Source organism: Rissa tridactyla, chromosome 18 (genome assembly GCF_028500815.1).
Source record: "Rissa tridactyla isolate bRisTri1 chromosome 18, bRisTri1.patW.cur.20221130, whole genome shotgun sequence".
NCBI lineage: Eukaryota > Metazoa > Chordata > Aves > Charadriiformes > Laridae > Rissa > Rissa tridactyla.
In genome coordinates, this window is record NC_071483.1 from 705,529 (window position 1) to 831,278 (window position 125,750).

Below are 125,750 nucleotides of genomic sequence, written 5' to 3' on the forward strand. Positions count from 1 at the left end.
TTTCCCTCTCCGCCGCCACCGCCGCACCCCGCCGGCCTCGCCAGGCCCTGCGGCTCCAGGGGGCTGTGCCCCCCCGCCCCCCCCAGCATGGTGCCTGCCTGCTCCCTGCCTGCTCCCTGCCTGCTCCCTGCCAGCACGGGGACCGGTCTGGCTGCGTGCCGCTCCTGCCATCTTCCCGGGTGCCTCCGGGGGTGATGGTGGCCGGGGCTGGCAGGGGCAGAAGGGCCGTCGCTGCCATGATGCCGGGTTTGGCTGCTGCCTGCCTGCACCGCTGCCTGCACCGCTGCCTGCCCCAGCCCCCCCGCTGCCGCCAGCCGGGATGGGTTTGGCAGCAAAGCAGCTCAGCTGGAGAAAAGCCTGCGGCGCTGGAGTGACCCACTAACCTTGTTCTTCTTAAAAATGCATGAAATGCAGGCAGCTGCCTACGGGGACTCGCACACGCACGCTCGTGCTCCCGCACGGGTTGGAAAGGAGGAGTGGGGGGGTGTCACGTTTTCGGCCCCGCACCCCCGTGGCGGGGGAGCCCCCGGGAGCCCGGGGGTGCACGCTGCGCTCGCTGCCCCGGTTTCAGGGTGTCTGCGGGTGGGGGCTCTGCTGTCCCTTTGCCCGTGCGGTTTGGTGCCCTGCGCGTCCCCAGCCCCGGCGAGAGGCTGTGCTGCCTGTGGCACGGGCAGGATTCCCGGGGGGAGCTGAGCCATGGCGCAGGCCTCCTGCTTGGCTCTGCCGGTGCCACGAGGCTGCGGTGACACCGCGGTGGTGCGAAGTCCCCCTGGCACATCCCCTGCTGTGCCCGGCAGCCAGCTGCCACGGCTGGGGCTGGGGTTTGCTTTGGGTGCCACCGTCACAACCGGGTCCCGCTGCAGACAGGAGAGGGGTGGCAGGGTCCCGCCGCCGGGGGAGGCGAGGAGGCCGCAGGCTCGCCCCGTCCCCTGGCCGCCATCGCAGCCCTGACCTCGTTTCTCTCTGGCTTCCCCCTGCCTTTAATACACCCCGGACAGATGGCTGCGAGCCGGGGGAGCCGGGGACGGCGGGGGGACGGCGGCTCAGCCCCGCCATGGGGACATGGACCCCGATCCCCGTGCCCAGCATCACCCCCTGGCCCCGGTGGGGCTGCAACCCCTGTGGGTGCTTCCCGGCCCCAGTGTGGCCCTCGCTGCCATGGGGGTGCCGGTGCCCATGGGGGGACATGTCCCCCCCGCCCCAGCAGGGGTTAACGGATTTCTCTCTCGCACGCGGCTGATTTAATTTTGATCTCGTTTGCATAGCCGATGGCGGCTGCACCAGCTCCTGGGCACGGTAAAGACACAGGGGGGGTATTTTTAGCTGCTCCGGCCTTGAGCCGGGCAGCCCTGGGGGCAGCGTCTGACCCCAGCATCCCATTGTGGGCACCCCGGGGGGGGGACGGGCACATCCAGCCCCTGCCATGAACCCAGGCCCTCGGCGGCACAGGAGAAGATTTGCAGGATTAGGGTTTTGCCTTTTTTTTTTTTTTTTTGTGTGGTTGCAATCCTGTTACAAGAAGAAGCAGCAGAACCCAGGACCCGCCGGCAGCCCAAGCTGACATAAATAAACTGCTTGTTGCATACAGTGCAGTGCATCACGGGCAGCTCCATCCCCTGCTCCGCTCCCCAGCCCGGAGAGCGGCTTCATTCCCGGCTGGATCCGGCTGTGGCACGTTTCCCATCCTCTTTCCTCCCTGCAGCAGCTCCCAGCTCTCTTCCCATCGGAGCTCCTCGACCTCGCTGCCACATGGCTCCTTCACCCCCGGAGCGTTTCGACCCTGGAGGAGGGAGGAAATCACAGCGAAAGAGGATGGAAGTTTTGCTGACCCTTTTTGGAAATCCCTGCGGCTTCCGCTGGGGTCCCATCCCTCGCTCGTGCGGCCGCGAAGATGCGGAAGAGCGCGAGTCACCCGCAGGAAAGCGCATCGCTCGCCCCGTGGCCGAGCCCACGCCGCCCACCGCAGCTGGCGGGACTGTGCCTGGCCACCACGTCCCTCATCACCCACCTGCTCGGGGCCACCCAAACGGCACATCCTTCAGCCACAGCGTTGGCGTGAGCTCGGCCTTCCAGAGCTGTGCGGCGTGTGTGCGCGTGGGGGTGTGCGTGTGTGTATGCGCATGGGGGTGTGGGTCGGTGTATCTGGGGTGTGTGGGTGTGTGGTTGTGCGTGTGTGTGTGTGTCTGTGGTTGTGTGTATGGGGGGGATGTGCGTGGCTGTGTGGGGGTGCGGGTGCACGTGTGTTTGGGTCCATGTGTGCGTGGGTGCGTGTGTTTGTGGGTGCCCGTGTGTGTGTGGGTGCTGGTGTGGGGGGGTGCGTGTGCACAGCTGCGGGTGTGTGTGTGCGTGGGTGCCCGTGTGTGCGTGTGGGTGGGCGGCTGTGCACAAACACACGCACAGACACACACCCACATGCTCGCACCCATGCGTGCACCCAGCTGCACACACACACACACACACACGTGCACCCACACACACACCAGGTGGCAGAGGAATCAGTCTCTCGACTCCTCCGACTAATTAACATAAAGCCACACTGACTAATTAACCGTCCTGGCTCATTAGAGCCTGGGTACCGCATCGCTGGGAACAGCAGGCAGCCTGTCGAAGCACCGTGGCCACGTTCGGCCCCGCGCCGGCCACCGGCCACCCCTGATCCCCCCCACCGGGAGCGTCCCCATCCCTGTCCCCATCCCACCACGGCCCTCGCCGAGGCTTCTGGCGGCGCTAACGAGATTGATTCCTAATCCACTTATTCCTGGCTGGCATGGAGGGCTGCTGACAGCCTGCTTCCATCACCCGGCGTGGGGTTTTTCCCCCCGTCCCCGGTGCCTCGGGTCCCCGGGGACGGGGGGAAAAACCCCAATGATCTTGGCCAAGCAGCCATGGGGATGCGGGGAAGGACCACGTAAGGACCGTGGAGGGATGGTGGCATCATCCCCGCTCCGTCCCTGCAGGGAGGGTGGAATCGGGAAGGGGAGGTGACACCGCCAGCGTCACCTGCCCTGCGGCAGGGTGGCCCTGGGGAGCAGCAGCGATGAGCAAACCTTGCATCAGCCGGGAAGGGAGATAAGGAGCCCTTCCCAGCCCTCACCCTGCGGGGTGTCTGGGGCTGGGGGCGGGGGGGGGGGGGAATGGGGGCTGCTGTCACCCCAGCGCGATGACACCCGCTCCGCAGGAGGAAGGAAAAGGAAATTTCTCGCTTCCTTCTTTACAAAGGGCTGCGACGTGGCTGCCTGGGAAGCCGCCCCCCCCCCCCCCCCACCGCCCCCGCACAGGTCCCGTCCTGCCGCCGCACCCCGTGTGTGTGTGTGTGTGTCCCCCACGCCCCATCCTCCCCGGAGCCTGCCGGAGCACGCCGCTCCCCGCCGGCTGACGGGGGGGGGGGTGAGTCACGGCTCCGCACGCCCGACCGGTTTTGGGGGAGACCCTTGGGCTCGGCGTGGGAACGGCCTGACCTCGGCAGCAGGGGGGCGGGGAGCCGGGGCCAGCCCACCCCCCACCACACCCCCCGAGCTGCCCGCGGGACCCTCAGCACCCCAAAAGACCAAGGCGGGGGGGGGGGGGGGGCTTTGCGCTGCTGGGGGGGCGGGTATCGATGTTCCTGGAAAGCCCTTGCTCCCTCCCGCGCAGCCCTGCCTGCGATTCCCTGGTGGATTAAAAACTAGGTCAGCGGTAGATCCCCAAAAGTGATTGCAATCGGGGAACTGCCGCTCCCCGGGTGCCAGCCCGGGGGAGACTTTGCTCCGTTCGATACCTTTGTCACTGAGCCGGAAGAAAACGGCTGGTGAAATGCAGAATCCCCCCCTGAAACCACCCGACCCAGCCGGGTCCCTCCTGCAGCGGCGTCGGGGACAGGTCCCGCGCGGAGGCTGGGGACCGGAGCCCCCCCGGGGAGGGCGCCGGGTGCGGGGGCAGCTGTTGGGGACACTGCCAGGTCCCCCCCGTCCGAGGGTCGGGAAAGAGCACTGGGGAGGACGGAGGGTGCTGGCATGGCGGGGGGAGCTGGGAACACCCGGTGCAGGGAGCAGGGGTATGCGGGGGCGGGGAGGAGGCAGAGCGGCTGCGGCCGCCCCGGCGGGCAGGATGCGGGGCAGGAAGGCAGCCGGCGGCCCCGGGGTCGGCGGAAGAGCGGCGGAAAGCCTCGGGGCCGCGGCGGTGGCGGCGGGAGGAAGCCCGGCTCCGGCCGGGGGCTGCCCCGGTGCACGGGTGTGCCGTGGGGGACTGGGAGAAGGGGCGCCCGCCGCCCCGCCGTGGGACCGAAACTCCCGCGGTGCCGGGAATGAGCCCTTCCCGGGCGAGCCCCGGGCCGCGGACGCCTCTCCGCCGCCCTGGGGGCTGCAGGCCGTGGCGTGCCCCGCAGCAGCCGCGTGTCGGGACTCGCGGCCTCACCTGGGAGATGCTGCAACCGGCTCCGCTCCGCTGCCGCCCGGAGGCACCCACCCCAGCGCGGCACAGGACCCCCGGCACCCCCCTGCGGTGGCCGGCGAGGCGATGCTGCGACCCACGGGGGGCCTGGCCGGGGTCTGACCGAGGATCCGGGTCCCCCGGGAGCGTAGGGGTGGCTTTGGGAGTATTTATGCTCCCTTGGAGCTCCGGGTGGGGGGGGGGCTCAGGGGTGCTCAGCCTCCACGGTGCCCGGGATGGGGCCGCCACAGAGCAGCCCGACCCCCACCCGGGAGGTGGGCGACCCGCCCCCCTCTCCCTGCTCCCCCCTTGTCCCCAGCTCTTGGGAAACGTCCCCAGCGTCCTCCAAAGTCTCCGGTCACCACCTTTCAGTCCTCGAGCATTTCCAGCCCAGCTCGCTGGGGTTATTCCGACCCGGAGCGATGCTGCGGGGAGGGGACATGCCCACGGTGCGGGGGGGGGGGGGGGGGGGGGGGGGTGTCTCAGCCCGGCGGCACCCAGCGCCGCAAAGCTCCACGAAGCACCGCGAAGGGCGGTGGGAGCCGGCGTCCCTGGGCTGGCGGTTCGGCAGCGGGGCGGAGGACGGAGCTGTTAAATATTTATAGCTGCTGCAAAATGGCAGCGGAAGCCGAGGCGGGGGGGTGACGACGGGACGGCTCCGCTCCCCTGCGGCCCATCTGGCCCCCCGCGCCGCTCCGGGCACCGCGGTGGAGTCGCCATCTGCTCCCCGCGGGGGCTGCCGCCTGCCCCCCTCCCCCCCCCCCCCGGACCCCGCAGCGCTACCGGGGGCCGTGGGTGCGGGAGGCGCTGTCTTGGCTCCGTCCCACAAGTGCAATGAGTTCGGCAGTCTCAGGTGATGAGCAGAGACCGGGCGGTTCGGGGACCCCTCGCCTCAGCTCCCGACTCCCCACCGTGGACTCGTTCAGCTGAGAAAATGAGGGCGCGTGTGTGTGTAATTGTTAATGAGGATGTGCACATGCTAATTCAGGGCTGCCAATTACAGCAGGTCTCGCTGGCTCGGGACGGGGCCTCCTGGGCTGTGTCCTGCCCCGGTTTTGGCCAGGTGAGCCCCGGGCAAGGTCAGGCAGCGGCGGGGGCAGCGGTGGCCGGCTCGGCCGGGCTCGGCACCCCTGGGATTCGGGTGCTCAGGCCCCATGGAGACCCCACGGCTCGGGGCCTGGGAGGGAGCAGGGCCTGGAAGGCTGCTCAGGGGCCCCCAGCCCCCATCCCTGGGGAGCGGGGATGCTGGCGGGATGGGCGCTGGGGTGATGCTCCCACCACCCCCTGTGATTTTCTTTCCCTCCATTGATCTCACACAAAACCTGCCGCGGTGTGAGATGGCAGCGGGCAAACGAACCCTCAATTAACCACATTAGCTATTTGGCTTTATTAATGTCATAAACAATAATTAAGAAATAATTAAAGCTACCAGCCTCCAGACAGAGGACGACACAGCCCAGATGGGATGACCCTCCAGGCTGGGGACCTTCGGCTCTGTGGGGTGCTCCCGTCCCCCCACCCCGGTCCCCACATAATCGGCTGCTGGATGGGCATGGCGCCAACTGGGGACAGGCTGGCGTTTTGGGGGGGACACGGAGGAGCTGGGGGGTGTCTGCTGTGCTGTCGGTGGGTTATCGCTGCTGCAGGCTCACCCAGAAACACACACCCCCCCCGGGACCAGAGCGTGGGGGTCCCCAAGGTCACCAACACCATCTCTGCGTCGGTGCTGGAAGGTGGCAGCGGCTTCGCCTGCCGCATCAGGGGAAGGCTGGGGGGTGAAATCTGTGCAGGGTGTTCATGCCCCCCCACTGCCCTGGGGGCAGAGGCTCAGTGGGGTGCAGGTGTGGGGCAGGTTTGTGGGTCGGGCGCTGCCGGCAGCCCCGTGCTGAGCAGCCGCAGCTGCAGCATCCGTCCTCCAGCTGTGCCGAGCCGGGGGGGACCTGCCGGGAGCCGGCTGGACGGAGGTCCCAGGGCCGGGGGCTGCCGGCAGCAGACGTGGCCTCCCGGGAATGTTGGGATGGGCCGGGCTCTTCGGGGAAAACAAGCCACTTCCCATCAAGCTGCGGCCGCTGGGAAGCGGTGAGGGGATTCCCGGCGGGCAGTGGGAGGCCGAAGCTTGTCCCCAGCGCATGTGCCCCATTGGGTCAGCAGCGCCGAGCCCCGGGGAGGGCGTTTCTGCCTGGATTTCTGCTCCGTGACCCACCAGCACAGCCGTTATCCGGGGGTCCTGTGCTTGGGGACATGCCAGGATGGGTCCCTCGGCACACATGAGCTCCTCGTCCCCTCCACCCTCCTGGCTCGGGGACCCCACCGTGATGCCGTCCGGCTTCTCCCTGGCAGCTGCCGGGTCCCGCTCGGCGTGGGCAGGACAGCTGCTGAGCTCGTTAGGCGCAGGTGTGGGATTAGCCATAATTGCCTGCACTTTGATGTCCGTAACCTCCTCCCTGAGGGATCCTCGTTACCTGCAGCAAACCTGTGCCTGGCTGCTAATCCCGGGATTAGCGGGCGTGGGGAGGGCGGCAGATGGAGCCCGGCCAGGCCAGGACCCCCAGGGCACAGCGCTGCCCGGGACCCTGGTGTCACCAAGGCAGCTGGGTCCCCAACAAAGTGCCCGGCTGCTCCCAGGGGAATTCCCACCCGGGACCTCCCCTGGGACGTCACTGTCCCCTCCAGGGTGCCCGGGAAAGCCCCTGTGCTGTCAGACAAATCGGGGGAAATGAGAAGTGTCCCCGTCTCCTCATGACAGCCCTTCCCAGCGGCAGGAAGAGCCTTTTCTGGGAATCCAGTAACCTCCATGTCTGGGCCAGGTCCCTGGGAGGAGGATGGGGCCGGGGGTGCTGTGGGGCACAGGCTCCCGTCAGGGCTGCGATGCTCTGCCCGGAGGTGGGTGGCGACAAGGGTGACATGTCTGGAGCTGGAGGGACCTCCAAGCCCCCCCCCCCCAGCGTGAATGGGAGCCCAAAAATTGCAGCCAGGGTGGCTGCAGCTCGGCCAGCCCCGGCTGGGCCGCCCCGGGGTGGGACAGGCTCCGTCACCCCAGGGCTGCCCGCTCTGCCCGGCTTCTTGCCCCAAAATACCAGCAGGGGCGAGGCCGGGGGGAAGGGGAGAAGGAGCCGGATGCAGGTCTCCATCCTGAGCCCCCGCGACGTGCCCTCGTCCCTGCGGGCAGCTGCCCCCCTCCTGCCTGCGCGGCTGCACGGGGTCCCGGCCGGCTTGGGGGGGACAGGGGGGTCCCGCCGGGAGCTGCACCCAGCGTGGTGTGTCTGGGAGGGGTCTCTGCCCCCCCACCTCCCAGCCAGCCCCCCCCCCCCCCATTCCTGCAGGCCGAGCGCCCCACGGCTGCGTGCTAACCTCAGGGTCCCCACTCAATGGGAGGAAGGAAATCCTCATCCTCGGGAAAGGCTGGACACGGCCGTTTCCTCCTGCCGCGGTGGGGAGGGGGCCGGGGCACAGGCGCAGCCGTCCACGGCGCCCCGACATCCCCCCACCCCGTTCCCGGTCAGCCATCCCGGCCAGAGACTGGGTCTGGCCCCGGCCGGGACAATGCGGGAGCCAGGGGCGGCTGCGGGGGGCTCTCCATCCCCCCCCACCCCGCAGGCCCTGCCGGGGGTCCTCGGGGGGGGGGGTCTTTGGGCCTTCCCACGCCGTGACCCAGCGGAGCACGGCTGCCCCTCGGCCTCCCCGTGCGTGGCGGGGGACTCGGCCCTGTCCCAGCCCCCCAAGTGCTGCTGGTGGGTGCGGGGGCTGCGCGGGGGCACAGTCCGGGGGGGGGGCTCAGCTGCACCCCAAGCCCCACAGGGCTCCCCGCCAGCCCTGGCCCCCGCTTTCCCTCCTCCTCCTCCTTCCTCTTCCTCGCCGTGCCCTTCGTCCTGCCGATAACGGGGGTGGCTTTGCTTCACGGTGGCCTTTGCCCCCCGCCGTGTCCCCACCGAGGGCGGGGGGGACATGACACTTTGCCGCGGGGTGGGATGCTGGTACCCCCACCCCCCCCGCCCTTCCCAGCGTCACCCCCGCTGTCGTGTGCGGTCACGACATCCTGTGTCGCGCCCCCCTCCCCCGCTCCCGGTGCACCGGGACGATGCTGCTGCCGGAGCGCTGCAGGGCCCGGTCCCCGGGGAGGGGGTGGTGGTGGTGGGGGGGTTATTTGATCTCCGGTTTAATTAACAATAATCTCCACCGAGTTGGCGGGGCTGGGGGGGTGGGGATGGGGTTGCCATGGACCGGAGACCGGCCGGGATGCACCGGCACCGCGCGAGCGCAGGGCGCCCCCTGGCGGCGGCGGCGGCGGGACCCGGAGCGGAACAAAGACCGACACCGGGACCCCCCCGCACCCCTCCTCCATCACCTCGGGGGGACAGCCGAGCCTGGAGCCGGTCCGGCAGCGGGGATGGCACCGGTGTCCCCAGCCCCGCATCACCCGGGTGGGGACCTGCCCCCTTCCTCCTCCGCCCCGGCAGACCGGGGACCTCCGGGGGGGGGCGCGGCTCAGGGTCCCCCTCCTCCTCCCGGAGGAGGAGGGGGACCCTGAGCCGCCCTCCCCCCGGAGGTCTCCGGTCCCCAGCGGGTCCCCTCACACCTCTGCGGACCTCAAACCTGCGAGCGAGGGGCTTAAAAATCCCATTTTAGGGAAAAATCACAGCTTTCCCCCCCCCCCCCCCCGGCCACAGAGCACCAGGGGGCGCGGCAGGTCGTTCGGGGGTCCTCAGCCCCTCCTAAAGGAAGGCAGACAGTGGCGAGCTTTAACGTACCTGTAATTCTCATCCTCCCACGCCAGCAGGAGCAGAGCCCGCGTTTGCACCTCCGAAAACGAAGCACCGTTGTTACTAAATCACTCCTCTCAAATCCAAACGGGGGGAGGGATTTTACCAGACAAACACCACACAAACTTCTGTTGGGAGTAAAAAAATATGTTTTTTCCTTTTAATTACATCAGTTATCAAAGAAAAAAAAGCAGTGGTAACAAAAATACAAAGCTCTGAGGGTTTCTTGTTTTGTTTGTTTTGTAATAAGCCGAGCATCAGTGCAATTGTTTTAATTTAACTTCTGCTCTGAGTCTCTGCTGGCAGAGTATGAGTAGGCTTTGCCCAGCACCAGACGGTCACGCAGCAGCTTGAAGAAGGCGTAGTAATTGCTGAAGAGGATCAGAGCCAGCGAGATCGTCTGGTGCCACTTCTCTGAAGAAATCAGCGAGTAAAGCTGGTAGAAGATGACGGCTCCTTCCAGCAGAATCAGGATGTTGAGGATTCTCAGTGGTTTGCTGAAAAAGAACTGCAGGAGAGACCACAATCAGGCACCGAGCGAGGTCAGACCCTCCGGGTCGCATTTTTGAGGATGTGCGAGGCAGAGGCCGGTGAGGATTCCTCTGGGATTCCTCTCTGGAGACACATTTATGCGTGAACGGCTCTGGGCAGAGCCCCGGTTTGTACGGGACAGTCACCCTTCTGACAGCACCGACAGGAGACGCGGGACTAACGTGAAATGCTGCCCCGAACCCCGCTCGTTCCACTGCCCTGGGACAGCCCAGGGGCAGCTCTCCTGCGCGGGGAGCCAGCTGAGGCACCGAGGACAAGGGGACCGTGACCCGGCTACGCGTGTGTTCTTACGTGGAAGCGGAAGTGTGAGACATCCGAGGGCACCGCCACGTTGTAATGACCCACGGCTTTGTACACGTTCTTGCTGTGTTTCACTAACACTCCCTGCGGCCACATGCACTCTTCTGTCCACCTGCAGGAAACAAGCAGAGAGCTCTTATTTCTGCCCCCACAGCCGAAGGGGGTCTGCTGCCTTCCCGCCATCACCCAGGGTAACACACGAGCTGCTTCCAGGCCGCTGGTCGCAGCAGCATCTGCGAGGGCCGAGTTTGTCCCAACTACGGCAGTGACAAACGGCAGACACCTGGGGCCAGAAGCGGCAGGCGTCCTGCCAAAAATCAGACCTGCTTGCCGCGCTTGGAGGTGGACAACACAGAGAGTGTCTGTACGCTGTCGGATGTGTCAGCCGACAACTTGGCTTTCGTTTTTCTTTCATTTTCTTTTTTTTTTTTTTAAGCACTGAGAGGAGGAGAGGCGGCTGGAAAGCTGAGCTCCCCATCCAGCCTCTGTTCAGGCCAGCAGACGTGCCAGCGAAGAGGAAACTCCAGCCCTAGCCCCGTGAGGGAGTTCCTTACTGATGCTGGAGCACATTGGAGCAGAGGGCTGGATCGACCTTCTGCCAGCAGCCCAGGTGCGCTGCGGCTTTATGGAGCAGGTCACAGTAGCGCGCAGGTAAGAGGTACTGCATCAGGATCACAGAGGTGCTGATGGAAACCAGGAGGAAAAGCTCACACGACCAGCGTTTGTCATAGTACTGGGTGTTCTGTGGGGGGACAAGAAGGATGTGTGACAACGTGTTTGGACAGCCTCACCTAACAAAGCCATCAAAACACAAAGCACTCAGGCAGGTAAAACGAGGGCTTTTCACGTAGCTATTAATCCTGCTTGAAAAAGAAGCGCCCACATAGGACGGCTGCTGTACAACTCCCGAACACACCACAGTGAAACATTTATGCTATCATCACCCATCTCCAAAAACAGGGAGATAGTTCCCGATGCTCCCCTAGCTCAGCCGATGACAGGTCTCTCCTCAGGGGAAGGAGGCTTGGGCTCATCCCCGAGGTCTGGCAGACTTACTACGAGACATTTGTCTCATTGTACAACACATCGGGAACTTAAATAAAACAGCTAAAAATCCTAATGAAAGTCCATCCTCTTTCATACTGCCTCCCTTATTAAAGCCAATCCCCTTGTCCAGGAGCAGTGTCCTCACAGAAGGTTGGTGTGCGAAGGACTGGTCAGCCTGGAGTCCTCCTAGCGTCACGGGGAGGCAGGAGGGAGACACTGCTCCCTAACAGACGGATGCACGCTCTCAGGGCAGTCAGAATAACCTTTACCAGGACAATATTGACCTCTGTTAGCCGGAGTTTAAGCAAACCTAAGCCTAGATGGTTTTGCTTCTTACTTTTCACAAGGTCCCTGTAAATGGGTTTGATACAGCCCCCTGTGCACACAGCCCAGCTCTCCGACTAACCTCTCCGCGTTCCGGCTGAGCCAGAAGGGAGAGCCAGATTCCTCACCTCCCCACAATCCTCCCCAGCCAGTCCCACGCCTGGAGGAGCAGCGTCTGCAAGAGCAGCGCCGGCCCTCGCTCACCTTCACAAACCAGACCGGCACAAAGGCCACGTAGTAGGCACTGAGCATGGAGCTCACCAGCACCTCTTTCATCCGCCAGTTAAAGTCCATTTTCAGGTATTCCACCTCATTGCGGATGAGGTCTGGGGAGAGGCAGCAGGCGTGAGTGGGCATGGCCTCCATGCCATACATCTGGCGAGTGTGCTGCTTCCAGGTTTCCTTTAGGACAGTCAGGTAGTCTCTGCCCCTGGAGTTCACCTCGCCAGTCTCTCTGGGACCGATGTTGGCCACCTGGGAGAAGAGGCCCGTCTTCCGAAAGTCACAGTTCAGCTGAAGGAAGGGAATGTACATGCCAAACCTGGAGCAGCAGAGTGCAGAAAGGCGGTTACTTCCTTACGAGCTCCCTTTGCTGGCAGCAGATCAGCGTTACCATCTCATCCCCCTCCTAAATGGCATCTGGTACCTACATAAACTCCAGAAAAGAGCTTCACCAACAAGCACTGAGTTTCAGGTCTTTATGAGATGCTTCCTCCTGCATCTACCAGAGGGAAGGGAGCTATTTCCACTGCTTGACTGGAAATAGAACTGGCTTCCTTTTGTTCGTTAACATGAAGCTGGGAAGCTGTCTGGTTCACTCCATCTGGCAGAGGCACCTCGGGACTAAGGTAAACCTAAGATATGGGTTCTTTGAATGCCATGAGAAAAGCACACAATCCTTTTCAGAGGACACGAGCAATCTAAGAACTATAGCTCATGCTTACACTAAAGCTGAAATATGGGTAAATGTTAAAGATACGCCCTGCCACCAAGAAGAAATGTGACAGCAAGAGGGAAAAGGGTAGTTTAGGTTCTGTTACCAGGTAATCAAGTGCTTATTTGCTTTCAGACTTCATTTCAACTGAGCAGCACCCACTGCACTGAAGCAACATTAGAAATCACACCCAAGTGACAGAAGAGATACTTACGGGTAACACAGGAACAGGAGGTTAAGGAAAGAGTAGGTTCTGAAAAGGTGAATTATTGATCGACACAAACTCCAGCCTGTGCCAGTGAGAACAGCAAACCGAGTGATCACCAGGAAAACAGAGCGTGGCAGGGAGACTTTGCCACTCTGTGAAGCCTGCGGGGAGAGAAGAAAGAGCTGGGCAGAGGGGAGACTAATTCACTCTTCCTAAGGAAGCAAATGGTAAACGAGCAGCACTCAATCTGCAAAATCAACTGCATATGCACGAAGGAAGAGCTAGTGAGAGGCTCTGTTTGACTGCCACCAGGAAGGGGAGGCCTGTAGGCTGGAACCTGGACTCTCCAAAACCCAGGGCCTCGTTCCTCAAGCTGGAATGAGGAGAGTCTCAGAGTTTCTTGTCAAGGTCTGGTAGTTACCGACCGGTGTGACCAGCCCACCCTCCGGGACCTGCTCGCCACAGAAAGCTTCCACAGTCAGCAGAAACCGACCTACACTCGTTCCTTCTTGCAGAAAGCTGGGGTAATTCAGAGAACAGGAAAAGAGCCAAATACTGTTCTTCGCAGGGAAGAAAGCAGAATTACTACAGTCTAGTTGAGACAGTAATTCAGAAACAATCACAGAAGGACAGAGAGAGTCATGACCAATGGTTTGAGGCGCCCGTTTCTGTTCTCTGTTCTTCTCATTAGAAACCATGCCTAGGTTTCTGACTTGGACATAGCACAAAGCTCTTTAGAAAAGGACAGAAGAGTACGGAATTGCAAAGGGGACGCTGAGCTTTACATTTTGCCTGAGAAGAAAGGACAGGTCTGAGATCTGCTTGGGGATTTTACCTCCTTCACAATAGCACCAATCAGCCGGCGTGCCAGGACGATCGTCGTCACTGTCAGCACGTTGAAGTCAATAAGATGAAAATTCTGCGGTGACAAAACCAAAATGATTCTACTTTCCACCAGACAGCAAAAACCCACATTCAACAGAGAAGCTCCCAAGTTACTGTCTTCTCCCCAGACTCTCTCTTCCAAAATCAGAAAGAGAATGCCAAGCAGACAGCCGGTGCCCAAAATTTGCCAAATAAGTCACCTGAGCAACCCTCCAGGGCTGTAGAGTCACATGTAGTTTGCATCAAACATATACAGAAAACTTTATGTCTAACAACTCAAGAGAGTCTGTGAATATCAGCGGACAGCAGCTGTCCCTTGGTGCTTACCAAAGACGTGTGCGAAGGCGGATGGGAGGGTGGGTACCACCACACAGTTTTGTAGATGTTGATGTAGTGGACAAACAGAGCAACGAGATGACAGAAGAAGAGCTGAAGTTCAAACAGCACGCTCCTCTCCACAGGCAGCTCTGGGATCTTACAGTGCCGGAGGGGGACGACTGTCTGAGCTGCCAAAGGTGGGCTGGAAAGGCCTGTACCTGAACCGCTCCTGCCAAGGTAAACCAAAAGCCAGCGGTCACTTCCCTGAGCTAAACACAGCGCTGTCCTCCAGCCCACGTCCTCAGATTGTAGAAGTCGGTGTGTCCAATACTGAGAAACCTAATGTGACTATCGTGGTCAGCAGCTGCCGCAAACCAGAAGTGTCAGCGCCCCGAGGATGTCTAGGATGACTGTTACAGGCAGATGTGAGTGGAAATTTGCCCAGTGAAAGCAATATTTGGAACCAGGCCAGTCTAGACAGCACCAGGTCATTTGATATTAAATCCCTTGCGTTGAGTCAGGTTCAAAAGCTGTGGCTGTGTTTAGCTATTCAAGGGGCAACCGGTGGCCCTTTTAATTAATTGGAAGCTTTCAGGCCTCGAGTTGCTATTTACATTTCTAAAAGTGCTTGAACATGAAATACGGAGCAATTAAACACAAGCTCTTTCTCATTCTTCAACTTCTATTCAACTATGGAGGAAAAACAAGTTTAGTCAGAAGTGCATATTCCTGTGAGAGCATGCACACAATCCCAGACAGAAACCCTTTTAATCAAAGGGAAGGGAATTAATATATACTAGATATATCTCTCCTGATTTGCAATCTCTAAATAACAACAGTCAAAGGAATCTGGGTGTGGGTTTCAAAGGAACTACAGAGCATGAACTCCTGTCGAAAATCCCAAAACGAAACCACAGAAGTCTCGGAGTGTGACTGCAGAAAGACTTCTAGCCCAGGGGGGGGCACGGCTGGATCAGCCCATGCTTTTTAAAACATAAGGCTGACAGCCTAAAATAAAGCCGCACGTGAGGGGAAAACTTTAGGAACCCGTGCTGTCTCTCTGAAACCCCCAGATTCCCAAGCTGACAAGACTGATTCAGCTCCGCAGGACTGATGAATCCGCTAATAAACTCTGTTCCTGAACACAGAACAACAGTTCCTCTTCTGGTCCTCCAGTAAAGAGCTTTAAATATAAACGCGAAGCCTTTTCTACTTTGAAGGGACACGCAAGACCTAAGGGTGATCTTGCAAGAGCAGCAACAAGACTCATGAGTATGAAGAGCATAAAGCACTTTGGGACCCCTGGGCCCGGACTGCCATGTAGGTGACGGGTCTCGGAGGCCACAGACAAACCACTTGGAGGAAGGCCTGGGCGTGGATTTGTACAGCATTACCCACTCGTGATACGGGCCTTTGTGCACGCTCTCGTAGCAACGTATGTACGAGGTGGATTGCTCCACCTTCTGTGGCCTTGCAGTAACTTGTTTGAATAACTGTATCCCTGTAAATTTCTTGGCCTAGGGCCATAAGCGGGGAGTATGTTAAGACAGATCTAACATTCTCTTTGCGGAGAGTTCATAAGGCACCTCCTGCCTCAGTATTGCTGTTGGTGCTCTGCTTCTCCTTCCTCCTCTCTACCTCAGTCACAGAAACGCAACCAACCAGCTACACTAGAACCTGAAACAAACCCCACAGCCTACACGTCACCTGACCTAGCCAAACTCTACCCCAGAAATGCCTCACCTGACATAAACTTCAGGGCACAGGAGACGCAACAACCAGAAGTCAAGTCAGGCTTTGGATAAAAATTGTGACTCTACTCTTACTTTCAATTCAACGGTCACTAAAGGCTTTTGAACGCTCCTGGAAGCCTGTCACGGTCTGATAAAGCACTTAACAGTCTCAAGCAAATTAGAACCCATATACCCCAATTACAACATGTAGCACAGACACTGCCACTTATAGGGAAAGGATTTCAGTTAGACACAGGGAGTTAACAAATCTCTGAGCCACAGGAAAACCAGCAGCCTGTGAGACGGGGAGATAAGGTGGCCCCTGCCTCAGAGAGGAGCAGCCGGCCTGGCCAGATGTGAAGACACGGAGACCTGGACGTACCTGGTGCGTGAGCGCACACCCGTGACAGAGGAACTCGTGGAATGGCCGGAGCCGCCAGCGGCCCCAGGTTCACAGAGGGGATTTCGGCAGTAGGAGGTACGGTTAGGGCCCCGCCTTCCCCCTGCCATAACAACAGAGGGTTGTTCTTCCAGGTGGCTTCTCTGCACTTCACTGCGTGATTCTGTCTTCAGTCCTTAAAACTGAAAGGAAGAGATTTATAATTAAGGCTCATCTGCTCACCACGCCCCTGGTGACCAGCAGGAACGGATCGCTCACGTGCTACCTTGCAGCAAAAAGCAGGATAATGCAACTTTGCTCAGCCCTTTTCTCCATCTCCTGTATTTGCCACAGGCTATAGAAGTGGCCCTAGATAGCTCCTGATGCTCTAGGACATGCAGCAGCTTGTGAAGGTGCTGTGAATTCATTGAGAATCTAAAGCCTAATGTACGCAGGCTTCCAGGGGAGCAGGAAGAAGCTTTTCATGCTTCTCTCCCAACCCTAGGCAGTTTACAAGAAATTTAATCTGCATCACTGGGGTGTTTTCCCTGCTTTACAGGCAGAGCAATATACTTACAGAGATGCTAAACAATTCACCCAAAGGATCCAGTAAATTGGGTATATTACCTACGTCCCCTTTCGCCCAATTTTCTGTTGGAATCAAATATTCACAGCTCTTTTAAAGGGACACTGAAAAAGCACACAAACTGGCTTTTTCCTTCTTTGCTCCTTTAAGATGTGAAAAAAATAACTAGCACTTTTAGGGCGTGTGGTGTTGTATGTTTGCATGGCTAAGAGCTCAACGGGATGTTAGCCCAAAGTTAGCTTTTCTAGTGCTTGCTTGCCACAGTGTAAACAATAACAATACCAAGGTTTTAAAAACCTTCTCTGGAATCCTGTTTAACCTTAGGAGAATCCATACAACTTAAAGGCCAGGGTGATAATACACCATTTACTAGAAAAGAAATCCGAGCTGTGAAGAATCTCGGATCAGGTCATATCAATAGCTTAACATTTCTTTTCTGATTGCTAATTTCCAGTTTGTATCACTCAGCAATTAGCACCTGGAATACAGAAAATGTGCTGAAGGTTTAGAAACTGCTCTCAAATAAGTTTTGAAGCTTACACTGAGCTCCAGAGTCCTCCAGCAAACGTTTGTACTAGTCCGGGGCAACAATGGACAGGGTGGAGGGGGCTGTGCCGGGGGCTAGACCCAAGAAAAACAAAGCTACCCCAAGACTGGGCCATCACACGGGCCAGCGGGGCACAGTGGTGGCTGCAGCGCTGGGGGAACTGGTGGGAGACAGAGCAAAGGGCAGAAACCCCTGGCCCAGGTTGCCCAGAGAAGCTGTGGCTGCCCCATCGCTGGAGGGGTTCAAGGCCAGGTTGGACGGGGCTTGGAGCCACCTGGGCTGGTGGGAGGTGTCCCTGCCCAGGGCAGGGGGTGGCACTGGGTGGGCTTTAAGGTCCCTTCCAACCCAAACCATTCCATGATTCTCTGTGCCATGGCACACTGACCCCTGGTGACCTGGGGACGCAGGGTAACTGCTGGTGAACTGGAGGGGCTGTGCACAGGGGCCCCCCAGCACACAACATGGGGGCACCAAATGTCCAGGACCTTGGGGGGAGGTGAAGACAGCAGGTTTGAGGCCCAGGACACCAGAACAAGAGAAGAGCTGGGGGGGGGACACTTCTGGGGGCTCTGGGAGTGCAGCTCAGGGGCCAAAGGAGCTCTGGGAGCTCAGACGGGGGCTCTGCAGGAGCAGCTGGGGCTGTGAGGGCACAGGCCAGGGGCCTTGGGACCTACAGAGGTGCAAGCTGGAGCCACAGACACTCCAGGGGATCCAGCAGAGGCTGCAGGGAGAAATGGGAGATGTGAGGGTACAAGTGGGGACGACAGAAGAGCAGCGGGGGACACGGGGGCTCTAGAGGAGCCGTGGGGGCTGTGAGGGCCCTGAGGGCACAGGCTGGGGCTGTACGGGAGTGAGGAGGACCGTACGGGCCCCCGGGGTGCCGGCCTGGACCAGTGGGAGCCCCAGGAGCGCCGCGGGGTCCGCGGGACGGGCCCCAGGAGAGCACCGGGGGCTCCGGAGACTCCACGGGGTCACAAGAACCCTGCAGGGGAGCGCTGGGGGCTCCGGGAGCGCGCACCGGGGAGGAACGGGGCGCTCTAGGGCAGCACCGGCGAGGGGGGCTGCGGGCCAGGCCGCGGCCCGGGAGCCGCCCCCCTCACGGCGGCGGCGGGGCGGGGCGGGGCCGGCTGCGGGCTCTTCAGCGCCCCGCCCGCCGCTCGGCCCCCCTCGCACCCTCCCCGCTCCCAACCGTCCTCCCCCCACCCCCGTCCGGTGCCCGGGTCCGTCCCGCCGCTCGGTCCCCCCTCACCCATCTCCGGCCGCCGCTCAACCTGCGCCGGGCACAATATGGCGGGCGGGGCCGGCGGCGCGATGGCGGCCGCCAGCGGACAATCCTCCTGCCGGGCGCACGCTCGCCTCGCCCGCCCGGCCCCGCCCCCTCCCGCCAGACCCCGCCCATGACCCCGCCCCTCCCGCCAGGCCCCGCCCCTCGCGGGGCACCAGGCAGCCAAGCACGTTTTTTGGGGCATTTTGGCAGCGTTTTTGGGGCATCGCTGGCGCCCATCGGCCCCCCGCCCCCTTCAACACCCCCCTCGGGCCAGAGCACCCCTGGCTCCATCTCCCCACAAACAGCAACTCTGCAGCAGGGCGAGAAACAAGAGAAAAACCTCACGCCTTTGAAAACCAAAAAAAAAAAAAAAAAGAATTTTCCACGTTAATCCTTTATTATGGGGGATGACTAATCATTTTCAACATCTGTTGAACACTTCTTGCTAAATGCCAGCCGCAGAAGAGCTTGCCAGTTTCCTATACAAGTTATTTTAATGCTGTGATTCACCTTGATCAGTTTTTCACCAGCTTTACCAACCACTTGCCGTATTTTTCATCGATTTCCGTACCTTGTGGGTGTTTGATGCTTCAGTACAGATGGAGCATTATACAATCCCGAGAAGCAGCCCTGCCCGGGCTGGAGGCAAGGCCAGGTCTGCAATTAACGAACTTTCACAAGGTCAATCTTTAATTTCTTACTGGTTTTGAAACTACAATGTGCAGAGCCATCAGACAACAGCAGCATCCGGACAGATTTTAACAGAATCCTCCAAGTACGACTACAATGGTAACAGGCAGGATGTACCTGTCTCAGGTTAAAAACAGGTTTGCATCTGTAACACCACATACGAGCCGTTGGTCGTATCTGGTTCTAAAACCGGAGGTAAAAATAACAACTTCCTCGGAAAATAGTTTATATTTCAGTACTCCAGCACACAGTTGTTGCTCTCCAGCGTTTGCGGCATCGAGGGAGGCTCCGGCGTTCTCCACCCCTCGCCAAGAGCCGGCAGGTTCCTATTTCCCAGCCGCAGCAAAGCCAATGGCATCTTAACGCGGGTTCCTTTATCAGATCGGAAATCAGCTCGTTGGAGATGCATCCCACTTTGCAAACGGGGCGAAACGAGCGTGGAAACAAACATTTCTATTAAAACATACGGTAGCAATGGAAGGCTCGGCCGAGCAGCCACAGCAAAGGTTTCTGCACCGTGCTCACAGGAACTAAGCTTCCCCGAGCAGAAAACGAGGAGCAACACCTCCGTTCGAGACGGGGGCTCCCAGGGGCCCTGCAGAAATTCCTCCCCCTCAAAGCTCGCAAAGGGGGCAGTGTCCAACATCTCATCCAAGACGTCACAGCTTTATCAATGAAAGAAGAATTTCCCTAAGCCCTGTCTCTGTCCTCAGAAGCACCGTTCGTACTTGTGGAGAGAAGAGCTGCGTCAGCAGCGCTGCCCCTTCTCCCCGGTGTCTCCCAGCGGATGGGTCGCAGCCGATCCCTCCTCCTCTGGGGCCCTTGGGAGGGACCGTCACAGGCTGCAGGGATCGCCCCCAGCCCGGGAGTTCTTCAGGAGAGCAGCGGATGGGCTGAGGAAGGGGAGACGCGCACGCCGAAATGTCTTTTCTTGGCTCTGGTCGTGACAGATGCTCTCATACAAATTTAAAAACTCAATTCTGTACAAAAAGAATCATCTGCTTTAACAGCTGCACAGGGAATCCAGCTGTGGTCTAAAACCCAACTTAGCAAATACGCAATTTTACAGAGGGCTGTATCAAGGTAATGTCTCAGCTGTACTGAAAGCACAGTGTTTTAAGTTAAACATAAAGATACCATTGCTAGGCTATAAAATAAAGCTTGTAGCCATTTGCTTTGTTTAATAATCCGAGCAGCAATTCGAAACCAGGGGTAAGGAATGGGCAGGGCATGCCAGTCTCCTTCCAGGGAAAGCTGCTGGGGACATCTCCGCAATTCCAGCTGGAGCGGCTTCCCTGCAAGCTCAGTTTCGATAGTGGCCATGAATCGCTGTGAAACCTCACCGTGAAAGCGTAAAGCCCAGGTTTGTACCAGCTCCAAGCAAGGCCAGCACAAAAACTTACGCCAAAGGGCTGGACTGGAGGCTGAAGGAGCTTTGGCCACCCAGAGCCAGGGCCAGAGAAGGTGGCAGAGTGCTCGGCTGCAGCAGGACGTTTCTAGAGCCCAGCTTCTCCTGCAAAGAACGGTTTTGTTGGGAAACACGTCCCCAGAGGAGACGTGACGCTGCTGCACATCACGCTGTACAGCACCGAGCACCTTTATCTTGTTTATGGTCTTTACCAAACCCCTACAAACAATAAGGCGTGGATGAGCCCTGTGGGGAGACCAGGAGACGAAGGACCACTGGCGCTTGTCGTCTCCCAGCCAGCAGAATGCCACCTCCCGTGGGGGCAGTGGCCGAGGGAAGGTTATTCGGGTTATTTAGGTGACTCAGACTTCAGAGTGCTCAAAGGAATTTCTACCCCTCGGAAATTTCAGTGAGTCCTGTATCACCCCCAGAACGTCTGGCTAATTAGAGCATCTTTGAGAGACACATCCGATGCTGATGGCTATTTTGGGATCTCAAATTAGCTTTTGCAGGCTCGAGGCTAAAACCTGAACGCAGTAATGCTATGAGAGGGAGGAAGACGTTTGATACAGGGCATGTTTTCAAAATATTTCTTGCATATACAGTTATTTTCAATGTATTAAGATTTACATTCCTCCATAACATTAAAATCTTTCACGTAAACATGCAACAAACGCAATGCACAAGCAAGCTGTGTTATTCCAAAGGCAGTGCCACAAGATCCACTTCTACTGGTAAAAAACTGCATCGTAATAGATGATCTCTATCAAATCTTTTCCACTTGATATAAAAGCTGTGCCTATTAAGAAAGAAATGGGAAAGATTGGTACACCACCATATAAATTGATGATCCAGTTACATTGTAAATGAAGATGCATTCGACAAACAGGCCACAAATCCAGACATGTTATGATCTCCCCTAGCAGAGAACTACGGATCCAATTTTCAAGTCAAAGAACTGAGGGTAATCTCACTCTGTTGCAGCATTTCCACATCTTACCGCTTTCTTGTTCCTAATACTCCTAAGATAAGAGAAGCTCGTTTAGTAGCTTTACAATTCCATATAAAATAAGACTTATGTCCTTCTATGTCCTATGCCCAGGGCTTTTCACGCTTGTCTTTTGAAGCCATTAGGCTTCTTCAGGGTTCCAAGGGTTTATTTCTTTGTTCTTTTATTTATGGAGCTCAGACTTTCAGTGATCTCGAGATTTGAGAGAAAGCGATTAGCTGTCCCCAAAGGAAACGCTTACGGCTGCTGCCTGCGGGCCCGGGGGGAGCCGTGTCCTTGCCAAGTAAGCAGGTCACTCCGCTGATGCACGATTATCTCCCCAGCCAAGTTCCCGCTCGGTTTGCAAGCGCTTGTGTGCGTTTATTAAGGTATTTCTTGGAAAATAAGCAAGTCGGTGGGGCTGGAGCAGCCACCAGAGGGAGCGCCGCGGCCGTGGGTGCTGACTGGCACCGGCACCCAAAGGTGCTGGGGGTCCCTCACCCCTCCCCGAGGGCTCGGGGTGGTCACCAGGCGTGCAGCCCTGTGGGGCTCTGAGCCAAACACGTCCAGGCAGGACCTCTGGCAATGACATCAGACAAAAAGCCGTAAAAAGAACAGCCAGATCACATTTCAGAGCCCATGGATGGGGGTGTGGAAGGGGTAAAAGGGTCTGGCTGGGCGGCATCTGATCTAAAACCTGCGGTCTATAATTCTAACGCATTACGGACTCCTATAGGAATTGCTGTTGAGCCATTCCTTGGGCTGCTCTGTTTCTAGAGCATGGGGCAACCACTTCAGCGCTCCCCTGCTGCTGAGAGCACCCTCCTGAAGGCCAATGTCCCAGTCGGGAACCAGCTCCAAGAGACAGATCTCCTTATCACATCTGGGTGCCCCCTTGTTTTGTCGGGGGTGTGGGATGTGTGTCCCTCTTTTGTTCTGTCCAGCGGTTTTAAACTGAAAGAGGGGAGATTTAGATGAGATCTCAGGAAGAAATTGTTGGCTGTGAGGGCGGTGAGCCCCTGGCCCAGGTTGCCCAGAGAAGCTGTGGCTGCCCCATCCCTGGAGGGGTTCAAGGCCAGGTTGGACGGGGCTTGGAGCAACCTGGGCTGGTGGGACGTGTCCCTGCCCAGGGCAGGGGGTGGCACTGGGTGGGCTTTAAGGTCCCTTCCCACGCGAACCATTCTGTGATTCCATTCCATGATTGCCCGCTCTTCTCACATCCACTTCAACCTCCTTCTCCACGGGCTCTCGGTGGGAGAGCTCTACGCAGGTACAAACCGAAGCCTCCTCCGCACCGTGACCTCTGCAGGAGCGTCAGTCGTGTAACCGGCCTTTCGCAGGAGTAATTTATTTGTGGGTATATAAAGAATGGCTTCAATTTAGCAGCTCAGATGGTGCCGCCGCCCCCTCCCTCCCACACGGAACACGTCAGCAGCTTGCAAGGGGTGGCAAAAATAAACAAACTTACCCACTTCGCGTTGCCCCTGCTCATCTGCCCCCAAGCGATTCACAGCAACGAACTCTTGACTCCTGCAAATTGAAGACATTTGTGAGTCTCCTTAATGTAAGCACAAATCACAAGAAAAAAAAAAAAAAAAGAAAGAGATTCCTGCATGCAATTACACAGGAAGGAAAACATGCAACTTAAGCTGAGCTTTGAATATTTCACAGTAAATATCAATACTGGGGTCTAAAAAGGGCCATCATTTTACATTTTTAAATAACTGAGCAGAATTTTTGGTTTTGGCAGTAGCAGGACTATCTATATTCGTTGTCATTTTACATCTTCTGATATTTAAGCTTGCCGATTCCTTTTTGCCCACATTACATTACAGTGCATTTTCAAAGGGCACAGTATTAAAGTTATTGCTAATTTATGCAGAAGCATGTGTTTTTTTAAATGTTTATTTTAAACATTTTTTTTTTTGCAAATTTTTACATTAAAATTAACATTTGAAGAATTGTTTCAATAAAGTTTATGCAAGTTGCCGTCACAGTTTATGTAAAAGAGAAATGTGCTATTAAAATCAGACATTTAGGTTACCTTTTGGGTTTTGCGATGCATGTTAGCTTTACACATCCTGATTCTCCTGCGATAATTTTCCTTTAAAAGGGGGGCATAGGGTGATCTTTTCATCAAGCAAGACATTATGCCCTGAAAGCTGACTCCAAACCATTGTTGAAAATTCAGTTATTTACACTTTAATAACAATCTACAAATACAACTTGTTGTTTTAAAGTATTCCCCTCAATCATGCACTGCTACCAGCAGTTTGGTTCCTAACGCTCTATTTTTCACCCCCGAGCAGTTTAATTCTCTCCCCCTAGAATGCCAGATTCATTTTGCACATGGGAAATACAAACCGTTTTTCATGTCTAAGAAGCCGTTTAATTTAAACTATTATATTTATATATATACACATACATACAGACCCCCTCGGAAGGATATGAGGAACAACTGCAGCACCCTTCTCAAACAAAAATACATTTTTAAGTGGTTCTCCAAGTCAAGGCTACGGTAAAATAGGAAGGGCATCATCTCAGAAAAAGGGGCTTGGGGTGTTTACATAAAGCAGAAAGCAAGATTCCTTTTCCTCCTGGTGGCAGCTAAGCCTTGGATTATTTTTTTTAGCATTGGTTTTGTCACGCTACATTTAAAGCGGCCATTTCGGGCTCGCTCCGGAGGCTGCGATCCTCTGCGAGGCCACCTGAAATCGCAACCAGTAACTCAGCAAAGAACCAGAAACGCTTCCCAGCAGACAGAAATCAGGTTTCTGCCATAGTCCAGGATCAAACTGCTTTCAACAACTTCCAGGGGGTGAAAAACAAATTTTTCTTTTTCTTTTTTTTTTATTTAAAAAAAATGAAGCTCGTTCAATGAGCTTGAGAAACTTTTGGTGAGAATTACAAAAACCACCATTTTTAAAATGTCTCCATGTTTTAAAAAGACAATTAGCTTTAGCATTAATTTAAATTTATTTGAAAAAAAATAGCTATTTTATTGCTCAACAAAAAAAAATGACAATTCATCACATTTACTTTGATTAAAAAAGGACTAAACTTTATTGACAAACTGCGGCAGACATTTTGACAAGTTTTAGCTACCTATTTAGGCAGACTTACACATGTAGCATTTAATCTTCAAGAACAGAGTGGGAGGACAGTGTACAAATCCAATTAGGACTTTATCCTATGTACAAAGTGAAATTTTTCCTCATTTTTTTCAGCTGCAGTGTCCCTTTTTATGCAAAGCTAGTGTTGAGATACACTTGAACAAGTCGACGGGATTGCTAACATTGGCAGTTTTGTCAGTTTTAAACTTGCACTGTATTATCTGCCCCAAGCACTATAAAAATGAGAAGACTGTAATTTTACAGAGTTCAGACCTACTCACGTAATAACTCTGTTTGCTAATATCAAACACTGGGCAGTTAGAGCCATGCTTTAATTTGTTTTTTTCCCCTTAAAAGTTCTTCATACAGAACCGAACTAAGAACCCCTTTACACTGGAAAATCTGCTTCCCAAGCATCTCTCAACACCGCATGTTCGGGGCTAGATTTCAAAACCCACATAAGAAAAGTCAATTTTATAAACCTAATTTTTTTTTCCTTTTAAGTCAATTACCTTTAAAAAATGCTATTTAATTTGAGGATCCTTCGTATTAAAATTTAAACTTTAGATTCACCAGCAATCTGCTTTTAAGGAAAGTTTGACGTCTGAGGTTACTTTTAAACGGTGGCAGCTACTACCGTTACATTATGATTTTAATTCTTAAAAACAGCCCTGAATTTTGAAATGTAGCCTACTTTGGGATTCTGCAACTACAACTTTTATGGGTTCCTTAAAACCAAACTTAAAAGGTTAACAAAACCTTAATTTCATAACGGCTAAGCAAAGCATGTCACTTTTGAAACTAACATTTTTAACTCAACTTTTTTTTTATTAAAAAAAGGTACAGTTGTGTTTATCTAAACAACAAAGAAAGAAAAGCCATCTAACACACTTAAAAAAAAATAAAAATTAAAGTCGGTCCTCTAAATCTATTTAACTCATTTTAAAATACTACGTACAGAAGCCAGAATGCAGGGTGAGGATGGAGTGGGAGGAAAAGGGCCACGAAGAAAAACAGTTAGACAATTACTTGTCTGGTGTGGGTAAAGCAACGGGAATCCCGGGAGATACAAGAATCAGTAACAACTGTTTGCTCATAACTGATATTTTTCCCTCATGTTTGTTTTTTTAATAACGTCCGTATGGGTGCTCTCTGTAGGCCCCCTTCACTGGCCTGGCCGGCGGGGCCTTCAGGGAGGGCCGGGTTCCGTTCCAGTCATCTTGCCCTGCAGAAAAGAGAGGGATATGTCAGGGATGGGGAACGCTTGAGCCAAGGGACACGGAGGGAGCGGCGGGGCCGGCCAGCCGGGGTCCCCTCCGGAGCTGACGCGGAGGCATAGGGCATCTTCACAGCAGTTTCACCCCGAAACCTGTCTGCAAAACGCCCCGCGGACCACCAAAATGTCTCATTTGTAGCACGTCTTGAGATACTACGGGAAAAAGCCCCTCGCGCGGGGATTCCCGGGAAGCCTGCAGCTCTGACAGCCTGACTTGGACAAACCCAGTGCCTTTTCGGAGTAATTAATTTCAGCAGAGCCGAAGCCAACTGACGGGGCAGCTCTGGCAGCCAGCCGCGGGCAAGGTGGCAGCAGCCACGGCCCCTTGGGCTGGTGGCCAGCAGCGTCTACAAGCTCAGGGTCTGGCTGGGGGCACTGCTACAGGTAGTGCTCCTCTCCTTCCCAGACACCAGGCAAGGCGGCTCCTGGATAATTGTGCCAAAATAATGAAGTCCTGACGCTGCTCTAGGATGGCAGCGCATCCACCTGAGCCTCCAGACACCGGTCTGGCTGCAACTTGCTGTTCCTTCCCCTCCGCGACAACTGGAAAATTCACATCCGTCGCCTGCGCAGCATCTGCTCACCTCTTCCGAGCAGACACTGCCAGCAGCGCGGCACCGGCACCAACTGCTGATGGGACCAAGCCCTCGGCAGGACGGCCCAAACCCTTCTGCTACGTACAACCACCACCGAGGGAAACCGAAGTTCGCATCCCCACGGTCCCCGCGTGAGCTCAAGCTCCAAATATCCCAGCTCAGCTTTCATCACGGCTTGTGCTTGCAACGCTCATCCTGGCACGCCTGCCGTTCTCTCCAGGGTCACCCCTCTGTGAAAGCAAGTGTCCGAAGCCCGGAAGACAGCCCAGCCTGTTCCTACCACCGTGCAGCACATTCCCATTTTCTCAAAACTGTCTCCAGCCTGGCTCATCAATTTATTTCGCTAATTCTGTTTTCATGAAAGCAGAGACCAAAGGAAATTACTGTGGATAAACAGATTAGCTGTGGCGACTTCATGCCAAGTATACAATGAGCGTTTTGGCCTTCATATCCCAGACACCACCACCGCTCTCCTACCAAGTAGGAGGCACAAAAGCCTCTTTGTGCTGCGTGACTAACACGGGCAACAAACCGAGCCATTGAAGGCAGGAAAGACAGCAACATTACTGACAGCAGCTGTCTGTTCAAATGCATCTTAGACTGGAAAAGCATCCCTGGTTAGGCACCTGAACTTGAACTTCACACAGTTTAAGCCCCGAGGAGGGAACACCCCAAGGCGGGAGACAGCCACTGCATTAACAACTCCGCTTCCCTAATACCAGTGTGACAAGGCACAGGGGATTCCCAGCTCCTGAGGATCCCAAAAAGTCCCTCCAGCTGGGCATTACCTTCACTACCTGCTTTCATTCATGCCTTCAGGCAGGCGATGCTCTCTGCTAAAGGGAGTTATTTTCCACACAGCGTATTTCCATGCCATTAAGCAGCTCGCTGTATAGCTTCGGTAACTGTTTATAGTTCAGCTTGTTTACGGAGAGAGGAAAATGAATCTTACTCATTGCCACATGCAGATGCCATTCATAAGATGAAAGCTGAACTAACTTTAAAAAGAAAATATGCAGTCACCCAATCCTTTACTGCTGGCACCTCAGATATAAGGCCTATTGTTTTCAACACTTGGTGATCTACAGAGTTGTGGTTAAATTGGGCTCCCACGCCTCTCAGTCTACCCAAATTGATAGCCTTATGCAACTCAAATTAGCTAAACTTCATTGACTACTTACATATTGACCAGAATTGTTCCACCTAGTCAAAGGGAGGCCTTCATATGACACTTAAATCCATTTTTCAAGCAAATGCATAGTGCAGAGTCAGTATCAGCTAGTGGGTTTTTGAGGATAAGGAAGCAGATGGAACCATGCATTCATCCAGCTCAACAAAATATAATCTGTGAAAACCAGGCTGCAGCAAAAGTAGTGCTGTGGGTGGAAATTCAGAGCTCTGAAAATATTCTAAAGCTACAAGGAAATTAAAAGATATTTCCATAGTTTAAAAATGGAATTTTAGAAGTGTCACCTTTGAAAAAATCAAGATAGATAAGAGTCTAAAACCACAGAATGCCCTCAGTTGTTCAGACCTGGATAATCTGTAGGGTATAAATATCCTGCCCCGTAAACTACCTGAGGTTCTCCTCAGTAAGTTTTTGCTCAGAGCGTGGGGCAGCACTGGAAAACAGCTGGTCGACCACAAGCAATTCCCACCTACGTGCAACCGCTGCAGGCAATTCCCAACTATGTGCAGCCCCTTCCCTGTCAAGAGAACAGTATTCCCAGACGTACCATAAGCTTCATAGGTTTCCTGTGCTTCCCCGTGTCCATAATCATAGTATTCTGTGTCCCTGGAAGAGTAATTATGTTGGTTACATACAGTGCTGAAATCGTATTCCTAAACTGACACAACTTGCACAAACACTTGAAAAGCAAAGATGCCCAGTGTTGCTCGTGGCTGCACTGCGGCTGATCACTGCTTTTACAGAATTGTCAAGGACACCAGGACACTCCCAAAAGTTATTTCCCACGCACTCCTGGATTCCAGCAGAACAAGGCACCTTCCCTACAGCTCAAACTCAGAAACCAGCGTTTCCATTCCCTTAACATAAAAAAAGGTCATGCATAATTTTCTCCGTAGCATACGGGAGACAAGGAAACTTACCCTTGGCCCTGGCTGTAGTAGCCTTCATACCCCTCATAGCTCTGGTCTGCGTATGCATCATCATAGCCCTGAAATGGACGATGACATAAACGGTGTTAATGGAAGGACTGAAGGTTAATGCCTCATCAAGAGTAACGGCAAAACTGAAAACAGCAGCTTTCGGAGGAGCCTGTGAATCCTTGCCTGCCACAGGGAAGGCGCTCAATCATCAGACACGGGTAGCCAGGATCTGCTTGTGTCCCATGGCTTGGGAGGAATGACCCACACTAATATTCACAATGCATTTAAAGTAATTTATGTGTCCAAGGCTGCAGTTTGTCTGCGGTACAAATCCATCTGCCAGGAGGCCTGTAACGGTGTTATCTAAACCACAGATTTACAGGCAGACAAAACCCAACCTATCAACTTGTGATTGGTTTCAGTGGAAAAACTGAGAAGTTTTACTGAGAGGAGAAACGGACTTCTTAAAAGTATCAATATTTGGGATGATTCCCCAAAATGCTATTGCGCGTCAAAACCAGTCATTGTCTTTTCCCTTTAGAATACCAAGACCAAAGATGAGAAGATAAGCTTGGCAGGAAGGTGGTGCTTAGTTATACGACTTGCAATGTCACCATGTTTACTTTAAGGATTTTAGGGGAAGTGAGAAACCTTTGGTGTTTCTTGCTCAAAGAACTCTCCTGCAGAAAGAGAACGTGATGTGAACTACATCAATCTTTGTGATGTAGTTTTTCTACCCTGCACTGATAGTTACGGCAACATTTCAGTTTTAGAAAAACCACCCCTTACTCTGCATTTAGGACACTAGCAGGTCCCTCAGCACCGTGCCAGTGACTGGTGGCCACTTCTTCAGTGGCTGTTAGCTCTTATTTCAATAATGTTCAATATCTAATACATGAGGTGTCCCTGTCCGTGGCAGGGGAGCCGGAACTAGACGATCTTTAAGGTCCCTTCCAACCTAAACCACTCTAGGATTCTATGATCAGCTACCTGGAATAAAAACCCCCTAAGATATATAGTTTCTTACATATTCCTCATAGGTTTCTGGTGCGGGAGGAGGAGGAAGCGGTATTCTCTGAATGCCGGCTGCTCGCGCTCTGGGTGCAGGAGCCCCCCGTACTGCTGGGGGAGGAGGTACTCCGCGGGCTACAGCAGCTCCCCTGGCAATGGCACCCCGCACCGGGGCTCCTCGCACGAGGGCCCCCCGAGGAGGAGGAGGGGGAGGACCAACACCACGGCCCCTGGAAAGGAGATAAAAAGGACTGTGAAGAGCTACTGGGGTACTGCTCGTGTGCTGAAAGCTGAGGGCAGTGCACGCACTTCTTACACCAACTTTAAAATGCAATAGCTTGATAAATAAACACAGACACAATTAACTAAGCCATGAATTCTTTACCAAAAATGACAGCACAAGAATTATTAACATTGTTGTATTGCAGGATTTACAAAACCCTCTTCTGAGATGAGAATTCTACTGCATCAGATATTGTACAGAGGAAGAAATAAATCTGAGATAGAGCTTCGACCAAGTAATTTCTCAGAACTCATTTTAAACAACCCTTTATCACCAACCTGTAATGACTGCCAGACCTCCGGGACCGTAAAGATCAACGATGAGGTGAGCAGGGACACTTCTGGGCTAAACACTCAGAAGCAAAGACTCTCCCCCATGAAACAGGTAGCGAAGCAAGAACTACAGTAAAAGAGTTTTATCACCAATTTATGCCAATGCCTTGACAGCAATGACAGAATAATGCCATCCTATAACTTTCAAGAGGAAGATCAGTTTAAATTGAAAATGCCTATTCTGCCGAAGGCTATGGAAACCAACACAGCGTATCTATCTACGCAGGATTTCATAGGTCAATTTCTGAAAGGTTACTTTATGAAGATACTAATTGCAGACATCGAAAATAACACAGAAGACATCCAATGTGTTAGATTACTAGATTACATCTCAAAACATACAAAACATTTGACGCCAGCTTGCTAAAAGCAAGCCTGCAACACAAGGCTAGAAAGCCTTGGCCAAAAGCCAAGGTCAAGGCCAACAGCTGATGTGCAAGAACAAGCAGCTTCGCCTCATCTGGCAGGATAACTCCGAGCAAGACGCAGCATTTCCAGGTCTGTGCTTTTGGGAAAGGTACCTTGGAACAGGTGGAGGCGGCGGTGGAGCTGCTCCCCTTCCCCGCACAGGGACTCCTCGGCCACGAGTTGGCTCTGGCACACCGTTCAGATAGGAGAGCTCCAAGAATTGCTCCTGACAGATATCATCCATCATATCCTAAAGAGGGGAAAGAGTCAACTCCAAAGAACAGCTAACTAGCCAGCCTGCGCTCCAGGACATCACAGGCTACTGTGCTGCAGTAAAAATATCCTGATAGTCCTAAATTAAAATCTGCTTGTTAGTTTTACCGGGATTTGCTCAGCAGGCAGCAGTGTACAACTGCCAGCTTTCCCCAAATCATCCAAGAAGGGCACGCCACCTGCGTGTCCAGGGGCTGCAGTGAGCGCTACAGCTGGTCCCTGGGAAGAGGACCTCGCTGTTAAGGGTCCTGGAGGCATCTGCTGGTGTTCTGCATCCCAGGGATGTCAGCAGGATTTATTTGCAAATGCTAGTGAGTTCAGAGGTGAAGTCAGGCAAGACATATCTCACCTCGAGCATCTTACAGCTCCTATTTAAAGACAAGTAGCTGGCAATGAGCGCTCATACGGTAACAACATACTGCTGTGTTCCCGACACGCTGAAGGAACAGGACAGGATGCAGCCTGACGAAGAGCAAACACCCATTTGCAAATCCAGGCTGTCTCTTCAAATTCTTAGGAACACAGTATGTGTTTTTTATCATTGCACTCCATGCATTTTTATCGCCTCAGGGGACCTAGCTCCAGGAATTAGTACGTATCTCCGGTGACCCCGCAGAAGTCATGGCACCCCACCCCTCCCCTCAACACACAGGCAGTGTGGGCCTCGCGCTGAGGATCTTCACGATGCCATGGCAACACTACAAAGCAACGAGTCTCCTACCAGATGTGTCTTCACAGCACTGCTGGCTTCCATAGTGACTTCTCTGTCAATTTTCACAAGTTTAACACATTGTTTGAAGGCAGCGACAGATGAGACACTTTAAATAGCAAGGCTGTACGCTTGCTTTAGCAAGCTGAGGTTTTGTACATCCCAGGGGCTCCTTGAAGATGACCTCTTTCCTTCAAAGACACTTCACATAGCAATCTCTCCTCCTCCCTGTGTCAGACTCTCAGAAATCACACAGTACCCATCGCTTTTCCACACTTCCCTACTACCCACCGCTCTCGGATCCCACCCGCCCCTGGTACTTGAGGCAGAACATCTGAGCTCCGAGTCTCAGCTGAGGCGCAGCGCTGAGGTACACCCAGCTCTCGGAATTACAGGCTGAGCCAGACAGAAGCAGGGACCACTGCGTGCTTCTTTCCCATTTCGTTTTTGTTTTTTTCCCTAATTTAGCAGGCAATACTATTGTTTTAATAACATACAAGAGACTCCAAGTTCTTGGAATCAGTCCCCTAGCTGTCACAAAACTGACCTGAAGTTGTCCAGAAAGGTCTTACAAGGTTCACCAGTAAAAGACATCCCCAAACAGATAACAAGTGTCATCTGTATAAATGCCTGATTAGCAAAGAGGTTCCTTCACATCGTACACATTCAAAGCAACAGAAATATTGATTTAACAGACGTGTCTCAAACTAGCTACAACACTGAATACTACTACCCAGCTGCCTGGGCAGTCACCCTCCTCATCCTCACACCACCCCTTCAGAGCAGAGCAAACATCTCTGTCCTTAGTTTCTGATCTGAGCAGTGACGTTTTCTAGCCAGATTCCTATGCTACAGTTCCAAGTCAGAGCAACCCATCCAAAAAGCCCCTTCCATGCCAGGCATGGCTAAAGTTCTCCTCCCACTAAAACGGAGACGTGGAGCTAGACAAGCTACTCATCCACCCCAGTGTCCACAGCTAGTACTGGGAGAGAGATGCCTACTCCAAGTGTTGTAGACAACTGCCCTGTAAGTGTATGCCTTTCTAAATATGGTTAGGGGATTAATACATGCCTTCATGCAAGACTAATGGGGTCATCTAAAGCTGCCGCACACACTCCATGCTTCAGGCTCCCTCAGCTCCACCAATTCCTCTAGCACGAGCCTCACACTGTGCAAATCTCACCCATCCTTACAGCCAGATTCCCAACCCATCCACCTCCTTCAAACAGAAGAGAACATCAGTATACGTACTGGAACAAGGAACTTCTTGACTTCTTCCATGGCGTGAGCCATCAGAGCATACGCTTCACAAGGGGGTCCAAAAACTTCAATGAAGACATGCAAATCCATATTTAGATGAGCATATTTAGGATCTCCCCCTTTACGCAGTTCTTCCTCCTGAAACAATGCAGATTAGAGATCACTAAAACTCAGTAAAATGCACAGAAGCTGTTTTTCTTTTACCTGTTTTCTAAGTCTTAAGAGGAGGTGTCTGTAAAAGCATTTTGGCTATGCAGGGACACAGATCACGGTAACGTACTACAAAAAGCCATATGCGATCTACACCTTCCACCTTTTTATAGCTGCCTTTTCAGGTGACTATGATATTTTTGTCAATGCACGGATGTCAGCCACCTTTTTCCCCGAAGTTTAAGCATATGCAAGCAGCGTTCCTCCTCTTCTACACCACCTTTCTGCCTGAGTTGGTCTTGAAGGTCTAGTGAAGTCTAATGCCTCAAACGAGCTTGCTCTTTAACTCTGCTCTTAGATACCTGTGTTATTCAGATGGCTTTACAAAGCTACAAATAAGCTAGAAATGTAAAAGCTTTTCATGCTGCTAAAGTAAAAAGCTGAATTAAGTGGCAACTCTGTTGACTGTTAGCTCAGTTTTGGGAATAAGCAGGAAGAAAAAAATTCTTTTCATTTTTCCTGCTCAAAAAACCCCTCCTGGCACTTTGCGATTCACTAAAGATTACCAGGAACCTACTGCTTCAACATCTTCAGTGAACCACGAGAATTTAAGGATTTCAGAGGGAACAGCTGAAAAAGGGGTTTGTGTTTTTTTTTTTTTTTTTTCCTTTTTCTTTTCTTAAGGGTAAACATTCCTTTAGGGAATGACTTCTCATGCAGTAGCTGGGATTCATTCTTATTTTATAAACTTTGTACTTCACCTCCCGCACAAACTGTCTCTGCACCTAAGGGTACAGGACATCAAAGGGTGACGGGTCTCCAAGTCATGCTCATAAACAAAACACACATCACACTTCTGCCCCAAACAAGATTGCTCCCAACACGCACCAAACCATTTGGGAAGGATGGCTCCTACTGCCTTTGCTTTTGGATTTTAATGGTTTAATCTTTTATAAAATTCTTTGAGAACTGCTACTTCTCACAGCAATATGAAAGGCATTAATATATATGTATGTTTTCAGGGGTGATGCCCTTACCTTTGCTTTGTCTCGCATCGAACCCTTTCCAAGCACAGATATCTTGGCACCAGTTTCTTCCTGAAGTCTCTTGATAGTGTTGCCTTGAGGTCCCAAAATCTTTCCAACAAAGTTGAACTGTAAATGAAGAAAAGAAAAAAAAAAATTACCTCCAGAGCTCAGCAGCCGTAACAAAAGCTCTTCCTAACGTTATGCTGGCTGACAAAAAAAAAATTAGACACTCCATTTTCTCTTCACCTCACCAAAAAATACAGACCAAAAAATGCACAGGAAAATTTATATTCCAGAACATACTTTTCATCAAAAAAATGCTCCACCACAAAATCAAGCTAAATTAACTCACATAAAGCGTTTAATTCTAACATCTACTCTCCAGTAGTTTTACAGGGAGCAAGCCTTAAGAGTTAAATGAGTTCTTAACTGTAAAACACAAAGCTCTAGATAGGAAAGTGTCTATTCTAGTAATAAAAGATCACAGCTATGCATCGCCATTTAGCTTTATCCCAAGACATTCTAGAAATGTAATATATCAGAAACAAGATCCTGCAAGCCTGCATAGGAAAAATTCCATAGTGATAGTGGAACACTGGCATAACTCCTGATGACACTTTGTCAGCTACTATCTCTAAGAGTCAGCCACAAAATCCATAGAAAATAAGCAAATCGCAGAGATTCAGTAAGCTATTTTCTGGCCCTCACCTTGGGGTACTGTTTGACAGGTATCAGAACTCGTTCTTTCAGTTTCATATTCTTGTGGGAAAATAAATCCAGGTAGTTCTCTTCCTCATCCTTCTTTGTTGTTTCACCCTTCTGAATTTTTTCAATTTCTAAACAAGATAAAAATAGGGCTGCTTATATTCCTCAAACAAGCATCATTTTAGAGTTGGAATTATGACAGGACATACCACCCTCATTCTCTGTGAATACAGGAACACTTGTAATTGTGTTAATGGAACCTGGATAGCCAGGTCACCTCTTCAGTGCTAGCCCGCCTTGCCTCTTCCTCCCTTCACGTCTAGGCATTCCAGAAGGCCAAAAACGGGATAATGAACAAAATAAGAAAGACCGGCAGAGAACGCCCTACAAATAACTTCAATAGGGAAGAGTAGGAAACTGTAAGTACAGTTTTGCATATCACTTCTGCCGTGCCTTCCTCTCTCAGGCCCCAAGCTCACGCCTCCCCGGCGAAAGCAGTCCCCCGGCGTGGGCTCCTAACGCTCCAAAGAAACCGGCCCCGACTACGCTACTGGATCCACTCGCTGCAGAGCAGCAGCCATCAGCACATCAGGCAAGTCATTATCATTCATGCTGATGTGCTATTTTATATCTGTAATTTAAGTAGTGGTGTCAACACATACTGACACTACGAATTTCAGTTAATATTCTGATTTTTATTTGTATATTGTGAATGATAGAGTCTTGGAAAAACACTGCGGTGGCCTGACTGAACCAAAGGCATGCGGCAGCCTGAGGGGGATCTGGAAGCAAATCCAAATAACCTTCTGGAAGTAGGTCATTAAGGTAGGCCAATTAGGAACTAGTACGCAAACACCTTCTCAAATCTGGCTAGAAATTAAACTTTCACTGAGAGATGGCAGGAGACAGTCACCTCAAAAGACGACCCAAATGGAGAAGACTCAAGATCATCTTCAAGGCAGGCATTTCTAGCACCATTTCTTACAGTCATCGATGAGCTTTCCTTTGTACAAGACAAACGCCCAACATTTTTCAAAAGAACGTAGCCCGTAGCTGACTGGCTTTTCTTTTCCAGAGATGTCCAGTCACGTGCAATTTTTATTTAATGGCCAACAGCTAGATGACAACTTCCCCAAATTTGGAGTTGTTATTATTAACGGCATCATTAACAATCCCAAATGATTGATGAACCATTATGCACTCTTTGGTGCAACTTAAAAAAATAACTGGTGATACCATACACAGCCGTCACAAATTATCATTTACAGATGCTTATCAGGGGAGGAGCGTGACCCTTCCCTAAAAGTTAAATTGCGCCATTTCATCAGCAAACCCAAGAACTATAAATATCTCTTCTGAGTCGAAAGCGCTCTAAATACAACTTCTCACATCTCAAGGGAAAGAGAGACACTTCCACAAGATTAGACATATAACTGGATTAAAGCTGCAAGACAAAACTCAAACTGAAGACTGCTTAGTCATTCCCAGAGTTTAAAGAGGGCAGCTGCAGTATCTTGTGTTTCCGGTGATTTTCTGCCCATGTCAGAAACATTTACATTAAATGTTCATGTTTGTGGTTTTGGAAGGTTGGTCAGATAATTGACATGTTTTATCCACCTACTAACAGTCTCGGATCACCCAAACAGCAGTAGGAACGATGGGTTACCATCACCCTCCTGGCTGGACAGGCAACCGCAGCCTTACCGGCTGAGAAGCACGACCGGCATCTTTTAGATGGGGAAGGCCAGAAGGAAGTCAAGCAACACGATGGGAAACTAAAAAAACCCCAAACCTTAAGAAAACATGATCAGACCATTGATCAATTTTTTAACTTTTCAGTTTTGGACACAGTAACATAAACTGGTTTTTAGTTTAGAGATCTAAATATAGAAGTTGGAGATTGTGTTGCATAAATATGAAAAAAAGTCTAAATTTTGTATTTCTACTTGCAACAGCACCTTGGCTCCCTTACAAAAGTGTTACCATGACTCCTTAGTTTAAAAAAAATTACCGGATTTAATTGCTTTGAAAAAGAGAGCTTGATTTTTGCTTTAAAAAGAAATGGTTTTCTGAAGACGCTATGCAAAAGTAAAAACCCCAGAAGTTCAAGCCCTGTGAAATTTATAAAATAAGCAATAGAGCTGGCTGCCTTGGTTAGTTTTACATAGTTTTTTAATTTTAGCTATAAGAGCAGATCAGACAATCAAGATTTGGAAACTAAAGATTGCATTGGTGGCCTTATCCCTGGTTAGGCATAGCTTTATAATGCAATGCAATTACTTCTCAACTATTTTGGTTCTTCAAAAACAGCAAGTGAATTTCTGAAAATGCATTCTGCATATTAACAAGCGGTGTTTTCTACGCACACGTCAAGAATAAAAGCACCCTAAAACTGTCTTGATGTAAATTAAAACTACCCAGAGGCATCTTCTACCTTGTCAAAACACAACGCAATCAGACTCAGCCTCTGCAACCCGGTGAATCACAGTTCACATCAGCCACAGCAAAATCCATTCTGCCTCCTGCAACAGGAGCAACGACAGCTGGGAATCGGTCCGGGAAGGCAACAAATAATTAACCATTTGCTAAAAAAAGCATCGGAACCATCATCACCATGCCTTCAAATGAAATGCAAAACACAGAAGACAAAACCCTGTGCAGCAGAATAATTCTAAGTTCTCCAGCTTCTGCAATTCAGGTCAGCGGGGGTGACCTAGCAGTCCCCTTCACACCTTCCGAACCAACTCCAAGGCTGGAAATAGGTGTGAAGGAGGACTAAAAACATGCCACTTGTGACGTGTCCTACTGCTCCGGATTCCAGCATTATCTGTCTGCATTCTGGCACATTAGCTACGGCAACATGAAGCAGTACTGAATGAACTGATGAGTGGTAGCAGTTTGTCAGACCACTTACTGATACGAAGGAGAAGCGTACGTATACCTCGAGGGATTAAGCATGCCTCATTTCAGTGCTGATTTTTTAAAGCCGTGTCAGAGGTGCAGCAGAAGGTTACCTTCTTGCCACGGGGAATGTCAGCAGTCTGGCAGCATGTGTGGCAGTGGTTTCCAGGACTTCATGTGGGGCAGTGATTGCATTGTCTCAGAAGAAATCCTAAGGGGTAGGTAAAGGGGGTTGGTAACACCGCTGCTTCACAAGGAGGAGGCTAAGCAGCCACAGTGCTACTCCTGATCTAAGCCCAAGCTCTTCCTTAACAACAACAAAAAAAATCAACCATATTAAACATTGCCCTGCAGCACGCTTGTGCTCTGTAAGCAGAGACACATTCTGTTTGCTCATAATACTGAGAGTATTATCTTCACATTATGATGATACTGACCCCGTGCCCCCAAAAACCCAAAACAACCCTAAAACCCCAGAAGAGTTTGGGGATGGGAGCCTCTGGAAGACAGCAGAGCTCCCTCTCTCCTATGCTACCACTCCCCAACTGGTTTGGTTTCACAGGAGAGGAGGCAGGGACCTGTTCCTGGGTGGACTCTGTGAACTGTGGAAGCTGCAGAATTTAGCAAGCCTAACCCCACCATCTCCCTCCCGCTTTCCGCTGAAATACACCCCCCACCCTCTAGCCTGTGTGCTGGGATTTATACGCAGACAGCTCCGCTTTGGAGCTTTGCCGGGAAGGGAGGGGACTGCCACTAGCACAGGGAGAAGGGGCCCGGGGAAGGAAAGAAACACTGCTGAAGCATGAGGCAGGGAGGAGAGAGCCCGGAGGCGAGCGATGAGAAATGGCACAGGTAGTAGAGGCTCCTGGGAGAGAAGTGGGAGGTGGCAGAGTCACAGCGGTGACAGGCAGGCTAGCATCAGCAGCTAATAATGTTGGCATGGCTTAGCAATATATACATTTAAAAACGCAACAGTGGAATGGTGTTAGAATATCACAGTCTGCGGCACCGGGGCACAAGTTTAAGGCGGCAGTTACCGCTCCTTTTGGGGTAGGGCATACCCTGGGAAGCACAGAAATTTAAATAATCTTCTCCATTTCAGGACAGCCTTCGCTCCACGATAAGGAAGTTTCAGAACATCGCACTGCTCTGCGTTACATACAGTTTCTCATCACCCCTGTGACCTCGGCCCATCTCTAATCCCACCATTTGGTTCCTTGGCAAGTCACTCCAGCGAGGCCACCACCCGTACAACTTTCCCATACAGCCCCTTTTTTTTATTGCCTTCCTAGGAATACGCAGTGAGTGAGTGAATCTGGCAGGAGAACCAGCAGGGATTCTGCCGAGGAGTCCTCCAGCACCTCAGGCTGCTCCCTGCTTTGCAGCGCGTTGCTCTGTCTGCAATTGCTCAGTGCTCCCTCCATCCCTTCATGTGTCCTGCATCTAATATCCTACACGTTGCTCCGAATCCACCCCTCACCACCCATCCCCATCCTTCCTCACCACTGCAAGCTTCTGGGGATGCAAAGGGCTGCATTTAACATAAGGACCAACTAGCTGCCAGCCATATAGAGACTTGCTAGAGGAATGACATAGCTCACATATCCGTCTGCAGCACAGGAAGCTCAGAGAAGACCAGCTCTTTTTGCATAGGGTTTCTCCGTGAAATAAAAATAGCTAGGATTACCACAAGAATTTGAAAAAAAACCCCAGCCCCATGCTTAGCTAACACATTGGGGGATGTCTCCTGTCTCCCCAAAGCACACAAGCAGAGAGGACTGTGCCTTTCAAAACATCAGCATCTCCCCCTGCCCTCCCCGCAGCACATGGGAGCATAAATCAAAGTGAGAAAAAGGGCTTTTCTTGTTCCTATGGAAGAGGAAGGTCGCACGGCCCCCAAAGCACAGGGCTGAGGAAACACAGATCATATTCCAGTTTCTGTTCAGGGCGCTGTGTAACAGAACCCCAAAATCTAACCACTTTACTGCCTTTTCATCACACAGTACATTGTTCCCGAATCAGTATTACATCACTGTGTTGCTCTTCATTTGGTTCCTAAATAATCCTAATTTTCTCTAGAAATGCTAAGCAGTTTTAGAACCACAAAAGTATTTTAGACTACTTTTACATATTGTTTTTAAAGAAGTCTTTTAGATTCAATGCAGAACTCCTACAGGGTTCCCTCCCAGAGGCAGGCAGGGAAGCAACTTCCACTCCTGAAAAAGAGCTGGAATAGGAATACCGCTGACATTCAATAATCAGTCACTTCTTTGTCTAGAAGTCATTTTGCTTAAGTTGTGCTGGCCGTTTGCATCACAATCTTTGGCCCAGACCTACATTCTGGTTTTACAGCAGCTTCTCCAACATGACATCCCCAAAGGGTGCCACAGCAAGAGAGAAATTCTGAGCAATCGAGATCAGTTTGGGGTCATCTGTGCAAAAAGCTTTAGTCTCCTAAACCCACTGGTTTATTTCAGATTCTTTCTCCTGAGCTTCCTGCTCAGATCATCCTGAGTTTGGACTGCTAGAAAATGCTCCCAAAGGACAGCAATTTTCAAAATATCCAAAGCAAGCAGGAAGCATCTGGAGCTCTTCCAATGATCAATTTTAAGTCTCACAAAGCTGCAGTCTACTATCAGCAATTTTTAAATTAATGAAAAAAAAAATCATAAATCCTTGTTACACCACTCAATGAACGAAACTTTACTATGTGGACTGAGAACGTTGCTCTTTGTGCGGGAATTAGCAAACTCCTTAGGCTTCATTTCACTGGAAGGCATCATCACAGAGCTGTCGAGCATCTGCTAGCTAAAGGGGTTTATTAATGAAAAACATTAAATTGACAGCAAATCGGATTATAAAACTGATTTATTTAGATCAACATATCTGCGAGTGATGCCAAGTTACCCATGATGATATACCTCAGTTACTTGCACAATGGGAGACAGGAATTATTTCCTACATTAAAGGAGGAGCTAATGAAATCTCTAGCACTGCACCAACTATAGCAATACTATACGTTTTAAAGACCTTAAAAAAACCCAAACCATTTAAAAGCAGAGTAAGTACCAGAGAGCTCGGCACTCTGCTCATCTGCAGATTAAATCTGAGTATATCCCCCCGCCGGGTACTTCCCAGCTCTCCACTCTGCACACATAAAGCAGTAAGTGGTGGCAAACATTTTAAGTCTTTCCGATTTTTAAGCTGACTACGGTGTCTTGAGGCAGCTGAATCTCCTTGCTGGAGGCACCGAAGGCGGGTGCAGCAGCTGCGCTGGGGAGATATGGAGAAATCAGAGCGGGCAGGCGATTGGCCGGCAGAGATGGGGAAGGAGAAGGCTCGTCTGGGCACAGAACAAAGACTGCCATTTCCATTCCCTATTTAGGTTCATCAGAAGCATGAAACAAGCTCTAATACAGATTACCAGAGAGGAAAAATCAAAGAGATCACAAACCATGCCTCACAGGGACTCAAGCAGACGCTACACGGAAACCCCCAGTTTTTAGCGTTCTCTCCGGTCCCCTCTCTCCCCAGGGATGAAAAGGGCCGCAGTGACCCCACACCGTATGTAAAAAAGAAAGTTCTGGGTCTGCGTTTAATCCGGGCCAGGATTAAGCACGGGGCTACACAGAGATTTAACGAGGGAAATATCTAATCTTCAAAACCCCCGGCATCGCCCCTCGCACCGGGCAGGGCAGCCAGAACGGCTCGGCGCACCGCCCGCCGCTTCCCCCGGGCGGCCGGGGGCTGCCCGCCAGCGGGAGGGTCCCGCTCCCCCTTCGCCGTTCACTAGTAGCCGGCTCCCCCCCCGCCCGCCCCACCGAGCCCCGGGGAGGGGGGGGGAAGGCCCTGCCCGGGGGTCCCGCCCTGCCCATCCCCCGGTACCTGCTGTGAGGAGCTGCATGGCGTGCGTGAAGGACGGGTCGAGGCTGTCCTTCTCGGCCATCAGCTCGGGCAGGTACTTGTTCTCGGGCTCCATCTTGGCAGCGGCCCCCGGTAGCAGCGGGGTAGGGGCGGCGGCGGAGGCTTGACCGGCCGAAGCGGCGGCCGTGGCGCTGGGCGGCAGGAGCGGCGGCGGCTGTGCCCCGCCGGCAGCCCCGCGCCCCCCCCCCGCCACGGGGAGGCCGCCGCGGCGGGGGCCCTCCTTGCCGGGCGCCGCCGGGGCCCGGCCCCCGGCCCAGGCGGGCGGCAGAGTCGTCACGGCGCTGCATGGGGAAGGGGGGTGGGGTGGGGTGGGGTGGCGGGGCGCGGCGGCGGCGGGGCGGGCGCGGAGCGGAGCGGGCCGAGCGGCGCTGCCACACCGTCCGCCGCGGCACCAGAGCCGGAAGTGCGGGACCGGAAGTACCGCCCTCCTGCCGTCGTCCCGTCGTCGCCCTCCCCGCTACCGGCTCCCGCGCGACCACCCCGCGCGCCTCTGCGCCTGCGCCGAGCCCCCGCCTCAAGCCTGCCGGCCCCGCCCCCAGGGCGCGCGTGCGCGCTCGGTCAACGGCGCGCTGCGGGCGACGCTTTCCCCGGCGCATGCGCAGAGCGGCCCGTGAGGGGAAGGGACTCACGTGTGGGCGTGGCGTGTACTGCGCACGCGCAGCGCTCCCGGCGTGACATTGGTCACAGGCCGCGAGAGAATCGGCCCCCCGCGCCTGCGCAGAGCGGGGTCCGCGTTACGCATGCGCAGGGGCCGCGCTGCGCCGGGACAAGGCGGCTGCGGCGCGTGCGCGCTCGGCCTTCCCGCGAGGCGGCAGCTCTGAGGCGCGAAGCGCGGCGCGGGCCGGGCTGTGGGCACCGGCTGGGGAGAGGGGCAGCGCAGCCACCCCCGGCCTCCAGCGGGGACGGTAAGCCAGCACCGCCTGCCGCCGGGGCTGGGCCTGCGGCCTGCCTGTGCTCACAGACCTGTCCTGCGGTACAGGGCCTTCGCAGGGCCTGTGTGGGAGCTGAGCCTTCCCCCTCCTGCCTTCATGGCCCTGCCCTGCGGTATAGGGCCTTGGCAGGGCCCGCTGGGGACGCAGGCCCTTGGCCCCGTGGTGTAGTACAGGACTTTGGAGAGAACAGTTTACTCCTGTGTGGCAGGTGATGTTACACAGTGTTGAAGAGGGAAGTAAAAGTCTTGCAGGCTACAATTATAAGAGGTTGAAGGTGCTGGGGTGGAGCTCGTGGGATAAGGCTTGTCTGCCCACACTTGAAACCCATCAAAGCGGCACTGGATGGTTTTTGAGTCATTGCAAATGATTCAAATGTGATTGCAGATGTGGAAACCCTTGTGTGCAGGGGTTTCTGTTACTGTGGTTTGTGGAGGCAGCAGTTATTTAGCTAGCACACAGGATGCGTTTCAGTCTCTGCAGCTCCTTAAGTTAATATCAAACATTTTAATTAATAATTTGACAGTCACAGCATGAGAACATGCTATGAACATGCAGTGAACAGCTTTTATAATTCATGAAGTTACACATCTACTTTAGCCTGTTAAGGAAGCATGTGATTCTTATTTGATCTCTCAATATCCTGTGACAGACCGCTCTCTGCAGCAGCCCCTTCTGTGCAGAGCTGAAGCTGATGTTCATGGACAGACGGAGCCTCCGGCGTCATCAGGTAACGCAGCCTGACCCTTGTCCTGTCTCTCGTGCCTCCAAGGTGCCGTTTCCAAACAGCCCCCCTGGACCTGTGCAAACCTGTCACTTGGTGGTCAATGGTTCTGCAGTTCTGCACAAAATATCTTGCCTGTATAAGGGAGCTCCTGCTATTGATGGCTTTGGAGCTGTGTGGGTCCCTGTTATGCGTGCCTGCTGTGCTCGTCCTCTGCCAGTTCTTTACTCATTCACACTGTCTCTTTCCGTCACCCCTGTTGTGTATCTTCAGTGTCATTCTTGTGTATTTTCCATTGAGATTCTCTTTCCCTGCCTGCCATCCCTGTCTCATGCTTACAGCTGCGTCACTTGTAAATGCCGTGGCACCTTCCCAGAGCCGGGAAGAACTAACCCCACTCCAGGTAATGGGCTGTCATTGCCCCAGGGTTTTCACCAGCTGCCTCAGCCATACTCCCTGAACACCCACAGCTCCCACCTTCCCACCTCTGCTGTGCTCGTGCAGCTGTGGGTGGCAGCTGTCATTAGCTCTTTGATTTATCGTAGAATGGTTAGAGTCGGAAGGGACCTTAGAGCCCGCCCCGTGCCACCCCCTGCCCTGGGCAGGGACACCTCCCACCAGCCCAGGTTGCTCCAAGCCCCGTCCAGCCTGGCCTTGAACCCCTCCAGGGATGGGGCAGCCACAGCTTCTCTGGGCAACCTGGGCCAGGGGCTCACCACCCTCGCAGCCAAGAATTTCTTCCTGAGATCTCATCTCAATCTCCCCTCTTCCATTTTAAAGCCATTCCCCCTCGTCCCATGGCTCCCCTCCCTGCTCCAGAGTTCCTCCCCAGCTTTCCTGGAGCCCCTTTAGGGACTGGAAGGGGCTGGAAGGTCTCCCCGGAGCCTTCTCTTCTCCAGGCTGAACCCCCCCAGCTCTCTCAGCCTGTCCCCACAGCAGAGGGGCTCCAGCCCTCCCAGCATCTCCGGGGCCTCCTCTGGCCCCGCTCCGACAGCTCCGTGTCCTTCTGCTGTTGGTGCCCCAGAGCTGGAGGCAGCACTGCAGGGGGTGTCCCCAGAGCGGAGCAGAGGGGCAGAAGCCCCGCCTCGCCCTGCTGGGGATGCAGCCCAGGATTTGGACCCATTCCTCAAGGAACTTTGGCAAAAAGAAGAGATGCATGTGACTCCTGTAGAGTATGTTTCATTTTTTCGAGGAAGCTTTCCTGGTGGACCCTGGACTGGAAATTAGGAAATGTGGGACCAGTCTCTAACGCTTCCCGGAGTCCCTGAGCGAACTGGATGCTTTGTTTAACCAGTCAGTTCACCACCTGTAAATTAAGCCACTTCTGCCTTCTTTCTTCATAATGTCCGATCTGCTCAGGGTGCAGAGGGGCTGAGACATCCCTTTGATGCTAATCCTGCTGATTTGGGGGATCTTTGGGAGCCCTGCTGACTTTCACCCCATGGCTGAATGCTCCTTTCTCGGGGGAGGCTGGAGCAGCCGTAGGGGTGGCCCCTGCCGCGTCCCCGTGCTCTCTGCTGGGGTCAGGCTCGGCGTTGGCACAGGCTGCCGCGGTCCACACACCCGCTCCCCATCGGCGGGGCAGCTTTTTGGGTGAGAAAATGGCAAAACACGACCCCGCGCTTGGGAGATCCGTGCCCGTGGGAAGCACTGGGCGGAGCGGGGGAGGGGAGGGCGGGCTGTACCATTGCTGCTGTGCGCTGGGGGGCGTGCTGGCGTGGAGGGGCCCGCCTGCACGTGCCGCCGGAGGACTAGTCCAAGCGCACGGGGGAGCCGGGGGGAGCCGGGGCGTACCAAGAGTGGCTAGGCACTGGGGGGCGGCGCGTCTCGCTCCCTGCCCTGCTCGCCCACGGGCAGGGCGAGCCGCCGCCGGGCTCCCCGGCCGCCATACCAATGCCCAAGGAGGGGGAGAAGTGGGCTGTACCAATGCCGCCCTCGTGGTGGGGGGAGACTTGTTCCAACAGCAGCGGGATGGGGCGAGACGCTCCCTGCGGCAGGTCTCACGGCAGCGGCACGGCGAGCCGCGGCAGGGGAGAGCGAGGCTTGATCTAGCGCCGCTTCTACGGCGTCAGAGTGCCCTGAGCACCCCCGCGGCGGCGGCGGGTGGACGCGCCCGGCGCGCTGAACCGGGGCGGGTCGGACCGTACCAATGCCGTCGGGGGGGGGGAATGAGTAGGGCCGTGCCAATCAGCGGCGGGCGGGCCGTACCACGGGAGAGGCGCGGGCGGGGAGGGAGCGGCCTGTGCGCGAGGAGCCGTCTGGGGGCGCGCGGGCTCTCGGGTCTCTCCGCGCCGCACCGGGTCGAGCCGCAGCCCCAGCCCCGTCACGGGCCCCGCCGCCACCGGGCTGGGCCCGCTGCGCCCCCGCCCGCTCCTGCCCGTCCCCCGGCCCGGTGTGTGGAAGGCGCCGGGCCCGTTCGGAAGAACGCCGACGCGATCAATGCCCAGGGTGAGGGGCCGCGGCGGGGAGGAGTAGGGGGGACTTCGGGTGAGGAGGGGCGGCGGGAGGCCTGAGCCCCCGCCCCGGGGCGGGCCCGGGATGCGGGGAGGGGGGGAGCGGTGGGTCCGGGGCGACGTGTGAGGGCCCCCCTTGGCTCCTTGGGGAGTTTTGAGGGGATCCCTCGGCCTGTGGGGCTCATCCGGGGGTTGCTCCCTGGCCTGGAGAGTCTCCTTTTGCCCCTGCGGCTGCTTTGGGGGGGATCTTTGTGCTCTGGGGTCTGGTTTAGGGGAGTTCTTGCTGGTCTAGGAGGGTCTCTTTGGCCTGAGGAGGTGGTTTGGGGGCGTCCTTCTTGGCCTGGGGGGATTTCCTGACCTTTGTGCCTTGGTTGGGGAATTTTTTCGGGCCTTGGGGGCTCCCTTGGCCTGAGGAGTGGGCCTGGGGGCAGCTCGCTTGCCTGTGGGGTTGATTTTGGGGGGAGCCCCCCTGCCTGTGGGGTTGGACTGGTAGGAGGATCCCCCATGGCCGGTAAAGGCTGGTTTACGTTAGTAGGCCTTGCTTGCAGGTTTGGGCTGCTTTGTGGGGTGTCCCTTTCACTTGCGAGGCTGGTTTGGGGTGTCCTCGCCTCCCCTGTGGGATGGGCTTGACTTACGGTGTCCACCCCTGAGGTCTGCAGGGCTGGTTTGTGTGGGTCCCATCTCAGTTGTGGGGCTGGGATGAGTGGACCCCAAAGGGATGGTTTAGGGAAGGTAGTCTGCCTTGTACCTGGGCTTGGGGGGGGTCAGAGGGGAGGTGATTGCCTGTAGGATTGCAACAGTGGGAGGATAAGGAGAGTGCAAAGGGGTTGGTGTGAGTAAATAGGGGGGGGGTCTTCCTTGTGCAAGGGGGCCATAGAGAGCACTCAGAGGGGTTTGTTTGAGGGGAGAGGGTGTTACTTATTCCTATATGTATGTACGCATGTGGGAAGAGTTTGAGAAAGGATGGGAGGGTTGCTTTGGGGTAAGGGGGGCCTTATGTTAGGCCTGGAGATGGTCTGTAAAAAGTAAACAATTTTTCTGGGATCTGGGATGGAAAATGGAGGGGGAAGGCTGGGAGCAATGTTGGGGAGGGGGGAATCTTTCTCAGGCTGAAGGGGGCATGTGGAGCTGGAAAGGAAGGGTGTCCAGGATGTGGTGGTTTTCCTGGGGTTTGAGTGGGGGCAGGGTTGTGAATGCTGAGGCCGGTTTGTGTAGATAGAAGGCTGCCCTGTGGGATTTGGAGCTGCCTGGTCTGGATGGGGGGAGCTGATGAAGTCTGGCCAGGGCAGTGGCTAAAGAAAGTACTGGTGTTGCTGAGGGTGCTGAGAGTGACCTGCAGGAAGGCCCTGAGACAGGGAGTGGTGTGGAATGGCTGTGGTTCGCTGCTCAGGGCGTGCTTTGGTGCGTGAGGAACCCTCGTTACTGAGAGCTGTAGAGGTTTGGGATTTGGGGCCCAGGCGAGGTTGCAGGCTGGGAGGTGTCACGGTACAGGGATGATCGTAGAAGCGGCCTCCACTCAGTTGCGGTGATGGTTCCTCATGGTTCCTTGGTGTGATTAGTCACGATCTGCCTTTTCTCTAGGGGCAGCTGTGTGCTTGTTGGTTTCAGTGTGAGGAGGAGTAAGGCAGAAAGTTGGCTTTTAAAGGCTACTGTATAAATGGAAACTCGCTTCAAAACTCCCAAAATGAACCAGTCAGGTTCTGACTCAGAACTGCAGTTAGTATTTAAAGAAGAAAAAAGATAAACCCACCACTAGCAGCAGCCAGAAAACTCTATCTCCTTATGACTCAACTTGTAGAAATACTTGGATTTAATGAACTCAACTGTTGGAAAGAAAAGATGGTCAGAGTTAAGGTAGGAGTATGGATCTGTGTACGTATTGATGCACAGGCAGGAATGTCGGCCTTACATGGGGTCTAGTTGTGATGCTTTTTCATACATGTCTCATGAACACAGGTAACTGACTTCACGTTTAGTTACCTGCAGATATCCATCATTCTTTTCCACACAACAGTACTTAAATGCTCTTCCTCTATCAGAGTGGAGCTGAACTGTGATCGCAGCTGGTTTCCTCGCTCCTGCTGCTGGACTTTACCCCGTGGTGGAATGCTGTCTTGGTTAACTGTTGTGCGGCCTGGGAGGGACAGCTGGGTGACGCATGGCTTGTGGAAAGGCACATTTCTGTCCTCGCTTTAAGGAAGGCGATCCACACCTGAAAATGTAGCTCCTGAGATGTTGTAGTGCAAGCAGATAATTTTTGTAAATGGTGTAGGTTGTGTATTTTGATAATATCTTTGGAGGAGAAAAAATGTTGTCAGTAATGTACCATTACTGAACGAGCAGAGAGGAGCTCTGTGTTGTCTGTTGTATCTGGATTAGTTTGACAACTTATTTGCCTGTTAAAGAGTTGGAGATTTAAAACAGCTCTGTCTAAACATTGAAAAATAGACCTAATGGCTTGGGAATCTGGGGTAAAAGTTATTCTTTTTGATGCATGTGAATTGCAGTGCTAGATCAGGCTGCCACATATTTAGGCCAGTATCTGGCTGATGCATATCATAAGAGAGTATAAAATACCCTTATAGTGTCTGTTGACTTCGGTATCATCTCACAGCTCATTTATTTAATTGTGAAAGGGTAAAGGAGTCTTAAATCTCTTGATCCTTTTTACTGTTATAACAATTGAGAGGCTGGGTTGCTGTCTCTATTCAGGTCACTGTTACGTGTACCTTTTCATTACCCCTTGTTTCTCTCTGTTCTTTAGTAAAAAGTTAAATTCTTTTTGGTCTCTCACACTGAAAGTCTAGCTCTGCTCGAAATAATGGACTGTGGATTTTAACAATTGAGACACTGTGGACATGGAGTGAAATTTATCAGTAAGCTTCAGTTTCAGTTTTCAGACTGAATTTAACTGCCACAGGAGCGTGGAAAAGGAGCCAACTCTCCACTAAATCATTTTTCCGGCAGAAGTATACAGCAAATTCAAATAAGTGAGATGACTAAGATGCAAGTGATTCAACTGTGTAACTTCATAGAGTAATATCCCTGTTGCTGTGTGATTTGAAATTGCTTTTAAGACCTGCTTGACTTGTTAATGATTTTTCGGTGGTTTCTTTTTTGATACTTCATCTTAAATTGTGAGAATATTTAGTCTGAGTTGTCGGGGAAGCTGATGATTTAGCAGGACTGTGTTTTCAAAAACCAACAGTTGATACAGCTTAGACAACTCAGCATTCTGATTTTTAGGAGTGAGTTAGTGTCACTTACTCATGAACTGTTGTCTAAAGTAACTTTTGATTTTGCTTAAATGTCATTCTGTGACTTAAACAGGATAATAGCTTAAATTTCTTCTTCTTAGCGGGGCCTTTTGGTTTTGACTTCAAACACTTTTAGTAACTTTAAACTTTTTGGGCATGGTATGTAAATAACATTCAAATGTGTCCTCTGAAGGGATTTTAAAAACTAAGTGGTGGGTGGGGAAGGCGTTCAAAAATCCTGTGTTAGAACAGCATTTTAGCATTTCTAACTACGAAGTAGGAAAGCAAAGACATGAAGCATACTGCGCGCATGCCTGTCACTTCTTTCTGAAAGAGCTAATGCTGTATCTAATCACTTCCTGCTGCCGCGCTCGCCAGGAGGATGATCTCTGTGCATCCATGCCTCTGGTGGACACAGTGGTTTGACCTCACCCAAATTTAGGGATGGCAGCTAAACTTTTTGTGCCTAGGACTCCAGTTTTGAGTTTTGCCGCAGGATTGTTGTCTCTCTGAGTCGTCTTGCACGCTACATTTGACAATTCTCACCGTTTCCTGATGTGTCACTTTTGAGACTACTTTAATCTGGACTTTTTTTTTTTTTTTCTCTCGCTGAGGCAGATCTCTATCTGCTGCCGTGGGTTTTATGGCCTGGGACGCAGCGACTGGGTTAGTGCAAAAGGAAACGAATGAGTCACCCACAGAACTTGTCAGCAGGCTGGGAGGGAGCTCTGCGGCGGGGGTGGATAGGGTGGAACAGTAAAATTTTTGACCTCACCCCTCTCTAGGCACGTGTCACTCTGAGCAAGCTTCTTTCAGACAGCGCTCAAGAATTTTTTTCCAAGAATGTTAGTTCCAGTGTTTCTTTTCTCTGTGCACTGGGAGAGTATATTTTAGAAAAGATGGTTGCTTCCGTTCTTCTTAATGTGTGTTTCCACTGTTTTAAGGCTCGTTTTTGAGGTCTTAGTGAATTCTTTCACTTGAAAAGCACCTTGTGCTTCAGAAGCAGCAGGACGTTTTGATAGTGTATGGATAGAATGTGGGTCACTTCGCGAGGCAATGCAGGAAGGGGAAGTGAAATGCAATGTATGCAGAGTGTCAGGAGAAGCCTGGCTGGGCTGCAGCATCGTACCAGGATGGCAATTTTTATGGGATCAAGTTGTGTACCGACAGTGTGCTGAGGTGCCGATTCTGCATGTGTAAGGGGAAACCACAAGAATGAGGTTTTATAGAAGAGGAAAAATTCAGCAGTTTGTGACCTGACTTCGTTAACATCGAATGTGGACTCCCACTTACAGAACAAACTTAGTTGAGATGGTTTCAAAATACTGGTCTTCAAAACACTGAAGTATTCTTTTAATACTGACTGACAAATTAGCGGGCTTTGCTCTGCATCCTGTGCACTGGGTTATTTTGAAAGGTGATCCAAGTGACCTTTCCAAAGGTATCCGTGTTTTGCAATCTCTGGAAGCTGCAGCTGTTGCAAGCTGTTTCGCTGTCTCAGTGTAGCTAAGGCAGCACTTTTACTGGTGTGTTTTGAAGGAGATGGTGGAACTAGGAATTCCTTACGATGTTGTTACTTGTTTTTCATTAGACCTGTCTCCCTGAACTTGTATAAGCTCGACACAGAAGAGCAAGTGACTTGCCCTATTGAAGTATCTAATTTAGGAGTCAATGCAATGATAGTCGAGGCAGCCACTGGAGGTGAATATTGTAGGTGCGTTAGATTTTTACTTAAGGCAATCTGTAGTGAAGTTTCTGTCAAGTCAAGAATTCATTTAACTGTTCTCTCTTAATTAGTTAATCACCCTGATTTATTTGTGCTAGTTAATAGGACTGCCCTTTGCTTACATTTTAAACATATTCCTGCAGGTTCATAGCATTTAGAAAGACATGTTTCTCAAATTGGCCTCATTAGGCTTTATCAAGCTCTCTGCGTGCATGGCTGTGTGAGTGTGAGAGGTGGGGAGCTCACGGTGCTGTTAGTTATAACTTAAATTAATCCTGTCTGTACCGCAGAGACTGTCACAGCTCACTGAACTTGGTTGTGTAGATAGGCATCTTGATTGATGATTATTCCCTGAGAATTAAGTTAAACAACATCAGGAACTGACTCCCAGGCATATCTAGTTCTTTTCAGACGCACGAGTGGCTGTTGCTTGGCTTGTTTGTGCTGCTTCCTCTGCTTTTTCTCCTCCTCTGGTTCCTGATGGAGCTGTTGCACCTCATTCCTAGTGTTGACGCGTGTGATACTTCTGTTCCCTTTCTGAGGCCAGCCACATAAAACATGTAGTAATTTTTTGGTTTCTCTCCATGTGCTATCTCACTTTCTAAGTATAAAAAGTTGAAGGTTAATTGGCTTAAAAAAGATTTCTTGTTTTATGTTGTTCGTAGACCTGGTTACTATTTATCATCGTCAGTTTGATAGTGCTCAGTTCTCTTGGGATTTTGAAGTGCAAATTTGCTTGCTAACACAGGGAGGAAGAAATTTTAAAGTGTTTCTTTGGAGAGATCAGAGGTTGTAGACAACAGAGTTTTTCCCGTTTTTCTTAATTGGAAGCCTGTTTTTTCTTTTTAAACTTTAGATTAACAGTTAGCAATTGAAAAGTCATGGGAGGAAGGACACATACGTGTCAGTAACCAAACTTTTAAGAATAGGATTGCGTGCTACATAAACTTGTTATCCTTCTGGAAATCATTTTTCAGACTTAAATACAGTGCTTTACATTTTTAATCACTCCTTAGCTACTAGCTAATTAAATGCTTCAGTAATACTCCTTTGGGGAAGGTAAGATGGTGTCATTCCTGTTCTGCAGATGAGCTGAGCTACTGAAAGTGGCTTGGCCAAGGTCAGAGCACGAGCGGCTGCAGATCTGAGAGTAGGACTGGAGTTGGCGACTCCCCTGCAATACTTAATTTACTGGAACATGTCATCTCCATGTGTCCTTTCTTAATGACTTGGTAAATAGTTTTTACAAAAGACTTTTAACATAATTGGGTTGAAATTCCCTCTTTGATTTGCTTGAGGGAGGAGAAGTGTAACCATAATGACCTGATCTGATACAACTCGCAGTGCAAATAGCACTGGATGGGGCTCTTCCAACCAAATTATTGGTGCTGAAAAGAAAAATGTTTAAAGGATTTGTTTAAATATGACACAATAGCTCTTGCCTTTGTGACAGTGTACTTTGTAATGCTGTAAGCCTCTGGTACAATGGATCCAACTTTTGATCTCCTATGCCAAGATCTGTTGATGATTATTTTTATTTAATTGACCTTGTTAGGTCCTAAAAAGTTAGTTTTGAAACTGTTGCTGTAATTTAAGTCTGCAGATCACTCTCCAGGACGTGTCAGATGATGGGAGCGTATTTTCAAATGGGGGAAAAACAGGCCAGTATTTGCCTGAAAAAAAGACTTCCTTGCATCAAGCTTTACAGGTGTTGGACACATGTGGATGCTGTAACTTCAGATACTCTGTTCCTGGTACATCAGAGCTATAGCAGACTGTAAGACATTTTAACAAGTCCTTTGCTTTGGGATTGGGTCGTGTATATGAGAGAGTTGTGACAAACATGCAAGAATTGACGAGTGTAAGGACTTGAGTATGATGGGTTTGGATGGGACTCTTCCATTTGGGGTGAGACTTAATCCTATAGTCATTACACTGATAAAATATTCCAGGATTCATTTTTGAAATTTGTATTTCAGTCACTCAGAGTAAGAACTGCGTTAAGGTCGGGGGAGGTTATTGAAAACATCTTTGTTCTTGCCTCTGGCAACCTAATTAATGTATTTTTTTGGCATTGAAAGCTGTTCTTTAAGGAAATAATTGCTGTTCTTTGGGTGATTTTTGACTGCATGTCAGTGAAAAAGGTAATTTTGTAGTACTTAATTTGACTATTTTAAAGTGAGGATCTCATTAAAATGTTGAGCACACCAGCAGTTTGGGGTGTGAACTTCCATGCATGTGTGTTTTTTCCCTAATTGTATTCACTTGAGTGTGCCACATTGACCTTTCTGCTTGAGTTGCAGGTTTGTGACTTCTGGCTGCTAGTTTGGATTTTATTCAACCAATTTAAAACTTTTCCCTTAAAAAACAAGTGTCAGTTGTGATTCTTTGGCTTTGTGCTTTTTAAATGCAGCAAAAAGCCATGTTGCTTATTTAGTGTTTCAACCTTAAATCTGTTGAGCTAGTTTAGGTTAGCCCTATTTTCATCCCCCTAAACTTCATGGTAGAATCACATTATCCATCTTTTATTCTTGCTGCTTAAAACATCTGTATTTTGAATCCTGTGTGTGGGACTGGAAGCTGCCGCTGTCTTTTAATGCCCCAGTCTGTAAACACAGATAAGACTGAGAATAACTAAAAGTTATTACTGCTAAATGACCATTTAGTTGCTTTTGAAGTGACTAATTTCTGGAGCATATCTCCTTACTACTGGTGGGAGTTTGGTGATACAACATTGATGAAATTTATCTGCTACCAAAAGCTCGAATCTATGGCAGTTATACTCTTATACTCTTCATTTCTGCTTGTACTGCTTATTTTGCTCAGAAAATATAGCCATGCCGACAATATTTTTACATATTTGGGCTTAAGCCAAGCAGGTATGACAGTACCAACAGACGCTTTCAAGCGTGTACTTGGCTTTGTGCTATTTTCTCCTCTGCTAGGGCACCTGGTTGGGAGGGAGGGGCTGCAGAGAGCGCAGAAAGGTTTCCTTGTTCTCGGTTCCGGTGCCTGGCTGCCAGGAACAGCAGTTAGGAGAAGTCCCGTGTCTCTGGGCTAGAGCATACTCGGTGACGAAAGAATATTCGGGATTACAACTACCGGGACTCCAGTAAAGATTGAGTTTTGTTTGTTCTTTAACCATGGTCTTACTTAGTCTAATTTGAGTTTCTCTGGCAGGGTCAATATTTGGTGTTTCTGGAAGCAGAAGCAACAAATCCTCTTACATGGTATTTTTCTTCTCTTTAGGTGTTCCGTTGGAATATACGTCGCACATTTATGGCGATTCTGAGTGTGAGGGCAGACTTCTGCCAGGCCCAGCACAGCATCCTGGCTGACAAGTGAGCTGAGCGCAGGGGGTTCTACGTGCCATAATTACTTTGCCTTGAAGACTCCAGACACAGCGAACACACTCAAATATATGGGATATCTTCTGCACATTGGAAGCATATTCCTCTTACTGACTCTAGCAAAACTAAGCATCAAGAAAACAAAGTGGAGAGAAAATCTGCCCTTACCTTTTTGCCTCACCAGTGCCTAAATGTAGAACAGGCTGCCTAGTCTTGCATGTAGTCAGAATTTTTGGAGTCTGAAGGATACCACCTGCAGTAATTGAGGCCGAAGTTAAATTCAAGTGGATTCTGAAGCAAACCTGCTTTTCTAGAAGCGAATTCTTTAAGGAACAAACACGTCAAAGCAAGCTCTGATCAGTCCCAGGCATTTTAGTGGTCTTTTTAATGTGTTCTGCTGTGAAACGTTTCCAAGGTTATTGATTTTATTTTTTTTTTAATTTTTTGGCCCTTTACACTTTTTTTTGCCATTATGAACCGTCCAGCCCCCGTGGAAATTACTTATGAGAATATGCGTTTCCTGATCACTCACAACCCAACCAATGCAACCCTCAGCAAGTTCATCGAGGTAAGGCTGTCAAGTGAAGTATCATCCTTCTTTCCTGATGTGCTCGTAGTTTCTGTAGAAGTACTGAGCAGTCATTCTTCACGCCTGTTGCTTAATGCTTTACTTATATGTTACATGTTTCTTGAAGGTTAATGCATTTTATCTTTAATATGCTGTTCACATTCTCCTGACAGTGTGAGAAGAGGATCCACCAATTACTTTTTCCAAAGTCCCGCGTTTCTTTAATTGTGAGAGGCTGGATGAACTTCCGTTTTAGAATACAAGCACACACCCTTGCCATCGTTCTGGCCCTGGCTTCTGCAGGATTGCACATTCTGCAATTCTAAATGTTATTTTTCATTGAATAATGCAGTGCTGCTAATATATTGGCTCATCAACTGACTTTTAAAGAGGTAGTTGATAGAATTGTAGCTGGTTTCTGACCTTTCTTCTCCCTTAGAGTAGGAGTAAATGCAATACTTAACTGGTGTTTTAGTTTACAGGATGCGTGCTCAAACTGCCGTACAATCCCAGAATTGTCAGAGATTTCAGATGCCAGAATTTATCCATGAAATATGACACCTGCCTGGATCGAACTATGGGAAGAGTCAGTTACAGTGGGCGTCGATCAGACCATTACTGACAAAATAACATCTTAAATACTGCAAAATTTAATACTTGGTTTTCTGAAAAAGCAGCAGATGGTGTCATCAGAGTAGTAGTAGTGCAGTGTATTTCTGCATTCTGGTTTGCTCCAAACCTGCTATATCTTTGTGCCCTTGTATCTAGAGGACTTTTATCTTGCATATGCAGGTCTCTTCCATTCCAAAGAGATCCTGTCATCTGATAGCGATGTCTGACTGGAGCTTTTAACAGACTTCCGTCATTTAGCAGTGTGCTCTTCACCATGAATCTGTTCAGATATTAGTGGTTAATCTTGTCTGAAAGCCATGTTCTTTTGGTCTTCATGTATATTTTTTTCCCCATTGTTGTGGACTGTCTTCCTTTTTCAGGAGTCTTGACTCTGGAATATATGTTATTGCTAATTGTTAGAAGTTATAGTTATGTAGTCCAAACGTGAGAGGAAATTCTGCTTGTTGTATGAACCTTCAAAGTGAACTGGAACAGTTTTTGTTTGATCTTCTGATTATTTATCCAGCACAATGTGCTACTTATAGTGCATTACAAGGAAGCTAGAGTATGGTGGTGTGTGTGTGTTCTGTTCCTCCCTGTCTCAAAATGTCAACACTGGCTGAAGCAAACAGTTCCAGGCTTCTATTTAAAGAGAAGAAGAAGCTGCATGGAGAATATAAGCAGCTATTTTAATGTTGCTCTTATACGTGCAATTTTTTTCCACCTTGGCATTTCCCTAGAGAAGAATTCAGAGCTGTTTCACATTTATTCCGGCCACTTGTAACCCTTGTCCTAATGTAGGCCATGAACGCCCCTTTCTGCGCTGGCCCTTGCTCCTTCGTTGTGTAGTCACCTTGGAGCTGTGCAATAGTCATGGTACCACTCACTCTCTGTAAAATGTTTAGTTCTGTAGTTGATGAGGAGGTTGTTTAATTCTTTACTCTGTCAGTGTGCTCACATCTTTTTCTTTTTCTTAAAGGAGCTGAAGAAGTACGGAGTGAGAACCTTGGTGCGAGTTTGTGATGCCACTTATGATCAAGCTCCTATTGAAAAAGAAGGAATCCAGGTTCTAGTGAGTTGCCTTTAAAATTGTCTAAAAATGAAAAAATCACATGTCTAGAAGTCGTGGGCGTGGCCTTCGTGCTTTGGGCAAGAGCTGATGGCTGTTTCAGATTGGCCAAAAGCAATTTGATCCCCTGCATCAGATAAAGCTGGTTTTGAGAAACTCCCTGTACTTTTGCGAAAGCTACTTGCTGATTCATTAGTATTACCTGGGCGCTTTAGTTGCAGTAGAAATGCCTGTTCCTGGATTTCTGGATTTGTTGAGATATTTTGATTGCCTTTTAGTGACTAGTTCTATACTAATCCAACGTTCAGCCTTGTGTTTCGTACAACTTGGTTTGGTCCTTTTCTCTGGATACAGCACTTCTTGGCTTTGCCGTTGACCTTCTCAGGATGCAGATAGAGCTCCTTTCTCTCGCTCTGTCAAAAAGCTCTACCTTTTGAGACTATAGCTGACACGTTGGTACGGGCTTTCATGGACTGGTTGTAGCAGGATATTGATCGATAGCCTCGTCACCTCTCCCCTCTAAATGGAGCCTGGCTGCTGGTGGCTTCCCTCTTTAGCAGGTGGAATTTCTTAACTGCAACTCAAGAGTTAACATTATGCAATGACTGTCTGACTATATCGTCTAGCATTGCTTGGTGTTTTAGGGGAGGTTTTTTTAATAGGTGTGTGCTCATACTAAGCTTGCAGGCGGTATTTTTCCAGGCAATACTTCTGAATTATTATAGTGTGTCAGATATAATCAGGTTATTTTACTGGAGTGAGTAATGTTCTGCTTTGAGGCCAGAAATTGCATCTTACCTTCTTGTCGCAGGTAGTTGGTCTTCTATTGCCTCTTGATTTTTATGGCTCAGTCAGAGGAAAACTTCTGCAGTTTTCCATTAGAAGAAAAACTTTTATCCTGGCATATCTGTGAAAACTCCACGTGCAGGTCAGTTGGGTTTCTTGGCTCCTGGCCCTAGTAAGCATTTACTCCAGTTCCAGGCAGCCACGTGTGCCTCAGTGTTGTTGGAAAAATCAGTCACTACAGGGCTACCAGTGCTCCTAGGGCTGTGCTCTGGATTAGCATTTTTGTTCACTCTCGAGCTGTCTTGGACTTGAGCATCACAGTATTTTCGGGCACACTGCTGTGAAACCTCTAACTGCAATACTCTGAAGGCTGCTGGAGACTGGAAGGATTAAACTTCTGGTGTGGAAGCCCTCAGAGCCCTGATTTAAGCTGGGGTTTAGAGTATTTCTGTGTTCCTGTGCCAGAGCACAGATCTGAGTTCTTCCTAGAAGACTTGGGACAGTTTTGCAGGTGTCCAGCTCTGCCAGGGTGGCTGCCCTGTGAGACCGGCTGGCCTTGGCTCCTGCAGCTGTGACCGAAGTCCACCTTCTCCAGTCCGAGGCCCCCTCCAGGGCCACTGCAGGAGCCGGGGAGCACTCTGTGCTCTGGAGCCTGCGCTTCCGAAGTGGTTTGGGGATTTTGGTTCTCAAGAAACTTTCAAAACTTGGTGTTGGCTAGGTTTGAACTGAAAGCAGTTTTTTGAGGAAGCTTTTCTAAAAACTGGAAATGGTGTTTCCGCCAGCTCTGCTAAGCACCATTCTGTTGGAGAGCCTTATGCTTTGAGTAACACACGCAAGAGAGAGTTTTATGTCTGTACACATTTGCCTCAGCTAACAAGCCTCTCTGCATTTGGTATGTACCAGCTCTTCTTAGTACTCCGCTGCTGCAGAAGGCAAAACAGGAGAGAGCATAAATCCACCAGGCATCTCTTAAGGGTAACAGAAAGCAGAAGGTGACAGGGAAGGTTTGCTGCTAATGTCATCACTGATCCTGATGATCCCAGTCATGAGGTTGTCTTAGTAATTTACTGTATTGCAGTAGTGTTTTGCTATTTGAGATAAGCTTAACTAGTCACTGACACGACCACCTCCTGTATAGCTTTTCCTTCCTATGAATGCATGCTTTTTCAAAACATAAACCTGTTGCTGTTCAGAAATGGTATTGAATTACTGTCTGTCTGAGAAAATAACACATCACTATTTAAAGCTAATATTTGCTTGTGAAAATAACATTAAGATTAAAAACACAGCCTGAGAGAGATTAGTGTCTATTTTAAAACTGTTGAGGTCAAAAGCGTAGTGAAACCCTTGAAAATGAGAGCATTTAGCAAAGCCTGCTCTCATGCCATGATACAGGATCGTGTACTGGCAAGATGGGTAGAATGTGTCAGCTAGAGAGTAGCTTTGGCAGATGGCATAGTGAGAAAGTAGAGAATTAGATGTTCCATGTTTGAAGTAGTACTACTGCATGCGCATGTTTATCAACAGAGATTAAATCCAGGAGACGGGAGGCGGGGGTGGATTTAGTTTCTGTGGGCTTCTGCAGTTCTTACAGTTATGTTCATGTGTAAGGTCTTGTAACACAGAAATGCTACTTCGGAAAAACTGGCAGGTTTTTTTCTGGAAGTATTTTTGCACTGGCTGGCAACCAAGGAGACTGCGGTAGTTTTATTCGTCTTCAAGATCTAAGGCACGTGGCGTTTTCTCCTTCGATCAGTCCTTCATTTACTGTTCGTCCCTGGATCAGACTTGATTTACGCTCTGTGCGCACCAGGATGGCCGCCTCCTGAATGCTAGTGGCCAGGCGGGAGCGCCCGTGTTAGAGATGGGACTTTGTTGCCATATGATACTTCCTGTGTCGCCCTGGACTCTGGCATCGAAGGTGGGAGAGTTCCACACTGGTGCCTGCGATCCCATCCTGTGCAGATGCAGGCAGTTCTGGGAGTGTTCTGCTGCTGTAACTTCAGTGCGAGTCGCACACGGGTTTTGAAGAAAGGGTCCTTTGTCACTATGAAGTGCTGTTACTGCTTCTTGGTCATCTCCGTTCTGCATTGCCAGTCCTGCAGTCAGTGCTGACTGACAAACCTAGAGCTGTTCTGCTGAGCAGGGCTGCTCCAGGTAAAGGGCAAATAAGAATAACCCTTTCTGGCCTATCATCCTTCCCAGCTACTGCAGGGTGGCACAAAAGAGCTATATTTTCTGTTTGTGCAATCTCAGTGCATCATCGTGGTTATTAATGACCGTTTTGGTCACGGAGCTTAGCAATTTGTTTGCTGTCCTGTCCAGCAGGAATTCAGAGGTGGTGCTGGCAGAACTCATAATTAGGAAAAAAAACTGTGAAACTTTGCTGCAGTTACTCTTCTAGTCCCAGAATTATTCTTGTTCCTTGTTCTGGGCAGTGTCCCAGGCAGCAGTGTTTTATCAGTGCTAATTTAATATCAGTGGTGTACCGTCCCTGGGAAGGTGATGATTTGTGGGGAAATTATGATTGTGATTAATTCAGGCCAGCGCAAGAGTTGTGTGGACGTGATGGTTAACATGTAAGCTGAAGCACAGTAGTGAGCTCCTGTGCTTGGTCTGAAGGAAAGGATTTAATTTTACCTAAAACTAGGACACAGAACTGACATGTAAATCCTGTTCTTTGCAAGGCAGTTTCAAAAGAAAGCATCTTGCAATGGGTAATGCCTCTTCTCTTGGCAGCTCATCTCTTCCTGGGACAGTGGATGACACTAGGCCTAAAATAATACAGCTAGCAGTGTGTGATTGGGTAGAAAATCTCATAAAAGCCTTTTATTAGAAAGAGCAAGTTTTACTTTATGATCTTGTTTCTATAGCCTTTTATTTTGCTGTGTTGTCCCAGATATTTTTAATTTCCCGTTCCCTTCAAAAAAAGGAGTTCTCTGCGCTCTTCAGATTTTGTGTATCTTTCTGAATTAATCGCATATAAAGTTATTTCAGTAACTTAAAGCTTTTTGGTTTTGTAGTTCCAAGCCACGGATTTCCACCTTGCAGCTTTTTTGAGTGCTAACGCATTTATAAGGTGCTCTTGGGCTGAGGTCTGTGCTGAGCTGTACTTGCTATTCAGGAAGTGTCAGGGTAGCAATAAGCGCGTTTCAAAATGAAAAGTCTGGCGGTTGTACGTGTTCAGAGTTTCTGCGTGCTTCTTTCAAGCTTCAGAGAGTATTACTTGATACTAACCTGTTCTCAAGATAGGACATGAAAGACTTGTTTCTAGCCAATGAGGGAAGAGGAGAACTCCTTTCAAAGCAACTTCCCCACCATTCGGAGAGGTTGTTGAATTAATGTGAAACTCCAGCTAGGAGACTCTCTTGTAAAATGCATTGCAGTCATCTAATGAAAGGTGCTAAATAACTATAAGTATTAGTTTTTCCACTTGCATCTAGGAGTGCTCTTTCTACAGCACTCCCTGTGTCTGAGAAGATTATAAAGCATGTGATGTTGTGCTTGGTCCTGAACTGTAGGACATGGAGTACTCCACTTCGCACAAGTTCCAGGAGAGAGCTGTGACCTCAGGAAAATGGGAAGCTTCTGACATGTAATTTTGATTGACGGCCATGTTGATGATATTAAATGTGGCCTAAGTAGTTTAAATGTTGGCTCCCCCTTTAGTAGGCAGAAATGTAATTATAAATGCTGCTTAGTTCTTGACTTTGCCTTTGTTGAAGCGCTCTTCTGTTTTGCTTGTGAATGTGGTTTTTTGACTTGAAAATACCCAGGTAATTTGAACTGTTTTGCTTATTGGATTCCCGGCAGCGGCACAAGTTGATCCATTTGAGCTGTTATGAAGTACCTTCTCTTCTGCTGATCTCCTGGAATGTTATGAAGTAGCTTCTCCTCTGTAGAGTCTGCAGTACAAATAGTATTTTAAAAGGTTGACACGACCACAGGCAAAAGTCTACAGAGTTCTCGTCTTTCAAATGTTTATTTGAAATGTCTATTGATTTTTACATATTTTTAATAAAATGAGATTTCAAGGGCAGCTATTTTTCTAAAAATTCTATACTACAAAGGAGTTAGTGTAGAGTTTTATTGAAATTTTATTGAAAAGTGCAATTAAACGATTGTTAAACATTTAGTGTTGCATCATGATATTGACTTGCACATTTCGGTGCAGCCAGAAGAATACTCACAGAACTGTTCATGTGATATGCGCTGCTTGCTGGATGGAATATTTTGCTTCTCCCAGTTATGGTTACCTTGCTGTTGGTTATGGATTGAAATCCAGGGAGCTAATGTCCTTTTTTCCTTCAAAGGACTGGCCATTTGATGATGGAGCACCACCCCCGAATCAGATAGTTGACGACTGGCTAAACCTGTTGAAAACCAAATTCCGTGAAGAACCTGGATGCTGTGTTGCTGTTCACTGTGTTGCAGGGTTGGGAAGGTTCGTATTCCGCTCTCTTCTTTTTATACTGGACTTAAAGTTAGTTTGTCATGGAAGGTGTTAAGTAAATGCCAATTCCTCTATTTTCTCCCAAATAACACTTTAAAGCAGCAGCATCAAGTTTGTGTCATTAAAGCAAGAGAGACTTATTGCTGCTTAAAAATCTTCGGTAATTTCATAACTCTGATCAAGGATGAGAGGAAAAAACTTGGAGAGGTTGTTCAGAACACTTCTGGCAGTCATGAACGACACAAGCAGTTAAGAGATCCTATTAATTTGAAAGTTTATGTCTTCCTGCAAAAACAGTAAAATCTCTTGTGCTTCGTGACAAATGCAATATACAAGTATAGTACAATTTCTAAGGCTGTACAGTTGGGGTTCTTTTAATTTCCTCCTGTTTTTTAACTTGTATTCTATTAAGAATGTGGTAATAAAAAAAAGGCATTTAGAAAAACTGGTTCAGTTACTTTCTTGCTCTAAAGTGGCTTCACTTCAGTGGTAAGAAGAGTTAGGCTGGTATTTCTTCCTCACATACAGACTGATGTTTCTTGGCACTCAAAATATAACTTCCTTCTTTGGGAAGAACTTCCTTTCAAGATGAAGTGAAAAGATGACTGATTCAGGAAAGCTAAATGCTACATTCGTATTCCCAACTGTAATCTTTGAACATTATATTTATCCTGTGGGCTAGAAGGAAATGGAGCTTAAGTGTTGGTATTCTTACCATGGGACTCTTGATATTTAAGGATATGAATGAGTGGGCAGGAAGGGTGGACTGAAGAAGTCAAGTAAGCAAAGAGTTGGAGTGCGTCAAGCTCTTAACTTTCCACCTCTGGAGAAGAAGCGATGGAGGAAATTAAGAGGTAGAGGGAGAAACAGCCAATATTTAAAGACACAAGAGCCAAAAACCCAAACCAATTTCCATTTGTTTATCCATTTCTGCTCTGTTTTTATCTGAGGAACACCTTTAGGAAGGTGGCCACGTGTAACTCAAGTGATTTTTCAACTGTCCCATTTCTTGCATAATACCAGGCCAAAGGGTGCCAGAAGCTTCCCACCTTCTGTATGTGACAAACTCCTGTCTGTTCCTTGCGGAATGACCTTTTTGCTGTTGTTCTCAGACTATTTCTGGCAGAGGGAAAAGAGCGAGCTTTTCAGATTTTGCTTTAATGTGAAAAACTGTCTATCTGTAGCAGGGAATTGAACTTAACTGGTAAAGAGGCAGATTTTTTTGTTCTTGTTAAAGTGACTTCTGAAGTTTCAAATTGTTTTCTTTGGAAAGTGACTAATTCTGTTTATGCAGGTGCAGTGTGGCAGTGATAGAGTTGTTTATCCTGAATTATGTTTTTGTTTAATCATGAATACAGGTTGTCCAAGTGCTAGTACCTTTTTAATCCTTCCCTCTCTACCCTCAGAGGTGTCTCTTGCAACTGTATGTGTTCAGTGGACATCGGTCCAGGAGAGAGTCAGTGTGTTCAGTGATTTCCGCTTGTTTGAAAAGCCAGCTTTTTACACTTAAGGGATTTCTAAAATGTGGACCTCAAAGTAGGAAATTTTACTCTTTTGTCCCTGAAACGCTCAGTTCCATGTACAGCATATAAATTAAAGAAAAAAGTAAATCTATATTAAGTCCTCTGTTCAGCGCTTCATAGATCTGTCTCACGTACAGCTAAATCTAAGTGTCCTAAGAAGCAAAATGCATGCAGGTGGTGTTACACACTCGTTTTAGCAAAGTAGAAAATCAGGTTAGAGTGAAATGAGAAAGCGTAAAAATCTAGAATTACTGTTTCATGGCCCAAACGCTAAGGAATTATTGATTTTTATTTTTCTGGGTGTGCTGGAAGCAGAGCTGTCTACTAGAAGAAATTTTACATTAGGTACTCAGCAGGCAAATGTCTTTCTGTAGATAAAAAGAGAAAATACTTAAGCTATCTGTTTACAGATTAATTTGATGTATTTTGAGAGGTTCAATGTATTGTTTTTCTAGATCTTCCTTAAATATTGATTTCTCCTTTAGGGCTCCTGTACTGGTTGCACTTGCTCTCATTGAATGTGGAATGAAGTACGAAGATGCAGTTCAGTTTATAAGGCAGTAAGTTAAACTTCCCCATTCTCAAGAGATCTCTCAGTTTACGTTGTATTTGAATATCATGAGTCTTCAGCAGAGTTTATTAGATTTCTGATTTGTTTTCTAGTAGCTATATCCTGACAATAAAGGGCATGATCTTGACATTAATGCTGAGGCTTCAAATCTGGAGTTATATATTAAGCCACCTGAGACTCAAAGATGTTGAACTTGGGAGGAAAAAATGGCTAGGCTGGGGCTGTAAAAAACTATGGATTAATTGAACATGGACTAATTGCTCCTAATTAAACAAAAAATAAAATTCTAGTGAGATTGGGCCCCCAAGCAGAATTTCTGCAGCAAGTAGGTGAGCACCAGCAGTCCTGCAGGTGTTGTGGGTGAGCGCGTTACCCACCCAGGGAATGTCAGCAACCTCCCTGGCTGGAAAATAATAAAACTGGTGAAGGATGAGACTGCAGAGCTCTGTTGGTTTAGTGATAACATCAGACCTTGAAATGAAGCCCAGCAGGTAAGATTATGTTGAATGAGCTTTGCGAAAAAAACAATTCACCCTTTTGTGGATTCCCAGGTCTTCAGTTATCTTTGCAAACTGTATTGCTGTCAACAGATTTTTTTCTGAATTTTTCCTTTCTTAAATTCCTTTTTTTTCTTCCCGATATGGTACGTTTTATACTGAGAAGCTCTTTTCTGAGAACCTCTTATTATATTAGCTAAGTAAGACCATGACGTTCGGATACAAACATCTAAGTAGCACATGCATCTGCAAGGAAAGGGTGACCTTGCTGTTGTTCAGTGACTACTGCTGGTGATGGAAATAAACTCTCCCAGTACAAGAAAATATGCTGAAATTTGCCAACCGCATTTCAGTTTTAATACTGGCATGTAGGTGAACTGCATGTGCTGGTCTGGTTTAACCTTCCTCGAAGTGTCAATGGGTAGGGAACCAAGCCAAAATGCTGTTCTGTTGATACAGAGCAACTTTGAAACAAGGACTAATCTGCCTTAGAGTGTGCAATGGTGATCGAAGCAGTACCTTTTCCATTGATGCTACCCTTCATTCTCTTTGTTTCAGGAAAAGGAGGGGAGCTTTCAATTCCAAACAGCTGCTTTACCTTGAGAAATACCGACCTAAGATGCGATTACGCTTCAAAGATGCCAACGGTCACTGCTGTGTTCAATAGGAAAAAAAAAAAATAAATCTCAAACGAAGGCAGAAGTTAGCATGGCTGTTTTCTGGACTCTAGGCACCTGGAAATGTGAATCTGGAATGAAACTACGTCGTCAATTTAGTGGTGGAGTCAGTGCTCCTCAACCTCTGTCCTAATGGTGGTGATGATTGAAAAAAAATAAAAATAAAAAAAAATTTAAGAGAAACATTTCAGTGAAGGATTGTTTTCTCCTTAAGCTGCAGTTTGAACATCTGCAAGGAGAAAAATCAGTTTCTGAACCTTCTGTATTTTTAACTTTTTAAGAAAAGAAATAAAGTAAATTTTATGTCTAAGGAAAACCAGCAGAGCATTGGCTTGTGCAGAAACTATTTTCTTGATTTGAGGAAAGTACCCCAGAGTTAGGGCCTGATACATTAATTCCTACGGGACTCTCTTAAATGGAGTTGCCTTTTTTTTTTAACCTTGCTGGGACCTGGCAGACAGACGTGCGGAGGAGCCTTTGTTGCTGTATGGGAGCAGTCTGACAGCCTTAAGCCCACTCTGGGCGTATTCTAGAGATTCGGTGATGTCTGTGTTTTTTGTCTACGTGGTGTTCAGACTCTGCAGGTGTGACTCACCTTCCTGGTGGGCTTTACCAGAAGACTTGCTGCCTGATGTCTTTGGTGAATCTGCTAAAGGCCTTTTCTGACTGATGGGAGACAGTGCTTTTAACTGTGTGAGAGTGCGTGTGTGTGTGTATACGTATGTGTGGGTGACTTTATGTGTGAGTATGTCACAGTCTTATTTTTCCAAAGAATTTGGCTGAAATTTTCATCGTCTTTCTGTTGCTAGATAGAAAATCTATCCCGGCAGAAGACTGATGTTCAAAAGTGTCCTAGGTGAGCAAGGGGTGATTCAGATGAGGACTTAAAATTAATTTTATTTGTCATAAAGAGGAAGAAAAGGCTTTTTGCTGCTGTCCAGATTCTCTGCCTTGCTGAACACAGTAAATCAGGATTTGGGGGGAGGGTCTCATTTGTATCATAGATGAGGTAAAGATGGCGTGCACAGCAATTCGCTCCGTGAATGAAAGCCTAGGATGGGTATTTTCCCAGACTGGCCCTTGTGTACAGTTCAGTTTAACCACTGATTGCCTTGTTATTTTTTATTAGGCTCTTTTGGAGGGAGAATCTCTAGTTACACACCAACACGCCTACCATCTATTCACCGTTGGCAGACCATAAATATGCTGATTTTTGGAGTGTGGACTGGCACCACGTTCTCTTTGTAGGGCCACTGGTGTTAGTGAATTCATCAAGACAAGTCATTTTCCAGCCTCTAATAAGCAGTTCCAGCCAGGCTACTTCTACCAAACCCACGTTAACTTAGTGCCCTGCCCTAGTAGCGACCTCATGTGCTTTCAACTTGACATTATGTCTGTAATACTCAGCCACTGAAGGCTTTGAATACAGGTTTAGGGTCATATTCTCCTGTGATCTTTCGCTGTGGAGCACCAAAGGCTTTTGTTGGTCTGTGCCTGTAGCAGGTACAGGCTGGTACCCAGCTTCCTCCGATACCTCAGCTGCTGGCCATGCGAGCTGCCTTCGCAGGGTTTCTTCCTCTTCTGGACTTCTCTTTTCAGTCCGCAGCTTAACTGCGCAAACATTTTCAGAACATAGGTAATGGACTTTTAGAATTCTATTCCTGGAAGGGTTTTATGAATTTAAGCAAAAAAAAAAAAAAAAATGGTACTTGTCAAGCTCCTCACCTTACAGATGGGCCAACCAACCTGTCTGGGGTCCGTGGCTTGACAACGCGGCACTCCACGAAGCCCGGTCTGTAGCCTGCCTCAAGCTGTATTGCTGTACTGAGCTCCTTCCTCCCTTCAAGATGTGTAACGTTTCTGATTTCTTTAACAGATAAAGGAGACGCGAAAGTGTTTGTGATGTCGATGCCTACATTAGGGAAATGACGTATCTGGTAATGTTTGAGTCCATGTGGAAGGTAGATGATGCTGAAATTACCTAATTCTGGCCTTTACCTTCCCCTCGCAAACTAGAAGCCTAATGTTCTAACTGTTTCTGCAAATGAAAAATGATGTTTTTAGTGAAATGAAATACTGGTAGTTAAAGCCGATTTGAGAAATGGTGGAAGTCAGATTGGAGGGGAAGGTAAAAACCAAACCCAAGCCCTTCTGAAGAACAATAAAAAAAAATTTTACACATGCTATATGTATAACTTTGCATTCTTCCCCCTAGTTTGATTTATAATGTACTAATTTTCATATACTATGACTCTGCAGCCTTAATTGAGGAAAAATAGTGAAAAGTGCAGACTGTCATACAGTGTAGACACGAGCGGGGGGAGTGTAATTGTGACCGATGTCCAGTAGGCACAATACATGGTTCAGCACTTGAACGTAGTGCAATAAAGTTCTTGCAGTAAAATGTCTTCCCTCTGGCTCTTGATGAATTTATTGCAGCTCGTTAATGGTAAATGCTCTTCTTTAATCTGATTTGTAAAGGCCTTTGGACAGGCTTGTCCACGTGTGAGTGATCACCGTTGGGTACCGCGTGGCTCGGAGTTGCTGGTGGGAAAGGCTGTGTGACCTCGGAGCAACGCTGCAGAGGGGAACCCTTCTCTTACTGTCAAATTACCTGTTTTCTAAAAGTGCAGACTTACTTCTAAACACACAAAACAACCCCCCCAAACCAAACAGCTCTGAACTTTCCCAAGAACTGTCAAAGATCGGTTGCAAAACTTTCGGTTGTGGCCTGGACAAGACTAGACACCATCCCACCTGGCAGGGCCTGAATGGGGTTATTGTTTGGGGTAACAATGAGCGAGTTTCTCGTCCTGGAGCCCTGTCAGTTCCCCTTCCTTGGGAGCGGAACGCCGCTGCCTCCATCTGTGTAATTTATTTAAGTAATACTAAGGTGCTGTTTTCTGGGCTGCGCAGATAACAATCCAATCAGCTTTGCTTTGCTGCCATCAAAGAAATATGTTACTTGCAAATCGGTATCGTGTTTCCAATATTTATCAGATTTTTCCCACTAGTGTACTAGAACAAATTTTTAGTCCCTGTTGGCGGTGAGATAATAAAGCACTTTGACTGCGAGACTGGCAGCCGTAACCCTGCAGTTCCATCTCCTCTTTGTGTTTGTATAGGTTTTGTTGTTTGGGGTTTTTTTAACACCAAACTCTTGCTTTGTTTGTTTTTCAAAGTTTATACCTTTTTGGTTACCATGCACAAAAATGAGGTGTCTTGCCAATTAAAGGCTATTCGATATAAAAAATATCATGCACTTAATTGGAAGTGAGATATTCCTGCATGATAGGAGCTACTTGTTTCTCTGGTTAATTTTTTTTCACTGACATCTGGGCAGCTTCAGATACTGGTACTTTAACAGGAGATAAGACTTATTCACATGCATATTTATATCACTTAAGATGCTACTTTTGGAGCAGTTAGGAATGATAAGCAGAGTGGAGTGACTCCGCATGGGGAAAGAAACTGCAGGAATCATGGTTTGCACTTCTGTAATAGCATATGTTCTTTTAACCAAAAAATTATAAATCATTTAACTTGGTCTTAACGCTTGCAGATCAACTCCCGAGAGCGGTTTGAGTAGATGTTTCTTTGGGGAAGGGGAAGAATGGCTTTTTGTCAGTAAAGAGAAGTGAAGTCAAACGTTAAGGCTGCTATCAACCCCCTTGCGTCTCTAGACCTGTGCGGTGTCACGGCTGCGGCCGGCGACGCTCGTGTCCGTGCTGAGGAGCGCCAGAGCCTTGGACCGGGGCTGGCACCTTCCCCGGCAGAGCCGGCGGCTGCTGCGGCTCGGGCGCTTGGAGCGCACCCTTATTTGCAGCCAAGCCCCGTGGGAAGTCTCCAGGCTCGGGCGAGGGGATTGCTGTGTTCGTCTGGCTGCTCTGGAGGCTGGTGTGGCTGCGGAGGTGGAAAGTTGGGGGTATCAAGTAGTCCCTTGACTCTTCTGTGTAAACAGAGATGGCAAGGAACCCTGTTGACCGCTGGTCCCACAGGGCCATAACAGGTAACGCTTCCACAGGTTGATCTGGAACACCTTTCCCTTTAGGCTGTCCGAGGGCTGCGTTGTCGTTGTTACCTTGATAGTCCCGCGTTAAATATTTGTATCCCTATTCTGCAAAAACCAAACCCAAAGGCATGGAGCTAAATCTTAGGACCTCCCCGTGTTCTGACTGCTGGTTTCATCAGAACTTTAATCGCCGTCATCGATGAATGAAGTGACGTAAGTGAAGTCTTAATTGTTGCTCATGCCAGGTATCTCGTCTGGATCCTGCTACTGCTGAGTGGTGGGACATCATCAAAAAGAAAATGAGGCCAACTCATGAAGTTACTGGCTGACAAAGTTGATGGTTGGTGCAGTTGCACCACCCAGGACGGGAACTCTCCTTCCTGGGCTTTTGCTCTTCTCGTTGGACCATTGAGATCCTCGTTTCGGGGGTGTGGGACCAGGTAACAGCCCCCGAGCGCTTTGAGGGGGCGGGGGTGTGCCTGCAGGGAGTTTGGCTCTTGGGGAAACAGCTGTGGGTGAGACTCCGAGGCTGCTGGAGAAGCTGCTCGGTTTTGGCGGTGGCTGCAGTGATTCTGGCAGGATAGCTGGAGGCTGAGGTGGCTCTCTGTGCGCTTTCTTGCAGGGCTTAACTCTGTAGATGGAGGGGATCGAGGGACACCGGGAGCCGACACCAGAGGACAATCCCTGATCCAAATCCGTGGATGGATTAGAAGAGCTCAAGGAGGGGAAAAGGACCAGGTAAGGAATCGCTTCTCGTCTGTCCAGCAAGGGAAAGCGGAAGCACCGGGTAATAACGTGAGTCCCTCAGGGCTGCACAGAGGCAAGAGAGGGAGCGAGTCTGGTCCCAAGACGCGGGATGTCGTCCGTGCTTCCCGAAGGCGCTTTGCTGGGAAGCGGGGCTGAATGCTGACGACGGGAATCCTTTGCTGAGACAATTCCCTCGCTGACAAGCACCCTGAGGGGCTGCACATGCCGGCAGTTGGAGGGCGGGATGTTGTGAACGGCCCCCTGCTCCCAGCCAGGCGGGGCGGCTGGGGCTCCTCACATCCGCGGTGTTCTGCGGGGAATGGAGAGCACAGCGTGAACCCCTGCCTGAAATAATATTCCGAAAGCCCTTTGGCAAGGCCGTGCGTGTGGAGCTTGTGACCTTCCTGGGCTACTGTTTTGTTTCTGGTGTTTATTGTCCGTGTTATCCAGAGGGCTGTCGGATCGTTAGCGTGCTGGGTGGCAGGCTCTTGCTGAGCTGGTTATTCCAATTGACTGGCCTCCGTGCTTCAGGGTACCTTCTGTGGCTGATAATTCCGCGTGCAGGCTGACTCCTGTGCTACTCTGTGATTTATTGCCATTTCAATTTCCGACAATAAAAGGCAAGAGGACGTTCTTGCGTGGAATACAAACGGCTATAGGACTCAAATAAGAAATTTTCCTAGAGAAAAGGGCAGCAGAACCCATCAGGCTGGCGCTGAGTGGGGTTGGGGGGAAACGTTAAAATAGCAGCAGCTTTTTGACATCTAATCCTCGCTGCTGCTCAGCCTGCGAGCCCGAAGTGCTGGGAGCGCAGGCAGAGCCTCCTGCTTTTTTGAGAACTGCGATGGGATCGATGTGTTCCTGCGGAATGCTGCCATCCCATCGTTTCAGCATTTGGCAGGGAGAGGTGTGGGGTGGTTTTTTTTTTTATTATTTCTGTTGCTTGAGGGCAGTGAGCAAGTCGGTGGGTGTCCTGCCGCCAGATCAGGCGCAGGGGGAGATAAAATGGGGATTTGATGAATTCCCTGGGGCTGGAGGGACTGGGAGGATCGGCTGGAGCGCGTTGTCCTGCGGAACACCGGCTGGGAGAGCTGGCGGTGGGGTGGGTACAAGCCACAGATTTCTTCCCTTCTCTCCTCCCTAGACACTGAAAACAAAAAGGAGGAGTAACAAAATGTTGTCAGGCTGAGAGGAAAAAAAAATAATAGAAAAACCTGGAGGAAGAACTGCATAATGCACGACTTAATGATAATCACCCTCTTCCCAACTGTTCCTCGAGCTCCTCGCCACTGGTGGCACTGGAGGCTGCGTGGGACGGGGTCCTCGCCTCACGGACAGGCTTCTGGGGGGCTCCTTTTTGCGTACCGCTAATTCCTATTCATGGTATCTTTGCAACTGGGATTCAAAATCGGGCCTGATCTTGCAGCCGTGGAGTGGGGCAAGGAAAGAAAGGGAAAAAAAAAAAGATTGTATTACAAAAAAAAAAAAAATGTTGTCAAGGAAACTGCTCTGCCGGTACCACTGCGCGCAGCCAATGAGGCACAAAGAGAAGTCTCCCCACAGCAGAGCTGTGCCGCGCGGGGTAGGCTCCACAAACGTAATTGAGACAGCAGGAATTCAGCGCTAACTACAAAGCCTTGTTTTGATTGCTGTGTGGACTCCATCCCAACCTGCTGTAGTCGTTCTTTGTACCTTCGTTAATGAGCCGGTCTTGCTTTCCTTTCTGTAAAGTGAGCCAGAAATTTTAAATAGGAGAAGGGGCAGGAGGAAGGTGACAGAAATTACAGCAGACTTGCTTTTGGTAGCGGTATTCTTCCTGCAAGGATAATTACTTAAAGCAAGACGAATGCTCGGCATTTGGGTTAACTCCTCGCCAGCCTGTGTTAAATCCATTACGGGATGCCTCGCGTTTGACATTTGCGTCTTTGTCCTTAATGATGACAGTAAATTTAAACTCCCTGGGAGGGCTGCGCAGAGCTGCCGAGTCTCGGGATGCTGCCGCTGCGACTCCGCTCGCGTGGCCCCACGGGTGAGGTGCTGGAGCTGCCGGTGTCTCCCACGCGCTCCCAGCACAGGTGAAAGCCGCGCTCGCCAAAGCCAGCTGTGACGCCGATCACCGGCGGTTGCTGCCTGGTTACTAGGTAATGGCCCTGTCCCAGGTGAATCCTTCGTGCCTGCAAAGGTGATTCATCACACGGCTTTCCTGTTTGTGTTCTGCGAAGCTCAACCCAAGCCTTCCACCTATTTCAGTAAGAAATCAAAGCAGGGGTTGCCGAAGGGCAGCAGCATTAAACTGCTCGCCTGTGCTTGGAAATGCCTCGAAATTAATTCTGGTGCTTGCAGAGCTGAGCCTGCCGGGGACGGCTGGGATGGGGGGCGGTTCTGGGCGACTGTTCTGCAAACAGCACTTGCCCTTCTCTGCCTTCCCCTGCCCCACAGCTGTGCGAGAACTCATACGGCCGGAGCCCCACAGCTCCTCCGAGTGCAGGCACGCGGTCGGCTCCTCCGGGAGCCGAGTCCAAGGCAGCTCTGCCGTGCTGCCCGGGCTCTTCCCCCCTGCCCCCCGGCACTGCTTTAGTGCCTGGTGGTCCGCAGGGGCCTGGTGTCCGGCGGAATTCTGCCCTTGGCTGCTGCAGTGCCGACAGGGCAGTGAGGAGCCGCGTTGTGAATCTGGGCTGTTGTCACTGCTAAACAAAGCAGCTCTCAAAGCCAGGCCTGCGAGCCGAAATGCCATCCTTCCTCCAGCTCTCATGTTTATGCATATTCGCGGTATACACTTCCATTATTCCACCTGTTTGATGATAATGGGCGTTTGGGCTGGAGCAGCTGCTGAAGTGGCGCACGGGGCGGATCAAATCAGCAGGTGACATTTTTCACTGGGTTTATCTTTGGGAACAAGCTGGGCCTGCAATAAACTGCCTGCTCCTTCGTTTGCCGGAGGACAAAGCTGCCATTATTCAGGGGCAGAAGAAAGCCAAACCCCGGGAGAGGAGCCGAGCGCGTGTGCGATATCCCTGTCTGGCTGCGCCCGGGCATTAATGCGAGAACTCGGGGTCAAAGGCTGCCCAGCTCTGCGAGTCGGAGGCAGAAGGGGCCTCCAGAAGGAAGAATGGTTTATTTCTTTATCTCATGGAGTCGTGTATCAATTATCCATGGCGTCTAACAGCCTAGGAAGGGAATAGATTTTTTTTTTTTTTTTTTTTTCTGCTCTTTAAGAGAGGTTTTGCGTGTACCGTTGGTTTGCTGGGCAGCGGATTTAAACTCTACACGGCTCTTGAGGCAGGAGGCTGAAAGCGGAGACACCGTATAACTTGTGAGAGGGGAAAACCCAAAGGGCGAGAGCTCTCCCTTCACTCTCAGGTGGTCCTTCTGTCGTTCATGAGGCAAATGGTGCTGATAATGTGAATTAGGGAAATCTGCTGTGCGCTGTTGTAGAGGGATGGCTGAGAAATTGCGAAAGAAATTAGCGGTCCTGTGTGGCGGAGAATTGTGGCAGGGTTAAAAAAAAAAAAAAAAATCAGATCGGCTCAAAACCAGAGGGATTTAAAAAGAGATGCCATCAAGCTTTTATGATAAGAAACTGCTACCCGCCTGCCTCTGCTGCGGTATCGCATCGCGACGTGACCCGTCGGCCCCCTGACAGCAGGCTGCTGCCCGGCTGCCTCGGAGCTCGGGGGGTTTCCCGTCTGCGGAGCGGTCCTGCGTCCTACGGAGAGGATGCCGGTGAAGCGATGCTCCTGCACCTCCCTTGTGATGAGTCTGGGCAAGACCCTGCTCCCCGCGGTCTAACGAACCAGCAAACCCCCTCCTCAGGCGGGGGGCGCAGCTCTGGGGGAACAGGGGCAGCGTTTCTGCTGAGCAGGGCGAGCGCTGAGCCTTCGTCCCGGCCTCGGCTTCTGCTGTGCTCAGAGGCAGAGGGGGGGGATCCCGGGGAACACAAATGGGTCTGGGCCTCAGGGCGGGCGTCCCGCAGCGCTGCCTGTGCCCAGCCAGGGCTCCGCTGGCTCAGCGAGGTCCCGGGCCAGCTTCCCCTCCGGCGGCAGTGCCTGCTGCCAGCTCCTCCTCCCTCCGGAGACACGGGCACTGGGGAAAGCTGGCCCTGGGCAGGAGAGGCTCCGAGGGGTACCTGGCCATTCCAGCGTCCTGGCCCCTCTGGGATAAGAGGAAGCTGTTTCCACCTGCAGATCCATTGAAATCAGCTCCTTGTTTTGGGGGAAAAAAACATGTTCTGTTGTCTCATGGCCTCAACGGTGAACTGATTACAGAGAGCAGTTGCTGCAGCGTGAAAGAAATGCCTCGTAGCCAGACAGCAACGAGCAGGTTTGTTTTCCTGTCCCTGCGATCCTTGCCTCGGTAGATGAAGGCATCAGAAAGCATTCCGGCGGATTCCCACCTGGCCTCCTCTGAGCACCCTCCCCTGCTGCCTCTGCCCCTTCCAGCTCGGCTCTTTGAGCTCTGCAAACGTGTCTGTTTGGACGCATCTTGTGGAGCAGCCCACGTGAGCGCGGAGCTTTTTGCTTTCCTCTGAAGCACTGGCGTTCGGGCGCCGGGCACGAAGTCCTGGTGGGATGCCGCAGTGGGAGCTCTTCTGCCCTTTGCTGCTCCTGCCTTTGTCTCCGTAATGGCCTCAGCTGGGGTCTGGTTTCCAGACTGGCGGCTGGGGCCATCGTTCATCCAGGTAGCAATTTTTGACGACGAGAATAAATGTAACCTCTTAGAGATCAGTCTCGTATTGAAAATGCAATAATACAGAGAGCAATTGCTCTTTGAGTCAGCCTTCGAGGGCTCCTGACGGCCGGCTGCGGGGCTTAATGCAGCAGGGAGCGTCCTCCTAATTGATGGGAGCTCTCTGCTGCTCCAGAACACCGATAGCTGATCAATACGCGGTAGAAATGCAGCAGCGTTAAATCCGTACCTTCTCAGGACCTCCCATGAGAAGCGGAAGAAATATAATTGCAGCCTCATAAAGCGATTTCCCGGCTGGAAGCTGGGCAGGGCACGCGCCTGCGGAGAGCTCCGTAACGCTGCCTTCCCAGTCCCCTCCGCGTTTCCATCCTTATGTCGTGTCTCCGTGCTTCATAAAACTTGCATTATAAACTCGAGTCTCCCTCCCGTTTGCTGTGTGGCTGAGGCGGAAAACGGATGAGAATGGGCAGGGGAGCTTAAGGCTGGGGAAGGGAGCTAAAGGCGGGAGTCCAGCTCTGCCTCGCTGGTGAGAAAAGGGTCATAAAACGCTGGGGGTGTTGATTTAATGCGCGTTTTGCCTTTGGTGCAAGACAAAGGAGGGGTTTTAGATGGATGCCTTGGCAGAATCCAGGCAGGAGATGATTCTGCTTCCCTTGACAAGGATGTTTCAAGGGCAAACGGTGATGCTGGGGACGGTGACCTTCTCAGTCCGCACCGTAACGCCCCGCGGGTGCGTGGCCCGCGGGCTCCACGCGCGTCATGCTCCCTGGGGGCTCTGGCTCCTCGCTCTCGGCAGCGACGGGGCCGCGCAGCCGGGGGTGTCCCCTGTCCCCGTCCCGTCGTTCATGATGCTGCACCGAGGCCATGGGTTGCACGTGGGGACCCGGAGCACGCGGGGGGAGATGCTCTGGGGCGTCAGGCTGTGTGCGGCAGGCTCTTCGGTGGCCCCGCCTGGGAGTGAGTTTGCTGGGGAGAGGCGAAGCGCTGGCAATTCCCACCCGTTGAGGCAGCGGGCTGCTCGGTTGCAGACTGCCCCCCCGCAGAAGCTTGCAAAACGCAAACTTCCACTGGTAAAACAGCATCAGCTCGTTCCTGCGTTGGCGACACCGTCCCAGGGCGGCCCCAGAGCCAAACGTCGCTGCTAGAGGAGAGGTTTTGGAGGTCGCCTTCTCTTTTCACCGGGGCGCTGACTCCTCCACGGCTTGGTCCTCGTAACCCTCCCCCTACGAGCCACGGGGGACGTGTCGCAGATCAAACGGTGTTTTAACTTGGCTGCCTTTGCTGCCCTTCGACTTAGAGCGTAATTAGAAATATCATCCATCCCCTGTACGCTGGGTGACGTCCCAGCCTGTCGGAATCCTGCAGCTCTATTTTGCGATTACGGGCGATGTGGATGCTATTCCCAGTTCAGCCACAGCCTGCCTTGCCCATCTGCTGTCTGCCTGGCGCAAGCTGAATGCAGTCCCGGGGGGGGACGGGACATATTTGTCACCTGTCTGAGCATGACAGGTCCAGGCCACCGAGGTCTCTAGATGTCCCTTAGCGGGATGTCTTTGCTAACTAGGAGAGGTGAGATGGACGTGGGGGTGGCAGAGCCCAGTGCGGGTGGGTTCCTGGCCAGAAAGAGCACGTCCATAAATAACTTCCCTTCTTGGTTATGGTCCAAAATGGTGTCTGTCAACCGGAGAGGCTCGTGGGCTCAGACTCCTTTGGTTTTGACGCTGGGATGCGTCGTTAATGTTCAGCTGAGTTATGGCCATCTGGTAGAGCACCTGCCTTCGCCTTGCCAAGGAGCGAAGAGCAGGTTCCTGTGGTGTGGTACCTTGGGATTTATCCCTGTCGGAAATTTATCCTGGGATGGAGTCATGCTGGGGGATGGAAGGGGACCACGAGCGCTGAGCGGCAGGAGCGGAGTCGCCCGCGTGCCGTGTCCTGGTGGAGCGGTTCTCCTGCTCCGAGCCAGATGGAGCCGCACGTGCCGGGGTCGGCGGAGCAGGGACGGGGAGCGACTGACGGTGCCGGGGATTAACGAGCTGCTGCCGCTTCCTCGCTGCTCATCCCCTCGCTGCCCGCACGGGGGGAGGCACGCGAGTGCCGGTGGTCGCCCTGGCATGGCCGTGGACAGGCTGTGAGCCCCCCCGGCACCTGCGCCCGGGGCTGGCGAGGGCGCGGGGGCAGAAATACCATCACCCTTCCTGAGCCAGCGCCGCCCCGGCGCAGGGAGCCCGGGCTGCCTCTCCCTGCGGGCGAGCGGACTCCTCCGCAAACAGCCGGCAACGCTCCGCGGGGATGAAACCTGAGGATTTTATGGCGCTCTCCCTGCTTTTCCAGGAAGGGCTCTGTGCCGAGGCAGGGCTGGCTGGGCTGCGGTCACACGGGACTTTTCAGGCTGACGGCCGTTTCTGGGAATCTCCTGTTCCGGGGGAGAGGAGCCCAACTCGCCCCTGGTACCGTACCGTGCCGCAGCTCTCCGCTTTCTCTCTTCCCACTTCCCGACTGATTTTGAAAAACCTGCTAAAAGCACGGGAGTGTTTCTCAAGTCACATCCTTGTACTTCAGAGAACGCGCTGGAGAGTGCGTCAGCCTGAAAGCGTGGTGGGAACAAATTTTGAAGAGCTTTTGATGTGAGGGGAAAGAGGGGAGTTGGCCTGCGTAGGAAGGGTCCTTGGCACTGCAACACAGAGAGCTTTAAGAAAAAAAAATCTGCAATTTGTTTAGCCGTTTCCTACCCAGTTTTCTCACATTCCTAGAACTGACTCATAAACCTGCTGCTCTGCATTTCTGATATCCAGCCCGAGGGCCTAATTCAGCCGGTACTGGGTGTCTTGTAGCTCTGCAGCCTCCGTACCGTGGTGGGGCTCGTGGGAGAGCTCAGCAGAAAGAGCTCTGCACCTTACAGGATTAATCTCACGGACCCTTGGTCTGTAGGAAAGCCTTTTTGTTGTTTTTGTTTGGTTTTTTTTACTAGGAGACAGCTGATTACCTTTTAATTAACAGCAGTTAGCGTGTTTGTCGAGCCTTCCAGAAGTGACCAGATGAGCTCGGTTCCAGGATGCTGCACTCTGTGGTTTGCCCCAGGGCTCAGGCGAGTTGTTGATGGGGATTCAGACGCTGCCCTGACTGCGTTAGACTCCCTCGGCCGCGGCAGAAAACGTGCTTTGGAAGTTGGCCTGGATAATCTATAAATACAGAGGGAGCTTCAGCAGGGTCAGAAACAAATCCGTAACATTTTGCATCAGCAGGGAGACAACAAAATTTCATCCAAGGTTTTATTCAATAGAGAAACTGATAATAAACCTTCCTTCCTCCGAGTGGTCCATTGCCATGGCAACCAGCGTGACAGGCCAGGATGCAGGGATGGATGCAAAGTGTCACCGTGAGCAGGGCTTGCCGCCTCGAGTGCGGCAGCGTTAAATGGCTTCATCAAGGCGAAGAAGGAGCGTAGAAGCAGTGGGGCCTGTGTCTGGGTTCGCTCCTGCCGTGGCTTGCGCCGGTGGCGGAGGCTCAGGTCAGCCCAAGGAAGGGGGTGGAGGGCTGGGAAATAGTGATTTCGGCTTAAAGCAGCGAAGTGCAGCTGGACAAGGTTTAGGCGAGTTAAACTCGCAGCAGCCTGGCCGTGGCAGAGCAGCTCTTTCCGCCGTGGTGGCTGTCACTGCGGGTGTCCCACCCGAACAGGGGAGCGCGGAGGGGCCGCCTGCTGCCCTGCCCCTGCGCCCGCTGCGTCCCGCGGGCGGCAGCTGAGAGGCGGTGCGGGGTTGAGCAGGGGTGCGAGACACCCTGCGAGCCCACCGGTGAGGTTATAACCTCTGTTCCTTTTCTCTCCAGGGAGGAAGATGGTCCTTGGGTTCACCGGGCACGCGATGTGCAACCCGTGTGCGTTGCTGACGTTCGGGTTTTTGCTGACGTTTGGGTTTTTGCGTTTGGGTGTTCTCCGCCCCCAGCGGGAGCGGGCAGTGGTGCTTTGAGCTCAAACCCAGCACTTTAAAATCTTATCCCCGTGAAGAAGAGCGCTCATCTGACTCCAGGAAGCCAAGAGCATCGGGCACTTGTCTGGGAGGTGGATTCAGGTCCCTCCTGTGAACGAGACCCCAGCGCTGGCTTCTGGTGCCTTTGCCTGGCAGGGCGGCATCGCCGCTGGGAACCGTGACGCCATGAAATAGTCACTGGGTGAGAGAGAGACTCGCCTTGTAACGCAGGGAGAGGGGTTAGGAACAGCTTTCCTCCCAGGGAAGGGCTGCGGGATGGCCGCGGGAGACTGGCGATTGCCAGCCCGGAGCTGCCTGCCCTGCCCGGGGACAGCGTGGGTCCGGGGAGGGCAGCAGGATGGAGCCAGGGCCCTTGCGGCTCCCCGAGAGGGAAGGCAGCTTTTTCTCTGGCCCTTGTTTTTGTGACCTTTCTGCACTTTAAAACCTCCTGGTTTCTCCTCCAGGGGCTGGCGGGGGCCATCGCGGAGCCTGGGGGTCTCGTCCGTGCCGGTCACCTGCCCGCTCCAGTGCTTCGTGTCAGCGCACCGTGCGGCTTTTAGGGTGGAAAATGAAAGCTGGGAGCGGAGCAGGCTGAATTCTTGCCTTGCAGGTGGAAATTGTAAGATCTCCTGTCTCCTGGGGCCGCGTTGATGAATGTGGCAGACGCTCCTGGTCATTATTTCGTAGCCTGCGGGTCTCCTTGTGACAGCCGTCGTCCCCGCGCCTGGTGTCCTTGTTGGTCATCTGGTTTGGAGAGTGAATCTGTGTATTCCCCAGTGTGCGTTAGGGAAAGCGCTTTGCAGAAGAGCTGTTTTATCTCCTGCAGAGGCAGGCGCTGTCATTTAGCCAGAGTCAGGAGGGAGAGCAGATGGTGACCTGTTTTTGCCAGTGAAAGAATGAGGTTGGAAAGGCACCGTTGAAGTGAGGACACAGGGAAGAGGCCGCCTGGCAGGGCCTTAGATAAACAAGATTTCATTGTAACTGGCCCCGGTCTGGGGCCCGAGACCTGCCTTTGCCCGTGCCCGGGGAGGAAGATGTGTCCTTGGTGAGGAGGTGGCGGTTGAAAATGCAGATCTCCACGGTCCTTGATTTTTAACCCAAGTTGTTATGTTTTCCATCTTTAAAAGATGCGTGTGGCAGGATGGGAAGGACCTACCCGTCGTGTGTCTGGTCTCCAGTCGTTCACCCCAAGGACTCCAGAAGAAGCGACCCCACACCAGGCAGACCCCGCTGTTAGTGCCTCATCCCTGACACAGGTTTGCCCGAGGCAGGAAGGATGAGGGTGTTTTTCCCTTTGTTTTCCTGTGTGCGCTTAACTATTGTAAGATGATTCACTGTTATGCACATAAGCATATGCTTCTTCTTGGAGTGTTGCTAATTTCTTGGCTTCAGCAGCTTCTTCTGGGAGTTCGGCCACATTTGGTTCATGTCGAGTGAACAAGTGTTGTTCGTGCCTGCCGCTTTGTGCGGGGCTCTGCTACGGGGGAATCGCGGGTTGAAGTTTGGTCCCTGCTCAGCGTTCCTCTCCTGCCTTGAAGATAGCTTAATCGCCCGCAATTTGTGCTGCAGCAGAAGGTGCCTGAGGCGGAGCGGGTTGTCCCCAGCAGGAGAATTCGGAAGTCACCGGAGGCGCGGAGCTGGGAGGCGCTGGATGAATTACCGTGGGAGGGATTTGCTGTTTTGGAAGCGTTTTGGGCACTTTGTCCCTTGCAGCAACACGATCCGCAGCAGAAGGCATGGCTGTCACTTCCCAACGGGGAATATGCAATAATGGAGAAAGGATGTGGAGGGCGGATAAATGAGCCCTTTGCCTCACGATGGTTCGTCCGAATCTGTCTGAGCTCCCACGTGGAGCAGAAGGTTTCCAGCTGCTGGCTCCCGCGTGAGATGGAGGACAATGTTGACCCCACGGAGGGCAATGCCCCACCTCAGCAGTGGGGCAGAGGGGCTGCCCCCCATGCCACCACCGCGGTCCAGCAGCCGGGGAGCCCCGCAGCTGCCTGGGAAACCCCGGCTCTGCTGGAACCAGCCTGGCAAGGGGATGGGCGTCCATGCACAAAACAAGGATGCCGTGCACCGGCCAGGTGCTTGGGAGGTGGTAATGGGAGGGAGAGAGGGTTTCCAGGGCTGGGGAAGCGGTAAAACGGGCCGGAAGGGTCTGATGCAAAATGTGGACACGCAGGGAGATACCCTGGGCGAGAGGCTGAGGAGCGTTACGGTAATTAGGACAGGGATACGGGGAGGCAGATGAGTCACTCGGAGATTAGGTAAATCTCATCAGGATTGTTATTATTACAAGGGAAAATCCTGCAGATGTTGGATCTCAACAGCTTGAGAAGTCACCTTGGAAAGGGGAACTTTCCAGGACACTGACCTTGGAAAAATGCATCTTGGTTTAATGGGGATTCGGGTGCAAAACCGTGGCTGGTTTTGGCTATACGGCTCCATCCCTCTGTGAAAGAGCTGCAGCCCCTTTCAGCCCGCGTGGCAGCGCAGGTGGCAGAGCACTCGGGTCGGTAACGTCCCCTGGATGCGGGGACAGGGTCCGGGTAGCCCTGCTGTCCTTGGCTCGCTGCGCCGGGTCGCGCTGCAGTTGCAGTGGGCTGTGGAAGGCTGCGCTCAGCCCCCGACGGGCTGGAAGTTCCCCGCGGGGGTTCCCCTTTCTGTTGGTGCAGGACGGCACCGTCAGCAGCCAGCGGTGGTGGAAGCGACACCACCCCGGGGGCCGAGCGCTCCTGGCTCTGCTCCAGGGCACGTGGCACGCGGGGACACCTCGTGTATCCCCGGTGACAAACGTGATGCGGCTGCGACCCCCCCCCCCCCCGCCCCGTGTAGGAGCGTCCCTTTTCCAGGGGGGTTGGTCCCCACCGGGGCCGGGCTTGGGGCAGGGTCTGCGTGCGGGGGAGACGCGATGGCCAAGGTGGGCAGTGGTGGCTCAGACCCCGGGGGGCCCAGGGCTTGTTATCTCGGTAGGGCTCGCCGGTGTCCGGGACGCTGGCTGCTACTGCCATCCACTCTGTCATCCTTCTGGTTGAAACAGTGACTTTCAGAGTGTGCATCGTTTATTAATCAGGCGGCAGGACCTGGGCACGCAGCCGCAGCTCCGAGACGTGAGAAATGCCCTTCTCTGGTTTTTTGGCAAACCGTCGGGATCCTCGGTTCCTTTTGATGACCGCGCACAGGGAAGAAGGGGGCAACTGGCTGAGGAAGGTCCCTGTGGGAGGGTTGTGCTGCGGAGGATTTTGGTGTAGGGGGTGGACTTGAGGAGAGCACGGCGCCTTAGCCTTCTGCTCCTCGGCCCCTCTGCTCTTCTCCTGCGAGGCTGTGGATTAGCCTGCTGCAAGCAGGGGGAGGTGGATCTTGTGGCCCTGTCACGGTCTCCTGTCCGTTCCCAGCCCTCTTTGGAGCGGCTGAAAACATCCCTGAGCAGTGGCCATCGTTTCAGGTCACGGCGGAGGTTTGTGAACCGAGACACGGAGAGCAAAGCCTGCGGTCTCGCCTGCGGAGATCTCCCGGCGGGGAGGTGCCATTGACTCTCCGATAGAGACCTGGCTGTGACGGCTGCAGCGAGTCACCGCGGGAGTCTGCGGGGTGACCTCTGCCCGCTGCTCCCGTCCCTCCCAATTAGCAAGGCCTCGTTAGCGCTGCCGCTGTGCCGGCAGCTGGCCCCGGCTCTCCCCTCCAGCAGCCTGGTGCTGCCGGGTCGTCAGCGCTGCACAGCGTGGGGCTGCTGGGCTCTCCGACCACCGGCACGTCCCCAGCGGGCTGGCAGGATGAGCCAGGGGCTTTTCTTCTCATTCCCGCAGCTCCACAGCAGCGTAGGAGCCAAAAAGGGGAGATTTCCCTGCTGGCCGGTATCTCGCCCGGGCTCAGGGCGAGCTCTGCCTCCCCGTTTGGTGCCGACAATAAAGGTGCCGCGAGCCGAGCGGTTTCGGTGCAGCCCGCCCTGCCCTTGTCCTCTGTCTTCTGTGGGGAAAAAGGGGAATAAAATGCTGATTTGGAGCCCGGCTCTACAGCCCTGCCTCATGGCAAGGCGTCCCCTGGCTCGGTGGGGATCCCTGTGGGCGCCGGGCGAGGGGAGAAGGAGCTGCTGCCACCCGGACCGTCGGCAAGGGCGTCTCCTCGCCGCGGACGCTGGCTGGTGCGGCAGGCGCTGCAGAGGGGGGTTTTCTCACTTATCGGAGCCGTCTGGCAGTGGGGAAGCACTCCCCGCGGTGACAGTCCCCGGGGTGGGCCAGATTGGCCGGCAGTGCTCCCGCAGACGGTCTCTTGCACCCCGGCCCGTGGGTGGGTGACCTCTGTTTTATTTATAATCGCGGCTCCGTAATTCCCCAGGTAGCAGGTGAGCAGCAGTCCTGTCCTGAGGCGCAGTGCCTCGGCTCGCTAGAAATAGATTAGACCTTAATCCTAAAAGGATAAGGCAGCGCTGCTACGCGGGCAGATTAAGCGATGCTGGGGGGAATTTTCCAGCCTGCGGAGCGGGAGGACGGAGGTGGCGAGTGTCACCGCTTCGTGGCAGTCCCGCTGCCGGCTTGTCGCACGGAGCCTTTAGTCCTGACCCAGAGCATCCGCCCTCTGCGGTTTGTTGTTTTAAGTGTAACTGGGATATGTGGTGCTCTGGGATGCCGGGATACACCCCAGCGGGGCTCACGTCTCCGCGGTCGCGTGCGGATGGTGGATGTGCCGACCTGGAGCGATACGGCAGGATGCGTATCCACGGCAGACAAAAGTCTGCCCTGTGTTTGCCGCAGGCTGCAGCTGCCTCTAAGTGCCGTTATGCAACGTGAGGTTTCCTTTTGTATGGAATGTGACTTAAACAACCTTATAATTTAGCAGAGTGATGATTTTTTTTTTTTAATTTTTTTCTTTCCTGTGCCCTTTTCCTGAGCTATTTTCATCCTGGGAGCTGACTTTAGGGACAGACTCCGGTTAATCGCAGGTCGGCCCCTTCATTAGGCAGAGCGCGGTGCTCTGCTGGGGACAGGGCCGAGGAATGAAATAACGGAGTAAGCTGGCATGGACGGGAATGAAAATAACGACAAACACAGGTTGGGTGGCCAGGTGGTGGTCTGGGTCCTCCTCTGTTTTCAGCAAGGGCACGTATGAAATAGCACCTTGTGCAACAGCGAGGTCCCTTTGTGCTGCTAATTAGAAGGAGGTGTCGTTTACGCGGCGAGATGGTTGTCTGCGCCTCGTGTTTTGAAAATGATTTCAGGCAGAAGATGATTTTCTTCTGTTGTCCACATCAGTACGGTGGGGAGAGAGGCTTGGGCAAGGCAAAGAATAGTTTTTAATTGGATGCGGAGGCTCAAACGTGCCTTCGGCGGGGGGACCTGAGGAGCGCCGTGGCCCTGCGCTCCCGCTCAGAGGATGCTCGTGCTCCTGCATCCCCCTCCTTAGCGGAGAGCGGGGCCGGGGTGGTCGGGGCTGGTCCCTTGTAGCGCGGTAGGGACGAGCGGAGGAGCGGGGAGGCATCTTTTGGGGAAGTCTCGGTGTCTGCCCGTCCGCGGCGGCTCTCTGAAGAGGAAAGTTGGATTAAGGGCACAAGCTCTGCCCGGGACGGTGCGGAGAAGGTAGTGTGGCTCGTGGGCGAGAATCGTGGGGAAGGAGCTGTTGTTCTCCACGAGCTGGGTGCAATTACCGGGCAAAGCCTCGCGTCTGATGCCTCTTCTCCTTAAATGCGCGGGCAGCGAAACCCTTGTTTTGGATGCGATTGCCGTGCTGTCAGAGAGAGCCGCTTTGGAACAGCCTGTTCTGAAACACAACGAACCTACTCGTCGTTTTCTCTGGAGAATCGGCTCGCTCCGCGAGGGAGTTATTGTACCTTAAACTCCCCTGGAGCTGCCCGACGCCTCTTCTTGGAGGATGAGGCAAAAAATCCTGCTCCGTCTGTGCCGTGTCCCCCTCCCCGGGAGCTGAAAGCGGGGTCCCTCACTGGGGATCCCAGTCAGGTGGGAGCTTGAGGGTCAGCCCGAACTGCTCCTCGCACTCGGGTGTCTTCGGGAATGGTCTTATTGCTTCTGGGCATCCTTTCCCAGAGCCGGACGGACACGTCCAGCATGTCCCGGCTCCGGTGAGCGAAGGGCTGGGAATGTCGGGACTGGGGAGCGAGCTGGGAGCGGGGCTCGGGGGTTTGCGTCGCACCCCGGCGAGGTCCTGCCTCTGCCCCAGTGCTGCCGACGAGGACAGCGGGAGCCTGACGCGGTGGGACGGAGCCACTCGGGTAATTGTCACTAACGAGGTGGGGGGGAACACGGACCCAAAGCGGCCCCTGCTCCCGAGGCGCGGGGGGACGGGCTTCAGCTCAAGGAGCCCAGAGGAGGGGCTTTCCCACGTGCCGTGGGTCTTCCCTCCTGCGTCTTGCGTAGAGGGGGCTGGAAAAAGTCTCCCGGCAGCTTGGGTTAAGAGCATTTCACTTTCCAGTGTTTGTTTCTGGTCTGAGAAATGCGAAGCATGTGCCCCAGCCCGCAGGAAGGCCACTTTATAAATGTTAGAAGTAAATAATAGAGATTAATAGCGATAACAGTCTCGGTATCGTGTTGCATTCATAGGCCTTGAGTAAGTCTGAAGGTTATCAAATAAATAATAGTGATAATCTTGTGTATTTTTGCTCTTTTGGCTTTAAAAGCTGGTTTTAGAAAGGTTTTTGCAGTCAAGAGGCTGTATTCTCCCCGAGGCCACCTGGGGTTATTTGGAGAGCGCGGGGCCGGCCGAAGCCGAGTTATTCCTTCGAAGGCTCTCGCCTTCTGTGCCAAGGAGCAGCTGGGAGAGGGAGCGGGGCCGGGAGCGGAGGAGGTGGCTGATGCTCCCCGTGACACCCAGCGACGTGACCAGTGATTAACACGTGGCCGAGGTTTTCGGTGGCAGCAGAGCCCGGAGAGGTGCTGACGTGCGATTGCAGCATCTGGTGCAAAACCAGCTTTGGACATCAACAGTGCCCATCGGGGACCGAGCCTGTCCCTGCTCCTGGCTAACATAAATCAATTTGCTGTTGTGCTTCTGTCTGGGGCAACGTAGGGCTTTCAGCATCGGCTGGGAAGAGGAGGGTGATGTCTGAGTTATTGGAAAGGGCTTGTACTTGTTTTTGGTTTTCCAGGCAGCCCGTGATTCCTGCCGCGGCCCGCGGCGGCTGGGGGTTGCTGCTCATCCGCAGCAGCTGCCTTGTTTTCAGCTGTGGTCAGCCTCGAGTCGCAGCTGAGCTGCAGCGACGTGTTTGCATGCAGAGTTAGCTCCCTCGCCTCGTCTAGAGTGATTTAGACAATTAGCGGCGGCGTGGCACTCGAGAAGGAAAGCCATATTCCCTATCCGGGGCGATGGGCTCTTCCGATACAGCAGGAGAAACCCTGGAAATAGCAGCAGCACTTGCGGCTTTTGGGGAGAGGGGCTGTGTCTGCCCCTGGCAGCGGGCGGGGGGGGCCGCGGGGGCGCAGCATCCCGTCCCAAGGGCACTGTGCACGGGGATCCCCTGGGACCGGGAGATGCTGGCCGCCTGGCCGAGCTCCTCGGCCGGTGCGTGGGCTTTGCCCCGTATCCCGTGCTGGTGGCACTGGGGAGCGCCGCCGTCCCCAGGCAAAGGTGTGACGTTAGCAAACGAGACGGATGGCAGCTAAAAGATGTTATCCCGGTTGGAGAACACAGACTAATGGCGTATGTCGAATAGGACGCGGAGGGGTCATCCCGGCTTGTTCCTGCCAATGCCCTTTATGGGGAGCAAAGAGCAAGAGAACAAAGAGGACTGATGTGTATTTGCCTCCTCCCGGTGATCCCCGGGCCACCGAGCCCGTGCCTTTGCCAGGCTCGTGGGCGATAAAGGCTCAGCCCTGGGCTCGGGGCTTTGCAGGAGCTCGGGAGGGCAGGAATAACGCAGAGGGCTTGGAGCCCATCGCGGGTGGGTGGCCGGGTGCCGATGGCGAGGCGGGGAGCGGGGTGATTTCTGGTCACTCAGCTTTTTGCAGCAGCTAAAAAATGACTATTGACTGTTTCCCCAGGAGGGCGAGAAAATACCCTGCATTAACCAGGTGGAGTCTGTGGCCTTGCTGCAAAGGCACCTTCTGTACCCATTTGGAAACAACAGACTGCTGAGAGGAAGGGATTTAAATTTTAATTACACCTGGCATGGGCGCAGGTTGAAGTTTTGGGCTTTTAGTAGAGTTTTTTTCGGTGATGGTTTTAGTGCAGAGACACCAGCGAGAGGTGGATTTGCTGAGCTGTGCAATGCAATACCGCCCTGGAGGTTTTCGCGCTGTCACCGAGTGCAAAGCACTTTCCTGGCGCTTCTCCCACCTGGGAGCTGGGTTGTTTGGTTTTTTTTTTTTGTTAAAATCTGGGTGTGGGTGGAAAAAAAACCCCAGCTCTTCCCAGGGCCGGGCGCTGCTGCTCAGTGTTGGCAGTGCCGGCGTTTCTCAGAAATACCTGCCAGGCTCTGGGAAAGGTCAGCCTGAGCCCACGGGGCTTTGCCCGGTCGCTGCCGCGATGGCCACCCCGGGGGTGAATCCTCGAGGGGTTTGCAGGGCTGCGCCTTGGCCCACGCGTGAGGGGTGGCCGGAAGTCTTCAAAACAGCTGGTTTTGGAAGAAAACTCCAGTGCTGCTGCTCTGTCTGTCAAATGCCGTGAGCTGTGCGCATCCCGGGGCATCCCTGCCCTCTTTTGGGGCATCCCTGCTGCCGGCAGAGCCGAGGGGCAGCGGGGAGCCCGTGGGGCGATGGTGCCCACCCAGGGGCGATGGTGCCTGCCCACACCAGAGCCCGTGGGGCAGGACACGCGTGGTGGGGCTCAGGCACGTGGTGCCTTAATGAACCGCCTGTGGGAAATTCCCTTCCTCTCCCCGGCTCTGCACGGAGTTTCCCAGTCGCTCCCTTCGCTCGCCCCCATTTCTATTTCCATTGGTGTTCTTCCCCATTTCTAACTGGTGTTTGAGCCCCAGACGCATGTGGCTTTCGCCGTCGTGCTGGGCTGGCCTCTCCCTGCTGTCCTTCTGGGCCAAGCACCGTCACCTCCTCTGCTGCAGACCTGCATCTCGCAGGAGCAGCAAAGCCGCGTCCCCCCGGCGTGCATGTGTCCCCCCTGCCAGGACAAGCACACCCAGGTGCCCCTGCCCTCGTCTGCCCCTGTAACGGGGTGCTGTCTGCCCCGGCACCCCCTGGGTCACCCTCCAAAGAGACTTTTATCCCTCCCTGGAGCACGATGCATCTGGCAGCCTTTCATTGCTCTTGCAGAAGAGCTGAATTTGTGCCTGGACAAGGTGTTTCCTGGAATTGCCGTGGAGGTTTGCTGTTGTAACCGTCGAATTTGGAGCTGGGCTGCGTGTGGGGAGCGGGGAGGTGAGGGGTGGGTGCTGCTCCGGCGGCGGCAGGGCTCCGTCTCCTTCCCGCGGGCGCCCAGCTGCCTTCGAACGTGCTGGGGAAATTCTGCGCCTCTGAATTTATCTCATTTCCTTGTACAGGATCCAGATGGCACCGGGCTCCCTGTCCTCTCGTAGTAAACACAGCAGGCAGCCTGCCGGCGCTGGAAACGCTCTGGCCGGGCGTTCAGTTCTCCTCGGCCGCAGTCCTTGGCGTGTCGGTCCTCGTCTCCTTCACCTCTCGTCTCTTCGGGGGCTGCAGCGGGGACCCTGTGGCCGGGGCTGCTCTGCGCAGCCGGGGGCCTGGCCCCCGCAGTCCCCCGGGGACTGTCGCTCGGTCCCGCTCGTGCGCGTGGTGTCGCCGGTGCTGCTGGCAGAGGGACGTGCGGCACAAATGGGGTTTTTCTGGGACCCAAGGGGAGCAGGGCACAGGCAGTGCCCAGTGCTGGCTTGTTCAGCCACGGCTCCTGCTTTTTGAGCAGGAAATTAGGAATTTGGAGAGAAACTCGCAGCCTCAGGGAGGGTTTGGCCGGTCTCCGGCAGAGCTGGGGTTCGGTGCCCAGGGTCCTGAGCCCCTCTGCGTCCCGTTTCCCCAGCGGGACCTGCTGGCTGTCCCCACGCTGCTGGGACACTGTCACCTTTAGCGTCACCCAGCCGAGCGAAGGTGAGGGGCAGGCGGGGGGTGAGCCCTCCCGAAGGGTCCCGCGGCTGGCGGGGGCGCAGAGCCGGGACTCTGCAGCTCCCGGTTCAGCGGAGGCCAGGAGCGATGAGGAGAGCTGCCTCCAGGTCCTGGGGGCCCCCCGAGGAGGATGTGGCTACCAGCACCTGGGACCGGTGGCCCCGTGTCACCAGCCCTGGCAACGGCAGCATTTTGCTGCCCTCTAGTGAGGTCTGGCAGCCGGGCTCCCCCCGGGGTCCCCGCGGCACCGACACCTCCCCTGGGGGCCCCTTCGGCTGGGGCACGGCCTTTGGGGTCCCCGGGGCAGGGCACGTCCCTGCGGGATGGTGGCGCTTTGTGGTGGGAGCTGCTGTCCCCGGCTGCCTGCTCCGTGTCCCACTGCAGGACGAGCCACCAACCTAAAACTAACTGACCCCCAGAGCCCCTGGGCTTGTGTCCCCCTCCCCACGGCCTCGGGGGCCCCCACCTTGTCTCTCGGGCCGCAGGGTGCCGTCACCAAGGTGTCATCTCCGGCCACCTCTTTCCTTTGGGACCTGCTCTTTGCCAAGCGGCGAGGAGACGTTTCCCCTGACTTCTGCCCGGGCAGCTGTTGCTGCGTGTAAATAACACAAATTAATTAAAAGGAAAATCAAAACTAGGCACATCTATAATTAGATAATCCACAGGCCCCCGGTATAATTAATTATGTTAATAGGGCCGCCCGCACGGTGAGGGCTTGCAGGGGAGCAGTGACGTGGCGTGGGGCCGGGAGCGGAGGGGACGCGGGGGTGCGTGGTCCAGCCGTGCTGAGTTCTGCGGCGTGGATGCAGCCGGGACCCCCGTCCCTGCCGTGGGGGCCGGTGTCCTTAGCCCGCTGCACCGCTGTGCAGACACAGCCCTGATGGCGTCTGTCAGGGGATGCTCGTCCACAGCCCGGCGGGTCTCAGCCGAGGGAGGTTTCCTGTCCCCGGGGTGTTTTATCTCGTGGTGCCCCAAGCCCAGGCTCACCCCTTCCCGCTGGGTCGCTGTGCTCCACACCGGCTCTCCCACAGGCACCGGGAGCCCCCCAGCACCCACCCTCCAGCCCACCGTGGCTGATGTTTCCAGCCAGTCCTGGGGCTCCCGCAGCGCTCCCGCAGAGCGGCCCTGCCCCGGGGGCGCAGAGCATCCCCGTCCCCGGGGGGTTCAGAGCATCCCTCTCCCGGAGCATCCCTCTCCCTGGGGTTCAGAGCATCCCTGCCCCAGGGCTCCGAGCGGGCCCAGGGCAGGCTGAGGTCGGGGTGCCGGCAGAGCTGGGCCTTGTGGGCAGCTCTGTCCTGGGAGGAGGGTTTCCCTGGCAGCAGAGGGCAGCAGCAGGCTTGGCACGGCGGTGCCCGCTGCGTGCAGCTGCAGCGGTGCCATGCAGGCTGCGCTGCGTGGGGCGCAGAGCCGGCACCGGGCGGTGCGAGGGGTTTCGGGGGCCGCGTGGGCAGCGGGACACGGGACGAGCGCCCTGAGGTGTGCCGGGTTTCGCGTTTCCAAAGGCCAGCGCTGGTAGTGGCGCGCAGGGGCTTTGTGGCGGGTGAATAATTCAGCTGGGGGAGCGCGGCGCTTCAGGAGCGCGGCTGCGGGAACACGAGGGTTAGAGCTTCCCCCTGCCCTCCCCCTGGGGGTCTGAGCCGTCCCCTTTCTGCTCAAGGAAAGACGGGGGCACAGCGGGATGCGCAGGGGGGCTGCGTGGCCACCGGCCTGCGATGCCGTGTGTCGGCCACGTCTGCCTGTGCGCAGGGGCCGTCTGGGTGCCGAGGTGGGGTTTGCAGCCCAGCGCCACATGAGAGGGTCTGTTGCATCCCCAGGGAGTCCCCAGCAAAGGGCCGTGTGGCTTTAGCTGGCAGGTGACACTGGGGATGCCATTGGCACCTCTAACATGCTCCCTCGCTGCCCTTCCCTGTCTTTCCTCCTTTTTTTTCCCCTTTTCCGCCCATGTGGGCAGCAGCGGCGCCAGCTCTGGGAGCAGGGACAGGGACGGCCGGGATGGGGCTTGTGGTCTTCCCCATCTGCCCTCCCCTGGTGCTCTGTGGCTGCCTGTGCCGGCCAGGAGAGGGGCTGTGCGGATTTTCCTCCTGCTCGGTGGCCTTTTATCCTCCAGGCCTCCAGGGACCGCGGGGACAAGGACATCAGCTATGAGTGGGCGGTGAAAGCTGAGAAGGAAAGCTGTTCCCCCCCCCGGGAACGGCTGGGAAGGTCCTGTCCTTCCTGGGGAGGAAAATACGCTCTGCCGTGGGGTGCAGGTGGCTGTCACCGTCCCTGTCACCGTGGGGCTCCCGGCCAGGCTGGGGGACGGAGGTGGCGTCTGTGACAGACGCGTGGGACGGTGCCATCCGTGCGGGAAGGATCAATGACCTCGCATGGAAATGGGATGCACCAAGCGGCATCCTGGTGTGACGGGGAGGTTAACGAGGCAGGGCTGGGTCCGGGGGGAAGATGGAGCTTATTAACAGGCAGATGAATGGAGGCTCCTTCCACAAGTGCCACAAATCCGGGAGTTAAACGGCCGCTGTCAGTCAGGATTAGGGCTGACACTTAGAGCCTGACAGGGGAGAAGATGTTGTTGGGAAACCTTGCAGGGCTCAGGGCGTGCGAGTGAGTGAGTTTGTCTTTCGCAGTGATACAAATCCATCACCACCCGGGAAGCGGCTGTTTGTTAATCACAGCGCTGGCTGCGGCTCTTGCCGGCGCGGGGCTGCCGGGGCAGGGAGAGGCAGGAATGGCCCTGCGCCCGGCCGGGCTCCGCACTGCACAGGCAGCGGGGCCTGCGGAGGCACGTAGAGGCACACACAGCATGTGTGCACACCTGTACGGGCATGCACAGGGTATGTACACACCTGTAGGGGTATGCACAGGGTATGTACACACCTGTACGGGCACGCACAGTGTATGTACACACCTGTATGGGTATGCAAAGCATGTGTGCACACGTGTACAGGCATGCACAGTGTATGTACACACCTGTATGGGCACGCACAGCATGGCTACACACCTGTATGGGCACGCACAGGGTATGTACACACCTGTACGGGCATGCACAGTGTATGTACACACCTGTATGGGCACGCACAGGGTATGTACACACCTGTATGGGCACGCACAGCATGGCTACACACCTGTATGGGCATGCACAGGGTATGTACACACCTGTACGGGCACACACAGTGTATGTACACACCTGTATGGGCACGCACAGCATGGGTACACACCTGTACGGGCACACACAGGGTATGTACACACCTGTATGGGCGTGCACAGCATGGGTACACACCTGTGTGGGCATGCACAGTGTGTGTATACACCTGTACGGGCACACACAGTGCATGTACACACCTGTATGGGCACGCACAGCATGGGTACACACCTGTGTGGGCATGCACAGTGTGTGTATACACCTGTACGGGCACACACAGTGCATGTACATACCTGTATGGGCACGCACAGCATGGGTACACACCTGTGTGGACATGCACAGTGTATGTACACACCTGTATGGGCACGCACAGCATGGGTACACACCTGTGTGGGCATGCACAATGTGTGTACACACCTGTATGGGCACGCACAGCATGGGTACACACCTGTACGGGCACACACAGGGTATGTACACACCTGTATGGGCGTGCACAGCATGGGTACACACCTGTGTGGGCATGCACGGTGTGTGTACACACCTGTATGGGCATGCACAAGCTGCGGATGCGCCTGCATGGGCATGCATATCATGTGTACACACCTGAACGAGCAAGCACAGCGTGCGTACGCATCTGTATGGGCACACACAGCGTGGATCCACACCTGTACACACAGCACGTGTAGACATCTCTACAGGCATGCATGCCATGTGTACACACCTGTACGGGCATGCACAACACGTGTACACACCTGTACAGGCCTACACAGCATGTGTACACACACGTACAGACATGCATAATGTGTGTACACAGCTGTATAGGGGTGCGTGCCGTGTGTACACACCGGTACGGGCATGTACAACACATGTACACCCCGTACACACACGCACACCACGCACACACCCACGTTACAGCCAGGTATGCCGTGTGTACACACCGGTATGGGCATGTACCGCACATGCACACCCCCGCACACACACACACGCCATGCGCACACCCGCGTTACAGCCACGTCTCTTCCTTTGCCCATCCGCTCCCTGTGCGTGGTTCCCTCCAGGGCTGAAGCTCATTTTGAGCCCCGGGGGGGGCCTGGCCGGGGCAGCCGGGACCTGAGCGAGCCCAGCAGAGCCTGAAAACACCCTAAATCCATGGGGGGGTTGTGGGGGGCGCAGCGGCGTGGGGCGGCCGCTTCTGCCCCTCTGTCTGCGTTCTCCCTGCTCCAACCGGTCCTCACGTATTGCGAGAGCTGGGAGCAGAGTAAGCCCTGGGGACGCCTTGATTTAAAGGGTAATTGTTCCATATTTTCTGACTGACTTTAAATAAAATAATAAAAGTAACCCCCAACAAATGTAGCCTTTTGCACCAGCCTGCCAGGAGATTTCAGCACGGGGACTTTATAGTCCAAAACACCATAAAACGGAGCCTAAATTACCTAGCTCTCACTTGAAACAATTACAGTTTTTATCTATGGATATTAAAAGAGATGATTGTTCAGTGTAGTTAAAAAATCTTTCCCTTTTTTAATATAATTTAATCTTTACGGGCGCAGGGGGAGCGGGCGCGCAGCTGCCCTGCCAGCCTGGCGGGGGGGTGCCGAGGCTCCCGGGCTGGGGGGGTCGGGGGGCGGTTGGGGAGGTTTTGGGGGTGCACGGCCGCGGTAGCGAGCGGCCGGCAGAGAGGCACCGAGGGGCTCTGGCAGCGCGCGTCCCCGGGGCTGGGAGAGCATCTCCCGGCACCTTCTCCCGGCTGCTGGGCTCCTTCGCCCCCCCAGGAGAAGGCTCCTTTCCGCCGGGCGTCGCTGGGGGAAGGTGCTGGGGCTCGGAGCGGGGTTTGGGCTGGCGGCTGCCGAGCCGAGTGGCCGTACGTGAGCGCGACGTGGCCGGCGGGGCTGGGAGCTCTTGCTGGGAGCCCGGCTTCGCGCTGACCCGGGCAGGGATGGCTCCGGGGCACGCAGCCCTGGGGTCGGGCTGTGGGGGGTGTCCGTCCACTCACTCTGGATTTAGGGGCCTTTGCTCTTCCAGACCGTCCCAGCTCCCCTCCTCACGGCGGGAGAAGAGGGTCAGGAGGAAGTTTTAGGGGTAGGAAGGAGCCTGGCGTGGCCACCCCGGCTCGTCCCTGCCGAGGCCACCCCGGCCCCGTGGTGCCATTGCCCTGCTGCTGCCGCTCTAATCCCAGGTAATTGGATTTACAGGGAGCGCTGTATCCAATTACAGGATCCTAATTAACGGACCAAAGTTACAAGTGCGATGTGTCTTGCTTTCAGCAATTATGATTAATTTTGCCAGAATACACACGCAGACGTTGATTGCAGGATCCGCGGGCAAACAGGAGCTGAATGCTGATAATTGAGCCGTCAGCGAGGAGGCACATCGTGGGCTCGCAGGGGCCATGGCCGCAGCCCCGGGAGCGGCCCCTGCCACCAGCCCAAGGGCCACGGGGCAGAGCTGGGTCCCCACCGGCTCCTCCCTGGGGTGAGAGCACATTCCTGCTGGCTTTAGGAGGAGACGGAGGGATGTGGGGCATCACCAGTGCCCTGGCCGTGGGGATGTGTGGCTGCCCCATCCATGGGGGACCAACCTGAAGGCTTCTAATTCCCAGAGATGCCTCACAGGATGTTCTCATGGGTTGACACACCAGATGTGGGGACCAGCAGTCATAGAATCACAGAATGGTTCGGGTTGGAAGGGACCTTAAATCCCACCCAGTGCCACCCCCTGCCCTGGGCAGGGACACCTCCCACCAGCCCAGGTTGCTCCAAGCCCCGTCCAACCTGGCCTTGAACCCCTCCAGGGATGGGGCAGCCATGGAGCAGCATCCCTGTGCAGCGCATCCCCCTTGCTGCACCGGCACGAGCCCCTCGCCGGCGTTTCCCATCACCAGAGCCACTCTGCGGCAGTTTATGGCCTTGCCAGGCTCGAGCGGCTCCGTCTCCGCAGGGGCTGAGCTGTGCCGGTGGCATGGAGCAGCCGGGGAGGGCTGGGGGAGCACCTGCCACGTGTTGCCTTGTGCCGCGACAAGCACTTGGCTGGGAAGCGCCGCCGCTGCTGCAGAGCCAGGTGCCTGCCCTGCGGCACGCAGGGGTTTCATTGCATTTTCTTTCCTTTGAAAAAAAATAAAACCAAAAAAAAACCCCCCACCTACTGCCCAAAAGTTACAAATGCTTGAGAAATCTGCCTTGCTCCCGTGGTCCCTGGGCTTTGCCTGCGCAGGAGAACGGGCTGCGGCATCCAGCATCGTGCCCGTCCTGCGCCGAGGGGCAGCTGGGGCTGCATGTTTCCCTGCCGGGCGTCCTCCTGGTGTCTCCGGCACACACGGCCGCGGCGAGGCGGCTGCCCTGGCTGGGAGAGCTCTTCCCCGTGCTGCGCTGTGCCTTATCGCTCCGTTTGCTCTTGCTTATTATCTTGTTCCCAGGAAGCCGCGAGTCCCCGGCTCGGGACATTAATCCAGCACAAGCCTGAGGCTTATCCAAATAGGGAATCTTCCTTGGTGATTTTTAAACAAAACTTGATAAATCCTTCGTAAAAGAAAAAGGGCTTTCATCTCCAAAGGGCCCATCTCGGAGCTGATGAGTGATAAACGCTCTGGCACGGCACATCTTCATTTGCTGCACGTTTTCTCCCCGGGAGCCTGGGCTGCGCACATTTACTCTGCTCTCGCTCTTGCTCTTGCTGGGGTTTTTCCTGCTATCGCAGCTCGGGGGGAGATCCCTGCCTGGGATCCGGCCATGGCAGCTCGGTGGGAGATCCCAGCCTGGGATCCGGCCATGGCAGCTCGGTGAGAGATCCCAGCCTGGGATCCGGCCATGGCAGCTCGGGGGAAGATCCCTGCCTGGGGACTGGCCATGGCAGCTCGGTGAGAGATCCCAGCCTGGGATCCGGCCATGGCAGCTCGGTGGGAGATCCCTGCCTGGGATCCGGCCATGGCAGCTCGGTGAGAGATCCCAGCCTGGGATCCGGCCATGGCAGCTCGGGGGAAGATCCCTGCCTGGGGACTGGCCATGGCAGCTCGGTGAGAGATCCCAGCCTGGGATCCGGCCATGGCAGCTCGGTGGGAGATCCCTGCCTGGGATCCGGCCATGGCAGCTCGGGGGAAGATCCCTGCCTGGGGACTGGCCATGGCAGCTCGGTGAGAGATCCCAGCCTGGGATCCGGCCGTGGCAGCTCGGGGGGAGATCCCAGCCTGGGATCCGGCTGTGGCAGCTTGGGGGGAGATCCCAGCCTGGGATCCGGCCGTGGCAGCTCGGGGGGAGATCCCAGCCTGGGATCCGGCCGTGGGATGCCATGCCCCAGGCCCTCGTGGGTTTTTGGCGTTTGGGCTGTGCCGGGGCTGGGACAGGGCTGTGGGTGTCCCCGGTGTCCGGGGATGCGCTGATGAGCAGGAGGGACCTTCCCCCCACCTGTGCCCAGGTAAAGCCTTCGGTTGTCCCTTCCCGGGAGCGTCCCCTGGCTCTCTGCCTCCTGCCGGCGTGGCAAGCGGGGACATCTGCCTGTGTCCCCTCCAGCTGCCCTTTGTGCCCAGCCTCAGCGCTCTGTCCCCCCACGCCTCTGCTTGGCCCTGCAGCCGCTCTGCGGTGCCTGGATTCGGGGGTGGCCGGGACAGGGCGGTGGTGCCAAGCGTGGTGGTGGCCACCAGCCTGGACGTTTCTTGGCCATCGTGGTGGCCGGGGGCAGGGTGCTCGGACTGTCCCACAGCCACTTTCCCCCGACGGTCGGCTCCTGTGGGGAAGCTCCGAGCGGAGCCTCCAACCGGCGCGTGGAACCACATCTCCAGCTTCTCCATCTTTTATTCCCAGCCCTTGCTCCCTTCCTCCCCTCCGTCCTCTTCCTCTCCTCCCTCCGAGTCCCCCGGCTCCTTCCACGCTCACGAGGGGCTTTGATCTCCTCCGGAAAGCCCCTTCCTCACGCCAAACCAACTGCAGCGCCTCGGCGGAGACTTATTAAAATAGATGAAGAGCTCCCTTTGATCGCCACTGCGCTCCGAAGACCTTTCCTCACTGCAGGGCTTCAAGCAAAGCCGTCAGCCTTTCATGCCAGTGCCGTCGGCCTTTCATCCCGGCGCTGGGCGAGGAGCTCGCCGGGCTGGAGACCAGGGGCTGCTGCTCGCCTTCCAGGGAAAGGCTGGGGGATCCCGGCCCTCGGCGAGCCCGGCGTGGATGGAGCGGGGCTGCGGTGTGTCCCCGGCAGCTCGACACCTGCCGTAGAGGGACATCGGGGCGCCCGGCAAGGACACGGGTGTATAGAGACGCGCCAGGGAGGAGCGTTGCTGGAACACTGGGGAAAACAGAAAGGAAATGAGAAGGTGAAGATAAAAACAATCCTGGGGAAAAAAAAGAGAAAGGGTTAGAAAGCAAAAGAGAAGCAGCAAGGGTAGCTGCCCCCCTGGGCAAAGCAAGAGCTTGTTAGACCTTTAAAACGACGTGTCTGAATTTGATAAAATATGAATAATTAATCCTCTCCCCCCCCATGGATTAGGGTCTCTGTGCACTCGCTGCGCCGTGTGCTTCTGCGGGCGCTGAGCTGCTGCTGCGCCGGGCTGATACATGGGGGAGCCCCTGCCCGGCGCGGGGTACGGGCTCCTGGGGATGTGGGGCGTGAGGATGCAGGGATGTGGGATGCAGGATGTGGGATGCAGGGATGTGGGGATGTGGGGATGCGGGGATGGGGGGATGTGGGGATGGGGGGATGCAGGGATGGGGGGATGCGGGGATGTGGGGATGCAGGGATGTGGGGATGTGGGATGCGGGGATGTGGGATGCGGGGATGTGGGATGTGGGATGCAGGGATGTGGGGATGCAGGGATGCGGGATGCGGGGATGCGGGGATGTGGGATGCAGGGATGTCCTGAGGGGGTCCCCTAAGGGAAGCGGCCCCACTTTGGAGCCTGCCTTCCCTCCCAGGCTAAGGGGAAACGAAGGTGACAGCCAGAGCAGCATGCAGGGCCACAAGGGACCCGCGGGGGCAATGGGGGCTGGACATGTCTCCTGTACTTTCCCACTCCGGCTCATCCAGCTCCATCCCCGCAGGAGCCGGTACGGTCTGTGGGGAGCTGAGGAGCCGGCATGCCAGCGCTCCCTGGGCAAATATTTGCCCAGACTGCTAAAATGAGGCGAATCCTGCTAATTACAGCTAATTAACTGCCAGGCGGGCAGCCGTTGCCCTGCGTGCCGTGGCCCTGCCGTGGGGATGCTCAGGCTCAGAGCGAGCACGTGGCTGCTGCCATCCTGACGGGGACTGTCCCCAAACCCCGTGCTCTGCACATGGCATCTGCCCTCCGGGGCCAACGGCAGCGCCGAGGATCGCTCCGTGCCACCAAGGATTGATCTGTGCCACCGAGCATCACACCGTGCCACCAAGGATCGCTCCGTGCCACCGAAGATCACATCACGTCACCAAGGATGGCTCCGTGCCACCGAGGGAGAGCCAGCAGCCGGCGAAAGCCCCGTCCCGCCTCGGTGACGAGCCTCCACCATGAGCCGCGTTGTCCCTCCGTCCCACCAGGGCCCCGCACGGCGGAGAGTGCGCTGAGCCCCTTAATAAGACGTGATTCACACACTGTGCTTAATTAGCAATTCAGTTAACGGTTTGTAATTCAGGCACGACCCTGATTGCATCTGAATGCTACTTTATTTCTTCTCTGCCGCTTGCATTCTGAGCACTAATTATGCCTCTTTGGATGCTAATTGCTTCCCAGCCCTCTGCCGCTGTCTTTCCCGAGCAACATTTATTTTTCATGCGTCCATGTGTTTAAACTAATAAAAGCCGAGGGGGGCGGGAGGAGGGGGCTGTGTCGGTCCAAGGCTTCGCCAAGATCAAGCATGAGGTGACTGGGGACACGCAACTGCTGCTGCCACCTTGGCTGCGTCACCAGCGGGGAGGGGGGAGCGTGGGAAAGAGCGGGGCTGCCCTCCTACCCTCTGCGCCTCCTCCTCCTCCTCCTCCTCCTCCAGCCCTGGCTCTACCCTGCATCAACCCCCTCCACGCTCCCCAGGCTCGCCTCCCTTCTCAGGGGGGTGGCTGGGTCAGGGATGCTCCTTGGTCACCAAGGCTGGCTGGTCCCCCCGAGGCTGCCAGCACGGATGGGAACCGCCACGGGAAGCCGTCAGGCTGGGCTAGGGATGGACACAGACACGGGGGACTGCTTCCCCAGCCGCTTGGTCCAGGGCAGGCAGGAGGAGCCCACGGAGGGCGTGGGGATGAGCAGCTCCGGAGCTGAGACGCTGGCGGGGCTGCGGGCTCGCCCCTGCGGCGCGGGGACAGGGCCGGGTGGCAGGCAGATGGCAGGACGTTGTCCCCATCACACGGCAACAGATTGGGGATGCGATTACAGCGGCGAGCCAAGGCAGCAGCTGGGAATCCTGAGTTTTGGCTACCGTGCTCATGTGGTGACAGGGACGGAGCGGAGGGGACAGCACGGGGACCTCCACTGCCTGTGGCCCTCCCAGGGTGACCCTCCCCAGGGCTCGTCCGTCCTGTCTCTGCACTTCTGTGCCCAGCTCATTAGCAGGGATGGGCTCTTAATGAGCCACCTGAGCGCATGTAAGTGCCCCCTGAGTGCCTGTAAGAGCCCCCACTGCTTTGTGCTGGCTGGGAAAGGTCCCCGGACACGTAGCCCCCCCCATGTCCTGCAGCCCCCGGAGCCTGCACAGCCCCCTGCTCCGTGGGGGGCTGCAGACAGGGCTTAGGGGGACCAGCAGCCCCAGGCTCTGGGGAGCAAGAAACCCAGTCACCCCCAGACCCTCCACCCTGCTGCTACAGGGCTTTCCAGCAACGCACCTGGGTGGGAGCTGAGGCCTCTAAATTCGCTACACATGTGCCGATGAAGGTTTTAAACCCAGCTCACTGCGGAGCAAAGCTCCGGCAGGCTCACTGCTCTCTGCTGAGCTGCTCAGGAGCTGGCTCTGGAGAAGGGGGCTCCTACCGGAGGGGACGGACACCCGGGGCTGGCAGCATCCCTGCAAAGTCCCAGCGAGGGGACCCAGCACATAGCCCCTGGCTCCCCAGGAGCCCGCCTGCACCAGGGCAGCAGTGATGGGAGTGCCAGGATTAACGAGGTGGGTAATTGATTCCCACTGTCCCGGCTACCAACACACCCGAGCGCACCAGTTAGGGCCGGGGCAGCGGCAGCCGGCCCAGGGGAGCTGAGCCAGGGGACGGTGCCATCCATGGAGCAGCAGGACCGGTGACAACCGCTGCCAGGTGAGTCCAGACCGCTTTGTCAGACCGTGCCTCAGTTTCCCTGATGTGTACCCAAATACTCAGGCTCCCCTGTGTGACCTGCACCGAGGAGGAGACATGAGCCTCCTGCTTTCCTCTGGTCATTTTTTTCTGCCCATCTCATTACGGTGAATGGAACTGGCTCCCAGATTTGGGCTTTTTATCTCTCTGGGTGTTTTTCCCTTGTCTCCGCTTTGCGTTAGTGCTCAGTGCTCGGCTGTCAGGGTCACCGGCAAATGCAATTCTCCCGTCTTTGCTGAGGTCCTGGGGCACGGGGGGGGCACCCTCCAGTCTCCCCAAGGGCTTTGGTGGCGCTGGGGGAGCTGGGGAGGGAGCAGAGGCTGGGGACAGCCGGGATGGTGGTTTTGGGGACCCCGGTGGGGCCCAGGCTGGTGGCAGATGTGGTGACGGGACAGGGACACGCACGGCACACGCTGTCACCTCTGGGACCCAGACCCACCTGCGGGGCGCAGGGGGGCCGGTGAGGAGCCGTGGGTGCCGCAGGGAACGCTGCTGCAGGCGCTGGTCGGGGCTCGGAGGAGCCGGGGAGCTCAGAGACAGCTTTTATTGCTCTCAGTAATGACTGTATCGCTAACAGGTATTTAATTAGCTCAGCCACTCTCGTTAATGGTATTGCGGGGCTGGGAGCCGCGGTTGAACGGCGAGCGTGGTGCGTGCGAGGTGCCGGGGGCTGTGAAGCCTCCTGCGCCGAGCGGCGCCCGACGGCCGGACCCGGCAGCTGCCGGTCCTCTGCGGTCCCGCGTCTCGCCACCGCTCCGGGCTGGCCTTGCCCCGCTCCCTGCCTCAGTTTCCCCAGCGCCGAGCAGAGCGTGGCCATGCATGGGGACACTGGCGCTCGAGACAGGGGGCCAGGCTATTTTGGGGCCGTGCTGCGGTGTTTGAGGACTATGGACACGCAGGAGGGTCGTGGTGACCGGCCAAGGTCGTGCCACTGGGATGGGGGACCCCAGCACCGCAGGGGTGAGCTCTGGAGGGAGACAGCTGTGTTCTCACGCCTCTCCCGGCACTGCCCAGCCCCGCGGTGGCCGGGAGGGTGAGGGTCACCAGCCCCGCTGCTTCAGGAGCCACTTGCCATGGGCCAAACCCGTTAGCCTGAGCGTTTTGCCTGGTGTTTCATGAATATTTAGCAGCGAGGGAGCCCACGGAGGGTCCCGCAGCACTGCCGAAAGCATGAATATTCATCTGCGCGAGGAAACGCGGGCAGAGCCGGGCTGAGCGGCAGCTGTCAGTCTCCCGGCCCGGGCAGGGGAGCAGGAACCCTGGGGCATCCCTGCCGGGAAGGATGTGCCCGGTGTGGGGCTGGGGTCCAGGGGGTCCTGCTGAGCCCCACCAGCACCGCGATGGGCTGGACTGATGGCTGTGGGGTGCAGGAGGTGGGCACTGACCTGCAGGCACTGAGATTTGGAGCTGGAAGCTGGGATTTGGGCTGGTCCGGAGCTGGAAGCTGGGATTTGGGCTGGTCCGGAGCTGGAAGTTGGGATTTGGGCTGGTCCGGAGCTGGGATTTGGGCTGGTTCGGAGCCCAGCTTCGAGTGGAGGGTGAGAGATCCCCAGCCATCGTGCCGAAGCTGGAGGTGGCTGCATGCAGCCGGCAGAGGGTTAAATCGCCGCCGGGATGGAAGATGCCGCCTCTTGATTAGTGTCTGCATTGCGGGACATTAATGCAAAGTGCTATTAAGCAGCCGTTTCCCAGGCCTGGTGTGACCCCACGGTGCCGGGCGCTCGCCAGCGGGGTCACGGCTGCTGGCAAAACCCCTGCCCGGCTTCTCCGGGACTGGTTTTGGGCTCATCCCACCGCGGTTTGGTGCTGGGCTGCAGAAGAGCCCATGGGCTCAGGCGACGGGGCCGTTGCCTGCACCTGCGAGCCTCACGCTCCGGCATAGATTGACGCAATTGTGTTTATTTATTTAAAATATTTGGCAGTCGGGGAGGGAGCAGGAGAATGTGAAATCGTATTTGCATTGGATTCCTGCTGGATGGCCCCGCCACCCCGGCAGCGACTCGCCAATTAAATATCCATCAGTAACAGGGAAAACAAACTCACGGATCCCTAACACTCCACATTAAAAGTTAATAATACAGCCAGCACCTGCAGCAAGAGAGGCAAATTAAGAGCAGCACTTGGAGTAACACAGTAAACGGAGGAGGGAGCAATTAACAACCATAAAAAGATGAAGGGAAACAATTAGGAGGAGGGGGGAGCGCGTGTACGTGTGCCGTGGACGTGGCTGCGCTGCCGGCAGAGCCGTGCCGTGCCCATGGATGTGCTGTGGCGGATGCTTTGCTTTGCCGCTGCCATTCCCACCGTGCCGGGAGTCTCCGCGGTGCTTTGCTGGGTCCCTGTTTGAGCGGAGCATTTCAGGGCTCGGGGTAAATCCTTCCCCATCCTTCCCCTCGAGGTGTCCAGCCTGTCCCCGGGTGGGATAACCCCCCCGGAGCCCCGAGGTGCCCCTGGCCCCAGCACACGCGGGAGTGACACCGGCAGCTCCGGCTAATCACCGCCGCTCCCCTCCCCTGCTCGCATCGATCCGATATATTAAGCTATTAAATTATTTTGCTGTTTCAGAGCTCGGTCAATAAGCGCTGAAGCGATCGCGGGGAATGACCTTTCCTGTGGGATGCTCTTGGGCACAAAACCCGCATCACCATGGACCAGCGCGGGGTCCAGAGGCTGCTCCGGGACCTCTCCTCTCCCCCTCCTGCCTTTGGGAGGTTTCCCCTGGAAAAGGGGGGAGCCAAGGCTGGCTTTGCAGCACCAGGCTGGCTTGTGGCCGCTGCCGGGTGGTGGGACGGGGTTGGGGACACTGCCCTGGGTGCGATGGGCTCCGTGATCCGGGAGCTGCTGGTGGCACCCGGGGAGTCACCGTCCCCCTGGACGCCACGTTTTCTGCTCCTGAGAACAACGCGTAAAGCTGGGAGAGGGAGAAAAGGGGGGTTATTTTTCTGCATTCACCTTCAAGCAGGGGCAGGAGGAGGAGGACCAGGAGGGGGAGCCTGGCCTTGTGTTTGCACCGCAACTGCCGCACTGATTTTCCAGCGTTTTGCCCCATTTCGGGGCCTGGCCCGCTCCACGTCCCAGTGATGGGATGGGACCAGCCCCAGCCCGTCTGTGCGAGGGGGGAAACTGAGGCATGGAGCCTGGGGGGGGCATCTCCTCCGGTTTGGGGGCAATGTTGAGATTTTAAGGGATCTGCTGTTGGTTTGGGGAGTTGTGCCGGGGAATGGAGCCCACGCTGCAGCCCATCGCCATCGAGCGTGGGGACATTGCTGGGGGGTTTGTAAACCTGTGCTCAATCCGGGCTGGGGGAGAAGCAGACACAAGGGATCCTGGTGACACAAGGGCTGAGCGGGCTTTCAATTTTTCAGCAGTTATTTTGAAATTTTTTTATTTTTTTATTTTTAAATTGGTTAGATTGCAGTCAAAAAGGGAAAGCTGATATCTCTGAATATGCAGGAGAATCCTTCCTTGCAGGCTTTAAACAGAAAGTAAAATGTTTTAACTATTACAATAGAATATTATTAGAACGGCACTGGCAGGACGGAGACTATCGCTGCTGGCGTAGCCGCAATGAAAGAAGAATAAAAATCGAACCCTGAAAGCTGCCCCAAAGCTCAAAGCCAAACGGCCGCTTCCAAGCCCTGACTTTTCCCATTACAGATGTATTTTTGGAAAGCAAAAAAAATTTCCTTTGGGGAGCATTTTTTGATCTGGCAGATAACTTAACCCCCCTGATTTTGGATGAGAAAAGCGAGTGTCTAAGGGGGGGTCGGGTAGAATAACCCCCGGTTGCTCCGGCTTTCGCCCCGGCCCACACGTGCAGCGGGAACCGCGTCTCCAGCGCGGACCCTGCCAGGCTGGGGGGAGATCGGCTTATTAATAAACTTAACGAGATGAGTAACATTGGCGGCCGCTAATAAAGCCAGAGCAATCTCCCATATTTCGCTGCTGGAATCTGAATTACTGTGTATCGCTACCACTTACCGCTCCTGTAAAGCTTTATATCTCCAAACCGCCGTAATGTCATTAGCCACTAATTGATTTTTTTGCAACATCTTGGCGAGATAGAGAAGCAGGATCCTCGTTTTGCAGCGAGACAAATTGAGTGGCCACACGGCTGAGCCGGTGCCCGGCTTCGCCAGCCGGGGACCCCTCGCTGGCTCCCAGATTTGAATTTTTTCCCCATTTTTTCCTGGATTTCAGCACCCTGGCTGTGCTGCCTGTGGGGAGATGGTTTGGGAGGGGTGGGAGAAGGGTTGGCTTTTCCATCCCTCGTTGGAAAGAGGCGTCAGGGCTCAGCAGGGAGAGCCCGGCTCTCCGGCACGTGATGTGCCACGCTCTCCGTGCCCAAAATCCGGATCCCCCCGGGAAAGCTCCGGCACCGGCCGGCACAAGCCCGACCGCTGGGATCTCCAGCAGCCGCCTTTCCTCCGGTAACCGGGATTTATGCCAGCGAAACAGGAAGCCGGAGGGAGAGATAAATTAGAATTATTTTTAATAAAATGGGGATCATTTTTAATCACGTTTAAGTTATTTTTCTTTAGCCACCTCGCACGGTGTAGATTTCCCTGAAAAATGGGGAACTTTCATCTCTCGCTGCTTGGAAATTAATTCCTCCCTGACAGCCATGGTGCTTAATGGAGATAATAACTATTAGTTCTACCCCAGACAGCACACTCCGTCCTGCGGGGCCAGGGCTTTCATTTTTCTCCCTGGATTATACTAAGTCCTTCGACAGGCTGCGAAGCCCTTGAGAGAGGAGGGGCTGGGGGGGGGACACGCATGTGTTTTAAGCCATACGGATGCTCCCGGTCTGCATCCCTCTCCCCATCCCGGTGTTCGGTGCTGGGCTGGCAGCGCCGCACGGGGCAGCCCAGGGACGGGATTCCTGTGCTGGCGATGGGTCTGGGTTCTGCAAACGGGGGGGTTTGGGGCTGGTTTTGGGGCTCCTCTTGGGTTGTGCCATCCCCGTGTGCTCGCCCCGTTCCCGGCACATGCCGCTGCCCTGAGCATCCTCCGCCAGCAGCAGCGTGACAGAGCGACGGCACCCGCATCCTATTAAAAGGGGGCTGTAAATATGAAGTTAATGGAGCCTGAAAGCCTGCCATTTCCTCGGCGCGACTCCCTGGCTGAGATTTCGGGGCTTGTTTGCGAGCGGCTCCGGGGATTTACAGCCGGGATGGGGGGACGGGGACGGGGCTGGGAGGACGCTGCTCACAGGAGCCCTGGCGAAGGGGGTTTGGTGGCTTTTGGCCTCTGCCCTCCAAAAACCTTGCTGAGGTTGGAGAGAAACGGGAGTAGAAAGTATTCGGGAGCAGGGGGGGGAGGCTGGAGAAGGACCCGGCTCAGGGCTCTGCCCTCCAGAGCGGGGGGCACCAAGACGGGCTTTGGCGGGGCACCCATGGTGTTTTCATGTCTGTGGAGCATCGCGGGAGCGTGGGACCGGCTGGCAAAGAGCCCCTTTTGCCCAATATCTGCTCTCTCTGATGACCCAGGAGATGCTCAGGGGCCATTGGGGCCATTGTCCAGCAGGACCAGGGCTCCCAGGGGGGCTGGCTGTGCGCGGCAGCCCCATCATTGCCTCTGCCAGCACCTCATCCATCCATCCCTGATGGTCGGGCCCTTCCCAGGAGCGTGGAGCCACGGTTTTCCCTCCCTGGAGTCACTAATCCCCTCCCATCGCTTGGGCAGAGATAATCTCGCTCCATCAGCCGAAGCCCGTGGGGCTGCAGCGAGAGCTGCTTTTAAAAGCAACACAAAGAAGCTGGCAGTAATTTCGGTGCAATAAGGGCTTTCTGATGCTTTCCCCGCTCGGTGCCGTCCTCCCTTTGCATCCTTCGCTTTGCCGAGACGCAGCAGTAATCGCTGCCTCTCTCCTCGCTCCCGGGCTGTTTTGCAAAGCCCTGTTTCAAACAAACCTCTCCTGGCCCGGGAGGCTTTGCCGGAGCCGGCCATGCTCCCCGAGCCGGGCTGCAAGCGGAGGGGACGGAAAAGCCCCTGTCCTCCTCGACGGAGCCCAGAGAGCCGCTACGGGAGGGCTTTTACCCCCTTCATCCCTGCAAGCATCTTACCGGCGTCTCCTCTGGGCAGAGGCGTGCAGCGCGGGGATGCGGGTGCTGGGATGAAGAGCAAAGCCGAGATCCCGGGGAGCCTGGCTGCTTCTTGGCCACCCTCTGCTCCGAGGGCATCACCCTGAGTCCAGCATCACCCGAACCAGGGTCCGGCATTGCCCACCCTGTCCCAGGGCACGGCCGACTCTTGCAGCCGGTGCAAAGCCTTTTCCTCGGGCAGGGGGTGGGTGCTCCTGGCTGAGCCGGGGTACCAGGGTTGCTGCCTGCCCTGCCGCAGGATCACCCCCATGCAGGGCTGCTGGCTGCTCTCCTCTGCCTTCATCGCCCAAAAGTGCCTGGAGGACCCACGCCGGGCTGCGGCAGCGGGTTGGGGACCGCAGCGTCCCGGGTGAGGGGCTGAGAACGCCCGGCTTCGGTGCACGGCCGGCAGCACGGCGGGTTTCCCTGCCCCATGGCTCTGAGCGCGATGCTGAGATTCAGGGGGGCTCCTCGGCAAATCCTAGGAAGCCCCCGGGCAGGGGTGTCCCGCGGGCGTTGGGAATGCGATGCTCCCCAGTACATCGGATGGGAGGGGAAACGCAGGTTCGATTTTCTGCCGCCGGCTGCGGGGTCACTGCGCCCCGCCGGGAGCGAAGCTTCGCCAGGAGCGGCCGGGGCCTCGGCGCGGGGCTGGGCTCGGTGATGGAGGGGACAACCGGGAGATGCCAGTTGGTGCGAGGCCTCGGGCCCTGCGAGGCGAGGCAGACCCCCGCGGCCGCCGGGTCCTGCCGGTTCCGGCGCGGGAGCAGCAGACAGACTGTCCCGGCACTGCCAGCCCCTCGCCGGCGTCTGCACGCGGTTGTTGTAATAGCAATTAACCGCTCGGCGCTGACATGCAGATCACAGGGGCTTTGATCCGGGGTGTTTTTCTTTTTGCTGCAATTTCACATTCATTAGCTGCACCACTTACTTACTTAAAACGCTGAAAAACCCACCAAAAGGCCTAGTTTTTGTTAAAAGGTTGGCTTCCCGGCTGGGACGGGTGGCGATAGTCTCCTGTCCCCCCCCCAGGATGGGTGGCAGAGAGGTCGCAAACAGCTCTGGGCTCGTAGCAGGATGGGACCCGGGCTTTGGGATGCGCTCATTGATCCCTTAATTAAGGCTGGTAACGAAGATGTGGGGATTCAGCGACCGGAGTCGTTCATCCCTAAATAACCCCCGGCCGAACCAAAAAGCATCCCTGCTCCCCCCGGGGGGGGGTCTGGGGGTGGGTGCCCCAGGTGGGGGCTCGTGTCCCTGCTCGCCTGCGCGATCTCCCCCCCCGCCTGCTGCCACGGCTGGAAAAGGTTCTTTTAATCAGGGGTAATTTTATGCATCATTAATAGCAGGCCTGATTATAAGGAATGAAAGTTCAGCCGAGGGAAAGATGAAAGGAGGCGGCGGCCGCCCCTTCTCCCCTCACCGCGGGCTGGGGAGGGGGCACGGGGGGTCTCCGGGGGCGTCCCCGGCTGGTGCGGTGCTTTGTGCTCAGCTCCTCGGCATCCCTCCCGTCCCCGCGTCCCCCCGGGAGGCTGCGCCTGGCCAGGGGGACAGGACCTGGGGGGGACACCCTGTCCTTCGGGGACCCTTCGGTCGTGGGCACATGGGGGTTCACCAGGAGCTTGGGGACAAAAGGGGCCTCGGATACTGGGGCTGGGGGAGAGCAGCGGGGTTTTGGGGAGCCCCGTGCAGCCCTGCGCAGCACAGACGGGAGGGATTATTCGCTTTCTTCATTAATGCCGTTTCATGCATCTAACGCGCTTTTGTGGCCTCTTCTGCATCAAAGGTATTTATTTCACAGGCGACGCATCAAACGTGCCTTGAAATCCCCATCCCCGGGGCTGCTCGGTGCAGCCCGCGATGCTCAGCCCCCCCGGGGCGCCCCCCGGCCTCCGACAGCTTCTGCCCCGGTGCCGAGGGGCGATGGGCAGGGTTTGGGGCTGGACCCCCGGGACCTGTCTGCGGGTGGGGGACTTTGGTGGCAGGGGGGGGTTTGGTGGCGGGGGGGTTGGTGGCGGGAGCTGCGGCGTCTTGGGGTTTCACCCAGGCATTTCACCAGCGCGGGGACGAGCAGGGATGCGGCAGCACCCGTGGGCTGAGCAAATGGCTCGGGCTCCTTGGAGAAAACCCCCGTTTCTTCCTCCTCTTCCTCGCCTTCCCCTGCTTGCCTTCCCTTCGTGTGTGGGTACAGCCGTAAATTAGAGCCTCCATGAAGAAAACAACATCTGTTTACTCTCCTTGGGAGCGCGGCTTATAAAGGGGGAAGGAGAAAAAGGCGCCCGTCTGCCACCCCAGTGGGATATTTCTCTCTTTGTCCCCCAGCCGCTGCAGGGCACAGTGGGTCCTTGCGGCTCCGGAGGGGGCTTCCCTGCTCCATCCCCTCTGCTCGCTCCAGGAGACAAGGGATGGAGACGGGCAAGTCTCGTTATCCAGGGCGTTGAAGGAAAAAAGAACAACCCAGCCCAGGTTTTATTCCTTGAAAAGCGCAGGCTGTAAAATCTAAATGCCAAAAGAACCTTTACTGACGGGGTGTAAATTTATGAGGATTCACCCCAATAAAACTGGAGGCGAGTCACTGCTAAAAATGTCTGCGTCCCTGGGGTGCTAATCGTGATGGGGAGCCGGTGCCGGGCTGGGGGGGGACGTTGCTGCTGCTGGGATCTCCCAGCGGAGACCGCACGTCCCAGTGAAACTGCAAATCCCCCGGGCGGCGAAGCGCTGACGAGCAGGAAATAAATTACGGTTAATTGGATCAAAACATCTCGGCAGCTTTGTTTCCTCGCTGCCGCCGCCGCCCAGCCGGGGTGGGAGCCTGCGCGGGGCCTCCGTCCCCCCGGCAGCTCTGGGGCTGCGGGGACAGAGTGGGGACGGGGGCTGCCCGCGCCAGGGGTCTCTGCCGGCGGCGCCGTGCCCGCTCGGTGCGAGAGCCGCGGCACAGGCTGCACCGAAATGCCACGTTAGTCAGGTTGGCAGCCGCGAACGTTAATAAGGTGCATGTTTAATTAAATACCATTTTTCTCCCCCGCTCCATCCGCCCCTCCCCATCCCCTTCCCTCGTCCTTTCCCAAGGAAGAGGCCATGATTGAACACTGCTCTTTAACTGCCAGCTCCGAATTTTGGAGTAAAATATAAAAAGCCCAAAGTTCCCCCCTAATATTAACTGTAATGAGATAAACTTAATTGAACATTTTTACAATGTCATACTCATTTCCCTTTTTAATTAGGTCCTTCTTCCATAACAACATGAAACCGTATGATTGTGAACTTCCACTAGTGGGTCGTTACCGAGAGTGCTGAAAGCCAGCGTTAGCAGGAGGGTTTGGAGATGGGGCTCCCAGGGGGGCAGCGATGCCGCCACGGGGCCTGGGGGTGAAATCCCGGTGGTCCCGGTGCCCGGGAGGTGGCAGGAGAAGGGAGGTGACACCAGCTGTCGCCGAGCCCCGAGCCCATCGCTGGGTGCTCTCCCTTCCCCACCGCCGCTCTCTCCCAATCGGGAATTAATTGCACTTGGCAACATAAACAACCTAGTAAAACAGAAAAACAATAAATAAAAAGGATGAAAGATGAGCTGGGGCTTTGATTTAATGGGCTGCTGGCTAGGGATTCATTGGGAATTCACGGCATTGGGCTGCCTGGGGATGGAGGGGCTGCGCGGCCCTAGGGCAGGACCCCGCCTGAGACGGGGGCTGTGTCCGGCCCCTTCCCGGCACCCGGGCACGTCTGGAGCATCCCTTCACCCACAGCCACGCCGGGACCCGCTTGGGCACGGTCACCCCCTTAGCAGCGATAGCAAAGACCGTGGCGGGTGAGCCCCGTCTCCTCCCTGCTGCAAAAATCCAGGGATTCGGCTTATTTTTCCAGGCTGCCCAAGCCGGTAATTCAAAGAATTGACTAAAAGGGCAGGAGATGGGCGGCTGGGGAGGAGGGAAAAGGAGATGTGGGGGGTAACAGCACGATGGGCACGGCTTGGGTGCCTGCTACGGGTTCCTTGTCCTTGCCGGGGGTCAGGACCCACGTGCTTCCCGCGGGAGCCGGGTGGGATGGGTGCCTGGCCGAGCACCCGCGGGCTGGAACTGGGGCATTGCCCAGGGTTTGTGTGCGGCGTTGGCACCGCAGTTGCTCCGCGGCTGCTTCGCTCCCTCCGGGCTTCGAGCAGGTATTTGGAGGGGAGAGCACTTAGTGCATTAGCCGTGGCTTCTCCGCGCAGGCAGGCGGGCTGTAATTAATCATTCATACAGCTCTGGGACCCCTGGCATCGTTCGGAGGGAGTAATTACACCTCTCCTGCTCCTCTTCCTCGCCGCCGCGGCCCCGCTCCCCCAGCCCGGCGAGCGGGGAAGTTTTGACAAGGTGATCAATGAGGTCTGCAGCGCCGGCGGGGGGGTGCGTGCCGAGGGGGGAGGTAATTAGAGCAGAAAAAGGGGCCTGGAGGATGGAGCCCTACCTAATGGAGCAGCCGGGCGGCAGGTTAGGGCATGCTGGAAAAATAAAAGGGAATAAAAAGCCGGAACGCGGCAGCGGGGCTGCTGACCCCTGGCTGAGCGCCCCGTGGAGACCACGCTGGGTGTTGGGATGGGGGGTGCAATGCCCCGGCTCGCCCCAGCTGCACGGGGAGATGGGTGGACTCCCGGACTGTGTGGGATTTGTGCGGGATGAGGATTGGGATCGCCTGCGGGAAGCACAAGTTTGCACATGGTCCCCCGCAAGACGGACCAGTTTCACTGCGGGGCGATCCAGTGACACCAGTGTCGGATCTGCCGCCGGCCCCAGGGATGCTTTGGGGTCACTCTGTGGCGCCGCTGCCTTCCTGCAGCTTCACTGCAGCGGAGAGAGGAGGGGAAAAACGCCAAGTACGGCACCATTGGGGATTAAGTTTGCTCCCCCAGCCGGGCTGGGCTCGGGGGGGGCACACGCTCGAGGGGTTCTGGGCGCCGGGGAGAGGAGCCACGCCGGGGATCGGGTCCATGGGCTGAGTGCGCGACACGGCCGGGGTTTGGAATCGCTCGTCAGCCCCAGCCCGACACATCGTTAGACAAAAACACGCAGAAAAAAGTCTTGGTCCTTAAAAATGCAAATAACATGTGATGCTGAATGTCCTTGTTTGTCTGTAATTGCAAAATTCTTAGACTCAATCAGCCAAAGATAAACTGTGTTATTTAGGAGCAATTTGAAAGCAGACAGATTGAAAACAATGGGCCGGATTCGGCCTTCGGCAGCTCAGGAATGAAGCCAGAATCTCCGCCGGATCAGCTGGGCCCTGCGGGATTCGCGCCCCGGGGATGGAGCGCAGGGTGGTGCCTGGCATCGCGTCCGAAGGCCAGGCACGTGGGATGCCGGCTGCCCGCACGTGCCCACCTCCCTCTGGGGAGCCTTTTCCCTCCATAATTCCCCGGCATTCCCAAATTGCCTGCAGTTGCAGCCTTAAAACACCTAAATTGCCACAAGCGTCCTCTCAGCTCGCTGGTGATGCGGGGATGCAGCCTGGACCGGCATGTCCTGCTCCCGCATCCCACATCCCTTGTTTTTATTTAATATTTAGGAGAGAGGAGGCCCAGGGACTGGCGCGGGTGCAAACCGCAGGCGTGCAGCCGCTCGCACGGGCCGGCGGGAGCAGAGCCAGCGGCCGCTGATATATAAAAGACAATTTTCTTGGCTTCTGTGCTGCAAATAAATCACTTCGGGGAGCGGCCCCGGCCGTCTCTGCTCGGGCGAGCTCTGCACCAGCCGCCGCGCCAAAGTCCCTGGGAGGAGAGTGCTCCGGCTGTCTCGCCCGCACTCGGCTCCTGGTGGCACCGCGTCCTGACGCTGTCAGCCGAGTGACAGCTCGGCGTTCACAGCGGTCCCTTCTGCCTATAAATACATGTATTCTCTGCTCCGCTCGCTGGGAAATGAAAGTTTTGACTGGTTCATCTCCGCCTGCGCTGCAATAACTCAGAGGAGGGCAGAGCCTTCCCCGGGTGCTCAAATCCAGCTGGAGCTGACGGCACTCCAGCCCTGTTGCTGCCTGTGCCGTGCAAAGCACCCCGATGCCGAAGAGCGGGTGGGTGCTCTGCCTTCCCTGGGTGCTCACCCACTGCTGGGTGCTCACCCACCACTGGATACTCTTCCCTTCCGTGGGTGCTCATCTTTCCTTGGATACTCACCCTTCCATGAGTGCTCTCCCTTCCCTGGGTGTTTACCCATCGCTGGATGCTCTCCTTTCCCTGGATGCTCAACTTTCCCTGGGTGCTCATCCTTCCATGGGTGTTCACCCTTCCATGGGTGTTCTCTCTTCCCTGGGTGCTCACCCTTCCATGGGTGTTCTCCCTTCCATAGGTGCTCATCCTTCCATGGGTGCTCACCCTTCCCTGGGTGCTCACCCTTCTATGGATATTTTCCCTTCCACGGATATTCTCCATTCCCTGGGTGCCTTCTCTTCCCTGGGTGCTCACGATTCCCTGGATGCTCTCCCTTGCATGGGTGCTCACCATTCCATGGGTGTTCTCCCTTCCCTGGGTGCTCTCCCTTCCCTGGCCCGGGTGCAGCATCCGTCCGATGCCCTATAAACTGCCAGCAATTCCCACCTCAAGTTCCAGGGACAGTGGCTCTGCCGGATGCTCCTCCGGGGCTTTCCGGGGGGCGGGAGGGCGATGGGGGTGCGGAGGAGCCGGGGGGAGCACACGGTAACGCAGAGCACAGAGGTAATAATCTTTAAACAATCCCATTCCCCTTTCTGAGCAGACCTACAAGGATGTAAACAAGATACCCTTTAAACACATGCTTCCCGGCCATCCATCACCGCATCCAGACTTTATTATGCTCTACTCTATATGTTATAAATTACAATTTAATGATAAATTACGCACTCCTAATGCAAACCTCAGCCTCCTGTTGTCGGTAAAAACAATAATAGATTTGTAGAAAGTGAAAAGAGGGAAATGCATATTTATGAGGTTGGACAGTTTGGGGGGAAAAAGGCAATTGTTAACTGAAATATTTGGATTTATGAATTACTTCCTATTTGAAAAGGCCTCCGTGTCTTCTCACGCTCGAAATGTCAAGTCATTAGAGCCGGGGAGGGTGGGACGCGCTCGCTGCAGCTCCTGCGTTGTGTGTTGGGGCCCGAACTGGGCCGTCTGCTGGGCGGGCTGGGGTAAAGCCTGGTCATCCAAGGGGTTTAATGGGATGACGAATGCCAGGGGATGCTGCAGCATCCCGAGGCAATGGGGAAGCAGCTCGGATGGATGTGCGGAGCCCCCAGACAGGCTCCGACCAGCCAGGGGCTGCAGCCGAGATTGCAGCTGGGGAAAATATCCCCAATTCAGGGAATAAGCGGAGTGGGGCTGGCGGCCGGGATCGGGGAAGTATCTCTTCAGCCGCCTGAGCGGGGCAGGGCAGGGGAGAGCCCCCCACGAGGGTAATTTAACCCTGTCATGGTGGAACACTGCTGTAATTAGGCTTCCCGCCGCTCTGTCAGGCAGCCCTAACGAGGCAGCTAATTAGGGGTTGGGGTGATACCCCGCGCCGCGGGCAGGGTGCCCTGCGCAGGTGCGGCCAGCCCGGGGCTGGCATTTGGGAGGCTCATTTGGACGGGGACGCGACGGGGAGGGCTGCGTGTTGCAGAGCAGCGGCAGCGGCTGTTTGCAGCGAGGAAGAGGAGGAGGAGGAGCAGGAGGAAGCGTGTTTTTGGGCGAGCAGTGCATCCCTTCTCCCACGCTGTCTTTCCTCCCTCCTTCCTTCCCAGGAGCAAGGCGGGATTTCTCCCGGCAAAGGCATCTCACAGCCCGGGGCCGCATCCTGCGCAGCCCCAGCTGTTCGGGAGGCAAGACAGGGCTCAGTACCCAAATCTCTGGGTTTGGCCATAGAAAAGCCGCCCTCGCGCACGGTGCCCGGCCGCACACGGGGGTGCCCGGCCGAGCGAGGAGCCGGCTGCCGCTGCTGCCGCGGAAGGAGGGGGCGAGGGGGCTCCGGCAACTCGCCGCTGCCAAGTCGGCGCTTTTGTCTGCACATCCATTACTGGAGCAGCTTTTGACTTCGGCAGAGATGGTGTCTCTGGCCTTCAGCAAATGGCTTTTTCAAGGTGAACATCAGCTTTCTGCCAGAGCCGAAGCTTTTGGGAGCTTTTAAAAGAGCATCCTTTATTCGGCGGCAGCAGCTGGAGTCCCTAAGTCAGACCAGGGCCCGGCAGTGCGAACCCCTCAGCTCCTGCCTGGAGAAACGCCTGGGCAGGACCGGGGGCAAAGGGGAAAACAGCACACGGAGCAAAATAAGCGGAGCGGGGCAGGAGGCATGGAGGGTACGGAGGGGATGAGGGGCTGCAGCCATGGGGCTGTCCCACCCCGGGTGCGTGGGGCTGCGTTGGGGGGGAGGGAGGTTGTGCGTGACCCCCGGCTCTGGGGAGAGGAAGAGGCCGTTGGGTTTTGGAGAACACCATGGGGGGTTTGCATGCCTGGGCAGGGGGCTGGGGGCAGGCGGGGGACAATAAGGACAAGGACAGCGTGAGCCGGTGTCCGAGATGTTGCTCCATCCCCAGGACTGCCGGAGCGCGGGGTGATGGAGAGGCGGGAATGTGGAGATCAGCCGGGTGGCGAGCGCAGAAAAGGGGGAAAGGCTGATGTCGGTGATGTTGGTGCCGCTTCCTCGATCCCCTGCGGGCGACAGACTTGTCTCCTCCCCATCTCCATCGGGCACAGAACGCCGGGTACCGAACCCGCCGGGCCCGGGCATGGGAGTGGGTCGTGCGGGAGCGCTCAGAGGGCTCACGTGAGAGCACCTGAATAATTTATGCATGAGCACACATTCAGCCCACGCACGAGCGCCCAATTAATTTTTGCATGGCCACCCAAGTAATCCATGCACGAGCGCCCAATTAATTCCTGCATGGGTGCCCAACCACCCACCCCGAGCCCCTTGTTAGTGGCTGCCGGGCGCTGGCACGGGCATCACCGCAGGATGTGGGGCAGCCAGAGGGGGCTGGGCTGGGGCTGCTCCCCCCACAGCATCCATGGGAGGGTGGATCCTGCCCTGGGAGCTCCGTCAGAGGAACTGCCGCAGAATCCCAGGCCCTTTCCTGAACCTGGCGAGCGAGAAGGGCAGCCCCTGGGAAGGGGGTCATTAAGGAGCTGCAGCTGATGAGGATCTGGGGCTTTGTGCAGATGAAGGAGCTGCCATCAGTCAGTGGGAAGCGGGGGTGACGGAGTCAAGTCCCCGAGCAGGAGCATCGGCGTGGGTCTGCCTGGAGAAGGGGGTCCACGAGCCCCTCGGGGAGCCAGGGTGCAGAGAGAGCAGCGGGGCTGGGGCTGGGGGGCTCCGTGCTTGCCCACAGGGGAAGGTGCTGTTTGCAGCATCGCTCTGCGCTGTGGTGAGCAGGGGAGCGGGGTGGCCAAGAGCCGAGCTCGAAGTGGGGAGAGGCTGTTTGTTCTCTGGGTCCTGGGGAGAAACAGGATCACACAGAATCCCAGACTGGCAGGGGTGGGAAGTGACCTCTGGAGATCATCCCATCCAAGCCCCTGCCAGAGCAGGGTCACCCAGAGCAGGTCGCACAGGGATGGCGTCCAGGCGGGGTTGGGATGTCTCCAGAGGAGACTCCACACCTCTTGGGCAGCCTGTGCCAGGGCTCTGCCACCCTCACAGCAAAGAAGTTTTTCCTCGTGTTCAGATGGAATTTCCCGTGTTCCAGTTTGTGCCCGTTGCCCGCTGTCCTGTCCCCGGGCACCACTGAGAAGAGCCTGGCCCCATCCTCTTGCCCCCCGCCCGTTAGCTCTTGCTGAGCATTGCTGAGATCCCCTCTCAGCCGGCTCTTCTCCAGTGAACAGCCCCAGGGCTCTCGGCCTTTCCTCAGCTCAGAGATGCTCCAGGATGAGAGGAAAGTCCAGGATGGCAACTGCCTTCGAGCTGGGAGCCTGTGGTGGGAGCTGGTTTCCAGCACCGACACAGATCCTGGCCCCCGCAGCACAGGGGGGGTCTCCACTGGCATCGCTGCTGCTGCAGGGCCCCAGGGTGCAGAGCCCCGAGCAAAAGAGCTGGCGAGGAGCAAACGGGCCCTGGGTCGTGCATCAGCCCCGGCTCTGCGGCAGCAGAATGCCTGCAGGGAGGAGAAAGCCCAAAAAGTGGTGGGGGATCCTCTACAGCCACTGCAGCAGGCGGTCATGCTCCTGCCGTGTCCCTTTGCCAGCTCTTGGGGACAGGAGGCACCTGGGGACGTGCCAAACTGGGGACGAGTCCTTCTCCCACCCCTTCCCCGCGGCCCCAGCACAGCCTCCGTATCTTCCCGGCAGTTTGGGGAGCAGAAGGTGAGAGCGAGCGTGCGTGGCGAGCTCCGCTCTGCCTTTTCATCCTCCTCTGCCACCGCGACTGTCAGCAGCACGGGGGCGAGGGAAGCGTGTTCCCGTCTATTCTGGGGTTGGCTCCCTGGTATGGGGAGGGGGCAGCTGCAGGGAATGGGTCCATCCGACCATCTGGCTGCCTCCTCTGGCTGCCACCGGCCCCTCGACCCCACTCAGCCGCCGCTGCCGCGGGTCTGGCGGGCAGGGATGGGAGAGGGGACGCGGGGGCTGCGGGACGGGGATGGCGGCGCTGGGGGCACGGGCAGGGATGGGCTCAGCATCCCAGGGCACAGTGAGCTGGACCACGCTGAGCCTCTCCTGAGCTGGCTCCGGCGGGCGAAGCGGCAGCACCTGGCCGGCTATATTTAGGAGGAATGTAGGGCAGGCTGGAGCATCCCAGGCGATCGCCTGCCCGCAGCCGCTCTCGCCCTGCACAGCACGGACCGCGGCATGTGAGGGATGGAGCCAGAGCTGCTGCCCGCTGCCTGCGGGTGCTGGCAGGCAAAGGGGGGGCCGGGGGGGCTGCCTTGCCCCGAGCAGATGGGGGGCTGCTGCCCGAGTGCCTGTGTGCAGGCACGGTCCAGGTCCGGCCAGCTGGCAAAGTGCTCGGGAGATTCCCTCCGAAGGCTTTTTGCTGTGGATGCGGGGCTGCGGCGGTGGGGCTGTGGTGAACCCACGGCAGATGAACCCCAGCACCGGGGCTGGGGGTCACTGGAGGGGTATGGGGTGCTCCCCACCCCGCTGCCCCCCGCTCCTGCTCCAGAGCTCCGGGGCTCTTTATCCGGCTGCCGTGCTGCTGGCAGCGGCCGTCTCACTGATCTCCGCTCAATAGAGGCCTTTGTTCTGCTGCGCGGGAGATGTTTAATTCCTATTATTGCCATTAGCATAAAAGTACAAAGAAAGGTGAAACGAGAAAAATCTCTCCTGTCCCCTGATTCCCCGGGTCTCTGCAGCGCGGTGAGCGGAGCTGGCGGCGGGAGGGGGCTGCTGGCCGCTGCCCTGGTGTCCCCCAGGATTTGGCACTGGGAGGATGCTGGGGAGGGAGGAACCCCACTGCGGTGGGATGCTGCGGGCATCTCCCACCCTGCTGGCGTCAGTCCTGCGCACTCCAAGTGGACACAGTGCCCATTGCTGGCCATGGTGGGAGCCCCCGGCTGCGTCCCAGCAGCCCCCAGTCCCCTGGGAAGCGGCTCCAGAGTCGGGATCAGCCTTGTCTGCATCCCTGTGCCCATCCCCAGCTGCTCCCAGCAGCGTGCGCTTCGGGCGGCTGAGCTCGCCTGGGAAGGGCTGATGCTGCCTTTGCTGCCGGTCAGCCCCAGAGCCTGGCTGGGCTCTTCATTCCCATCGTTCCCCACATGTCTCAGGTGGAGTGAAGCCCACCGTCCACCTCTGCCTGCAGCGCTCGGTTTGGCTGCCCTGTGGTAGAGCAGCGTGTCCCCGGCTGTCACTGCTCTGCTCCCCTGCTCCCAGCAAGGCTTCCTTCCCCGCGTCCGTCAGTCCCCCATGGCTGGCTGGGCCAGCCCAGCCTGGCATTTGGCCGTCACCTCCTCCTCCCGCTGCTCCACGGTGGCCATCATCCAGCTTCACCGCAGGACTCCCCCAGGTCCAGGTCCCCCACTGTCCCTGTGCCACTGGGTCCCCTCCTCTGTCACTCTGAGGGGCTTCTGGGTGTTCACCAGCCTGGAGTGGGGGCTGTGTCCTGGACCATGGTCGGGTGTGGATGCTGTCAGACCCTGGAGCCACCAGCCAGGGACCGTGACATCCTTGGGGCCGCTACCCATAGCTGCACCCAAGCTCCAGCACGGTGTGTGTCTCGGCTTCACATCTGCGGGAATCAGAAGAGTGAAAACTCTTCTCCCCCTCCTCTTCTCCTCCTCCTCCTTCTCTTCTCCCCCTCCTCCTCTCCTCCTCCTCCTCCCCAAGGGCTTGAAGCCCCCTGCAGCCCCTCTCTGGCTGGCAGAGCCCCGTGGGGCCGGGCTGGTGGCAGCAATGTGCCGTGGATCCGGGCTGCGCTCGCGGCTCCGCGCGGGTGCCGGTGCAGCAGTGCTGTGGCTGGGCGCCAGCTCCGCCACCTTCCCGGGAGGCTGGTGGGAACCGGGAGCTGCTGAAGGACCCGACGGTTCCCCAGTAGGTGTGTGGACAGGGAGACGACGCCCGTGGCTGGGGCTGATGCCTTGCGGGGGGCTCAGCACCGCGCACGGCCGCTCCTGGGGTGCGTTTGTGTCCCCTCCGTCTGGGGCCAGCGGCGCTGCCGGCAGGGACACGTGCTCCAGTGCGGTTTGCAGCCAGGGCCACTGCGGGGGTGACAGCGTGGGGGGGATGTCACCCAAGCCAGGAGACACATGCCACACCGCAGGGCTTTGCTCGCCCAGGCAATGTCTGGGCTGCTCCCCGCCGTGAGCGGGAGGGAGAGGAGAGCTGCCGAAGCGGCGCCGGGCTGCTGCCAGCGCGGCTGGGAAATACTGGGAGCTGAGCGGGTTTTTTGGATGGGGGTCCTTTGCCGGGGCTCCTGGATGCCGAAAGCGGCTTCATGCTGCTGGCCCCGTCCTTAAAATTCCAGTGAGGGATTTCATCCCTCCTGCTGGCTTCCACCTCTGCGGGACCCGGCCGCTGTCGAGTGGCCAATGCAGATGCTGCCGATTGGGGCATTAAATTTAAAGAGCTGATTAAGTGCAATGAAAACCGTGTCAGCTCGTTGTCAGTGAGGAGAATGCATCAGGGCTGCGGATTAGGGGCTGAGTGACGGCTGGGGATTGCGGGCAGACAGCCGATCAATCAGCCGCCAGCCCGCGGAGGGGGAAGCTCCCCCAGTCCCGGCGTGTCGGCGCGGGGGGAGGCAGCCCTGGGTGCTCCGCGGTCTCCTTCCCTGGGTGCTCATCCCGGCGTCACCCTTCTCTGAACGCAGTAGTTCAGCCCAACCCCTCTGGAGAAGCTCCAGGCATGCCCAGCTCCGGGTGAGGATGTTTCTCGACCTCAAGCGAAGGAGCTGGGGTTGGGTTTGGATGCAAATATGCCGGTATCGCCCCCCGCTGAGCTCTCCCCCAAAAACACGGGGACCAGACCTCCAGTGCCCGCGGCTGCTTGCGCCGGCTGCTGCAGCTCCTTGGCTGCCGGCTGCTGCTGGCAGTCGCTGCTGGTTTGTCGCCGCTTCACACCCTCCCTCCCCGCCCCGCGCCCGAGCCGGGATTTCTCGCACGTCTGCGAGGCGGGAGCAGCCGCGCCGGGGCTGCGGGGGGGGGAACGTGGCGGGGCGGCGTGGGGTTCGGCACCCCCTTCCCGTCCTCCGCATCCCGCGGGGAGACGACGGCAGGGCTGCGGGAGCTTAAGGTCCCGCAGGGCTTCAGCCACCTCCAGCTCTTCCCGTGCTTCGTTTTCCCACCTGAAAAACAGGCAGAAGAGCCGGAGGCTGCGGTGCCAGCAGAGCTCGCGGCGCCGGGGCCGGCTCAGCCCATGGGGCCCATCGCGGTGGACTCGTGGCTCTGCTCCATGTTGTCGGGAGCCGCCTGGGGCCTGGCATGGCTGGGGCTGGCCTGCCTTTAATTCTGGTATAAATAAATGTAAAACGATCATCTGTTCTTCGGGGGGCATCCAGCCTTTCCTCTCTTTCCCTTGGTTAATTAATTTAATGGTTTTATGATTGCAAAAAGATTAGCTAGAAGATATATAATCTATATATAGAGGTAAAGAGGGGACTATAGATAGCACATAAAAGTGAGAACAGTCCCCACTCCCCTTGAATCGGGAACTTCGGAAGCGAAGGGCAGGCCTTGCCGGAGGACGGTGATGGAGTGCCGGGATGCAGCCGGCTCGAGCGCAAACCACCGGAGACGCCAGCTGGGATTTGGTGGGGCTGGCACGTGCCGGCAGGCGAGCGAGGGGAGGGTGGGGATCCCACGGCGCTGAGCTGGGGTTGCAAATGGCCGTGACGGGTGACGGATGAGGCAGGGGGATGGGAGGGCAGCGTGTCCTGCCCTGGGGGGAGCAGGGCTGGCGGGTCCCCAGGGTCCCCGGCAGGTCTGGCTGTGCCGCGCAGGGTGCTGCGGAGACTTGCGGTACGCTGGGAGAGAGGGAGACGCTCCCGGCTCCCCCTCGTCGGGGCTTTGGCAGCTCTGGCGCCATCCCCACGACGTCCCCGTGTCACACAGCCCAGCCTGGCCCCCTGCCTGGTCCCTCTCCAAGGGCTCCCTCCCCGGCACAGGGCAGGGACTGGGGGGACACCCCATAAAGGGACTTTTGGTGCGGTTTTGTGCTTGGGAGGCTCAGCGAGGAGCAGTGATGGCCCTGGGTGGGGTGACCCCCCGTGCTAGACCCGAGCCATCTCTTCCCCCTCCGCTCCCATCTCAGCCCGGTGTCACCGTGCCTGGCAGGGCTGTGACAAGCCCCCTCCTCCCCCAGCGTTGCGCAGAGTCCCCGTCCCTCTGCCTGCGCTGCTGCCTGTTCCCTGGCAGCTCCCTTTGTGTGGGGAACAAAGCCGGTCCCTGAGCGAACACGAGTCTGTCGCAGGATCAGCAGCTGTCACGCAGGGAACGTCCTGGAGTGTCCGCTGTCCCCTGCCCACGGCGCCGGGGAGGGAGGGCGAGGTGGGAGCTGAGCACCGCCAGCTCGAGACACGCTCCATGGGGAGGCACACAAGGGCTGGTGCTGGAGCTGGGGGCGATACTCCTGCATTTGATGCTTGGAAATAGCGTTTGGTCCCCTCGGAGCTTCCCACCGAGCACCGCGATGGCCTCATCCAGGAGCAGGGATGGGGGGGCCATGGAAACCTCCTCCCTGCGGCACCCCGTGAGCCGGGGGCTCTTTCCTTGCTGGGACCCAAGAATTTGCAGCCCCGGGGTCGAGAGCGATGGGGGCTGCGCTGGGGTGGGCAGAGGGTCCCCAGCGCCAGCCCAGCGCGGTGCTGCTGCTCGGGGCTGGCCGTGAGGGTCTGCGCCAGCGCCGGGGGGGGACAGCGGCGGAGCAATCACCACGCGTGTCGTTTAGGCTTGATGCCGCTATCATGTTCGAATCTCCGGAGGCAGCGAGCTGCAGATTGACTTTGACAAACACGGCCCAGAAGCTGCGTCTTGGCGGATGCAAATTATTCAGCAGCTCCCGGGAAAAATGCTCCCCGACAGCGTGCCGGGGGGGGCGGGGTACGGGCTGTAACACCCTGTCACATCCCCTGCCAGCACAGCTGCGCTGGGTCCCCCCCCCCCGCAACTGCCACCTTCCCAGCAACGGCGTTGGGGGGAGCTGGGTGCGGGGGGCTGCGCATCGGGGTGGTCCCCAAAGGCAGGTGGGTGCAGCGCTGGGGGGGCGACACAGGGAGTTTGGCCAAGGGATGGAGCCCCCCCGCCATCGAGATGGGGAGGTGACACGGGGGGTTTAGCCAAGGGTTGGAGCCCCCCCGCCATCGAGATGGGGAGGTGACACAGGGGGTTTGGCCAAGGGATGGAGCCCCCCCCGCCATTGGAGCGGGCAGCAGACCCCCAGCAGAGCCACCGGGGAGCACGCGTGCATGTGCGTGCGTCTCCAGCCACGCAGAGGGAGACACCTAAAGCATCCCAGTTCATCCCAGTTCATCCCAGGCCATCCCAGGATGGCATCTTGCTCCCCGGGGCTGGGCTGGGTGTGAGACGAAGCTCCGAGAGCGGCTCGGAGCTGTGTGCCGGGGCTGTTTTGAAATTGGCTGGGAGCTGATAATGGAGGAGATGAAGATCTGGAAGACGTCTCCCGGGGTCGTTTTACAGATCTGATTTGCCAGGCGCCGGGCAGGTAGATCTTGCAGAAAAGCCTGTTGTCAGCTGAGATTCAATTCACGCTCAGAAAATAAGCAGCAGTGAAGCTGTTCCTGGCTGTGAGCCGGGGGCAGGACCGTCCCCAGGGCTGTCCCCACGTGGGTGACAGCTGGGGGTTGGACACTGCATCCTTGTCCGGGGCGAGCTGTCATGGAACCGAACGGGCGCCGTTTGCGTTCAGAGATGGGATTTTGTGCCTCTCCCATGGCTGCAGAGGGGCCTGCGCCCGGCCGGCTGCACGTGCCTGCTCACGCCAGGCTGTGGGGACGCGGCGCGGGAGCACTGGTGTGGCCGGGGGACCCAGACCGAAGCACACCGCGGGGGTGGTGAGGCCGTGCCCTGCCCCAGCCCAGGCAGAGGCGTTCTGCCTCGCTCCCGGGTCCCGCGAACTCCAAAGCCCTCCCAAACTCCAAGGACCAAGCAGGCGAATCCTTAAGAGGAGGATGGGAAACAAGTGACAAGGGGAGAAGATGTTTCGAGCCAATCTCTTCTGGAGGTGGCATTTAAGCAGATGGAGGAGTGGAGCCGGTGCTGTCTGAGGAGGATGTGATGGAAATGTGAATATGGAGAGGATGCTCTGGCTGCCTCGTGCCAGGCGGGAGCCGGTGCCCTGCGAGATCTCAATAAAACAGCAGCCTGCGGCCACTGACCCGCAACCAGCCCCTTGTATAAACGCTGCCGGCCCTTCAGAGACGGCAGGAGCCACTTTCAAGGCTCATTAAGGCCCTGGCCGCGGGCGTGTGGGGCTCCCGCGGCTTCCCGGGAGGTAGATGGGAGCCGGGCAGCACCAGGGCTGCAGCGTCCACGGAGCCCTTCGGAAAGCCTTCGCTGCCGTTGCTGCCTCCGCGGCCGGCTGTGCCCGGGTGCAGCCAGGGACCTGGCACACGCGGTGCTCGGGCGCTGCCGGCTCCACACCGGCCACCGCTCCTGGCTGGACCAGGCACAGGCGAGGCTCCCATGCCGAGCCCTCCGAACTCCAAGCTGTATTTTTATTCCTGGGGGTTTGCCATTAATACTTATCTATCAGCAGCTTGTAATTAGGCCTTTCGATGATGCTCCTGTACTTGGTTGAAGCAGATAAATGCAGATCATCTGCGAGCGGAGCAGCAGGCTTGCTTGGGTATGTGCTTCGCGTCTAGATCAATAGCGAGGCTTGGTTAAAATTTTCCATGATGTTTTTCCGTGTGCCGCCGCTCTGGCTCGGCTGGCTCTGCCGCCTCCTCGGGAAGGGGGACGTGGAGCGGGAAGCCAGGGTTTGGGAGGGAATTTCCCCTCCAGGCGTTTTCCCACGTTTTTGGGGGCTTGGTGTCCTGGTGCTGCTGCAGCGGTGGCGAGCAGGGATGGGGATGAGCCGGGTGGGAGAGAGCCAGCGCCGCAGGGACACGGGGGCTGCCGGAGCGGGGTCAAGCGGGATGGCCTATGCCCTGTCCCCGATGCTGCCAGCTGGGGAGGGACATCTCCATCTCTCCACCCTGGCGTACCCGCAGCCCCCCAGCTGGCAGGGGGTCCTGAGGCACACCGCGCCACAGCCGTGCCCACACGTGGCACCTGCAGGACGTTTTCCCCGGCCAGGGCTGTGGGATGCTGGATGCGGCCGGGGCCGTGCGCCGTGGGCAGCGTCCCAGGCCCCGCGCAGCTGCTGCCGTGGCAGGAGCCGTTCGGGTTCCTCTCGGATCTCTCTCCGTGCTGCTTCCCATCTGCTGTATTATTTCAGCATTTAATTATTTACCGCGGGCTGTGTGGGCGGCTGTACAGAGGCAGTTATTGCTTAATTGAGCTACTTGACTCCAGCGCTGCCAAAATAATAACACGCGTGAAAAAAAGATACCCCCCTCCTTTGACGAGCAGCCCGGGGAGCGGGCAGACCTGCCCGGGATAGCGGGGGGCAGCACCCACCCCAGGGCTAGACCTGGGCTTCCAGGGGAGGTTTAGGGTTGGCCGCCCATCATGTCCCTCGCCCCGAGGACTGCGAAACCCAGCCTGAAGGGAGAGGGATGCCCCGAGGGAGCGAGCGCTCGGTGCCCGGGGCACTCCCTGGGGTGCAGGGGGTGGCCAAGCAGGGACGCTCCTGCCCCCCCGCCCCACCAGCCGGTGGCAGAGCCCTGACGAGGACCTGCCGGCATCCACCCCCCCGGCGGCCCGAGCCCGGGGCCGGCGTCTCCCCCAACAGCACCGCTCTTCCCCAGCAGCACTGATGCAGGGCTCAGGGCTTCCCCTCCAGCTGAGGCTGGAAATGAGGAGTTTTACGGCGTTTTGCCATTTCCCAGAGGGAATCCAGCCCCAGGCTCTCCCTGCCCCTTCTGCCACCGATTCCCTGTGACCTCCCCATCTGTCGCCAGGCTCAGCATCCCCAAAGCTGCTGCGTGGCACCCCCTGCCCCTCCAGCTGGCAGTGAAGAGGCTCCATCCATCCCTATTTACAGTGAACGCAGAGCTCCGTGGATGAAAGCTCGGGGTAATTGATATTATTATCGAATCCAGCAGGATGCAGATTGTCACAGAGCAAACATCTGCCCGCTGCTCCTCGGGGAGCCCGGGGGAGAGGAGAGGGAGAGGGAGCCACGACTGCTCGCGTCTCCCCTCGTGGTGGGGCTGGTGACGATGGGAGGGAGGATGAAGTAAGGGAGACCCGAGCGCGTGTGTTGGGGTGCGGGTATGCCTGCCCGTGCCTGCAGGTGTGCGTGTGGGTGTGCCCGTACGTGCGTACATCCGTGTGTGCGCAGCCCGGGGACCGCTTGCGCCTCTGGGGTGTGTGACGTTGCGATGGGGCAAGGTGGCTCGTCACGTCCAGAGACGTGCACGGAGCTCGGGACGGGGACCCGGAGCTGGTCGGACCCAGCACCCACCACAGTGCCTGTGTCCTGCCCGTTCTCTCCACGCTGTCACATTGGAAGTGGCGATTTATTGTCCTCTAAAGGCTGCTGGGACTGCGTGTGCCTGGAGGTAACGGCTTCTGGTCTGTAAAGGATGGCAGCCATAAATATGCTCCAGGATGCTCCTCGCCGCGGCGAAGTGACGAGGCGGAGACCTTCGTCTCTGCTCAGCCCATCCATCACTTGACCCCGCGCCGCAGCCTCCTCCTGTCTTCCCCGGGCTGGGGAGCGGGACGGCTGCGGCAGTGGTGACAGGGGGGACCGGGGGGAGCATCAGTGGGTGCCTCGTCTCCCCGCAGCAAAGCTGCTTCCCCCGGGGCTGGGCGCAGCCCCCAGGACGCGGACGCAGCCGGAGGGGAGCTGAGCTGCCGGCTGGGGCTGGGGGACACAGAGGTGGCCCCGGCGCTGGCGTGGTGGCACAGGGTGTGGCCAGTTTGGCATTTCGGAGTCTCTGGCTGTCACCACCAGCCACCTCGCTCCTGTTACCAGTGTGGCAGGAGAAATCATATAATTTATAGGTGCCTTTTATTTCCCTCTTGGTGTGGCATAAATAAAACTCCGCTGATCTCCGCAGCACCTCTCTCCTGGTCCCTGCCCCTCATCGCCAGGGACAGGGGTGGCCCCGGGGTTTTCACGGGCTCGTGCCCTGTGCGTAGCAGCAGAGCAGCCACCGGTGCCCGTGTGCCGGGACGGCACGGGGGGCGATGCTGGCACATGGCACTGCCATCCCCACGGGAGCCTGGGGCCATGCCCTGCGGTGACACAGCCCCCAGTGACCCCAGCTCCATCCTGCCCTTGGCAGCACCTTTCCCGTTGCGGGGCCGGTCTCTTTTCTGGCTGTGGAGGGAGACACTTGTATGAACACAGGGGAAGGTTGAAGGGGTGAAGGGGGATGTAAAGGCCCTGGGCTGGGGGTGCCGGGTGCCGGCGATGCTGCAGGGGGGTGCTGGTTGGGTGGGTGGGTCCTCTGTGGGTCCCTGTCCCCTCGATGCTTTGGGGTTGAGCCCGGGGTGGGTGAGCCCAGCATTGGGCAAAGAGAGGGCCACCCTGTTAGGGCCCCCACAAAGCACCGGGGGGCTCATGTGTCCCTAATGAGAGTCCCTAACGAGGGTGGTGAGCAGCTGCAGGGCTGGGGGGTGGGTTTCCTCCCCACCCGTGAGCCCACCTGTGCTGCATGAGGGGGATGGAGGTGGAGGAGGCTCCTGCCCTGTTTGGAAGAGGTTGAGCATGTGTTGGGGAGCTCAGAGATGCTGGGTCCCTGCGCTGGGACTCTGTGGAGCTACGTACAGCCAAGTTGGGCCAC

General features: G+C 55.1%; 3 protein-coding genes across 5 annotated transcripts; 1 reads left to right on the forward strand and 2 right to left on the reverse strand.

The window, feature by feature from the left end:
- Positions 1-9,293: 9,293 nt before the first annotated feature.
- On the reverse strand, positions 9,294-18,363 carry TMEM39B (transmembrane protein 39B). 2 transcript variants are annotated; one of them, XM_054223940.1, is made up of 9 exons: positions 18,230-18,363; positions 15,851-16,050; positions 13,745-13,964; positions 13,368-13,451; positions 12,539-12,693; positions 11,595-11,931; positions 10,574-10,761; positions 10,011-10,131; positions 9,294-9,675 (listed from the first exon to the last, which is right to left on the reverse strand). In XM_054223940.1, the coding sequence occupies exons 2-9, from the start codon at positions 15,976-15,978 to the stop codon at positions 9,439-9,441; spliced, it is 1,470 nt and encodes a 489-aa protein (XP_054079915.1). In that variant the 5' UTR covers positions 15,979-16,050; positions 18,230-18,363; the 3' UTR covers positions 9,294-9,438. The 2 variants fall into 2 exon arrangements, with proteins under 2 accessions (XP_054079915.1, XP_054079914.1); XM_054223939.1 differs by lacking the exon at positions 18,230-18,363 and adding an exon at positions 16,974-17,514.
- Positions 18,364-24,367: 6,004 nt separating this feature from the next.
- KHDRBS1 (KH RNA binding domain containing, signal transduction associated 1) lies at positions 24,368-41,713 on the reverse strand. Its single transcript, XM_054223943.1, is given in 10 exon segments — positions 24,368-25,671; positions 28,055-28,113; positions 28,428-28,495; positions 29,455-29,668; positions 30,575-30,711; positions 32,695-32,841; positions 33,891-34,007; positions 34,590-34,717; positions 41,373-41,598; positions 41,600-41,713. Coding segments are annotated over 10 exon segments (1,293 nt in total). The 5' UTR covers positions 41,699-41,713; the 3' UTR covers positions 24,368-25,573.
- Positions 41,714-42,192: 479 nt separating this feature from the next.
- Positions 42,193-64,922, forward strand: PTP4A2 (protein tyrosine phosphatase 4A2). Of its 2 annotated transcripts, XM_054223946.1 has the most exons (7): positions 42,193-42,316; positions 42,993-43,070; positions 53,750-54,418; positions 56,010-56,102; positions 61,199-61,329; positions 63,347-63,421; positions 64,488-64,922. In XM_054223946.1, the coding sequence occupies exons 3-7, from the start codon at positions 54,323-54,325 to the stop codon at positions 64,594-64,596; spliced, it is 504 nt and encodes a 167-aa protein (XP_054079921.1). In that variant the 5' UTR covers positions 42,193-42,316; positions 42,993-43,070; positions 53,750-54,322; the 3' UTR covers positions 64,597-64,922. The 2 variants fall into 2 exon arrangements, with proteins under 2 accessions (XP_054079921.1, XP_054079920.1); XM_054223945.1 differs by lacking the exons at positions 42,193-42,316; positions 42,993-43,070 and adding an exon at positions 45,290-45,512.
- The last annotated feature ends 60,828 nt before the right edge of the window (positions 64,923-125,750 follow it).

What these genes read in the sequence shown, in the direction of transcription:
- PTP4A2 (XM_054223946.1), top strand. Translation starts at nt 54,323, where the DNA reads ATGAACCGTCCAGCCCCCGTGGAAATTACTTATGAGAATATGCGTTTC. An exon ending in CCCTCAGCAAGTTCATCGAG is followed by an intron (nt 54,419 to 56,009) that starts GTAAGGCTGTCA and finishes TTTTTCTTAAAG; the next exon opens with GAGCTGAAGAAGTACGGAGT. An exon ending in GCAGTTCAGTTTATAAGGCA is followed by an intron (nt 63,422 to 64,487) that starts GTAAGTTAAACT and finishes TCTTTGTTTCAG; the next exon opens with GAAAAGGAGGGGAGCTTTCA.
- TMEM39B (XM_054223940.1), bottom strand. Translation starts at nt 15,978, where the DNA reads ATGGCAGGGGGAAGGCGGGGCCCTAACCGTACCTCCTACTGCCGAAAT. An exon ending in CTCCTGTTCCTGTGTTACCC is followed by an intron (nt 11,932 to 12,538) that starts GTAAGTATCTCT and finishes CTGCTGCTCCAG; the next exon opens with GTTTGGCATGTACATTCCCT. An exon ending in TCCAATGTGCTCCAGCATCA is followed by an intron (nt 10,132 to 10,573) that starts GTAAGGAACTCC and finishes TGTTTCCTGCAG; the next exon opens with GTGGACAGAAGAGTGCATGT.